The 144,179-nt window shown below is 36.3% G+C and overlaps 1 protein-coding gene across 1 annotated transcript; it reads right to left on the bottom strand.

Moving 5' to 3' along the window:
• Positions 1-73,308: 73,308 nt before the first annotated feature.
• Positions 73,309-77,666, bottom strand: LOC149158642 (U-box domain-containing protein 34-like). Its single transcript, XM_089434060.1, has 7 exons — positions 77,594-77,666; positions 75,585-75,703; positions 75,352-75,467; positions 74,929-75,065; positions 74,469-74,668; positions 74,144-74,377; positions 73,309-74,007 (listed from the first exon to the last, which is right to left on the bottom strand). Exons 1-7 carry the CDS (start codon positions 77,664-77,666, stop codon positions 73,309-73,311), a joined length of 1,578 nt encoding a protein of 525 aa, XP_089290186.1.
• Positions 77,667-144,179: the final 66,513 nt, after the last annotated feature.

Genomic DNA, 144,179 nt, shown 5'->3' with positions numbered 1-144,179 from the left:
CTTCCATATGCTTCTGTTAGATGTCCACAATCACAATCAAGAAAAGAAATGCTCACCATGTGATCACAAAGGCGTCAAAAATATTTTACGCCATATCCATCAAATTACAACAAACGCCTCATTTTTTTATTGGGATGTTCTCTAAATCGCCAACCCTTATCCATACCCAACTTTATATCACTAGTCTTTTATATTTTCCCACTAATACTGCATAGTGCATCTAGTTGTTGCAATGCTAGCGTATGGAATCGACCCCATTTCATGTGAGTATGGACCACCTCGGTTTTTTATTTCACCAGTAACAAAAGAAAAAAATTATCATAATCACTTCGAGTAAAGTTTTAACTAACCATGAAAGACTCAAACATATTTTTCCATTACTTATGAGGCTATTTGAGGCCAAACAATGATTTTGCAAACTAATCATTTTAGAGATCCTAAAGAAACCTTTTTGTATGTTCTATAAATATTTCTTCACCCAAGTCTCCTTGTAAAAATGTTATTTAAAGTTGAGAAAGCAACTATTGCTAACACTAAATGAGTATAAACAAGTTTAACAACTAGTGAAAATCTTTCATGAAAATTAATATACCTTCCATTTGAGAATATCTCTTTGCTACAAATATCACTTTGCACTCTTCTATTTTTTCATCAACACAACTTTCTAGTTCATAGATCCATTTACAACCAACAATTTTCCTTCACTTTGGGAGTTCAACTAGGTATCATGCTTTATTCTTCTTCTTTTATTACTATTATTCCTTTCCCACTTCATTAACATCAATCACTTACTAATACTAACAATGTTTCCCATGATTAGAAATCAAAGAAATAGATGAAATATAACCTTCATACATCTCACAAGGATTTATGGCCATGTAGATCTTCTTAAGGTTAGTAGTGGCATTTACACATTTTCCCATATGTTTTTTGCATCCTCGTTTTCTTCTTCAAAGGTATTTCTAACTTCTTATTTTTGCATATGACTATGTTTGCTACAAAAAATATTAATTTTGTGGTACCTTTTGTGTATTTCAATTAAACTTCTACTTTGTCCATATAATTACATGGTATTCATCAAATACTACATATATTCTAATGGTGATATTGTACGAAGCAAGTTCTCATATATGTACTCGATCTTAGGTCCAAGTAGAAAGATTGAAAAAGATCATAAGAATTACAAGCAAACAATTTCATATTTGAGTAATCACAAGAATGACCTAGCCATACATCTTCAAGAATATTATAGTCTATTGCAATGATGATTGATTTACTAAATAGGAAGTTGTATTGACTGCTTCTACCGGCAATTGTTGCTGCAATTTGTCATTATTAATGTAACACCTCCTCCCATATTTACCCAAAATTTACAAGCTCTCTAGGGTAAACATGAGCTGAGTGTCATGATATGACCCAGCCTATAAATTCCAGTTATTGAAGTGGGGTTGACTATCTGAACAAAAATTGACATCCCTTAGAGACTACATACCACTCAAGAGCCTGACTGAAAGCACACGTGTTTAATCCTTGAGATGGTACTCTTTTTCATTGACGTAACATCCCAAATGGACCCTTGACACAATGTGCATGCAATTAGGAGGCTCCAACCGCATGCATAAGCTTTCTTGTTAGCGGTCGTGACTGAAAACCTCCTGTTCTGTGGATGTGATCATGAGATCTATGCCACTTTCTTAGGCTAGCCTCCAGACAATTTCTCAGAATTATCTGTAACTTTCCATAATCATGACAATGATGATATTAATGCTAACCATTTGAAACTTGAACAAGATATGAACCAATACATGATAGACATTTCGTCAAAGATATGGTAAAAATATAAGTTACAAGTCATGAATACATGTTTGATCATAATCTTCTGAACATCATTTGATAATCACCAAGAGTGTTTAATGTACTCTTGAGTAGGTGTAACAACACTTGTTAGCCCATGCATTCATCAACCATTCAAATACTTATCAAATCGTGAACAAGAGCCATATCTAGAGAAAATCATAGAACCATGCATATGACCAGCATGTAAACAAAATAAAAACCATGGAAAATCAACCATAAGATCACCTAATAACTAGTACATGTGCTCATAAATAATAATGAGGAAAATAGCTTGTATTATGATATGAAAACTCCAACCAAGATAGGGACTTCCATGTACCAACCAACCATAGATTAGGTTGAACGAAATCTTTCTTTTAGTCAATCACCCCCATGCCATATTCCAAGAATGAATGTGGATGTCATGGGATAAACAAAAACATAACTTAACAGGGAATCCATAGTTTAAATCACCTCCACCCTTAAGCTACCGTGAACTCACGTAAACTGGTCCAAGGATCACAAAACTAAAACAAGCTTGGATGCCTCAAAATTCCTTCACCATACTAGAGAATGTTTCTTGTATCTGCTCATTTGTTGAGGGCTTCCTAGGGAAAAACCATATCCACCCTCAACCCTTGGGATTTTCCTGAGACCACCTCACTCGGATCCAAAATATTCTAGAAATATAAATATTAAGTAAGAATGAATCCCATCACACCATGGATATCTAAGAAATGGTAAGGAAAGGTTGACACAACTATGAAACTTGGAAAAACTCATGCCAATGACAATAAATGAACCAAATAAACAAATTCTTGTACCATGCCTTCACAACCCAGCAAAGAAATCACACATGAAAGTTCTTACCTAGAAAATATTCATGGTGAAGCTACTGATCCAACCTTGTTCTTGCTTTTCTTCATTTTCCTTTGCTTGTCCTTTTCCTTCCCTTGCTTTCTTGATTCCCTTTCTCCAAATCCAAGTGAATGTTAAAGTGCTCCAAGACTGCTCTAAGTGTGCAAGAGTGTAAGAGAGCCAATAACTAAACTAACCAAAAGTTGAACCAAAAGCTATATATTGTTTCTCTGATGCCTTTTTATTATTGATGTCACATTTTTTCTTCATTTTCCCTCTAATTTCCCTTGCATTCATATTCGAATTTTTCCATCTTCCTTTTCTCCTATTTTCTTTTTTCTCATAATTAAATGTCAATTATTTCCTCTTTACATTTTCCAACCCGTTTTCCAATTTCCATAGCCATTATTAAACCGCAAATGATGCCCACTACATTGTTTTCCCAACATTCAGCTAGGAATATGTGTCTGATGACAATGGTCTTAGCTTTCCTTTAATATCCTTTATTACATGAAACTTTAACTCAAGGCTATTACAAACTCCTCCCCCTTAGGGGAAAAATGTCCTCAGTGTTCTATGACACCTATGGCCACCAAACCGCTAAAAACAAAAACTACTTCTTGTGGAGCTTTATAACATAGCTCGATGTAGTATTTACAATGGGATCCAGTTGAAGGTAAAAACAAGCATACCACTTATTGGAGTTGTATAACAGAACTCGATGCATTATTTACATCTAGAACACACACACACACACACCAAAAAATCATTTTCTTCAACCAACAAATAATAAAGGATACAAATCCCACATTTCATCAACCATCTCCCATGTAGCTTCATGAGGCCCAAAGTGCTTCCACTGCAATTTAACTTGCTCTATTTCTTGGTTTTAGAGCATGAGTTGTTTCCACTATAGGATGCATTGAGGCTCTGGATGGAACTCTCCCTCTCGTTACACTTGCCATACAAACCAATCAATCACATGATCAACATCATGTACATATCTCTTAAGAAATGAAACATGGAAAAAATCATGGAATTTCACTATTGGTGGAAGTGCAAGGTTGTAGGGCGCTATTCGAATCCTCTCAAGGATCTCGAAAGGCCCACAATATCGAGGAGCCAACTTGGAACATTACCTAATCATCAAGGAGCTCCTCTTCGGCTTGATGCACAAGTACACATTCTCCCTAACCTAAAAATCCTTGAATAGTCTATGTTGATTAACATAAATCTTCTGCCTATCTTTTGCTTCCTCTAAATACCTCTTAATAACCTACATCTCATATTCCATCTGAGCCAACATGTTTGTTTCAATCAACACCCTATTCCCCAGATCACTCTAGGTGATAAGAGTATTACAACTTCACCCATAAAGAGCCTCAAATGGACTTATCCTTAAGGATTCCTGATACTCATTATTATAAGAAAACAGTAAAAGTGGAAGATTCTCCTCTCACTTCCTTTTCTGATGAATAACATTCATCGTCAACATATCCTCAAGAATCATGTTAACCCTCTTTGTCTTTCCATCTATCTATGGATGATAAGTTATGCAAAAGGCTAACCCTATTTTTAGGCATGCAAACAAATCCTTACAAAAATCAGAATAGAACTTGGCATCTTTGTTTGATATGATATTTTTGGGAACACCATGAAATCTCACTATCTCCTTGATGAATACTTGAGCTACCTCACTGGCTGAATTTGTAGACTTCACTGCAACTAAGTGAGCTACCTCACTCAACCTATCAACCACAACCATGATGGATTCAGGATGTCTGGATGTCCTAGGAAAACCTATAATGAATTTCATGGATATGACCCCCCATTTCCATTATGGAATTGGAATGGGTTGTGATAGACCAACAGGGTGCTTACACTCATCTTTCACCTACTCACAGTCCAAACATTTAGCATCAAACTCAGCCACTTTCTTCTTCAACTTCAGCTAATAGTATAACTTCTTGACTGTTTTCAAATTCTTCTAATATCCCGGGTGACCTGAATATGGCTTCAATTGAAACTATTTTAAGATGATCTTCTTCAACTCACTACTATCTCATAAATAAATCTTATTCTTGAATTTGACCAAGCCATCTACTGTGAATTGGTAGTTCTCATCTCTATCACCTTCACCCAGTTTCTGCAACCTCTACTTCAGCGATTTGTACATGTCATCATGTTTTCCCACCTGTAATATTTTCTCCTCTAATTTGTACCATGAGATATTTGTAGAAATGTTGACTGTAGATTAACCTGATAATGCAATATACTAAAGAAAAATACTTTAATCTACTTCTACAATCAATTTTGCGGAAGCTTAAATGTTTGAGCAAGATTGAGCTGAATACATATAACCAGAAGAAGAATCAATGCACATGAAACAAAAAAAATACTTAGGGGAAAGCCTTAGCTAAAAACCCCACTATCTGTATTATCATACAAGGTGGAAATATCTCAGAATTACATAAAGCCTTAGCTCTCACAGCTAACCAACTCTTAGTACAATCCTCCTGGATGCTCACAGGCAAACAAGGCTTCTCACAAACCTTCTCCTTTGCCCTCCAAGCCCCCTATTTCCTTGCTCAATTTCTCCTGGGTGATCCTCCTATTACCAAGTGGAACATTGATCACTCACACTGATCTCACACCCTGTAAAACTGTGCAATCCTCAAGGAACCTTACCTTGACTACATGGATGAGTTTCCTTTATAGGAAAACACATGCAACTGATAATAACCTGTCGTTTAAATTTAGCTCAACTGGGTCTTTCTTTGAATAGACATGCATGGGTTACTGATGAGAGAATCTTTAGTTATCTGGAGTACACTAGTTGGATGCATGCATCCATCAACTGACTGAACTCACAATTAGTTCCTCAAACAATTTGGAACTAATTTAACTGGAATTAACTCTAAAATTGAGCTAACTAATTGTTTAAAATAGCAACAAGAAATGATAAATATAGAAGTGCTAAAAATAGCACTGCCATAAATAGCATTTCAGGATACCTTCCTATTTTAGTTAGTCCATGAAACAAAATTGAGAAGTAAAATTCAAATTTGTTCTTAGCATCTATTTGATTAATAATTAATTAATTCATCTTGATTTAATTAGTTGGAGAAAATCAAACATGAAGTCTATGTGAGGACATGCAACAGTTATCCCATTGATTGAGGAATTTATCCCTTAGTTAAAGAGATAAGGATGAGTTGTAATTAGTTAGCTCAGTTAACTGAGCTAAGTCCAGTTAGATTAGTTCAAATAGTTTGTTGAACTAATTGCAAGTTCAATTAGTTAATGCATGCATGCATGTAACTACTGCACTTCAGATGACTGAATGTTCTCTCATAAATAACTCATGCATGTCAATTCAGACAGAGACCCAGTTGATATCAGATGATGGGACAATGTACTATCAGTTGCATGAATATTCCATGGAGGATATCTCTTGCATGTAGAAGGAATTCATTCCTTGGAGATTGCGAACTTACTTTCGGGTTTGGTCAGTGTGTGATAAGGCAAATTCACACAGGTGGCAGCATTAGACCCCAAGGAAAACTACGCAAGGAAATAGGAGCCTTGGAGGACTGAGGGAAGGCATATGTTGTGCCTATTTAGTCTATGAGCAACATTTGTTCAATTGTACTGAGAGAAAGATAGCTTGTGAGTTGATTATTTACATAATATGAACATATTTCCACTTGTACGATAATACCGAGATCGGGGTTTTTGGCTGAGGCTTTTCCCAGAGTATTCTTCTATGTTCATGTGTGATTAATTTCTCATTCTCAATTATATGCGTCCTATTTGATCTTACTCATATTCGATTAAGCTTCCGCAAGTTTTTTGTAGAAGTAGATCTTGTATTTTGCTTTAGTATATTGTATAATCTATTGATCTATAGTGGGAATTGCTACATGGTATCAAAGCAAAGGTGATCAAAGTGAAGAATAGTATACAAAGAAGGGAGAAGTTTGAAGTTTGAAGTTCTTGATTATAGAAATAGAGTTCTTATCACTTCTCAATTTCACCAATGGCGTTTAGCAATTTAAGACTCTAGTATGCCCTTGATGGCAGCTCGAATTATATAGCTTGGAAGGATCGCATGGAAGAAGCATTAGAGGACAATGGTCTAAAGGACTTCATTGATCAAGAAGTCCCCAAGTCGGCAATAGCTAATGCTATAGAATTGGCGGAATGGAAGAAATGTGTGGCTAGAGCAAGGGGAATTCTCTTGGGGGGAGTTTGAGACCACATTGTCTCAAGCCTCCATGGGAAGGAGACACAATTTTCAATGTGGAAAAAATAAAAAGATCTATATCAAAACAAAAGCGATTAAAGGAAGCTGGCGCTGAAAGACAAGCATCGGAAAATCAAGTGTGAAAAGGGTGACACAATTTCTACATAACCGAACAATCTCACCACCTGTAGGGATGAGCTTGGAAGTGTAGGGATCAGGACAACCGATGATGACACGGTGAGTCTTGCACTCCTCAGTATTCCTAAGAGCTGGCATAGCTACCAAGACTTGGTTAATGGAAGAGAGAAACTGCTAGATTGGGAATGAATTTGGTTGGATTTGATACATGAGGAGATAAGAAGAAGCACCAGAGATGGATCCTCATCAAAACAACATGATGAAGAAAATCTCGCCTTAGCGAGTAAGGCAAGGAAAGGGAAATGGAAGGCGTCCCATTCTAAATCCAGTTCTTCCCATGGTGGGAAGAAGTTTGACAAATCGAAAGTGTAATGCTTTAATTGTCATGAAGTGGGCCATTATGCTACAAATTTTCCACAGAAGAAATCCAAGAGGGGATCCCTGAAGGGATCTCATGGTGAGGCACTGGCCTCACAATTTGAGTTGGATTTATCTCTTATCACATGCATGGTTTCATCCATGGTGGGATGTGCTTTGTACCTGGACAGTGGAGCTTCATTCCACATGTCAGGTGACAAGAATATTTTCAGTACCTTGGAGGAGAAGGATCTCCAGATGTGGACCAAGATGGGCGATGATGGAAAGTACCGTGTTTCAGGTGAAGGTACGACTGTGTTTCAGAGGGAGCGTGGATCTCTTGTCACCCTAACTGATGTAAACTATGTACCAGGTCACAAGAAGAATCTTATGTCCATTGCTATGCTAGAAGATAAAGGCTATGATGTAGTCCTTAGTAAAGGAAAGGTACTCCTGAGGCATATCGACACTGGATAGACCAAGACGATCGAGATCTAAGTAAAGAATCTCTACAAGCTAGAGGTAGACGACTTTGCTACATTGAGTTCTAAAGCTAAGATGGTGAAAAGCCAAGATGTTGGCAAGCTATGGCATAGAAGATTGGGCCACTTGCACCATGGAGCCATGAAGATCATGCAACAGATTTCTACCAGACTTCCCAAGGGAAAACTAGAGGAGAAGGATAAATGCAAAGGTTGTAGCTTGGGTAAGTATGCGAAATCTTCCTTTCAGGATCTAGACAACAGAGCTGGAGTAATCCTGGAGTGAGTTCACTCAGATGTTTGTGGACCATTCTCTACAGTCTCCACCGCTAAACAAAGGTACTATGTTATTTTTATTGATGATTTTTCTCGTAGATGCTGGATATACTTTATGCAAAAGAAGGACAAGACCTTCTTGAGGTTTTGTGAGTTTAAAGCCTTGGTAGAGAAAGAATCTAGAAATAAAATATAAGCCTTGCATAGCAACGATGGTGGAGAGTATGTCTCCCAGCAATTTAATGACTTCTGTGTTGCAAAAGGAATTAAATGGGAGTTGACGGCACCCCATAACCCACAGTAGAATGGGGTGGCCGAAAGGAAGAACATATCAATTGTGGGAGTAGCTCGAGCGATGTTGCATGACCAAAGCCTACCACTTCATTTGTGTGCTGAGGCATGCAATACAACAGCATACTTGTAGAACTGAAGCCCGCACCGTATACTAGGGATGAAGACACCTATGGAGGCATTTTTTGGGAAGCGACCAGATGTGAGTCACTTCAGGATCTTTGGATCATCAGTTTATCGCCATGTGACCAAAGATTCCCAGTGGAAGCTAGATCCAATAGATGATTTGGGAATACTTGTGGGGTACACTGATACACCCCACAATTATCGGGTGTACCTACCTACCAGTCAGAGGACAGTGGTACGCAGAGATCTGAAGTTTGACGAGCAGAAAACCATGCAAGTATCACTTGGGAGGGAGCTCAAGTTGCATGCAGAGGAGGAAATTTCAGTTCCTAAGGAGGAGGAGCCTCAGATTGATGTGGAGCAACCGCATGTAGAGGATCCAGGAGTGGAGACATCCACTCATGCTGAGTCTTCTAGAGATGGGTAAAAATGCTCAAGGGAAGTTGACAAGTTGATGCTGGATGCGTGGGAGAATGTGGGACAACCATCTTCTTAGCACAGACAGAGGGGGTCACCCAAGCAGTACAATGGTTACATGGCCCTGGTTGGGGAGTGTGTAGAGTCCGAGCCTTCTTCATTCAAGGAGGTAGTGCAACAACTAGTCTGGGTTGATGCAATGGTGGAGCAGTATGACTCCATCATTCGAAACTGTGTTTGGGATGTTGTCCCAAGACCTCAGGACAAGTTAGTGGTGAGTTATAGATGGCTTCACAAGGTAAAGAAGGCAACTGATGGCAATGTTGAGAAACATAAGGCAAGGTTTGTTGCCCGTGGTTTCTCATAGGTTGAGGGGATCGACTACGATGAGACCTTTGCTCTTGTATCAAGGTACTCATCTATTAGATCGATGTTGTCACTATCAGCTCAGATGGGTTGGAAGATCCATCAGATGGATGTGAAGACAACATTCATCAATGGAAAGATTGAGGAGGAGGTGTACATTGAGTAGCCAGAAGGTTTCGATACCTTTGATCGTGAATCACATGTGTTCAAACTCAACAGGGCTCTGTATGGGTTGAAGCAAGCACCCCGTGTTTGGTACACTAGGATCAACAGCTATTTCACCGGGTTAGGCTTTACCAAGAGTGAAGCAGATGCGAACCTTTACCACATCATGGTAGAAGGTAAGCCATTAATCATTGTTCTTTATTTCAATGATCTGATTTTGACTGGTGATGATCAGTTGATCAAGTCTTGCAAGGAGGACCTTGCAAGAGAGTTCGAAATGAAAGACATGGGTCTTATGCACTACTCTCTAGGCATGGAAGTGTAGCAGAAGGATGGAGAATTTTTTGTTTCTCAAGGGAAGTATGCCAATGAGATACTTAGGTGGTTCCACATTGAGAAATGCAAGCCCATGCAGACTCCTCTAGTTGGGAACTAGAGGAAGGAGGATGCTACTTCAGGTGAGGTAGTAGCTGCCACTGTTTATCAACAGCTTGTGGGTTCACTTATGTATCTAGTGAACACATCACCAGAAATATGCTTTGCGGTAAACCAACTAAGTCAAGCTATGGTTCAGCCTACCAAGATGTTTTGGAAGGTAGCGAAGCATGTGCTAACATACCTCAGAGGCACATCTTAGTTTGGATTATGGTATAGACGGACATAGGGAGTGAAGCTTCAGGGCTTCACAGATGCAGATTAGGTAGGGAGTCCATCAGAACGAAAGAGCACTTCTAGAGGAATCTTCAGCCTTGGTTCAGCTATAGTTTCCTGGTACAGTAGGAAAAAGAGGTCAGTTGCACTTAGATCCGTAGAGGCTGAATACATGACTGCCAGTTAGGTAGCATGCGAGGCCATTTGGATGCGGAAGATTCTAGTGGGATTGTTTGATCAGAGGACAGATCCAACTGTGATCTACTACGATAATGAGGGTTGTATCAAACTCTCTGAGAATCCAGTTTTTCATGATAGGTCCAAGCACATTGATATCCGTTATCACCATCTTCGAGACTATGTGGTGAAGAGGATCATGTTGTTGCTATATGTTTCAACTAAGGAACAAGATGCATATATTTTGACTAAGGCATTGTCAAAATGCAAGTTTGAGTTCCACAAAGTCAGGATTGGGGTTACTGATAATCTCTTTCTTGTTGAGAGGGAGCGTTGAAAATAACAACAAGAAATGCTAAATATAGAAGTGCTAAAAATAGCACTACCATAAATAGAATTTTTGGATACCTTCCTATTTTAGTTAGTCCCTGAACTAAAATTGAGAAGTAAAATTTGAATTTGTTCTTAGCAGTTGTTTGATTAATAATTAATTATTTCATCTTGAGTTAATTAGTTGGAGAAAATCAAACATGAAGTCTATGTGAGGACATTCAACAGTTATCCCATTGATTGAGGAATCTATCCCTTAGTTAAAGAGATAAGGATGAGTTGTAATTAGTTAGCTCAGTTAAATGAGTTAAGTCCAGTTACATTAGTTCAAATAGTTTTTTGAACTAATTGTGAGTTCAGTTAGTTAATGCATGCATGCATGTAAATGTTGCACTTCAGATAACTGAATATTCTCTCATAAATGACGCATGCATGTCAGTTCAAACAGAGACTCAGTTGAGATCATATGATAAGACAGTGTACTATTAGTTGCAGGAATATTCCATGGAGGATATCTCTTGCATGCAGAAGGAAATCATTCCTTGGAGATTACACAATTACTTTTGGGTTTGGTGACTATGTGATGAGGCCAATTCACATAGGTGGCAGCATTGGACACCAAGGAAAGCTGCCCAAGAAAATAGGAGACTTGGAGGACTAAGGGAAGGCATATGTTGTGTCTATTTAGTCTATGATCGGCATTTGTTCGATTGTACTAAGAGCAGGACAGCTTGTGAGCTGATTCTTTGTGTAATCTAAACATATTTCCACTTGTATGATAAAACAAAGATCGGGGTTTTTAGCTGAGGCTTTTCCCAGAGTATTCTTCTGTGTTCATGTGTGATTGATTTCTCATTCTCAGTTATATGTGTTCTATTTTATCTTGCTCATATTCAATTAAGCTTCTGCAAGTTTGTTGTAGAAGCAGATCTTGTATTTTTCTTTAGTATATTGCATAATCTGTTGATCTACAGTGGGGATTTCTACACTAATTAGAACTCAAATATAACTCAATCTTATCTCCTTAATAAAGGGATAATCTCCTTAATTTAAGGGATAACTATTGAATGACTTCAGAAAGACTTCTATCCTGAATTTCTCCAACTAATTAACTCAAGATGAATTAATTAATTATTTTTTCAAGCAGCTGGTGAGACTAAATTCAAATTTTAATTCTCAATTTTAATTCAAGGACAAATTAAAAATGGAATATTTTGGCTTTTATTTTTATCATTTCTTGTTGCTATTTTCAACAATATCATAGTTGAAATATGATTTACCTACAGGCTCCAACTAAGAGAATCTGCAACCCTATTCTCCTTTCCCTTGATGTACATAGCCTCAAAGTCAAACTCACTGAGGACAACCAACCAGCTATCTTTCCTAGCATTCAAATTAGGTTGGTAAAACAAGTACCTGAACTTGCTATGATCTCTCGTCAAAACAAACCTCCTGCCAATGAGATAATATCTCCAGATATTCAATGCATGAATGATAGCTTCGAACTCAAGATTACGAGTCAGATATTTTTTCTTGTGCTTATTCAGTTTCCTTGACTCATGGAATACCACCTTCCCTTCTTGCACGAGGACTCCACCAAGTCCTTCCTTGCAAGCATCGATACATACGACAAACTCCTTATCAGGATATGCAAACTTAAAAACTAAAGCATTTGTAATCAAATGATTCAACTGCTCAAAAATAGTTGCACACTCCTCAATCCATTCAAACTTATTTCCCTTTCTTTGCAAGGATGTGATAGGATAGAAAATCCTTGAGAAGTTCTTGATGAACTACTTGTAATAACCTGCTAGTCCTATGAATGATATGACCTCATCCACATTCCTAGGAGTTTGCCACTCCATGATAGCTCTAATATTTTCCAAGTCCAGTGCTATACATTTCTTTGAAACAACATACCCCAAGCAATGCAACTGAGACTTAAAGAAACTACACTTTCTAAGCCTGATATACAACTGACGCTCTCTCAAAAATCTCAAGAATATTTCCAAGTGCTCTGCATAGTCCTCCTCATTCTTGGAGTATATCAACATATCATCAATAAAAACTATCACAAACTTGTCTAGGTAAGGACAAAACATAATGTTCATAAAGAACATAAAGGTGGTTGGTGCATTAGTAAGACCAAAAATAACCATCATAAACTCATAGTTCCCATACCTGGTATGAAATGTGGTCTTGTAGATTTTTCTTCTTCGTTGCTCACCTAATGATGTCCTCATATCAAATCAATCTTTAATAAAATTGGTTATCCCTTCAGCTACTCAAACAAGTCATCAATCTGTTGCAATGAATACATGTTCTTGATAGTCACCTTGCTCAACTTCTTGTAATCAATGAACAACCTAAGAGTACCACCCTTGTTCTTTACAAATGATACGGGGGCACCCCAAGGATACACACTTGGCCTTATGTATCCATTATCAAGTATTTCCTTAAGTTGAAACTTTGATTCCACAAGCTTTGGAGTGCTCATGCTATAAGATGCCTTTGATGTTGGTGTTTCCTACGACATCAACTCAATAGAGAAATCCAGTTCTCTATGAGGTGGTAACTTCGAAATATCTTCAAGAAACACATCTTGAAACTGCTGCAAAACATGATACTTTTTTAAGACTTCCTCATCCTCAACATCCTTTCCTTTTTCACTAGAGACATGCACTACAAACATTACACACCCTTTCTTGCAACTACACTTAGCTCACATGGTCGTAACCATTCTCACTAATGTAGGCTTCCTCTTTCCCTATAAGATTCTCTTTTCTCCATCATCATCCAAGCAATCAATAGCCTTCTTATAGCAAGCTACCTTGGTCCTGTTAGTAAAAAAATCATCCATTCCTAAAATCATACTATATTATCCCAAAAGAAGCACATTTAGATGTTTTGATGTAGGCATACCATTCAACTCAAATGCATAAGATCTCAGCCAATGATGAAATCTTTTCTTGGTCCCTATAACCAACTACACCAACCAATATTTTGCATGCAATTCTTCATTCAAGCCACACTTATCCACCAAGTTAGGACTAACATAGCTATAATTAGATCTAGGATCAATCAAAATGGAAATAAATCGATCAAAAATCTTACCTTCAATATCAATAATGGATGCCTGATGATCTTCCTACCTGTTATCAAGTGCTATATAAATCCAAGGAATGATATGACAAACATCCCCAATTGTATGTGACTCCTAAGCACTGTAGATTTGTGGTCTACCATCCTAGTAGAATAGATAATCCTTATTATGATCGTCTTTGCCAAAAATATGACACTAAAATGGTTCTTTCTACTACTTTTATTCTACTTCTCTGAATGTTGTTGTCTATGTCCCTTCTTAGCTACATTAAACTTCCAGTAAGGAGCCAAATTTTATTTCTCACCTACATCTTGAGGTCTTCCTCACTTCTAAGGCCATTTTCTTTTAGCCTTCTCATTCCATTTCCAATCATGGCTAGTCTTAGACCTACGCTTCAATTTCTTAATGACTTCCTCCAATGACCAATATTCAATTTGATCTTTAAATGCTAAAGGAAATCCACTGATGAACCTTTGGAATTTTGTTTCATCATCCTTGAGGTAGGGAACGTACCTCAACAACTCTGGAAACTTGGTCATGTACTCCTCATATGTTATATAACCCATCTTCAAATCATATAATTCCTTGACTTCTCTACCATAATACCTCTCTGACAATTACTTCTTTCTAAAGAGTCTTTCAAACTCACTCCAAGACAAATTTTATTCTCTAATGCCTCTGACATTTTTTACATATTCCACTAGATAATTGCTCTTCCTTTGAGACTGAAGGTGGTCATCTTAGCTTTCATGTTCTCTGAATAATCATGCAATATGAAGAACTTCCTCGTCCCAAGCAACCATGCTTTTGCATCTTCTTATTTGTTCATTTCTCCATGAAATGTAGGAGGTTTGGATTTCTTAAACTCCTCTGGAAAATATTTCTTTTGAATCCTCAATAAGCATGATGGCAATGATGACGATGATGTATCTCTCAGCCAAAACTAGAATAGAACCTATAAGCACTACCTCTCCTGTTACGTATATCCAACCGTTTTCCTCCTCTAACTATATCATATATGTCTAACCTATATCCTTATCGAGACCTACTACCATCTGCCACATTTGTCCTTTCCTCGTATCCGTGAATTCCCCTTAATTTTCCATGTCTCTACAAATTTGATAGGCTCTAAAGGATTACTACATTAACATAGGCTTTCTTTTCCTGAGCTCTCGCAAGCCATTCATGTGTCTCAATGAACTTGTTATTATCTACCTTACAAATTCTAATTTATGCCTTCAAACATCGTAATGTATATGTTATATCACAAGAATACTCATCTCCTTGCTACTCAACTGATCAATAAGGAGAGTCACATGAACTGTAATCCACCATTATGTTCATCATCTCTGATGTTCTTCTTCCTACAAACATACCATGTTAGATAAAATGAATAGAAAACATAGTCAAACCATACCTCAATATATTTCAAGGGAGGCTATCTCATCTACACAAGTCGACCCATATTAACATAATATATATATATATATATATATAATGACATCAACGTATCTACATCTCAACATCATACATGATGATACAAAACAACAATTATAACCACATGCGTGATAATTGTAACCATCCCAATGTATGCATATTATGCACATATACAATCAACATGCATGCATAACTATATACATTAAAGCCGAGGTCCAATGTTGCAACCTCACTTTCATACCACCTTGTCGTATCACATATTACCCAAAGAGAATGGAGTTCACTTGGATACCACCCTATAAGGCCTCCTCCCTTATTTACCCAACTTTTACAAGCTTTCCAGGCTAAACATGAGTGTGACTATGATATGACCGAACCTCCAAATTCCATTTATGGAAGTAGGGTGAGCTATTCAAATAGAAATTGACATCACTTAGACACTACAGACCACTCATGAGCCTAAACATCCCCACAGGTGGTCAATCCCTGAGCTGGGACTCTTTTTCACTTACCTAACCCCTCAATCGTACCTGTGACACACTGTACATGAAGTTATGAGGCTCCAACTGCATGGAAAAGCTCTCCTTCTAGTGGTTGTGAACAAAAATCTTTTGCTCTATGCATGTGGTCACAAGATCTATGCCAGTTCATGCTAGCCTCTAGACCATTGCCGAGAACTTCCTATAATTTTTTAGAATCGTAACAATGCTGATACCAATGTTAACCATTCAAAACTTCAACAAGATCTAGACCAATACATGCTTATTACTTGATAGCCATTTCGTCAGACATATGGTAAACATGTAGGTTACAGGTCATGAATGCATATCTTATTATAAAATTTAGAACATCATCGGAGAATCACCAAGAAGGTCTGATTCCCTCTCAATTAGTTGCAACAACATTTGTTAGCCCATGCATTCATCAACCATTCAAATACTTATCAAATCATGAACAAAATCCATAGCTAGAGCACATCATAGAACCATGCATATAATGAGCACACAACAAAAATAAAACCCATGATAAATCACCCAAAATATCCCTTAATATCTAGTACATGCACTCATAAATCATAATGAGGAAAATGGTTTGTATAAACATATGAAAAATCCAACCAAGTTAGAAACTTCCACATACCACTTGACCATAGATTAGGCTAAATCAAATATTTTTTCCATTCAATCACCTTCGCGCCATATTCCAAGCATAAATGTAGGATATCATGGGATAAACCAAAACATAACCAAACAAGGAATTAGAGGTTAAAACATATCCACCCTCAAGGTACCATGACCTCACCTAAATCGGTCCTGAGATCAAAAAACCAAAATAAGCTTGGATGTCTTAGAATTCCTTTACTATACCTAGAGGAATTTTTTTGTCTTTACCCACCTAGTAAGGGATTCCTGGAGAAAACTCATCTCGACCCCCAACCATTGGGATTTTCTTGAGACCACCTCACTTGTATCCAAAATATTCTGGAAATAAAAAGCTCAATCAAGAATGAATCCCATCACACCATGGCTATCTAGGAAGTGGAAAGGCAAGGCTGAAACCACTGTCAAATGAGACAAAACCCATTCTAATGAAAACAAATGAACCAAATAAACAAATGCATTTACCATGCTTTTGTAGCCCAACAAGGAAATCACACATGTAACCTATTACCTGCAAGATTGTCTTTTTGAATATATCGATCCAACCTTCTCCTTCTGTTCCTTCACTTTTCTTTTCTTGTTCATTTTCTTCCCTTGCTTTCTTTCTTGCCTTTCTCCAAATCCAAGTGAATGCTAAATGGCTCTAAGTGTGAAAGAGTGAAAGAGAGTGAAAAACTAAACTGACCAAAAGCTTAATAATGTTTCTCTTATTCCTTTTTATCAATGATGTCTCCTTTCTCCATTTTTCTTCAGTTTTCCTCTGATTTCCCTTACATGCATATTTGTGCGTCTTCATCTTCCTTTTCTCCTATTATCCTTTATATTTCATAATTAAATGCCAATTATTTCCTCTTTTCCTTTTCCAATTTCCATAGACATTATTAAACCACAAGTGATTCACACTATAATGTTTTCCCAACATTCAACCTTGAATACATGTCCCGTGACCTTGGTCATATTTTTCCTTTAATATCATTTATTACATGAAAATTTAATCCATGGTTGCTACAATTAAGCATGCTCCTTGCTCTCTCTAGAAGTTTCTTTTTCATGTGCTAAGTCACACCATTTTGTTTTGTGTAAAATGTGGTTTTATCCTTTTCGATTTGAGCCTCTTTGAAATAATTTTTAAATTACAAGGATGTGAACTCACATCCATTATCTATTCTTAAACAATTGATGATATGAAAGGATCATATGTTAAAACTGATGTAGAATTGATTATGCCATTAATGAATAGAATGTTAACTGAAAGTGATGAAATCGTGAGAACTGCTGGAGAATAAGACTTTACGACAGATGAGAAAACATAAATAAGATGAAAAACAATAATGAAATCAACAAATACACAGTGATACCAGATAACAAGATTGATTATGGAGTTCATCCCTAATGGACTACGTCTCTGGGTCTGCTTTTAAGATGGGCGACCATTTTATTAGGATTGAAATCCAGGAGGTCGACTACACAGAGAATTGACCAAACTGAATGTGCATGCAGACACTTCTAGTCACTGTCATAAAGAAGCTCTCTGAACCAGCTTTCCAATTCCTGTCACGTTCCCAATTCTGACTCCTGATTCTCCTGTTACATTGAAAACAAAAACAACCTCTAACCTCCAGAATCTGCATAGAAAACTTCAAAATCACTCTAATGCACTTCAATGAGCAAACTACCTTTTTAAAAAACTGCAAGTATACTCAAACCTCCTCAGGCTAAATTCGGAATGAACAAGTTGCAATCTGGGGTTGTTTGGGTCTCGGTCTTGTCACTGTTTGCCACCTAGGATAACCTTCATGATCCTTTAATTAATGTTAAAAACAAAATTGTAACAAAAAACCCATTTTCTAACTTTGGGTTATCGCAAACTGTTGGCAGTCAGTAATATGCGCAGAGTTAGTAACAGTTGGCATGTGACTAGTGTGGTCTAACTGTTCTCAGAAACTTGGTGGCTATCCCCTAATGACGTGGTAATAACCTAATCACATCTGCATTCTCCGATGACACTTTCATTCCAATGCGGTTTTAGTTGCTATAGTTAATTGTGCGATTACCGCCTTTTGGTTCACATGTCACCCACCCGGTTAGCAATTGTTGCGGTCTACATGACTCCGGTGGTTACCACAACGTTTTTCACATGCTACTACCCCCACTGTCTTCTCCCACATGGCTTCGCTATTGTTAGACTGTGGGTGGTTTATTATATGGTTTGTAATGTTTTTAACACATATATGTATGTCGAGGGTTGAAAACTTTGGATTAGGGTTTTTGTAATGTATTGAAATGTAGGTTTAATAGGTTTAGGAATGAAGTTATGGTTTATTTTTGAGACTTAGGTATTTTGGTTTAAAAAAAATGTTTGAATACAAGTTTCCCTAACTTGAAACATCATATTCCCCAAACGCTTTACACAAATTGTCACTATGTGACATCAAACCCAATGACCACATCGCTCACCCACACATCACTGATGACAATAGAACGATGCTGATGATGAACTAAACTTGATGATGAACTGAACCTATGCAATTGATCTGATAAGATCCTCCTGAATCAATCCTCTCCACTTGAAAGATTTTGGAACACAAAAGTTTGATTTAAGCAGATATCGGGTGAGAGTATAGTTCCCTCACTTTTCAGACTTCTATACAACTTTCCTTGATCAAATTCACGCCCTTCAGTCCTATTCAAAGATATTTTACATCTCCATGGCTCGAAGATTGAATCTTCTTGTCCAATATGATATCCTCCTGCAACTCATTCATCTAATTAGGTGCCAAATCATCAATAGTCAAAATCTGTGTATCTTATTCAGGATCCATGATCATCGGAGGTTCATACAATTTCAGATTCTCCACATTTACAACTGACTAAATTCACATGTAAGGAGGTAAATTTGATCGAAAAGCATTATTTCCAATATTTTCCATAATATTGAAAGGACCATACCTGATAGGTTTCAATTTCTTACCTTCTCCTTTCAACCTGTCTTTACTGATATACAGCCATACCAGATCACCGACAAAAAAATGATGATCGAATCGACGCTTGTCATGACTCATTTTATACTTGCCTTGACTCTTCTCTAACTGATCCTACACTGCTGCATGTATCTGTTTTATCCGTCGAATGAACTTAACTGCTTTGTTCACATCATCATGTTCACCCACTTTATCCTCTTCACCAAACATGAAATCCATTGGTGACATCGGTAGATACCCAAAACATGTTTCAAAAGGCGATCGATTAGTTGATGAATGTAAGTCTTGGTTGTAAGAATGTTTCACATAAGATAAATATTCATCCCAAAATTTATGATGCTTACTACAATACCCTTGGCGAATATGTATGACTCTCCTGTTCACCACTTCAGTGTGTCTGTCAGTTTGTGGATGAAAAGTTGTGCTCTTCTTCAGTTTTGTGTCCATGAGTTCCCATAAAGTGGACCAAAATTCTCCTACAAAATAATTGTCTCAATCATAAATAATAGAAGTAGGTAACCAAAAATAAACCCATACCTGATCGAAGAACATATTTACAGTCTGTTTAGTTGTCACTTGCTTTTTGCATGGAACAAGAATACACATCTTGCTGAATCTGTCAACCACAACATACAGGTAATCATGCCCTCTTCTGGACATAGGAAGTCCTCCAACAAAATCCATGTAAATATTGTCCCATGGTCGCAAAGGAACCGAGAGTGGCATGTATAAACCAATGTTTCGATTGCCTGGTTTGTTGGTTGAACATGTCACACATCCTTTAATATATTTAGCAACAGTTTCATACATATAGGGCCAATAACTATACCTTTGAACTTGTGCCATTGCTTTTCTTATTCCAAAATGTCCTGAAATGCAAGAAGAATGTGCTTCCCGGAAAACATGCGCTCTCTCTGTCTGTGGTATGCATAACTTTCCCAGATGATATAACAACCTGCCATGAACATGATAATTGATTTCTTCTACCTTACACCATGAGTTAGTGATTCATAAATATCTTTGAAATCAACATCCATACTATATTGTTCTATATAACTTTCATGCTTTAAAGAACTACTTGTGTAGTACTATGGAAGCATTCAAAGATGGTCTAGATAACATGTTAGCCACTTTTTTTGTGACACCTTTCTTGTACTTAATTAATAAGTGAAATTGCCGAAGAAATCCCATCCATCTATAATGACGAGATTGTTGCAACTTAGTTTGAGACTGTAAGTACTGTAGCGGCTGATGATCTATGTGAATCATTGTTTCCTTACCCATTAAATAACGTTTCCACTTCTTAACACTTTCAACCAAAGCAAATAGTTCTTTATCATATGTCGGATAATTCATTACTGCCTTAGAAAAAGTTTCTGAATGAAAAAAAGTTGGTTTCCCTTTTTGAAGCAAGACTACACCCATTGCATAACCACTAGCATATGTTTCGATTTTAAATGGTTTTTGAATATCTGGTAAAGCTAAGATTGGTGTTGTGACTATTTTCTGCTTAAGTGTATCAAAAGTTTTTTGTTGTTTACCTCCCCACTAAAAGGGAACTTTAGAACCTGTTAAAGCATGTAACAATGAAGAAATCAAAGAAAACTGAGCAATCAATTTTCTCCAATACTGAATTGCTCCTATAAAACTTCTAACTTCAGTCAAATTCTGTGGTCTTGGCCACTTATCAATCACATCAATTTTAGCTGGATCTATTTTTAAACTTCCACCTTGAACTATGTAACCAAGATAATTTAGTGAATTTTTCCCAAACTCACATTTGGAAAGTTTAAGGTACAACTTTTCTCTATGCAATACTTCGAAACCTACTTAACATGGTTAACGTGTTCTTCTATACTAGAACTAAAAATCATAATGTCATCTAATTATATTATGACAAATTTATCAATGTATGGGTGGAAAACATCATTCATAACCCGCATGAAAGTTTCTAGTGCATTACACAAACCAATTTAAGGCATTACCAACCATTAAAATAGTCCCTATCTAGTTTTGAATGCAATATTCCAGATGTCATTTTTTGCTATGCGGATTTGACGATACCCACTTCTTAAATCTAACTTAGTGAAATAGACAACATTTTTCAGTTGATCAAGTAAATCATCTATCATGGGAAGAGGATACTTGTTTTTTATTGTTATCTTGTTTAAGGCCATCAAGTTGACACACATTCTTCATGTCTCGTCTTTCTTAGAAACCAAAATTATGGTTGAGCCACGTGGAGATGAACTAGGTCAAATAAAACCTTTTCCAACCAATTCTTGTATTTGTTTCTTTATTTCTTCATTCTCTATAATTGATAGGTGATACATTCCAATATTAGGAAGAGGGGCATCTAATATTAATTGTATTTCATGTTGTATTTCTCTTTTAGGAGGAAGATTTTTTGGTTCCTTAAATAGATTTTGAAAAGAATCTACCACTTTAACCAATCTATCTTTGAACTAAGATTCATAACTTGAAAAAACATCATGTTGATCCTTATGTTGTTCTTTCACAACCATAAGTACATATTTCTTACTTGAACTTATTAATCTTCTCATCTTATTAACTGAAACTAAATCGAAGTGTGTTTTGAGTTTATGTGCCCTGACAATAAATTCAATCCCATCTTTCTTAAGATGATATTTATGCTCTTTCCTATAAAACAATGCATCACGATCATAGAGATAAGAACTTCCTAGCACTACTCCACATATATTTGCTGGAATCACATCTAAATTTACTTCATCAATGTATTTATTTGTTATGGCAAATTTTAATTGACACTGCTTTGTGACATTAATCTGAGTCTCTTTATTCAGCCAACCTAGAGGGTATGGCCTTAGATGATTATGTGTCTCCAAACCCAATTTATTAAGTAAATCTTCAGATATTAAATTTGCCTGTGATCCACTGTCAAATAATGTATCTATCTTTGTGTGCTTAGAAGTTATCCTTATGTGAGATAATTCTACCCTTTTATCCTCATTTAGATGATTTCGATTTGAAGAAGCTATAGAAGTGTTAGAACTTGAACCAGTATCAGGATTTTTACCTGTTGAAACCATTGTGGTTATTTTACCTTCATCACTTGAGTCAGAGCCAAAATCTTGTTGGATTGTTGTATTAGCCTTCTTTTCACCTTTCTTCTTCTGAAAATTCTTTGGTTTGAGTTTTGGGTGAAGTTTCCAACATTTGGACTCATCATGTCCGATCCTATGGCAATGAGTGCCAGTAGGTCTTTCACCTTCCTTCTGATTTGTCTCTGATCTCTTTCCCTTCAGATTGCCCTTCTTCTTAATGTCTTTGGAATCCTTCATTTCCAATTGCCTAGATGGTTTTTGTGAAAATTTGAATGTTCTGCCACTTGATTCAACATGTATGGCTTGAACACACACTTCATAAAAATCATAAGGATTAAACATCGATAATGTATGTTGTAAATATGAATGTAAACTACCAATGTATTTTAATAAAGTTTCACATGTGTCTAATGAAATACCAAGTGCCAATGCTTTCTTTCTGAATTCCTGAGTGAACTCCTGAACACTCTACCCTTTACCTTGCCTCAAATGCTACCAATCAATAACAACTTGTTTCATGTATCCCAAAGGATAGAATTGTTTCCTAAGAGATTTTAAAAACTTAGACCATGAAGAGATGATTTTTCCTTTTCACTTTAAATCTATTTGAGTTTTACTTTCCCACAAGATTAAATTTGTTCCCCCCATTCTAAGTGTAGTTAATTGAATTTTCATTTTATAGTCAGAGATGTTCTGAATATGACAATACACTTCTAACTGTTTAATCCAGTTATCTAACTTTTCAGGATTCATTTCACCATCATAAAAAGGTAATTCAAATTTTACATCAAGTTTCAAAAGAGTGGTTTTCTTCGGTTTCTTTTCTATTTCAGATCTGCACTGGAATAAGAAGAAGAAGAAGAAGAAGAAGAAGAAGAGGATGATGGAGATGATGGAGGTGAAGGTGGTTTATCAACCTTGCCTTTACCTTTGTCCTTCTTCGATGTCTTTGAAGAAGAAGCTACATCTCTTGCCTTCTTGTCTTCGTAAATTTATCCCAACATCTGCTACATAGTCAAGAATTCTTACTGAAAATGTTCATCACTGATCTTAGTTTCAGCATTTTCACCTACATCAGATCCTGTCATGGTCGACTTATGAATGACTCGTCGCTTTCCAATCTCCATGATCAATCTACTCAAGGATTCCTTCTCCACATTTCGACTTCAACGTAGTTAACATTCAATGACAAATTCTACAAACACAACATGCTCTGATACCAAATTATATGATCTTAAAGGATCATATGTTAAAACGGATGTAGAATTGATTATGCCATTAATGAAGAGAATGTTAACTGAAAGTGCTAAAATTGTGAGAACTACTTGAGAAGAAGATTTTACAACAGATGAGAAAACATAAATAAGATGCAAAATAGTAATGAGAACAACAAATAAACAACGATACCAGACAATAAGATTGATTATGGAGTTCATCCCTGATGGACTACGTCTTCGAGTCTACTTTCAAGATGCACGACCACTTTATTAGGATTGAAACTGAGGAGTTTGATTACACAAAGAATTGACCAAACTGAATGTGCATGTAGGCACTTCTGGTCACTGTCATAAGGAAGCTCTCTAAACCAGCTTTCCAACACTTATCATGGTTCCCAATTCTGACTCCTAATGCTCCTATTACACTGAAAACAAAAACAGCATCTAACCTCCAAAATCTGCATACAAAACTTCAAAACCACTCTAATGCACTTCAATGAGCAAACTACCTTTTTTAAAACCTGCAAGTACACTCAAACCTCCTCAGGCTAAATTCGGGATGAACGAGCTGCAATCTGGGGTTGTTTGGGTCTCGGTCTTATCACTGTTTGCCACCTAGGATAACCTTCATCATCCTTTAATTAATGTTAAAAACAAGATTGTAACAAAAAACCTTTTTCAGACTTTGGGTTATCGTAAACTGCTGGCGGTCAGTAATAGGCGCAAAGTTAGTAACAGTTGGCATGTGACTAGTGTGGTCTAACCGTTGTCAGACACCTGGTGGCTATCCCCTAATGGTGCGGTAACAATCAGATCACATCTGCATTCTCCGTTGACAGTTTCATTCCGATGAGGTTGTAGTTGTTGCAGTTAACTGTGCAGTAACTGCCTTTTGGTTCACATGTCACCCGCCGGGTTAATAATTGCTGTGGTCCATGTGACTTCGATGGTTACCTCTAAATGCTTTTCACATGCCACTACCCCCGCAGTCTTCTCCTGCACAGTTTCGATGTTGTTAGACTATGGGTGGTTTATTACAATGGTTTGTAATGTTTTTAACACATATATGCATGCCGAGGGCTGAAAACTTAGGAGTACGACTTTTGTAACGTATTGAAATGTAGGTTTAATAGGTTTAAGAATGAGGTCAGGGTTTATGTTTGTGACTTAGGTCTTTTGTTTTAAATACAATGTTTGAATACAAGTTTCCCTAACTTGAAACATCATATTACCCAAACCCTTTACACAAATTGTCACTATGTGACATCAAACCCAATGACCACATCGCTGACCCACACATCACTCATGATGACAGAATGATGTTGATGATGAACTGAACCTAACAATGAACTGAACTTGTGCAACTGATCTGACGAGATCCTCCTGGATCACTTGATTCACTTGTTCATTTTCTTTTCAAATAAAACTCTAAATTATCTCTTGAGAATATTGTTCCATTCCTTTTTAGAGTAATCATCTATAAATGTTTCAATCTATGATCCTCCTCTGAAAGAAGCTATATGGGATGGCCTAAAACATCTAAATGAATATAATTTTTTTTAACTTTTGTCTACACACCTACTGAAAAACATAATGCTTGCAAAAATTAAAATTCAAAGGTTCTAAATTTTACAACAAATTATTATCATTACCTTTATCCCTTTCTCACTCATATGCAACCATCATTGATGTCATAATGATTAGATTCTTTTGCCTCCCAAAATACCACCATTATTTCATTTATTTCAAACTCCTTTCTAGCTTCTCAATATTTCCTAATACTTGTGTCCCTCATTACTAGCAAAAACACCCTTGGAGACCTTACTTACTCCTCTTTGACTTGTAAATTTGTAACATTTAGATTCCGAAAAAACCAAGTAAAATAAGTTATTTTTGAGTTATAGTACATGTCTTACCTATGTCAATATCTCTACAATACCATCAAAAATTTCAATCTTAATCCTCCCAATTCCATCTTACAAGAAACACCATTTCCCATAATAACAATTTACTGTCATCAATAGTTTTGTAATAAGTATACCAACTTCGATGTGTACTTAAAACACCAAAATCTAATAATCGTTTGTGGCGATATTGTGAGATATTACCAATAGATAATACTTCATCAATTATTAACCTCTCTCAACTATATTTTCTTTCTTTGCGTAGTTATCCTTGGATTTTCGCTTCTTATACCCATGTTTTTAAATTATTTAATATATTAGGATAACAACATTTATGCTTATCCTTTTTCTTCATTTGACTTCAATCCTGAGTTAGCTCTCAAATTCTTGTCCTTTTATGTGGATTGTCTTCTCGCCACCATTTCTTCTAATCCAAAGTTTTTATACTCAATTTTCTATACACCTCCCTAGACAACAAGGCTCTCATAATACACCACATTCAAGACCCTTATTACCTTGAAGCTCATACATGTGATTAAAAAGTCCCATAATTAATGCAATAAACACAGTAACATGATTAAATTGTCTCTTTTATTTTTTTCACCCATACTAGTTAAATTTGATACTTCTTTCATTCACAAATGGTACAACCTCTCTAAATAAGTTTTCTTTGTTACTTACATTGACTTCATTTTCATTTTTTACACACATACTAGTTAATTGACACATAAAAAGATTGAAAGATTTGAATGATCAATGAGTTTAGTTCGTTCTTTTATTCATAAACTATATAATTGCCTCTTCAAATATATATGTTTTGTTAGGTATTTTGACATTTACATCTTTACATGGATTCAGTTTATCAAATATTTTAAAAATATAAAAGATATATGTTGGATAAGCATGCTATTTTCCAAACAAAACCTAAACATGTCGAGAGGTCTTCCATCTCTATTCCCTCGGTCCTCATTAATCACATACTTTTCATTCCCTTGTCAAAGCCTTTTTAGTTATTCTTAATTCAACATATTGTATTCCTTCCATTGATATTCTCCACATAAACATTTTCCACAAACACTAAACTATGAATCATTACCAAGGCAATGATTTGATATTCTTTATTGAGAACTCAAATTAGTTCAAAAAAATAATAGTAATAAAAAATAAAATAACAAAACAACAATTGACACGATAAACAATCGAAAAATATTGTTTTTGATTGCTTACAAGTGAAGATTACAATCTTATAATGTTTTCAATATTAACTCCTACAATTACAATTACAGGTGAAATTTTTTTATACCATAAAATTGTTATCGCAGCCAGTTATCACAGCTTCAACACTACAACAGAGAATAACAAAATTATCAATTGTATTATTCTATGTGAAACGAAGGTTGAGACTGCATAAGGAACGGCCCGGTTCGATAGGAGAATTCCAGGGGACCCAAAAACCGTTGTTTGTTATTAGAAGGGTACCTGCTGATTTCCACAAATAATTTAAGAAGAGGTGTACGTAGATGATTCCGAGAAATGGCAAACTGATATCGAAGGATGTTGTGCCAAGCACTCCTCCACGTTTCGCAGCAGCTCCGCCAATCTCGTTTGAACACTCACACACATATTTTACAAAAATTTTGACATTCATTCATTTTTTAAATATCAAATTATAATCCCGAATTCGGAGCAAGGAGTATGCAATGCTGTCAATTATGCTTTCTGTATATGCGAGATGAGCTTTTCCTCCAATTATGATCCTGATTTATTGCTGTTAGCCAAATTAAAAGCATGTATATACAATACTGTACACTAAAAATTTTCAACTTCTGCATTTATAATCAGAGGAAGGAGTATGCAATGCTGTCAATTATGCTTTCTTTCTCTATATGCAAAATGAGTCTTTCTTCAAATTATGATCCTAATTTTTTTTAGCCAAATTAAAAGCATGTATACACAATACTGTACGCTAAAAATTTTGAACATCTTTATTTACAATCATGTGTGGTTAAAAGATTAGAATGATTAACTTAAAACTAAATTAATTATATATAATTAAATTTTTATTTATCATTAAATAATATATTTATTACTTCCAAATTTAAAATTAAACCATAATGTACAAACTGATAACTATAATGATTACTAATATTTATTAAATTATTATTGATTTATTTAACCTTGAAAAGGATAAAAAAAAAAAAAAATAATTAGATTCCTTCCAATTTTTATTTCTATTTTCTAAAAGAAGTAAGAGAAGCACTCCAAAAACAATACAGTTTTCAGGACTTAGAAGTTAAGAAGGTGAATATTGTAAGAGATATTTGAAATTGACTTCTAATTTGGGTAGGTATAGGTAACTTGAGAATAAAGCATTCATCATGTTCAATCATCTTTGTGTCATAAAGATGACTAATTCTTAAATCCCATGGTATTTTGGAAACTCTCCAATGTTGAGTTTCACTGTGCAACTCATGGTAGTTGGTTTGTATTGGTTTGTATTTTAGCAATGTTGATTTTATTTGTACTAATTAGAATTAATGATATTTTAGATATTTTAGATTAGGTATGGTCAATTCCTTTTGTATCTTACTTTCCTTTTGTTTATTTAAGTGTAATTGAGAAATTTATATTAAGAAAAATATTCGTCTAAATACATAATAGAATTACATAAAAGCTTCTTATGGAAATAACATCGAAGACTACTTCACATGTATAGGACTAGACTTTTGAAACCTATCTAAAGAAACTTACTTCAAACCATGGGAATCTAGTCGTGAATACCTTATAAAATACCCCCAATTTGAAACAAAATTTCACTTCCATGTAGAAGTAAACGTTAGAGGATTCGTTAGATAGAGTGGTTGCAATGATTGAATCTGAAGGAGGACCATCAAAATTTGAGTATGCCAGGAGAGAAATAGATGGAATAACCTAATTTACTGAGGGTGAGTTATAATCAATTCCCCTAGATCAATCAAGTTGAAGTCCCTCCAATTTTCATTTCAGACAACCCAATTCATCCTCTAATTTTTGAATTCATTGTCAATTCTAAATCATGATGTCCATAGTAGCTAATAGTTGTACAAGAAATTTCTCTAAGCATATGTGCATATGCTTGATGCTCTATAGCACCTCAATGGCCTTAATGGATGAATCCATAGGCTTATTCCACCATCCAAGAACAAGATGTGAAATCATTATGAAAACATGATCAAAGGTATGTGTTCTTCCACACCACACTCCGTTGATGGTACACAAAGACTGTATTTCTTGAGAACCACAAGCGGAGGAGGCCTCGTGCTTAGATGCTCTAGATTTAGAACCATAAGCCTTCCCCATAATTTCTCATTAATGGTAACATATTTTCCATATCCTCCAGATTAGTGAGATGGGACAATCCAACAATTACTATGATTGTGTGAATTAATACATCTTCTACACCTTGTGGCAACCTATGTAATGAAGTGACACTTGAAGGCACAATGTGACACATGGACAAGAAACCAAATATCATAAAAAAAACTATGCAATATTTTGGAAATATGAACTATCATTTACCTTCATGGTGCCAATGGGCCTCCCAACCACCTCGAATTCTAGAGAGTCATCAGGGGAGTTACTAGTTCTTAGAACGTGATATGCCTACACCTCAAAGAGAGAATCTACATAAATATGAATTATTGGGAAGATAGATTGGAGCATTGAATCAAAAGGAACAAAGCCAAATTACAAGTGAATTATTGTTTTTTTTTTTAATCTCCAATTATGATTATTTTGTGTGGTTGTAACGAAGGAATAAGTTTAACACCTTGAAATAGGGCATACACATTTTTTTACTGTTGGTGGCTCTATGAAAACTCCAAGAGAATGTTATTCCTATTTTTCTTCTGGGGAAAAAGAGCACCCTCGCCACACCTTTCACCTGTAAATGAAACAACATCATGGCGGTGGAATTTCGTCTACTTATGTGTGTATAGTTCATGACACCATTTTAAATATAATCTCTTTGTGTGAAACCAGACATTTTACCACTACATTAAGGTTCCCAAATGGTCTCAAGGCTAGTACCTTGTGGAAATTAAACCTTTCCCAATAGTGAAGAACTCCTCACTTCCACTGACCCCTCTAGATAACTTCCTTTTATTTTATGACTCCGTTTTCCACCACAATATTTTTTACAATATCTATTTCACTCATCCTGTAAACATATATATGGCAATTATCTACTAATAAATCATTGTTCAAGTGATTTATTAAAGTGGGTTGCAGGTTTTCTTTTTCATTTGGTTTGGGCTTAGCCCTAGTCTTAACTGAACCAGTGTCCTACTTGAGGCATGTTCCTCATTCCTCTACATATTTATTGCTATAAATCAAATCTATTTTTTGTATTCTCATTCTTCTTCCATCTTTATAGAAGCTATTGTTTATGTGAATATGTTTAGAGATTGAAAAACCTCATTCATGTTGATTTTTAGCCATTAGTTCAACAATATATATAGGTATTTCGTCTTCCATTACAGGAAAATATTATCTTATTCTCCCATATTCAGGGTTAAGCTAATTGTTTTGAAGTTCTTTATCCCTTTATATTGATGCCAAATGTGAAGTGCCTTCATGGAATTGAAGAGCATCATGAACAGATTCAGCTAAACTCAAAGTTGAAGGATTCTAAAGAAAGGATATTCTTGATTGTTATTAAATAGTCTTACATTTGTCTTACTCTGCCTCGTACGAGTGTAACAGTAACGATTTTCTCCTCCAAAGTATAGAAATAGAAATTGGAGTGCTAGTTACAACACAACATATAGAAATGGGTAACTTCATCAATATACTATTCATGACTAGATTTTTTGAACTACAGGAAGTGCCATGAAACTAATATTTCTATCCACTCTTGAAGTTGTGATAATATTCATTGGGAAATTCAAGAAGAATACTCAGTTAGTAATGAATTCTACCTTAATGAGCTATATTAATCTATCACTTATACCATAGGAAGAATGGCATAACTTATTGAGGCTGAATTTTTCACATTTTCCTAGGAAATAAAGGAAGATTGTAGACCTTGTTAGGCCTACACCAACAATATTGATTTGTACTGCATTCTCTAACCCCGAGTTGCAATAGCATTTTGGATTGTGTTACAATGAAATAAACATAAATGAGGATGTAACTTAATCCTTAGAATTCTAAGAAAGGATTCTAGAACTCAACAAATTAAGTTACTCAGACGCCTTTGCATGCTTTGGAAGGTGGAATTAATTCTATTAAAAAGCACATGCTTTGGTGATGTTGATGTATTAAATTGTTTCTTAAATATGACTTGAAGGTTATGGGAAAGTACAGGTTTGCTCGCATCCTTAGCTTGATCCTTAGCATTCTGAAAGAGGGCTCTAGAACTTAGTTAGCACATCAAGTTTCTATCATGCATTTTTGTGCTTTGGAATATGAAATTAATTATATTATAAAGCACATGCATTGATGTTGTTGGTGTTCAAATTGTTTCTTGAATATGAATTAAATATTATGGTAATGAGTATGGTTTCATATTACATGCTCCCTATGTTAAAGACCTATTATCCCCATTATGTGCTTATATTATATTTCAACAACAATCATTTGAATGACATGGTTTGGCATGGTTTACTCATGAGAAGCAACTAAGGAAAGATTTCAGATCCAGAAGACATTTTGAGGCCCAACAGAGTTTACAATATTCCTTTTTAGAAATACAGAGAGAAGGTGTGAAACATCCTAAGTCCACATTTTGATATGCTTGGAGACACTATTGATCTACAAGTAACCTCGCTTATCTTATTCCAATTTTTTTACAATTTCCTGTTTACCAACACCATAATTGCAATATCTCTATTTTTTGTATGATGACCAAGAACAAAGGAAAGTGGTGCTGCACTTTTGAGATGTCAAGATGGTTGCACCAGATCAATGACTTCAGCTAGCAACTGCACTTCACATCATACAGTAGGGGAGGAAAAAGAATAAGCTCTTTTGAGCAATAATTTACCAATAACAATCTATTGATTTAGTTTCTTGATGGATTATGGTTAATGGTTGGTTTATGGATATTTTAGATTAAATATTGTTGAAGGGAAGATAAGAGTTATCTAATGTAAACATGTAAAACGTTAATTGCTAAAATTGTGGATGAAGATTGAGAACTAATGGATTATACTTCTTATTTGTTAGACTTAAATTGATTTCAAATCTAAGAATTCTCACTCTTTATACAATTTCAAGAGAATATAGAGTTGATACAAGCTAATTTAATGCTTGGCACGAGTTACCTGGTTTGTTGTAAAACAAGAGAATTTATGTTTGGTTTATAAGTTCAAGGGAATTTTACCTATTCTTTGTAGATGGGTCAGATTTGTCTACGTTTCATTCAAAAATACTATGGCATAATATATACTATGTTCAAAAAATAATTTGCAGGTTTGTTTGTTGTAGTTATGAAATATGAAGTTGATTGTAAATGTTAAAACATTGCATGCTTGTGGGAGAATGTAGAAATACAATTAAAATTAATTAGAAAAACAAGGAAAAAAATGGACTGAAAACCCTATTCATAAACTAATAATATTTTTTAATAGCTACAAGTTTGTTGGATATCCGACGAAATCATATACTATTTTGACGTAATTTCGTCACATATCTGGCAAGCATTTCACAAAACTTATTTAGGATATCCAATGACACTTTGACAAAATTCTGTCAAATATCTGATGACACTATATTATTTAGATGAACTTTTGTCTGATATTCAATGGGAATTTCAACGAACTTCCTTTGAATATCCAATGACATTCAAAATAACTTCCATTAGATATCTAATAACTTTCCAAACACATTCCAATGAATATCTAGATGATTATTTCAATGAACATTTAACTGATATTGGATGAAAGAGTATGCATTTTTTGTTCTTATGGAAAAGTGGAAACAGAAAAACATTTCATTTTAAAATCTGAGGCCTTTAAAGACAACAGGGAAAATTATGTATGTTGGTAGCTAGCTCTTGGGATAATCTATTTAACCAGGGGTTTGTCGAGAAGCTCGGAACATTTATTGTGAGGCTTCACAAAAAAAAGCCTCATACATCAAGCATATGAAGAAGCAATATGTCCCGTAAACTATCTTTAGCCCAATAAACATTGAAATAATTTTATTTCTTTCTTTCAAATCGCAAAAAAGATTCCAACAAAATTCCATCCAATATCCAACAAAAACTAGGATGGATATTCGACTATTAATTTGATGAACTACCCATAGATATCCCATGAAAATTTTAGTGAATATTCTTAATATATCCGACGACATTCCAACAGAAAGTCCAACAAACATTCATTGGATATTCAACCACCATTTTTATGAATTTTGGTTGACCATTCAACGGAGATTTGCACCGACGAAAACTAGCGGTGAGCTTAAGTCGATTGCAGATTCGCGGAATATTCCGAGATCTGACGGACATCAGTGCGGTCAAAAAATTGACCATTCCCATGTCCGTTGGATCCTGGAATATTCTGGGAATCTGCAATCGACTTAAGGATAGCCCAAAAACTAGGAACCATGTTTTGTCAAATATCATATCACTATTATCCCATAAGGGAATGTAAGATATCTGAAGAAAATGACAATGTATTTGTCAAATTATTTGACGAAATTTGACCAATAAAACGGGAGCTACAGATTCGTTGGAGTACCTACATATTTTTTTTTTTTTGGGAAAAACATACCTTCATCCAATTTTAATGCATATGTATGGTGTGGTAAACCTATTATATAAAATAAAAGAGGTGAAGGGCCATTATAGCATTGATAGTCATCTAATCCAGATAGAGAAGAAAGACTTATTAAATTTCCAACTCAAAAACATAAATTCTATAGTACAAGCACATTTCAAAATAAATTTTGATTGAAACATATGACAGTATCAAATTCATTCCAAATGTTTCATCTTTGACACCATGAAACTTACTGTCCTCATATAATTACATTGTGAAATCAGAGATAATTGAGATGCTATCTTATTTAGTAGATGTCATGGCCATAATCATTCTCCTCGTAGATTACAAAGACATCGCAACATAAATTCTCACGTGATAGTAAGATATATGTATTGAAATGAATATAATCTTGTTATTATTTTTGTTTCATGCTTTACATTCGCATTTTTTAAAAATTATTTTTAAAACTCATCTTACATTAACATGCATATATTTTTATATGAAAAATTAATCCCACTATTACATTAATATATATTATTATATATTTTTATAAGTTATAATTGTGTTAATACTAGTATTCTATCATTAATAATGATAGTGATTATTGATTTATCTATATTCAACATAGAATTGACATGTGTTTTTTTCCAATTACAAAGTAAATATAGTGTAAATAAATAAATAAATAATGTCATTTATATATATAATAGAAAAATATTAATTTCATTCTCATTATACCTATTAGGTTGTTTTTTTTTTCACAGTATTACAACAGAGAGAGGGACATTCATTTTTTTCAATATTACAACCCAGAGAAGGACAATCATTTTTTTCTAATATTAGAACCTAGAGAGGGACATGTTAATTGAACTAAGAGGCTCATTCTACAACCGAGGGGATGTGTAAGTTTGACCATCAGTTGAGTTGACATGTGCTCTGAATAGGAAAATAATGTCCTCTATAATAAACAAAAATGAATATGGTGCAATTAGAAGTAAAAAAAAAATGTGTGAGTATGATGCTTAGACCTTATACGTGTCAAAAATATTTAAATAAGAAATTTAAATAAAATATTTTAATGTCAAGTATGTATATATTATATAACATTTTAAAAAAATTAGGTATATATAATGAAAAAATAAGTTTTTGTGGTTAAAATATTTATTTGGTCATGTACTTTATATAGCATTGAAAAATATAATTTAAATAATGAAAAACTACACATTGTAATTTGAACTCTAAAGAAGTTTGTATGTGAAACAATTTGATCTCTCTCCAGGATCATGTAAGATCCATACTTAAGATGGATCTATGCAATATTTATATATTAAGTTCATAGAAATATAAAGTAATTTAGAAGAAAATAAAAATTATTATATTTCTTTCTATATATATACACCATAGGAAAATATTTCATTGTTAGAAATAATAAAAAGTAAAATAATTTAGTTATTTCCTAATAAAATGAAGATGTGTCATTCAATTATTATTATAAAACTGATATGTGACATTTAGAAAATATTATTATATTATTAATAATAAAAATATAGAATATAGAATATAAATAAAATATTTCACTATGCAAGGTCAAGTAATAGTGACATGTACTTAAACCTATATTAATAAGGAAGAAACATTTTAATATGCACAATATGCTTTATAGATAAAATATTTTAATGTCCATATTAAATAAACAATTCAATGTGCATACATGTATATCTTATATATATATATATATAAAATACCAAATTTCTTATATAAAAACACAATAAAACATTTCAACTTGTGCAAATGTCTACGGAAACTTTCAAAATATTGAATCCATTTATGTTATCAAAAAGGTAATTTAAATAATAATAAAAATTACAAATAATGTGTATATAATTAGAGAGATTAATCTCTTGAAGTGCAATTTTTTTTTTCAAATTTTGACAAAGTAATATTTCCATAGTTAAAATAAATCTATATTAATTATATTAAAAATAAATTAATTAAATAACTTAAATCAAAATATTACCACATATAAAAAATCATATAGTAATTTTAAATTCATCGGAAAATCTTTTATCTTTCCTATTAAAAAAGAACCTGCAATTCGGCCTGGAGTATGCCGTAAAACTGCTTCTGCTTGGCTAAGAGCTCGTCTTCCTCGGACGTAAGGAAACAGGTTAACGGCCCAAGACCCAGAGGCATCTGGCAGGAGTGAAAGCCTGCTCCCTTACGGACCACCAGCGGGTTATTACAGGTGGCGTGGTTTTCCTTGATAACGGTGATGAGTCAAATCGACATTCGCCGATAGCAGCCAGAGATGGTTGTCCTCACTGTTGGTTTGACACCTGAGTTTGATAGGTTTTGCCACCTTCGGAAAAAAAAAAAAAAACCTGCAATCAATTATTACTCTTTTATATATTTATCATTACCACTCCGAAATGCTTTTTGATATTTAAACACACAGCTAGATATATACAATGAATTGTAATATAAGAGACATTAATCAAGTATTACTCTTTCATACATTTATCATTGCCACTCTGCAATGCGTCTTTATATTTAAATACATAGCTAGACATATTCACTGAATTTTAATATAAAAAGAAATAATAAAATTCGAAGAAATATTTAAATTAAGTAAACAATAATTCGCATAGCTAGAGTACAGTTTAACGCATAGTAAAGTCCATGTTCAAATTAACACATAATGACCCTCTCTGTATATTTTCAAGTTAACTCTTCAAGGGACTTGCCAAGATAAGTAGTCACATGCTTGGTATTCTAAAAGCCTCGAAAAACGCAGCAATGGCTAAAGAATAAAGAAACCACCTTTGAAGTCTTTTTCACTTTTTAGTGTTTTGATTTTTAAGTTTGTATAATCCAAAGTTTTATATATATATATATAGATATATAATACTTCAAAGTAAGAAAAAAAAGTGAGCTGTCAACATAATTAGTTGGCTGCTTGGTATCCTAAAAGCGTCGAAAAATCCAGCCATGACTACCCGTATTTGCGGAGGTATATATATATAGTCACATGGTTGGTATTCTAAAAGCATCGCAAAACCCAGCAACGGCTATCCATATTTGCAGAGGTATATGCTTAAGAATAAGAATAAGGACACCACCGTTGATGGTTTTTTTAAACATTAGTATACTTTAAAAAAAAAAATCGTATAATACAATTCCAAAAAGTTGGCAAGTGAACGGTTTGAAGTTTGTACAAAGGAGAATTTTTGAAAGGAGGAGCTCGTATGTAGGAAGAGTTTTTGCTGGCAGTTAAATTTCTATTTAAAAAACTAATTGTGTACCAAAAAAAATTTTGGGTTATATGGAACAACATGCATAATTAAATTATTAATTTAAGAAAGAAAAACTATTTTAATTAGAAAATCAATTAGTTGAGAATATATCTTAATCAAACACAAAATTAGGAGCTATTTTAGTTCGATTAAATCTCTCAAATGCAACTAATTAACACCCAAACAAGTCACACAATAATTACATTCAATGATGAGGAATATCGTTCAATATGCACATGATAAGTAAAAGTTAAACCTCCAACACCCTCCCCTAACGAATACTTGTCTTTATTCTTCTTGTTTGGCAAAGTCTTGCATCTCTAATGATTTTCGAAATCTTGAACTCCATCAAGCTGTTTCATAAACTTTGTAAAGGTGCAGTTCGTAAGTTGGATTTCTTAGTTCCACTCCCAAACTCCAGAATCACAGATCTCCTTAATACAATTATTGAACATCATCCACAACTTGTATCCCTCCCTAGGTCCACAACTTCAGAACTAGTTGGACAACCATCCTAAGCTTTCCTTTCACTTGACGCCTAAATTTCTTCATACCATTAGATCAATTTCCTGAACTCTTTGTTTTGATTTGGGCCAATTTTCTAAACTCTTTCTTTTGATTTTGCAAATTTTACCGTCATTTATTACAAAAATATACAACTACTACAAAATCTCCAAAGAGACTTCATATAATAAAAGTAGAGACAACGTGAAACCACCAACTTGAATCTATTCCACTGACATTACCACATTAAAAAGTGTATACAACTAAACTATGAGATCATGACACTATGGAAAGTGATCCGATTTACAATACCTATCCTTCTTAGAGTCAACACGTCCAACACTCCACAAGTTAAGACATTATAGTTATATAGTGGCACTCTATTCCTGGATACAAGACGAAATTTTCCCATGAAGCTCTTAAAGTAAGCACCCAAAATAAATGTGGAAGTAATATGATAACCTAGATTAGTATAAGAGAACGTAATATGTTATAGATGGAACAATGTGGAGCAGAGGTCTTAGTATTAACATTACTCAATAGTTGTTAAATAGGATTACACACGATACAATAGTAATTAATGACTAGAGTGAAATTGTGACGATCCTTCCGATATCTACCCAGTTTCAACGGCTTGCCAGGGTAAACCTGAGAGGAGGAGCTATTATGACATGAATTGACCTCCTAGGTTCCATTAAGGAAGTGGGGCCGACAGTGGTAGACAAACTAACAACTCAAAACATCTTACAGTGGTTATAGGTCACTCAAAGGCTGAGTAACCACCCTAGGTGTCCAAATCCTAAGATGGACCACTTTTTCCTCGCTCTAAGCCCTCAATCTCTCTCAAAAAAAAGCATCAATGTGGTTGGTAGCCTCCAATATCTCACACAAGCCTACATGCATGCAGTTGTAGCCTAAATTGTCTAGTTCACAGCATGCAGTCTCGAATTATGAGCCTAAATTCTAGGTCAGCCTTCAAACCACTGCCAAAAACTCAGTGAAACTTTCTAGAATTATTACTAACATCAAGACAAAGATATTCATACAAAATTTGATAAATGACTTGACCTAACTAGGCCTAACCATGACAATCATTTTGTCAAACATTTGGCGAAAATGTAATCTACATGTCATGAATGCATATTTAAACATAGGGCTCCGATACTTATTTTAGAATCATGAAGAAGATCTAATGCCCCCTCATAATAGCTACAATAACATCTATTATTTCATGCATTCATTAACTTTTCATCAACAAATCAAATATATCAAGAGCCATAACCAATATACATCATATAAATATATGTCATATAACCAAAAATTGAACAACATATACCACATGATAGAACAAGCATCAAAGGCAAATAATAATAAGTACAATTGCTTATGAAAATACAAGAGGGAAAGATCCCTTATTAACATATTCAAAATCGAACCAAGTCAAGGACTTCCACATACCACTCGACCATAGATTGGGGTGAATTGAATCTCTCTTTTAGCCAATCACGCTTGTGCCATATTCTAATCTTGAATTTGGGATCTCATAGAATAAACAAAACATAACCAAACCAGGGCTTCCAAAGGCCAAGCCACCTCAACCCAAAACCAGTGATTCCACTTCATGGTTAAACATCACTAACATAAGCCAGGTTGGTCTCTAACAAGTTGTCTAGGGCTCCAGAGTGTTTGTCCCAACCGCGGCTCTAGGAACTAATAAATTCACCCACAATCATCCAGGGCTCGAGAGTGTTTGTCCAACTAGGGATTCCAAAGGCCAAACCACCGCAACCCCAAACCAGTGATTCCACCCCATGGTTAGACATCGCTAACACCAGCCAGATTGATCTCTACATAATTTTTTCAGGGCTCCAAAGTGTTTGTCCCAACCACGTCTCCAAGAACTAATAACTTCACCCACAATATTCCAAGGCTCCAGAGCGTTTATCCAACCAAGATTCCAGGACCGGTCAATCAACCCATGATGGGATATAGACTGTTTATCCAACCAAGGCTCTAGGACTAGTAACTCAACCCAAGTTGTTCCACTGCTCTAGAGTGTTTGTTCCAACCAACGACTCCAGGAACTAGTAACTCAACCCACAACCATAAGGAACCTAAGCACCAATCATAAACAACAAGTGGAAAAATCCACAACACCATGGCTATCCAAGAAATGGCAAGGCTAGGAAAAACCACCATCAATCCAGGAAATCCTCCATGCCAATGATTGGATCATAACCAAATAACCACATGCATACACCATGCATGCAAAAACTAGCAAGGAAATCACACATGCAACTTGATACTTGTAAAACAATCTAAATGTAGTTGTTGATCCCTCTATCCTCTTGTGCTTTCCTGCTTTCTTTTCCTTCTTTCTCCAGATCCATTGAAAACTAGAGTACTCCAAGCATGCTCCAAAAATGCTCCAAGATATCTTAAAGTGTGCAAGAGTATGAGAGAAAGAGAAAAGAGAGAGAGAGCTCTAAAACTAAACTAACAAAATCTAGACTAACAAAAAGCTGTGAAGTGATCATTAGAAGCATTTTTATTATTAAGGCCTCCATTTTCTTCAATTTCTTCTATTTTCCTTCAATTTCCTCATCATGCAATTATGTGACCTTTCACCTTCCTTTTCTCCTATTTTCCATTATTTTCATAAATAAAATGTCAATTAATGTCTCTTTTCCTTTGCCAATTTCCATAGCCATTAGTTAATCATAAGTGATCCTCATCAATACGTTTTTTCCCAACATTCATCTTAGAATACGTCTCCCATGACCTTAAATATTAATTTTATTTATATACATATAAAATCAACTAGGGGATGTCACAACCCCCCTGGGGGAACACTGTCATCGGTGTTCAGTGACACTTATAAACCAACAAACACATTCTACCAATGGAGCTTTAGTACATAACTTGATACAACATTTACATCATATCCGTGTTTTAAAACATAGCCAGCATATCATGAAAACCATAACGCTTATTAGAGCTTTATAAAACAACTCGATGTGGTATTTAGATACAGATGCATATACATAAACATAACAAAAATAGAACATCAAGACATATATCAAAGCACATCCACTCAACCAATGAATAGAGAAGGATACATAGCCTGCATCTGATCTGTCATCTCCCATGTAGCTTCATCGGGCCAAAATTACTTCCACTTCATTTTAACTTGCTCGATTGCTCGATTCTAGAGCATGAGCATCTTTCACTGCAAAATGCATTGAGTTTCTAGCTAGAATTATCCTTCTATCTCCACCTACAATACAAACTATTCAGTCACGTGATCAACATATTTCACATACCTCTTAGGTAGTGACACATGGAAAATGTCGAGGACTTTGAAATTTCAAGGTAGTGCAATTTGGTAGGGTATTGGTCCAATCCTCTCAAGAGTCATGAAAGGCCCGCAATACCAAGGTTTCAACTGACACATGATCCAATCATCAAGGAGATCCTCTTGGGCTTAATGCACAATTACACATGTTCCTTAACCTAAAACCACTTAAATTACCTGTGTTGATTTGCATAACTCTACAACCTGTCCTATGCTTCATTTAAATTATTCTTGACTAAATGCATTTCTTATTCCATCTCTTCTAACATATCGAGTCCAATTAATGACCTACTCACTAGATCACTCCAACAAATAGAAGTATTACAACTTCACCGATATAGTGCCTCAAACAAACTCATCTTTAAATATTCCTGATACCCATTGTTATCTGCAAACTCCACCATTGGAAGATACTCTTCCCACTTTCGTTGTTGATGCATGACATACATCCTCAACAGGGAAAATTTAAGAATCACTCTAAATTTATATGTATAGTAAATGGGCGAATCCCCATGAAACATAGGAAAAATGGGAGGCAATTTTATCAATAATATAATATGTATATATAATTTTTTGGCGAACCTCTCAGCAAATTATATTATCTTGTAAAGTCATGGCGAATCTTTCACTGAATTATAAAATCTTGTAAGATCTTGAAAAATCTTTCAATGAATAATAAAGCATTGTGATGTCTTGGCGAATGTTTTGTTAAAGTATGAAACCATATATGATAATAGGAAAACATATTCATTAAACTGTAATATACTAACATACATGTTTGGAAAAAAGAAACATAATTTTCTCTTCCTACAAACAATGATGCAAGTTTTAGTGCTCATGTTTGTCAAGGTTCTTACTATACACTCTTTCATATCCTTCTATTAATTTTGATAATATTCCACAAAAAAAGTTCTTGTACTTGTTGATCTTGACCACTAGTTCTGTCAAGGTAGGAGAGATTAATCGTTTCTCTACCACTTTTGTCAAGCTATCAAATTTCTTTCTCATTCCATAGACTCCAACTGTGATATAAAAAAAACACATCAAATTTGTTTACCCCAACCCACCAACAAGTAGCAAGCACTGACTATATAATATAAGAAAGTAGTGGGTATCACAAAGGCTTGAAGGGGATCTAATGGAATGAAGTGACCATTGTAAGCCTTCCAATCAATATATAAATATATAAATGTGGATTTATTATTATTTTAATTGGAAATCTTCAATTAAATAATAAAATTTAATTACATCTCTCCCAATCTAAATTGCTTATTAGCATAATTCACTACCTTCATAGGTCTTTCATTTTTTAATAACGTTGTAACATGTGGATTAATTTCCTTTTTGGTGCACCATCTCCACCTCTTAGGAAAATATGGTGCAGTGGCCCAACCCATACAGATCATTACGACAAACTAAGAATAACAACTTATTAGCATAATTCACTACCTTCATAGATCTTTCATTTTTTAACAGTGTTGTCACATGTGGGTTAATTTCCTTTTGGGTGCACAATCTCCACCTTTTAGGAAAATATGGTATAGTGGCCCAACCCCTACAGATCATTACGACAAACTAAGAATAACAGAGAAGATCAAAGGTTACGACAAACTAATAATAACAGAGAAGATGAAATGTTGTACAAACCAACATAGTTTTCAAACAACTAATACAAAATCAGTACCTTAACTTTTTCATGAAGATATCATATTGAAAACATTAGAAAAATGGTGGGAAATCTGGGTAGCGACTATCTTTCTTCTGCCAGGGTGATGCAGAAAGAGTGATAAGATTTCACTGTTTTGATTTTTTTTTTGTTAAATCAGAAAAACCATTATTAATGGAGATATTGGTATTTTTTACTAAATTTTGTGAAGCAACTAAATGTAGCTTAAGATGTTTTTTACATTATAATTTCCTAAGTCTATTTAATATCTTCATTATCATAAAAACCAACCTATATCCATCTTAACTCCACATCTACCACTCTTAGAGGTATAAAATCTATTTATCCCTCGGAATTAAGATGGATCTAAGCTGATAGAATTTCCACTTCAAACAGTCTATGCTCACATGAATATTGTGGTATTACCATGGGTCAATACCATGGGTTATCATAAACCTAGAGCTTAAAAACTACTATTAGTAATTTCTAAAAAAAATTAAAATTAATAATCGATTTTTATTTTATTTTTTTATTTTAACCAAGTTAAAATGTTTAAGTGACATTAAATTACAAGATCCATTTTTAATCTTGATCTACCAAGCCCATAGAGGGATCAAATATTTTTTCACTCTATGCTAGTTTGCATATCACGATATTTGATCCCTCTTGTTGTGCTTAGTAGATCCACAGTAAAGATGGATCTATTATGGTTTAATTCCCCCCTTTAAATAGGCTACATTCCACGTGAATACCATGGGTCAATACCATGTGCTATATTTATTTTTATTAATACTAATATTATGGTTAATAATGTTTTTTCGCATGATATTAATAATAATTTGGCCCATGGTATTTGACCATAGTATTTGGCCCATAGGCTTCACCTAAATATAACACATTTTTTGAGTGTTCTTAAATATAAGGTGACTTATGGAGTAAATAAAAAAGAATGTTTTATCTATTTACCGTACCTCTTGTTTATTTATATTTTTATTAATTTACCATACCTCTTTTATAAATATGGTATTTGGCCGATAAGACTAACTTAAATAAAACCTCTTTTTTGAGCCTTCTTAAATAGAGAGAGGACTAAATATAAAAAGAGGTTTTATTTATTTACCATACCTCCAGTTTATTTATATTTTTATCTATTTACCATACCTTTGGAGTAAGTATAAAAAGAGATTTTATTTATTTAGCATACCTCCACTTTATTTATATTTTTATTTATTTACACCCTCGCGTGTTCTTAAATATAAGGTGACTTATGGGAATAAATATAAAAAGAGGTTTCATTTATTTACCGTACCTCTAGTTTATTTATATTTTTACTTATTTGCCATATCTTTGGGGTAAATATAAAAAGAGGTTTTATTTATTTACCATACCTCCACTTTATTTATATTTTTATTTATTGGGACCAAATACAACCTCCCAGACCACCTCACCTCCCAAACTAGAAAATGGGTGATTGCGAACGAATTTAACATTGCAAAGCAGAAAATGGGTGATTGTAATGGAATATAACCTCCCAAACCAGGCGAATCAGGTCAAATTAGTCTTTTCATATTTTATCTGCCCCATTTTTTTCGGCTAAAATGAAAAAAAAAATTATTTAAAAAAAAAAAGTTGGGCTAAATATATGAAATGGGTGTTTTATAAAAATTTTGCCCCTCTAAAATGAAAACCCCCTTAAATTTCGCCTTTGTTCTAAAATGTGCCCCTAAAATTTACCATGATCCTTAGCATTTCCTCCAAAATCCTGTGGACCCGCTATGTCTATCCATCTGTCTGCAAATGATAAGTTGTATTGAAGGCCAAGTCTGTACCCAAACCTGCAAATAACTCTTTCCAAAACCTGGAAGTGAACTTGGCATCTTTGTTTGACAAAATCTTCCTAGGAATACCATGTAGCCTCACTATTTCCTTGATGAAGACTCATGCTACCTCACTAGCTAAATTCTTAGACTTCAGTCGAATGAAGTGTGCTACCTTTGTCAACTTGTAAATCACAACCATGATGGAATCATGATACCCAGGTGTCTTAGGAAAACAAGTAATGAAGTCCATGGATATGACCTCCCATTTCCACTTTAGAATCAGAATAGGTTGTAATAACACACCTACATGCTTACACTCTAATTTTACCTATTGAAAATCCAAGCATCTCGCAACAAACTTTGCCACCTATTTCTTCAAATCCAGCCAATGGTAGAACTTCTTAACCAATATCAATACCTTCTAACATCCCAGGTGACCTGAATATGGGTTAACATGAAATCCCCTCAAGATAAGCTTCTTGATCTCGTCATTTTCGGGCACATAGATCTTGTCCCTAAATCTGAACAAATCATATGTCATAAGATGATAGTCCACATCCTATTCACCTATACACTTCTGTTGTAACCTGTGCTTAAGTTGTTGGTACCTATCATCCTGTTTTCCTACCTACAAGATATGATCCTATAAATATGTCCCGTATGAACTCATAACTGCTATTTGATTTACATGTACTCTTCTATTAATACCATCTCCAACCTTATTCTCTTTACCCTTAATGTAGCTCATCTTGATGTCAAACTCACTGATAATCGCCAACCACCTAGCACATATGCAATTCATATTAAGTTGGTCAAATAAGTATCTCAATTCACTATGATCACTCACCAACACAAACCTCCTTCCAAGAAGATAGTGTCTCCAAAACTTCAATGCATAAGTGATCGTTGACAACTCAAGATCGTGTGACACATAGTTCTACTTGTGCTCATTCAATTCCTTGATTCATAGCATACTAGTTGTCCTTATTGCATCAAAAACCCACCAATTCCTCTCTTGCAAGCATCAGTACATACCACAAGCTCTTTTTCTAGACTTGCAATATTTAGAATTAGATAGCCTGTAAGAAATTGCTTCAACTACTCAAAACGCGTTGCACATTACTCTGTCCATTTAAATGTATTTCCTTTCCATTGCAATGATGTAATGGGATAGGAAATTTGTGAGAAATTATTGATGAATCACCTATAGTAACCTGCTAATCCCATAAAATATCGGACCTCATCCACATTCCTAGGAGTTGTCCATTCCATGATAGCTCTAATATTTTTCGGATCCACTACTATACCTTCCCTAGAAACCACATGCCCCAAAAATATGCATCTATGTTTGAATGAAGCTAAATTTAGTAAGTTTGTCATACAACTGATGTTCTCTTAAAAAATTTTAACAGTGTTGCTAAATGTTTTGCATGCTCTTTCTCATTCTTAGAATATATCAATATGTCATCAATGAATACAATCACAACCTTTTCGAGATAAGGATTCAACACATTATTCATCAAACACATGAAAGTAGCTGAATCATTAGTCAAAATAAAACAAACCACAAAAAACTCATAATGCCCATACCTGGTCTAGAAAGAAGTCTTGTAAACGTCTTCTTCTTTGATGCGTACCTGATGGTATCCTAATCTCAAATTGGTATTCGATAACACTGCTTCTCCCTTGAATTGATCAAACAAATCACCAATACTCAACAAAGGGAACCTGTTTTTATTTGTCACCTTGTTCAACTGCCTCTAATCAATACATAACTTGAGAGTACCATCCTTATTCCTCACAAACAACATTGGTGCACCCCAAGGTGACACACTTGGCCCAATGTATCCATTTTCAAGCATTTCCTTCAACTACAACTTTAATTCCACTTAATCTCAAGTACTCATCCTGTAAGGTGCTTTTGATGCTGATGCTTCTCTTGATATCAAATCAATAGAAAATTCCACTTTCGTGTGAGACAATAACTTTAAGATATTTGCTGGGAATATATCCTGAAACTGCTGAATAAATGGATACCTCTTCAAGACTTTAGTATCCTTGACATCCTTACCTTTATCATTGGAAATATGAAATGAAAAACATACACATCCTTTCTAGTGACTACACTTTTCTTGCATAGTTGTAACACTTCTAACTGATGTCTCCTTCTTCTTACCCTGCAATATTCTTTGTTCTCCATTGTCATCCAAGCACTCAATATCCTTTTCATAATAATCCACCTTATTCCTGTGAATGTGTAGTCAAACCATACCCAACAACATATTGTATGATTACAATGGAAACACATTTAGATGTGCCTGTGTAGACATACCATTAAGTTAAAATGTACAAGCTCTTACCTAATGATGAACTATTTTACTACTACCTATAGCTAACTGCACTAACCAAGACTATGCATGCACGTATTTATTCAAACCACACTTATCCACCAAGCCGAGACTTATATGAATATGATTAGATCCAAGGTAAATCAAAATATAAAAAACTTGATCACAAATATTACCTTCTATATCGATAATAGATGACTGATGATCAACCTGCCTATTATCCAATGCCGCATAAATATGAGGAATACTATGTCCAACATCCTCCACTATCTGCATCTCTTGAGCACTATAAATTTTCAGTCTACCACCCTGATTTTGTGGACAATATCTCCTGCGACGATCCTTGTCACAAGTCCAACACTCTAAAGGGTTACTGCCATCACCCTTGTTCTACTACCTAGGATGAAATCCTTGTCCTCTGTCAAATGCATTGAACATATTGTGTGGTGATATATTCTCTTTTTCATCTGTATCATGCGGTTTTCCTCTCCTCCTAACCTAATTTCCCTTACTCTTATCATTATCTTTCCAATTCTACTTAGTCTTAGATCTACACTTCGATTGCACATTACAGTGTTTCAACTTTTTTATGGCTTCCTCCAATAATCCAGGCTCATTAAAATTAATCTTGGCTTTGAATGATATCGGTAACCCACTGATGAATCTCCGAATATTCACTTTCTCTTCCTTAAGATAATGAACATATCTCAAAAAATCCAAAAACATGCTAGTATATTCCTCATCGGTTATAGATCCCATCTTCAACTGATAGAAGTAATTTTCCCTGTCATCATAGTATCTCTTAAATAGATATTTCTTCCCAAAAAGTCCCTTGAACTCGCTCCAAGTCAACTCCTCTTCGTGAATGCTTCTAACATTCTTCACATCTTCCCACCAAATGTCTTCTTTCCCTTTAATATTGAAAGTAGTTGTCATGGCTTTCATGTTCTCTCGGTAATCATGCAACTGGAAGAACTTATTCATCCCAAGAAACCACATTTCTGAATCTTGTGACTTCTTCAATTATCCATCAAATGTAGGAGGTTTTTCTTTCTTGAATTCCTCTGGAAAGTACAACTTCTCACTCCTCCTATATGGATGGTGATGGTGGTGGTGATGTTGTCTCTCTAAACCAAAGTTATAATAGAACCTATGGTCATTACCCCTCCTATCAGGTGGGTCCAACATCCTACCATCTCTAACTATATCATCCTTGTCAAACCTGTATCCCAACCCAGAGCTGCTGCCATATGCCCATTGGTCATTTCCTCCTGTCCATGATTGATCCTAGGTAGTCTCTATCTCTGCAAAACTGACAAAATCGAAAGGATGACTGCATTAACCTCTTCTTGCTTCTCCTACTACCTAGCAAGTCTTTCCTGTGATTAAATGATTATATCATTATCTTCCTTACATCTCCTAATCTCTTCTTTCAAGCTTCTGAATGTATATTTTATATCAGGGGAGTACTCATCAACATGTTGTTAATCTAATCTATAGGGAGAATCACATGAATTGTTGTCCACCATTTTTCTTGTCATATTTGATCTTCTACTTCCTACAAACATACCATGTTAGATAAAGAAAACACAAACATAATCGACATACCCTTGTGAAGTTTAGGGGAGGTTATCTTGTTTGTAAAATCAATCTAGATTAACATGATACATCTACATATACATAATCATATTAATATTCATACATCATGCATGATAACTCCAACTGCATACCATAAACTCATGCATGACAATCATAACCATAACAACAAGTGCATAAAAAACATATAGACACTGACATGCATTCATGAACAACATATTCCACTCTTCAAGTCCAAGTGTTGAACCTGACAGCCTTGATACCACCTTGTGACCACCCCTCCCATATCTACCCACTTTCACCGACTTTCCAAGGTAGATATTATAGGAGGATCTTCTATGACATGACCCAACATCCTAGGTTCCATTAAGGAAGTGGGGTCGAATTCACAAGACAAACTGGCAACTCAACACACCCTACAAGGACTAGAGGTCACTCAGAGGCTATGTAACCACTCCAGGTGGCCAAATCTTGAGTTGGAACAAATTTTCCTCTCCTTGAGCCCTAAAGAGCTCCCACAACAAGGCACCCATCTGGTTGTAACCCTTCAACCACTCCCTCAATCCTGCAACCATCCGGTTATAGACTAAAATGTCCAGTGCAGAGCATGCGTCCTAGATTTTGAGCCTAAATTCCAAGTTAGCCTCCAGACTACTGCCCAAAACATAGTGAGACTTTCCAAAATCATTAAGGACATCAGGAAAAATATATTCATACAAATTTTATTAAGGACTTAACCTACCCAGGCCTAATCGTTTTTGAATAATGTAACTAGGTTTGGTCTTCATAATTGTATTTTGAGTCACATTGAAATGTATTTATGAAAAGAAAGAATTTATTATTATTATTATTATTATTATTATTATTATGACTTATTAAATCATGGGTTTCATGCTTGGTTCATCATGTTTTAGGTCAAACTCCATATTGAGGACTTATAGGATCTATATTGAGGCATTAGATTTGTTGTCCATTTACAAAGACCCTCCTTGGGATTTTGAATCATGTAAAAAGAATTAATATTTAGTTAAATAAGTCATTTGTCATCTCTATGCCAGGTCGACCTCTAGAAGATCAAGTCAGGCTCAAACAATTTAAGTTGACCTCACCAAAAGAATATATATACAAGTAGTTTGAATTCATTTGGAGAAATTTCTCACACAAGTTCGATATCCAATAGAAGGAGACAGAAAAAGTGTGAAATTCCAAGGGAAGAAGGAGAATTGTTGGGAAGGACAAGGTCAAATATTTTGGCTCATCTCTCTCTCTCTCACTCATGTGGATTTTCTAGTCTACTACCGAAGGGTTGAAATGATTCTCTTGAATCAAAGTCTTTATGCTGGGTCAAAGTATTTTCTCGGCTACTACTGGGTCAAATTCTGCTCTGTCAAAGTTGATGCTGCTAAGTCGAAGTTGCTACTGCTAGGTTGAAGTTGTTGCTACTAGGCTTTACTGCTAGGTTGAGTTTGTTGTTGAAAGGATTATCATCTGTAGAGGGAACCAAGGGCTGACATGGTGTGGAGGAAGTTTTTGTTTAGGTCAAGATACTTGGATTATCTCATGAAATGTTAAGGAAGAGTTGTTGACTAGGTTTTCCCATAAATAGGGGTTTTTCCCTGGTTGTCTGCCTACATCTAGTTTTTGTGATATTTGTGTATTGTTTTGGTAATTTATTGATTAACTAAAGATAAAAGAGGAACATAAGAATATCACAAGTAATTATCAACATAAATAAATTCTTTCTGCCTTTTGATTTTCTGACATGGTATCAGAGAAAAGGTGAAGAAGAAGGAAAAAGTAAGCTCAAAGATCTATTAAAAGGTAGAATAAGGAGTTTTAGGAAGTTTGAATAAGGGTCATCAAAAGGGTCATATAAGAAGTCAATCCTATCATCTTCAAGGACAATGTCTAACTCGATGGAGGGAGAAAACAAACTAGAAGGAGAATCTAACTATATGCCATAGAAAAAGAGGATAGACCTCATCCTCAATAAGAATAAATTTTGGATCTAGTCAAAGGAAAGATAAAGAAGCCCACAAATGACTCAAGTGATGTAGAAAATTCAAAGTTTAGAGAATCAAAAATATTGCCCATGACACTAATGGTGGATGGAATAAAGGACAACCTCATCTCATATATATCCAACATAGAGTATGCTCAAGAAATGTATGAGGCATTATCCAAATTATTCACAATCAAGAATATTGGTCAAATAACAAGTATTAAGAATGAACTAAGATCTATAAAGATGAAAAAGGAAGACATTGTGGCATCCTTCTTTGTGAGAATATCTAGAATAAGAGATGAAATCTAGGAAATTGATGAGATAGTACCTGAAAAGGAACTTGTAATCACTACACTTCTAGGATTACCAACATATTGGAGTGCCTTCTCCTCAAGGCTCAACAATTGGAAGGAAACTCCTACATTCGAAAAACTATGGAATGCATGAAGCCAATAAGAAGTCATAATTTATATAATAATAAACAAAGAGAATGAAGAGGAGGAAGTTTCAAATGACTATTCCGCTCATCAAAAAAACAAAGGATCCTTCAAGAAGTCTAAAGGATTTAGAAGGAAGACAGACCTATCCAAAATTGAAGGCTACAATTGTCACAATATGGGTCACTATAAAAATTATTGTCCCAAGAATATGAGAAATAGAAAGAGGGATCATTAAATTGTTGCCGAAGAAGAATCTCCAAAGAAGCACAAGACTGGAGAATCTGAAATAAAGGACGTATACTACTAAGTCCTACTCTAAGTTTTTGAATTTCTTTGTATTTTTATGGTAAGTACTTGTAGGTTTATCATACTTTGGAAAAACATTTTTGAATTATTTTGTTGAAGTTATAGGTATCTGTCAAGATTGCATTAAGAGGGAGCCCTCACCATTTTCCAAAGATACGTATCTTACTCCTTGTTTTATCTTTTATATTTGGTTTTCCTTTTTCTTATCTAGACGAGTTTACACTAGATGCTAATAACATTTTCTTTTATATTTGCCTTCTTTAGGAAAAGCTTGTTGATATGGTCAAGGGTTATGGAAGGGGTCTCACAATAAAAAGCATTGGAATTTATGTCCTACAAGGTTTTTCTAGAAAACAAATCAAAGGTATGTTTTAGATCATAAGTTTTGTTCTCTTCCTCATAAAGGTACATCCATTTAAATCTTCTTGATATTACTAATAAGAGTCATGTCCAGGACCTTTTGAATCATAGCGATTCATGTTTGGGAGATTAATCATTATATTGAATCTATCCTCATTAAAAGCATTATGTTTGTGGAACCCTAAAAGGTTCTATGTAAAACCCTAACCTAAGGGTATGCTAATGTGAAAAGCCCTAGTCTACTTAGGGTTACTAATGAAGTCTAGAAAATACTATTATTTTGATGTTTGGGGTTTTTATGATAATGGCATGTTTGGTATTGGTAGTCCTTTAGGGTTGGATGGTAATGTATTCCTAAACCTTTATAGTTTTTTGAAATTTAGGGTTTATTGTGTTATGTATTAAAACCATAGATCTTTAAGATTTGGTAGGATTTATAAGCAAGACCCTTATGTTAGATAAGATGATGTCCTAGGAATGAAACCCTTAGTAAGTGTTTATCTGTCTGATAAAAACCCTAGCCTAATTGAGATTGTTATATGTCTAAATTTAAATGTATAATGATATTTGTGCTTGGACTTACATAATCGATATTGTTGTGATATGGTTATGCATGATTATGAAATCCTATATATGGATATCTGCTAACCTAATTGTTGATAGCGTGTAAATTCTAGGGTTTGTGACTAAGCCCTCATTGACGTTTGATATTCCAGGATATGGTGAGTGTTTCCTTTATGATGATAAAATATAGGTTTCAATACAAACCTTAGTAGAAGTTGGTCATATCGTTGAAACCTTAGATTGTGTTATAGTTGTTTTATTTGTTCACATCTAAGGCTTAATGTCTCATTCATGGAATCTAGGGTTTGCATTAAATCCTAATAGAAATGTAACATATGAATTCTAAATTTGTCAGAACTATACTTGTTTGAATTGCTTCTAGGGTTTGCAATATCTTATAGTAGAGTATGCCATATCTCTAGAAGAAATATTGAAACCTTAGATATAATGAATATTGTTATCCTTATTGACTTTCTTGAAGTCTTGATGATAAAGTATAGGGATTATGAAAAAACCATAGCAAGAAGTTGAAGTATAAAAGTATGTTCCCTTATTGATTATGAACCTAACTAATTTTAGGTATATGATGTCTAAAGTATAATTCTTCCATTAATGTATTCTAATATAGTTAAATTCATGATTCTGTGTATGTATTTGGTTGTATTTGTTATCTAAATATTGTAGGAACACCATCTTCAAGATGTTGAAGATATTTGATTTGGTGAATAAGGGAAGAAGGAAGTTACATGAATGATTATGATTAAGATGAATTTGATAAGAAATATGGAAGCCATGAAAGATCCTTTGATGCTATGGAAAATAAGTTGAGATCACTAAGTTAAGAGGGAGCTGGGATAAAAGAAAGAAGGATGTAGCCATGATGGATACCTTGAAGAAATTTGAGAATGCATGTTGAGGTGTTGCTAAAATAAGGAAAGAAGGATTTGGTTGCTACATGTTGAGAAGGAAAGGAAGCTATATGATTGAGGAATCTTCTATAGATATTTGTTTGTGAAGCCTCTAATTCATAATGTGATAAACTGTGAAACAACATCAAGATGCTGGAATACCTCGAAGGTTTGTGTTTACTCATAAGTATTTGAAAAGTTGTTACTAATTGCGGTTGTGATTGTTTAGGTAAATATATCAAAGTTTTTGAAAAGCACGTTGGAGTTATCGATTTGTTTGATTGAGAGAGATTTCATGTGTTGAGGCATTATGTGTGTAAAATTCTTGGGAGGACATTTGGTCGGCATATGTGTTGATATCTAGTTCTCGAAGTAGTAGGGAGAGTGGCATTGGTCATAGAGCTCTGACCTTGCATTACACACCTAGTTCCCTGGGTTGATGGTTAGCAAGTAAGCCTAATGCTCCCTAGAGAGGTTGAAAGCTTTAGTCCATCTTAGTCGCACTCGGATATATTTCCATACTCAGGAATCTATTCTATGGCACCATAAGTGCCTAAAATCTTCATGGTTCATGTGTTTTGAGATTTTTCATGTACTTATGAATACATCCCTAGTTAAGAGGGAGTGTTGAAGAATGTAACTATGTTCGGCCTTCATAATTGTATTTGTGTCATAATGAAATGTATTTATTAAAATAAAGAAGAATATTTTTTATTATTAATACAACTTATTAAAGCATGGGTTTCGTGCTTGGGTCATCATTTTTTAGGTCAAATTCTCCATTAACGTCTTCTAGGATTTATATTGTGTCATTAGAGTCATTTTCCATTTAAGGAGACCCTTCTTGGGATTTTTAATCATGTAAAAATAATTAATATTGAGTAAAATAAGCCATTTGTCATCTCCACAGCAAACTGGAATCAAGGAGATTAAGTTAGCCTCAAACAGGGTAATTTGACCTCAGCCTATATATAGAAGTAGTTTGAATTCATTTGGAGACATCTCTCACACAAGTCTGATATCCAAGAGAAGGAGGCAGTGTTAGGTCCCTATAATACTAGTGATTACCCCATTACTATTGTAGTTGTATCCCTTATTAATATTGTTGTGCCCCTATTGTCCCCATATTGTTATTACTGTGCCCCATAGAATCCCCCTATTGTTATTTTTGTGCCTTTATATTATTATTGTTAGCTCAGTTGAGTTATATTGTGACTCCTTAGACTCATATATATAGAGAGGAGGTTTTTTCATTTGAATAATTCAAGAATTGTTCATTTATGTAATGTAAAAGAGGTTTCCCCCTTGAAGAGGCTGAATTCTAAGGCGTTGATATATCTTTTCTATCTTTTTGTGAGCTGGTTTCATAACATTTGGTATCAGAGCTTTGGATTCTAAGGTTTCGCTGCTCCAAATAGGTCATTGTCGCATCGCTATAACTTTTTTCTGCGACATTTCAGAAGCTAAAAAAAACCTGTTTGAGAAGAAATTGCGTTGAACCTTAGGTCTGAATTTCAGAGCTTTTCGCACTATATTTGCGGAGATATGATCTGAGGAAGTTGGTCTTTTTTCATACTCTTGAATTACATTCCAAACAGGTGACTTGGGGAAAATCATCATAACTTTCTCTCTGAGCATCAGATTAAAACTTCATAAGAAGGTACAGAAAGGGGACGGACTGTAGTTTCTTGTATATATTTTTCAGAGCTAAAGGTCGAAACAGTTACTCGTGGCACGTCATACAAGTTCACTCTATTGAACTAGTCTATAATCAGGTCACTGTGGGAGATTTGGCATAACTCTTCCCTGGAGAATCCAATTTGGATTAGACTGGTGGCATTGGAAACAGGACAGAGAGGGCTACTGTAGGTCACAATTTTAGAACTGGATGATCCAAAATTACAGAGATACATCAGATTCAATACCAAGCTCCTACAAATTGAAAAAAGGTGTGTAGTTTTTTTAAATTTTTGCATAAGCTTGGTTTGGAAAATTAATTTGAAGGAATTCAAAGGGCATAGTAAAGCATTATTATCGGTAATTGATGCTCCAGGGAAAGAAAATGCAAACACCTAGTAAGCAACCTGAAAGCTCTAGCATCACTCATGAAGAAGAGGAAGAAATGCAACATGGTATATCAAAATTATGAGACCAAGTGCAACAAGTGTCACTTGCACAAAAAGTAACAGAATCTAAGATGAATGGTCTAAAGAATTATGTAGAAGCTAATATGGATGTTTAAGGAAAGGCGTAGAAGCTAAGATGGATTTTTTAGAGAAAGGCATATAAGCTAAGATGAATGACGTGGAAACTAAGATGGATAATTTGAAGATAAGCATGGAAGATTTGAAGACAGGCATGGAAGATTTGAAGACAGATTTCAAGATAGATTTGACAAAGTTTCTATTCGAAATGTTTACTAATGGTGAAAGGGTAGTAAAGGAAACTCATGATGAGAAAAAAAGAAATGTTAATCATGATTTCATATAATCTAATGTTGGACCAAAGACCCACCATATTCCAAAAATCGATATAACGAAGTTTGATGGCAAGGATCTCGCAACATGGATATTACAGATGGAGCAATTTTTCGATCTCAATAATTTGCAAAACACATAAAAGGTACATATTGCAACTTTATATTTGGAACCGAATTAGTTTGTATGATATCAATTGCTTTGCTCTCGTAAAAAAATTATCACTTGGGAAATTTTTACAGAAGAATTTACAGCACATTATGAGGATACAAAAAGAAAAACTTTTTTTAGCCAATTGATAAGTCTCAAACGAAAGGGTTCAATAATGGAACACATTGAGGAGTTCAAAAAATTGAACATAAGGGTAAAAAATATTCCAGAGGAGCATAGGATTGATGTGTTCATAGGGACTTTAAATGATAATATCCAACATGATGTTCGCCTTTGGGAACCTGATTCATTAGAGAAGGCATTCAGGTTAGCAAAAAAAATGGAAAGCAAAATTATGGCAACCAAGAAGCATACCACTCACAGCTATAAAGATGGAAGTGTTGTTTCCCCAAGTCTTTCACAACCTATAACGTTGACACCACAACAATTGGAAGAAAAAAGAGCAAAAGGAATTTGTTACAGTTGTGACAGCAAATACACTAAAGGTCATAAGTGTGCTGAGAAGAAAATATTCTACATAGATTGTGAAGAGGAAGAAGAAAAGGAGTAAGAAAGGTCAAAAGAAGAGGATATACTCCAGGAACAAAGCCTAGATAAAGAAGAAATGAATCCGACTATATCTTGTAATGCATTGGCTAGAATTACCACTCCTCAAACCATCAAGATAGAAGGACAAATCAAGAAGAAAAAGGTAATAGTGTTGATTGATTCAAGAAGTACCCATAATTTTATTCATTGTAAGATAGCAAAAGAATTGAATTGCTTCCTATATCTAGCACCAGAGTTTCAAGTGATGGTTGCAAATGGAGGAACGATAAATTGCTCTAGAAAGTGCCATAATATCAAGCTATCCATGGGAGAATATGTATTGACTAACCTAATGCTTTCCATTCCAATGGGAGGTGCTGATGTTGTACTAGGAGTCTAATGGCTACAATCCTTGGGTGCAATAGCTTTTAATTTTCAAGAACTTTTCATGAAATTTTCTGTAGAAGGAAAGGAAATTGAATTAAGGGGTATTGTAGGGAAACTGGGAAAGATAATAAGCTCTAACGGTATGACAACGCTTCTAAAAAGGGAACAAAGAGGTGTAATTTCACAACTATGTTCGCTAGATGTTTCCACATCAGAATCATCTATTTCTCAAGATTTGCAAAAAGTCTTGGACAATCATTCCAAGGTATTTGAGACTCCCAAAGGTCTCCCACCTATTCGTGATCATGATCATGCTATTCATGTGATTCCAGGAAGTGTTCCTCCAAACATCAGGTCATACAGATATCCCTATGCCCAAAAGAGTGAAATTGAATGTATGGTTTCAGAAATGCTAGAGGCTGGTATAATTCAACCTAGTCAAAGTTTTTTCTCTACTCCAGTAGTATTGGTGCACAAGAAGGATGGATCATGGCACATGTGTCCAGATTATAGGGAGCTCAACAAGCTCACTATTAAAGATAAGTTTCCCATTCCGGTCATTGATGAATTACTGGATGAATTGCATGGATCAATTTACTTCACCAAGTTGGATCTTCATTCAGGATATCATCAAATCAGAATGAAGACTGAAGACATTCCAAAAATAGCATTTAGAACTCATGAGGGTCATTATGAATTTTTGGTAATGCATTTTGGTCTTACTAATGCACCTTCTACATTTCAAGGTTTGATGAATTCCATTTTCAAACACTTCCTTAGAAAATTTGTGTTAGTATTTTTTGATGATATACTAATCTACAACAAGTCTTGGAAGGATCGTGTTGAACATGTTGACAGGGTGCTACAACTATTGGAGGAGAAACAATTATATGCAAAGAGATCCAAATGTTTCTTTGGAGTGCAAGAGGTGGAATATCTGGGTCATATTGTATCTCATGGAGTTATGGTAGACCCTAGAAAAATTAAAGCCATTAAGGAATGGAAAATCCCCACATCCATAAAGCATCTGCGAGGATTTCTTGGGTTGAGAGGGTATTATCGCAATTTTGTTAAGAATTACGGGAAAATAGCTGCACCTATAACATCATTATTGAAGAAGCATGCATTTTCATGGAATCTAGAAGCAACAAAGGCCTTCGAACATCTTAAAGAGGCAATGTGCCAAGCATCGGTCTTAGCCACGCCGGACTTCACAAAAACCTTTATTGTGGAATGTGATGCTTTAGAAAATGGAATTGTTGTTGTTTTAATGCAAGATGAAAGACTCGTTGCTTTTGAAAGTCGCCCAATCAAGGGAAGGTTTTTACATAAAGCTATTTATGAGAAGGAAATGTTGGCACTTCTACATGCACTTAAGAAATGGCGACCCTACCTAATGGGAAGACACTTCAAGGTAAAAGCGGATCATGAAAGCCTTAAATACTTTTTAGAACAAAGATTCTCCCCTGAAGAGCAACAAAAGTGGGTCACAAAGATGTTGGGTTATGACTTTGAAATCATCTACAAAAAGGGGAAGCAAAATGTGGTGGTAGATGCACTCTCAAGAAAGGATGAGGATGTGGAAGCATTGTTGTGCACCATTTCTATTATCCAACCAGATTGGATAAGCAAAGCAAGGGAAGAATGATAGAATGATGAAGAAGTGTGGGCACTTATTCGAAAGTTACAACAATATTCTAGTACATCTGATACATTTAGCTGGCAAAGTGATTGTTATGGTACAAAGATCACTTCTACCTCTATAAGAATTCCCAACTCAAACAAAAGATTCTTACGGAATTGCACACTTCTCCCTTGGGAGGGCACTCAGGAATTTTAAAAACTTACCACAGGGTTAAGAAGGAATTTTTTGGGAGGACCTTAAATCGGATATTTAAAAGTTTGTAGCGGAATGTTTGGTTTGCCAACAAAATAAAGTTGAAACAATTAAGACCCCGGGTCTATTACAACCTTTATTCATTCCAAGTCAACATTGGGAGGAGGTTTCAATGGATTTTATCACATGTTTACCCAAGTCTGAGGGAAAGAGTGTCATCATGGTGGTAGTTGTCAAACTTACCAAGTATGCACACTTTTGTGCATTATCACATCCATTTAAATCCAGTACAGTTTCTACGGCATTTATGGAAACAATTCAAAAGATACATGGAAACCCAAAGATTATTGTAAGTGACAAAGATCCCATTTTCACTGAAAATTTTTGGACAAAATTATTTTCTTGTCTTGGTACTTAGTTAGCTCATAGCTCATCTTATCATCCTCAATCTGATGGGAAAACTGAGATAGTAAACAAATGTTTGGAAGGATATCTTCGTTGATTTGTATCTAATAAACAAACGCAATGGGTCAAATGGTTGCCTCTGGTTGAATGGTGGTATAACACTTCCTTCCATACAGCAACAAAATGACCCCATTTATGGCACTTTATGGATATCAGCCACCATCCATCACATCATATTTAAGAGAAAATTCTAAGGTTTAAGTAGTGGAACATCATATCGAACATGAACAACGAGTCCTCCAACTCATAAAGGATAACCTCATGTTGGCACATAATAGAATGAAACAACAGGTGGATCAACATCGCAGTGAAAGAAGTTTTGATGTAGGTGATCGGGTATTCCTACGGCTACAACCATATAAAAAAATGTCCCTCAAGCAAGCTAAGAAGGATAATAAACTATCACCAAAGTATTATGGTTCGTACAAGGTGTTGCAAAAGATTGGTACTATGGCATACAAATTGGAGCTTCCTACAGCTTCTCGAGAGCACCCAGTTTTCCATGTTTCATGTTTAAAGAAAGTTATAGGTGACAAGCTCCCAGTTCAAACAATATTTCCAGAACTTGACGGGGAAGGAAAAATTATATTGGAACCAGAAGCAGTCACATAAACAAGAACTCAACAGCTATGAAATCGATCAATTTCAGAGTATCTCATGAAGTGGAAGAACTTATCTGCTGAAGATCCCACATGGGAGGATGAGAATTTTATACATAAGCATCCAGAACTACTAAAGCATTGAGGACAACACTTTATGAAGGAGAGGGGCATGTTAGGTCCCTATAATACTAGTGATTACCCCATTACTATTGTAGTTGTATCCCTTATTAATATTCTTGTGCCCCTATTGTCCCCATATTGTTATTAGTGTGCCCCATAGAATCTCTCTCTTGTTATTTTTGTGGCTTTATATTATTAATGTTAGGTTGGCTGGGTTATATTGTGACTCCTTAGACTCCTATATATAGAAAAGAGGTTTTGTCATTTGAATCATCCAAGAATCATTCATTTATGTAATGTAAAGGAGGTTGCCCCCTCGAAGAGGCTGAATTCTAAGGTGTTGATCTATCTTTTCTATCTTTTTGTGAGCTGGTTTCATAACAGGCAGAAAAAGTATGAAATTCCAAGGGAAGAAGGAGGATTGTTGGGAAGGACAAGATCAAAGTTTTTGGGTCATCTCTCCCTCATTCATGTGGATTTTCTGGTCTACTACTGGAGGGTTGAAGTGTTGTTGTTGGATCAAAGTCTTTCTGCTGGTTGAAGTATTTTTTGGCTACTACTAGATTGAAATTTTGTTGGGTTGAAGTCATTGCTACTAAGTCGAAGATGTTGCTGCTAGGTCAAAATTGTTTCTCATAGTTTTTGTTGCTAGCTCGAAGTTGTTGTTGAAAGGATTATCATCTACAGAAGGAACAAAGGGATGATTTGGTGCGGAGGAAGTATGTGTTTAGGTTAATATTCTTGTATTATCTCCTGAAACTATTAAGGAAGAGTTGTTGACTAGGCTTTCCCTAGATAGGGTTTTTCCCTGGCTTTCTGCTTACATCTGGTGTCCATGATCTTTGTGTTATTTTTTTGGTAATTTCTTGATGAACTAAAGAAAAAGTAGGAACATAAGAAGACATAATACTATCACAAGTAATTATCAACATAAAGAAAATATTTCTTCCTTTCTCATTTTCTAACAACCATGACAGTCATCTCTTCAAACATACGGTGAACATGTAATCTACAGGTCATGAATGCATATTTAAACATAAGGGTATGATGCTTATATGATATAATTCCCTCTCATAATAGATGCAATAACATCTATTGGCTTATTCATTCATTAACCATTCATAAAAAAATCAAAACATATTAAGAACCATCACCAATATACATCATATAACCAGAATATAACAAACAAATGAACAAAATATACACCATGATAGAACAATAATAAAAGACACATAATAAAAAGTACAATTACTCATGAAAATACAAGAGGGAAATAACCCTTATTAACATATTCAAAATCCAACCAAGTTATGGACTTCCATGTACCACTCGACCATATATTAGGCTAAAGAAAAGATCTCTTTAAGCCAATCACCTGTGTTCCATATTCCAACCATGAATGTGGGATCTCATAGAATAAACCAAACAAAACCAAACCAGGGCTTGTGGAGACTAAAACAGCTCAACCCCAAAGTAGTGCTTCCACCTCACAGTCGGACATCACTAACACCATTTAGGTCGGTCTTTACCTAAGTTGTTTAGGGCTCTAGAGCGTTTTTCCCAACCATTGCTCTAGGAACTAATAGCTCAACCCACAATTGAGGGATCTAGAGAGTTTATCCAACCAACGGTCCAAGACTAGTAACTCAACCCACCATGGGCTCCATCGTGTTTGTCCAACTAAGGCTCCAAGACTAGCAACTCAACCCAAGCTATTTGACGTCTCAATAACATTTGTTCCATATAGAAACTCTAGGAACTAATAACTCAACCCACATCCAAAAGGAACTTGAGCATTAATCAGAAAAAAAAAAGTGGTAAAACCCATAACACCATGGCTATCCATGAAATGGCAAGGCTAGGAAAAGCCACTATCAATCCAGGAAATCCTCCATGTCAATGACAGATCATAACCAAATAACCACATGCATATACCATGCATGCCAAAACTAGTAAGGAAATCATACATGCAAGTCAATACCTGCAAGGCAATCCCACTATAGCTTTTGATATCATCATCCCCTTGCAATTTCTTGCGTCCTTTCCCTTCTTTCTCTAAATCCAATGAAAAATAGAGTGATCCAAGCATGCTCCAATAATTCTCCAAGATTTCTCTAAGTGTGGAAGAGTAAGAGAGAGAGAGAGAGAATACAGAGAGAGCTCCAAAACTAAATTGACAAACATTAGACTAACAAAAAGCTGTAAACTCATGCTTAGAAGCCTTTTTATTATTGAGATCTATATTTCTTCAATTTCCTCTATTTTCCTTATATTTCCTCCTCATGCTATTTGGTGACCTTTCACCTTCCTTTTCTCTTATTCTCCATTATTTTCTTAAATAAAATGTCAATTAATGCCTCTTTTCCCTTTCCAATTTCCATAGCCATTAAATAATCATAAGCAATCCCCAGCACTATGTTTTTTCCCAACATTCAGCTTGGAATACGTGTCCCATGACCATGGTTATTATTTTTATTGATTTACATAGAAAATAAAATAGGTGTTGTTACAGAAACTCTCAACTAAACTTAATTAAACTGGACTAAACCCAAAGTGATTATAACAATTGGATGGATAGTTATGACACCTAGTAGGTGATTGTAATTAGATTCTCCAACACTCCCCCTTAATTACAGGCACAAAATTTAAAATAAAATATGCATGTTGGTCTAAGTCTTAGCTAGGCTTACAATTTAAAATTTTTGATATTAGTTAGGTTTTTTTTACTTCTTTTTTCTTGCTTCCAAATCTTATTGCCTCTAAATTTCTTCAACTTTTTCTTTTTGTTGTAGGCTTCAAATTTCAAATTCTTGATTTGTTGGTGCAACTCTTCCATTGTTTTGCATTTTCTAAGCATGCCCTTCACTTATTCAAAAATTTCCTTGTATTTCGACTGCTACCACATGTCATATTCTATTGTGTTCTTTTCATTATCAATATTCTGTTGAAACATACATCTATAATAAAAAAATTATCTCTTCACGACTCTAATACATGAAAATTTCATTAATGTTTTCATCATCCATGTTGTCTTCAACATTCACTTCTAAAACTTCTATGCAGACTCTATCATGACATGGTGTTGCAAGCCATGCTTCAAGGAACTTTAATTCATCTTCAACTGTTGTTGTTTCTTCTTGGTTGTTGCTAACAACTGCACATTCAAAATCAAGGTTAAGTTTAAAAATACTTACAGAACTACATCAATTTTGTTCTTTCTATTCTGCAATAAGATCTTTCTCCTTTTGCGCTTCCTTCTCTACCTCTGTCATTTCCGCTTCTTCACTAACATGTTTCTTGCAAATAGGTTGTCTTCCACTTGGTTTTAAATGTCAAGGCGGCTTCTCTCACCAAATATGATCATATCGATGTGATGTTTTTGTTGCATCATTTGCTTGTATTTATTTTGTTTCACTCTTGTTGATCAAACTTAACATCAACAAATTTCATTGTTGGGTTCACCACAACACTAGTTGCTTCAATGGCAACTTCATTGTCATCAATAAGCATTGTTGTTGGATTCACCAAATCATCATCCACTTGTTGCTATTCACATTGGGATTCACGAGCATCTACATGCTCCTTCTCTACCACTTATGCAAATTTTTCACAATCACCATCCACTTTCAAGTCGGATTCACATAATTTTTCATCTCACTACAGATTTGGTGATACAGATCCACCTTTATCTTCAACTTAAATACTCCCACTTACACCAAAATTCCTCTCAATGGTATCCCAAGCTTCCTTGGCTATATTTGCATCTGCAATGAGGGGAATAATGGTGTCATCTACACATTCTTTTATGCATTTCAATGCAAATATTTTTTTTTTCCTTTTGGCTTCCAAATATTTCAAATAAACTTCCAACAACTCTTATCATTTCTTTGACTTTCTCAACCTCTTGACTTTTCCCATTTGTTGAATGTTAACTAATTGCAAGCTCAACAAACAAATTGACTTGGAGACAACAATTTTTAAAAGAAAAACTTTTATGGTGGCTTCTATGTTGCTTAGTTCCCACACCCCTGACGGGTCTATAAAGTCCCAACAAAAACGACGCTTTTACAAATGGTTTCACACACCCTTTCTCTAAAAAAAACTATTCGCAACCCCTTTTTATTTGAACAATACCCCTTCATTTTTAATAGACCCTTTTTAAAAAAATTTCTCGTGTGTTTTTTAAAATAACAATCAATGAAATCCCTTTTTTTCAATAGAACATAATAGTGACTCTTTTTTAAAAATAAAAAACCGCTTGCCTTCTAAAATCCCTTTTGTTAATAAAGCCACTTAAAAAAACTTAAAATAAAGCCTTTCATGAAATCTTTAATACGAAGTCACTTAAAAGTTTTTGAAATAACGGTTATGAATCTCTTTAATTAAAAAATGAACCTTTTATAGAAACGTGGACTTTTTAAAAACTCATGGAGCCTAAATGGACCATTCGATTTTGACAACAATGGACCATTCAATTAACGGAGCCTTTGAGCAACAGTCAACCATTCGATCAGTGGAGCCTTCATTTGAGCAATCGACCATTCGATTTTTGACGTGGATCTTCTTGATTTTTATGAGCCGTGAAAATATTTGAAGGTTGACTTAGCTTTGGGAACCCCTTTTTAACACCATGTTGCCATCACATTGTCTACAGAGAACGTTTCTTTGAAGCAGGACATGTAACCTGACTTGCAACCTGGTATCTTTTCAACTTCGAGCTTTAGTCCCTAGCTCCTCTTTCTGCATAAACACAAACAAATTTCAAATGTTGCTTTCCTTGGAGTTTTAAGCAACCTCGCCTCTCTTGTTTGTTGTTTTCTGATACCATGTTAGAGATTAAACAACGGGAGCAGAGATCTCAGTTTTCACATTACTCAGTGGTTATTAAATAAGATCAGTAGTTATTAAGTTAAGATTACATATGAGACAACATTGATTAATAACTGAAATGAAACTCTCAACTAAACTAAATTAACTTTTATTAAATAAGATCAGTAGTTATTAAATAAGTTAAGATTACATAGGAGACAACAGTGATTATGAAACTCTCAACTAAACTAAATTAACTTAAACTCAAAGTGATGAATAATTACTACATGAAGCTGGTGATTGAAATTAAATTCTCCAACATAATATAGGTAGAGAAATCACCACATAAACTAACCAATAATACATAGATCACCACTCGGCAATTCACAAAGGCAAACCCTGTTTGCTTGGTTCGATCAGCTCGATACTGAGCTATACTAGTTTTTTCAGTGACCGTAACACATTGCTATTTTCGGCCCTATCGAACAGAAAATGTGCACCATGCATGTGTCTCTTTTATTTTGATATTTTGAAGTAAATATCCAGATCTAAATGCAGTAAAGTAAATATTGTGATTTATCGGCTAATCTTTGTCCAGGTATCTTCTTTTAATCTTCTGCGACTAAGTATCTTTTGCGGCCAGGTATCTTCTGAAGGGATCTAGTCTCTTGCAGCTAGGTATTTTCTGTTTCATATGGCTTCCAGCTTCGCGAAAATAGCCGTTGGCTCAGTTTCGTCTACTTCTGGGGCACGCTCCTGTCCATATCGTCAGTGAAGCCTCAGCTTTTACTATCCAGGTAGTCCTCACTCGATAAGGCTCTAAAGTTCTATGAAAGTGCCCTAATCTGTCGGTCCAATGGTTTTTGGCCACGATTGACAGCTCTCCATAGTTGGATCTCGGAGGTATGGGAGTCTGTCATTTCTGATGAAATTAATTTCTACCCTTGTGCTAGGGTTTTCTTTATAGTAGATTTTGAAAACCCTGAAAGCAGACACTGCATTCTAAATTCTGGCCCTTGGTTTTGGGAAAACTCAGGCCTATTCATGAAGCCATGGAACCCATCATTCGATCTCTCAACAGCAGTCATAACCTCAGCGCCAGTTTGGGCGAGATTACCAAACCTACCCTTGAATCTCTGGAATTTCTCCTCGCTAAAAGCCATTGGAAATGCAATTGGAAAATTTTATTGCAAGTGTCCAGAAACAAAGGAATATGCCAAAACCACCTATGCACACCTCTGTGTGGAAATGGACTTCGGCGCTGGATTCCCAGCTGAAATAAACCTAACAAGTAAAGACTATGTGTGGAACCAGAAACTCTATTATGAAAGTTTCCTCTTCAGATGTCGATCCTGCTTTGAGACAAGTCATCTAGCCAAAAATTGCCCAAAAGCCTCCCATAAAAATGCTAGAAAAAATTACCACAGATCTATATGGTGGGAAGGAGCACAAAAAGAACACTACACTGTCATCAAAGAAAAATACTCTCGAGAAAACTCTGAATCACAATAAATCGGGCAAGAAAGAAACAACTCTCAAAACAAGCAAGTGGGAAGCCCCGCCCAACTCGACAACTCCTCAAGCATCAACAGTTATGAGGATTCGAATACCTCACAAAATAAATCTTCATTTAATAGCAAAGCAAATCTCTAGACCAAACTTCTTCTCCTACTTTATTCAAAAAGACGAACACAACAGATCGCGAAGCTAAGACACCAATGTCCCAAGAACTAGAAGAGATGAAGGAGATGCAAGATAAAGGAAGTTGGAAGACCGTAGAGAAAAAAAAAAAGCGACAACACCAATCTCGCCAAGAAAGACAAGAAGCGAGACAATTAAAAACTAAGAAAATTATAGGTCCGATAGACCAATTTGGTCTCAGTGGACATCAACCACCACCACCATCATCCTCATATAAATCTGCCATTTCATATTGGGGCATAGAGCTTTGCACAGTTACCCTAATAGAATTCTGTCAAGGACACTACTTAAAATATATATATATATATATCAAACTTTTTTATTAAAATATATAATTAAATTAAAAAATTAAAAGTTAAAAAAATTAAAATAAAATAAAGAAATTAAAATAAATAAAAATTAATAATAATTTAATAAAAAAAGATAATTAAATATAACAATTAATTAATTAATCAAGTTAAATAATAATAATAATATATAGATACATATTTCATCAAAAATTTTATTAAAATATATAATTAAATTAAAAGTTAAAGAAAATTATAATAGAATAAATAAATTATAATAAATAAATAAAAAAATAAAAAATAAAAAATAAAAATAAAATAACATAAAATAAAATAAAATAAATTAATTAATAATAATTTAATAATCAGAATAAACAAATAATTAAATATAACTAATAAATAAATAAATAATTAATTAATTAATTTAAACTTATTAATAAAGTAAGTAAATCATTATTCAAAACAATTAATTTTTGAATTAATTAAATTAAAAATAATAATAATAATAATAATAATAAAATATTTAAATAAATTAATAAATACATTGGCCGACCTAATTTCTCACATCATTTTTTAATAACATAAGATATATATACCCTAAACCCAGCTCATGGATACATCATTAAGATTGAAGATTATCTATTGTCGCGTCCCCTGATGATGGACTCACTTGGTAGTCCGAAACGTTGGGTTCTCAAAACTCTTCAACAGGTTATTCCTCCTCTATCTAAAACACTACACCACGTCACACTTGCTAGCAACAATATTTAAATAACCAATGGCATGATCTCCACCTTTAGACATTAACATTATAGATGAAAATTGTGGACAAAAAAACACTGGTTGAATTAATCTTTCTTCGTTATGCTAACGTTTTCACGCTCTTATGCCAACTCTGCAAACAAGTCGAACAGTACAACATCAATTTGAAACAACAAAATGAAGTGAATTGTGTAGAAAATATTTATCCTTTTAAAAAAATGGCTCTGGGGATATTTAGCCGCTTCCTCGGTACACAATTCCCTCCTCTACTCCATTTAGAGGACAAACAAAACATGCAAAACAATGGTATAAACAAACTGTACCGACAAACAATTTTGACTCTACACTCCCTGACCTCATACCAATTTAAAAAGCCAATTGCACACCATAAACTTATTTTTATTATATTGAATATATATATAAATACATCATTTAGAGTTAAAAATAATGGAGAAATGGTTATATGGTTGTAACGCATCTCCTTAGTTTAGGATTAGTTCCTAGAGTTTAGGAGGTTGTTCACAACTACCTAATTTTCAGTGATGTATTTAATATTGTAATATTCATTTGATGTAATGTAGAGTGAATGAGAGAGAGAGTCTCCTCTTTGTTTGAGTGCAGTCTCCCAGGTGCTGTACACACCTGTGAGCTGCAACTCCTTCATTTAATTCAAAGTTTGATTTTTATCTTGGTATCAGAGCTTAGGGTAGAGATAGCCTCAAATTTTTTTTAGGGATGTATCATTAGTTACATATCTGTAGTGGTAGGAGAGCATGTAAATGTATTTGTGTGATCAGGTGGAACTACAGTAACACCTGGAGTGAAGGGTCTCAGATGACTGATCATCTCTGAGCCGAAGAAAGGGTTGGAGCAGTTGGCGCGGATTTTTTGCAGATAGTCGCGCCAATCCAGAACATAATAGAAAGGCGCGAGTTTTTAAAGAACAGATGCGCCCATTGGCGTGGGTTTGAGGCTGATAAGCGCGCCAACGAAATCGTGACTGAATTGGCGGGGATCCGTGGCTGTTAAGCACGCCAATTTCTTTTCTGCAATTGGCACGGATTTGTGGTTGTTCAGAGCGCCACAGAGCCAATCTCTTTCTCTCTGGAAATCTGCAATTTGTCGTTGCAGATGAGAGTTGCCCGGTGGTGACACTTTGGATATTTCTGCTCGGTGGCAGCAGATTTGATTTGCTCGGTGGTGGCGAATTGAGGTTCCTTGATCTGCTCGAAGGTAGCAGATCGAACCTGCCTAGTGGTGGCGAATTGGGGTTCCATGATCCGCTCGGTGGTAGCAGATCGGACCTGCCCGGTAGTGGCAAATCAGAGCTCTGTGATCTGCTCAGTGGAAGCAGATCGGTTTTTTACCCGGTGGTGGCACAGTGCAGCTCCTTGATCTGTTTGGTGGAAGCAGATCGCCTTTGCCCGGTGGTGGCGTGTCAAAGCTTGTTTGGTGATCTGTTCGGTGGTAGCAAATCGGTTTTGCCCGGTGGTGGCACAGTGAAGTCCCTGATCTGTTCGATGGTAGCAGATCGGACTTTCCCAGTGGTGGCACAGTGAAGTTCCTAATTTGTTCGGTGGTAGCAGATCGGACTTGTCCGGTGGTGGCCGATTGAAGTGTTCAGTTGGGCGAAAATGAACAACAGTATAGAATCATACCTCCACGAGTCTGGCAAACTCGATGGAACGAATTTCTCCAGCTGGAAATTCAAAATGCAAACTTTGCTAGAGAGCGTAAATGCATGGTCGATCGTTGAGGGAAATGAGCAGAGATCTGGAACAACGACCCAAGAACAAGATTGGGATAAAAGAGAAACGAAAGCAAAAGTTATACTGAAGATGTCCGTTGAGGACAATATTATCCCACATATCAGAGATTCCAAGTCGGCCGCTGATATATGGACAACGATCAAGAACCTATACGAGAGTCAGAATACAAATCGTGTTCTGGCACTCAAGGGAAAGCCGTTTGCATTGAAGATGGATGAGAATGAGTCCGTTGTTGGATTCTTGGCCAGAGTCAAGGATCTGACTGAAAAACTGGGAGCTATTGGAGAAAAGGTGTCCAACTCAGATCTAGTCACACTCACATTGAATAGAATGACTGATGAATATCAAACGTTTATCTCAGGGCTGTCAGCGAGGGAGAAAGCCCCTTCATTTGATGAGCTGACAGCGATTCTGCTCCAGGAGGAGGAGCGACGACAGAATCTAAAAACTCAGAGCAATGACCTAGCTCTGATGGCGAAGAGGCGACAGTACAGAGGAAAGCAGCACCAGCACCAACATCAGCACCAGCAACCGCAGCAGCAGCAGCAGAAGGGAGCCAACTCTTTTCAAAAGAGATCATTCAGAGGTATGACTGATAATTATGTTAAGAGATGTTTTTATTGTGGAAAACCTGGTCATCATATTAGAGAATGCTATAAGAGGCAGGCGGATGAAAGAAGAGGCAAACAGAGGAAACATCAGGGTTGTTTTGCTGGAGAAGAGGAGGACCACAGCCATGATCTTCGACTATTCACAGTCGATTGTGCTCTTTCAGCATCAAAGGGAGATGAGGACGACATATGGTATGTCGACTCTGGCGCATCCTCACATATGACCAGTAAGAAGGACTGTTTTGAATTTCTTGAAGAATTTGCATGTGGATCAAAAATTTATCTAGGAGATGAAAGTGGGTATGAGATCAAAGGATATGGATATATTCCTGTGAAGCTACCTAGTGGCGACATTAAACATCTTAAAAATGTATTATATGTTCTAGGAATTAAGAAAAACTTGATTTTTGTCTCAATGATTACAGAACAGGACATGCAGGTGCAATTCTTTAAGAATGGTTGTGTCATTAAGGATAGCCAGATGGAAATAGTTGCAACAGGAGTGCACGTGGGGAATTTGTACAGATTGGATGCAAAGAGTATGCCACGACAAGCAATGGTTGCAGCTGGATCAACAGTCAAAAATCTCTGGCATCAGAGATTTGGACATCTCAATCTACAAGACCTCATCTTACTTCAAAAGAAAGGTATGGTCGATGGACTCCCTGTTTTTCATAATGTCAAGCTAGAATGTGATGAATGTGCATTAGGGACAATGCATAGAGAAGAGTTCCATTTGCATGTCAACAGAAAGGAAAGAGACATCCTAGAACTAGTGCATACAGATATTTGTGGACTTATGCAAACTAGGTCCTTAGGAGGTGTATATTTTTTCTACTGTTTACAGATGATTGCACTAGGTTTTCATGGGTGTATTTTTTAAGTAAAAAGAGTCAAGCCTTTCGGTACTTTAAAGAGTTCAAATCTATGATAGAGAACCAAACAGGAAAGAGGATAAAGATTCTCCGCTCGGACCAAGGGGGAGAATATAGATTAGGAGAGTTCATGAACTTCTGCAAGCAGCATGGGATTATGCAACAATTCACAGTGCCACACACTCCATAGCAGAATGGAGTAGAAGAACGCAAGAACAGAACTCTTGTGGAGTGCGCGAGAAGTATGCTTCAAGGTAAGGGACTATCGAATGGTGTTTGGGCAGAAGCCATTAATACTGCTGTTTATTTAAAGAATAGGAGTCCTACTAAATGTCTAGGCTTCAAAACCCCTTTTGAAGCATTGTTTGGACTCAAACCAGCAGTTAGTCATCTAAGAATATATGGATCTAAAGCTTATGCTCATATACCAAAAGCAGATAGAAAGAAGTTAGACCCCAAAGCCTTGAAATGTATATTTGTAGGATATGGCACAGAGTATAAGGCATACAAGTTATATAATCTTGTGACTCATAAAGTTTTTGCAAGCAGAGATGTTATTTTTCATGAACAGACTGAAGATGGAAAGGAAGACTCTAACAGTGATAGCCACATTCCATTGCTGATAGAGATAAATAGTGACGAAGATGAAGAGCAGGAGCAGGAGCAGAAACAGGAAGAAGTAGCAGCAGATAGTGTATTAAGTGATGATGCAGGCCCAGAAAGTGCTGAAACAGACAGAGTTGAGGTAAGTCCTCTACCTAGAAGATCAGGTAGGAAGACTAGACTACCTGAAAGATTGAAAGGCTATGCTTTAATGTCCAAAATTTTAAACATTGTAGAACCTTCAAACTATGAAGAAGCAAGTAAATCAGATGAATGGAGGGCTGCAATGCATGAGGAAATTGAATCAATATATAGAAATCATACATGGGATTTAGTTGAGTTGCCTGAAGGAAAAACCCCTATAGGATGCAAGTGGCTGTATAAACCTAAGATAAATGCAGATGGGAGTGTAGAAAAATTCAAAGCTAGACTGGTAGCAAAGGGTTACTCACAGCAAGAAGGAATAGATTTCGATGACACCTTTGCCCCTGTAGCTAAACTAAATACAATTAGAATGCTAATTTCTTTAGCAACAAAACATAAATGGAAGCTACACCAGCTAGATGTTAAGTCTACATTTGTGAATGGAGAATTAAAGGAAGAAATTTATTTAGTACACCCTCCTGGTTTTGTGAAAAAGGGGCAGGAGAATTTAGTGTGTAAATTGCATAAGGTACTTTATGGTCTGAAACAAGCACCCAGGTCATGGTATGAGAAAATTGATTCATTTTTTGTACAGCATGGTTTTCATAGGAGCTTCAACGATCCAAACCTGTATACCAAGATAAATAAACAGAGGCAAATCATTTTGATTTCTTTGTATGTGGATGACATGATTATAACAGGAAATGCAAATAATTTGATCAAAGAAATCAAGCAGCAAATGTCACAGGTATTTGAAATGAAAGACCTTGGAGATCTTCATTATTGCCTAGGTTTGGAGGTGTGGAAAGATTCTGGTCAAACTTTTCTAACTCAAGGAAAGTATGCCAGAACCCTGTTAGAAAGATTCAGAATGGAACAGTGCAAAACAACAGCAACACCATTGCCTCAGAATCTCAAGTTAAGCAGTGATGATGGCACAAAACAGGTGGATGCCACTTTCTATAGACAGCTAGTGGGAAGTTTGATATATCTCACGACAACTAGACCTGATCTGGCATATTTTGTTAGTGTGCTGAGCCAGTTTATGTCCAAACCACTTGAAAGTCACTGGATTGCAGCAAAATGTGTGTTGAGATACCTTAGTGGTACCTGTAATTATGGTATTTTATACACTGACATTTCTGATGTTACTTTAGCAGGTTATTCAGATTCTGATTGGGCAGGTGACCTGGATGATCGTAGATCCATCACAGGTTACGCATTTAGTATTGGATCCGGGGTTATTTCGTGGAGTATCAAAAAGCAAAGTACTGTAGCATTATCATCATGTGAAGCTGAGTACCAGGCGTTGTGTGCAGCTACATGCGAAGCCATCTGGTTGAGGAGATTGCTTAGCGATGCAGGCGAAGGATAGAAAGAAGCAACCAACATCAAAACTGATAGCCAGAGCACAATAAAGCTTGCATACAATCCAGTTTTCCATAAAAATACTAAACATATTGACACTCAGTTTCATTTTGTTCGAGAAAAGATACAGTCAAAAGAAATATGTGTGCAGTATTGTAACACTTGTGATAATTTAGCTGATATTTTTACTAAGCCTCTAGGGCGAGTAAAGTTTGAGTTATTTAGAGGGATGTTAGGAGTGCAGAATAACCCTTTCTCCATTGAGGGGGGGAGTTAAAAATAATGGAGAAATGGTTATATGGTTGTAACACATCTCCTTAGTTTAGGATTAGTTCCTAGAGTTTAGGAGGTTGTTCACAACAACCTAATTTTTAGTGATGTATTTAATATTGTAATATTCATTTGATGTAATGTAGAGTGAACGAGAGAGAGAGTCTCCTCTTTGTTTGAGTGCAGCGTCCCATGTGCTATACACACCTGTGAGCTGCAACTCCTTCATTTAATTCAAAGTTTGATTTTTATTTTTTAGTTTAAGAGAGAAATATTCAAATTAAAAGTTACGTTAGTTGGATTAAATCTCTCTTATTTAATTAATTAACAACCAAACAACCCAAACAATAATTAATTAACAATTAAAAACTTAAACAACAATTATATTTAATGATAAGGAACATCATTCAATATACCTCTAGACAAATAAGAATTAAATTTCTAACATTTTTCAACAAATTTGACTTCTCAATAGACAATGTCCTCCTCTACTTTGTTCAGAGGACAAACAAAACACACATAAAACCATGCTATAAACACACTGTATCGACACACAATTATTACTCTACTTTCCCTGAGGTGATACCAATTTAAACCAGTATAAATCTATTTTAAATACAGATCTAACATGAGTCCAAAGAGATCCAATTTCTTCAAATACAAATTATATAATTTTTTTTAATTGTTTTTAGCGAACATGTATGTAAATACATCACTTACTAGTTTAAGATAAATCTAATTAATTAACGGCTAAATAACTCACATAATAATTACATTAATGATGAAAAACATCATTCCCTGTACCCGAATTAATTTACAACCAAATAACTCATACTATAATTACATATAATTACATTTAATGATGAGAAAAGTATACCCGAAAGTAACCCACTGACTGAATACCCTAAAGAACCCCACTGAATCAGTGGAGAATGAATTTTGCAAAAGATGGAACCGCACTGAAGCAATGGGTCCATTGGTTGTCGCTAGAAGGTGCACTCCTCATCACTCCTCATCATATGCATCTTTGAGATCTTTAAACCGCTCTAATTTTGGCAAAATAACTGTGTTCATATCCGGTCTGTCTCTGCGCCGCAATTCTGTGCATTTGAGGGCAAGCTTAGCAAACTCTTCAGTTTCCTCAAGAGGCCACTCCCCAGCAGTTTTGTCCAGAATTTCTTTGAATGAGCCCTCCTCGATGGCTTCTTGAACGTCGTCTATAATACCCATTGGCGATTTGGCTGTGAGCAATTGCAGGAAAATGATTCCTAGAGCATATACATCAGACGCAGGAAACAATGTTCTGGTCCGTACGTACTCTGGATCCAAGTAATCGTTTCCAGCAAGAACTTTAATCCTGAATTCAGTAACAGTGCAAGAGCCCGGAGGAGGAATGAGCTTAGATAGTCCTACATCGCCGATTTTACTCACAAAATTGTGATCTATCAATATGTTGGCAGGCTTTAGATCACGATGAATGATTGGCTCTGGCTTGGTGGTGTGAAGAAAATGAAGTGCGGTAGCTATTTCTGAAGCAATTCGAAAGCGGATAAACCATGGAAGAGAATCTCTTTCACCCCTGTGGAACAACTGATCCTCTAAACTGCCATTTTCCATATATTCATAAACTAGACATCCGCGCTCAGGGCAAGCGCCAAGCAGCATAACCATGTTGGGGTGATGTATGCGGCTTAGAATCTCAATCTGCAAAAAAAATGTTCAGGAGGGATAATCTGAAAGTTTCTTCAAAGTCTGTCCATTTAACCTTCCATTGTCTTCTTTTATTGATATTAGATATGGAAATAATACAGCTAGTAAATCACCTAAATTTTTTTCATACCTCGCGTTGGAATTTATCTCTGCCTTGAGCTGTATCAGTTTGGAGAACCTTGATAGCCACAGTGGTATGATCCAAACTTCCCTTGTAGACTGGGCCATATCCTCCCTCGCCTATTTTAAGTGATTCAGCAAAGAAATCCGTAGCACATTTAATTTGTTCTATTGAATATCTTCTAAATCTCTGATCAAAAGCATCATTTGTGTCCTCCAGTTTCCCCAACTTTAGACTCACTTCCTGTCACAAGTACTCCAACTTCTTTTAAGCAAGCTTCAAATTTTTATTTTATTATATATATTTTTTCTATCTGATAGCAAAAGATGCTGACCTTGTACTTTGCAGCAGTTTCCATTTCAGGTGCAGTTGCCTTCATTATGTAACTGGCAGATTTATTTCTCACCAGGCTTCCTGAAGAGAAGTTACTTTTGCTCACCTTCGACCCTTCAAAATTACTTGTGTTTTTCTCAAAACGCTTGCTTCCATTCCTATCACAGATATTGCTTTGACTACGGACTAAAACGCTCTGCCCTGTCATTTCTTAACAAAATAAAGGAAATATAGCTCAGAACAATGGCAAGGCACAGGTTTAGATGTATTTTACTTTAGTTCTATTACAAAATGCAGAGTGAACTAAAAAAGAATCTAAAGCACCACGGGCATAACATATAGGTTTCAAACAATTTTCACAACGTAAATTTAAGGCAAGAGGGATTGCCAAAAATGAATATATTCACAAAACAATCCACCTCACAGTAGAGAAACTGTCCTGCCAAAGAATAGTGTAATACCTCCTGGTGGTAAAGCGTATTCTGAAGTATTGCTGGGATGGACTGAAACAAGTTTGCCTTTTGCTATAACATAAACATCACAAAACTTTGAGGCTTGCTTTGCAATAAGTGTTGAAGTATCCCGGCCTTTAAGTTTCCTACAAAAGAATTCAGAGCATGGACATCGATAATTCTATGACATGAAAATAGCATTTAAGATGGAAAAAATATAGAAAAATTTTTAATTCAATGCAAGAAATGGCCTTAATTGGGTACTGTGTGTTCCCCAAGTGCTCTGTCCAGTCAATTTTTTTTTGATATAAAATGGACAATAAATCGAAGCATATAACCATTGTAACGAGCAGCAGAAGTGCTACCAAAATTTTGTTCACCAAAGGAAGGATGTGAAGTTGTTTAATTGATACATCCATAAAATTAGTTTACCTTATTAGATTATTAGAAGACCCCACAACGAGCTTTCTGATTTTGGAATTTGAGATATATTCCAAAATTGCCTTTGATACATCATGATCTTCTAGCACAATGGTTTTTGCTTGTACCTGATTTCCATAGACAATGAGTAAATACTAGTAGTTGATTCTAACATGGGAAACCTGGTGCCTCATAATCAGAAACTATTATGAAACTTGTTAGAGGACATAAAGTATTCGGATGACCTTTTTACTGTTACACATCTGCTGAAAAGGCCATAGCATATTACGAGTTTCTGATGCAACGGTTTCCATATAAGCAGTCACAACATCATTGCTCGTGTGCGCAATTGGAATGTTTCCCACTGCAAACCAGAAACACGCTATAGCTATCAAGTCTATTGGAATAAAAAAACTCAAAATCCTGAATCTTTCTTTTTATTTTGAAAGGAAAATATTTTAAATGGTTAAGAGAACATATACAGAATCACACAAAACTCAAGATCCCGGATCCTGCTTTTTATTTTCGAAGGAAAATATTTTAAATGCTTCAGAGAAGATATATAGAACCACTGGTCAAAGTTCAATTTAATTTTGTTTTCGTTTTTTCTTTTAATAACAATGAGATTTTTTGAAAAATCTGTAATTTCAAAAGATTATCTATCAATATTATACTCGATATAATTGTTTATTAGTCTCACTAACTCATTACATGTCTTCGAAAACTTGAAAGTAAGTTGTATTAAACTAAGATCATTTGATTTTAATTTTAAATATTGTTAAAATAATATAATTTCATTTTAATTGGGTTTCATCCCATAAATCTAAATAATATTAAAAAAAATTATTATTATTATCGATTAAACACTTAAAAAAATTACAAGGTAAAAGGTAAACGAGATCTTCCTCAAAATTTGATGCGGTTTAAGTAGCCAGGAGGCTTTTTCTAAGCTTATATTTTCAATGAATGAACCATTAAACTAGTCCAAACTAGCAACTGCAAAAGGGAGTTCCCACCTGTTGGATACAGACGATCATTAAATGCCTTATTGTTATCATGATTCCTATTATATTTACATAACCACCAAAGGCATACTAGCATAGATAATGGTTTAGAAGAGTTTGGTCGATTTTGCAGAGATGGGTCAGGGTTAGTTAATAGTTTTTAGAGATTAATATCTCATTATATGACTAGTATAGTCATATAAATTAAATCGTTAATGAATGTTGATATTTAACAAAAAAAAATTATGTGTTATTAATAATGTTGAAATTTGTAAGGTCAGTAGAGGAGTAGAGATAAAAAAATAAAGGATTTTTTTTTGGAAATCAAGAACTTTCTATTATGCTAAAGTAATATATTTTTGATTACATTTTCTCAAAATCCTCCTAACCTTATTCTAACAAGATTTACTGATCAGTAGTTAAATACCAATATAAACTGTAGAAACAACCTTATTAGCCAAAACCGGAAAGGCAAGTCAGACTAGAAGACCCTCAAAATCATAATGCAACCAATGACCATTAGGAATCATAGGAATTGACCATAGCAAGATGGTCCAAACCAGAACTAGGTGATGGTGGAGGTGTGAAGTCATAGTCGACATGCTTCTCCTTATGGGCCAACCTTATATTTGTCATTGCTTCCTTTGCATGTTGGCCAAATGGTCTTGCATATGCCACTGATCATTCATGAAGCTAATGATCACATTCATGTCATCAATATGGTCCCTAGTGAGTTGATCTAGGAGAAGAGTTATGTGTTGGAGATGGTTGCCAAAATTATTTGGAGGAGGAGGCTATTCCTTAGATTGTGGTGGCTAGGTTGGGTTGGGGTCAAGAACCTCACCATGGCCTTCGTCATCCAATAAGTTTCCACTATGCTACTCTCTCCCACAAATTCCCCTTCTTACCCACCCACGATGACAAGGAATTGCTAACTAGGTTGCACCTGAATAGATCGTGCACAAAGAACTACTACCAGTGCACCACCAAATATCAACAGAGTGTATATAGGTTGTCCCTCTTTCAGACAAAAGTACCAAGCAAATAATAGTGAGCCGACACCAAGGGTGTTCTCAAAATAACTGAAAAAATGTCCAGGGCCCACCTAACTATAGCCTTCCGTTTGGAAAAGCACCAACAAGAAGACAACATAATACTTGAAGTAGTAGGATTTGATCCCAAAACTCCAATTCAACCACAGACTATACAAACAACCACTAAGCCTCCGAAAAGCTCAGAAAATGGATTACATTTCCCAGGTTCAAAATTGATTAATCCCACATATAAGATAGAAAGGAGGCGGTAGTCCTCAAAGCCCACCATGATACCCGTAGAAAATGTGGAGCTAGAAACCACACAGCGAGCTCAATTGACCAAGGGAAAGAACAAACACAAATCCCTCCGCTTTGAGCCCCTCTAAACACCAATAAAACAACTAAACCATAATAAATCAACCCCATCATTGATATAAAATACTCCCATAATTAACAATGAGAATCTAGAGCTCCCAAATCCATAAGTTGCAGTTGAAATCTCTAACAACTATAGAATAAAAGGAAACAGTGAAATGATAAGTCCATACCTTCTTCCAGGCCTCAAAATCCTAAGTTGAATATGGTTGGAATTCTAACATGCAAAAGACCACTAGAAACTTTGTAACCTCGCATTCCCTTGATGCATAGCCAAGCAGAAAATCCTTATGCCAAGGTCTTTGTTACTCTTCCACTACATTGAATTACCTTCTTCCCTTGCTCCTGACGCTCTAGAGCTAAACCTCCAGGATAGCACGCTTAATCCACACCCACATAATTCCCTTAGTAACCTGGCCTCCTTCTTAGTCAAGGTAGGTCAGACTCACACCTCCTCCTATGCCATAATAATTTTAGGACCGTAATTCACACAATCTAATTACCCTCCATGCTCAGGAAACACTATATCCTCACCCATTGTCTCGTCACATAAATGCACCATTACTTACATTGAAGGAAAATTTAATTCACAGAAGGATGCATGGTATGAGGTTGCCACAACCCCCCTCTTATTTGTCAAGGAGTCCGGTGGGGTGGTAGGAACCCACACCAATCCCTATGTCACCTTGATCCATCACCCCCATCAAGGAAATGTTTTCATTTTCAAAGGCATTATTCATATTATTAGACCAACTATAACCAGTCCTCAAAGGCCATGGGAATTAAATTTCAGTATCTTGTTCTTAGCTATCCCAATTTGATAAAAAATTTCTACTTTGTTACCAGTCCTTCGTGGGTGAGAAGTAATAACATAAGGGAAGGATTAATTTCTGAATCCAAGTCACAAAAAGATATAGATGCCAACTATTAACTACTTTCATCACTGGGGATTAATATATTATTTTTTGTGTTGCATCGATTATATTATGAGATTCCCCATCTTGTTAAATCATTCAAATACCTTCTTCTCTTGCAATATTTAAGTCTATTTCCCATACTTTGAACTCTTTTACATTATTACGAGTGTACCCACAATTTCTGACATAGATCTGCAAGGATTTCCTTACCTCATCTCGAAAGATTGCCCTGTATCCCAGTAGTATAGTGTTGCGCTTTGAGTCCCCATCGAAATTTAACTTGAAAAATCCTATGGGAGGAATGAAAAAGCATGAAGAGGGTGTCCTTGCCTTCGTGGGGAAGTATAACTTACTTGTATCTATCATGTCTTACAAGACTTCTAGGTCTTTCAATATTCTCACCTCAAGTCGGTCATCCTTCTAGTATGTTGTATCCCAAGGTTCTGATAAGATAATTTCTTTTAGCTTCTCTTTCGTGATTTTCCACAAATGTCCCTTAATGACCTTTGGTCATTGAAGATAGTTCTATTATATTCCTTCCATACATTCTAGAGTAAGAAAACCAATACTAACATTCATTATCTATTTAACGTCAAGTTCTTAAAGAGGGTTAGTCACCATGACTCTAGAGTTTCCCCTAGGCTACTTGGAGAATGATCCAAAGGCCCAAATAGAGAAAGAACCTAGTTCCATAACTCTTTACAGAGGCACATGTGTTCAAAAGGTGTTCCATGGTTCCTCTTTTTCCCTATAGAGAGTAAAATTGGATGGGAAAAGGAAGCATTTGTTCTACATGTGGTCCCACAACAAAAGCTTTGTTCTTCCAATAAGCTATAAAAGTTTGATTACCTTTCACCATAATTGACCATTCCATATTCTCCAAAGACGGTCCTGATGAATATCTAAGTAACTAGCCATAATCCCATAGGCTTCCTTTAAAGTGAACATCCCCTTTGGTTTAAACCACCACCTTAGCTTCTTAGGATCATGGACAACTTGAATTTTTCATTGTCTTAAACAAATATTTAGCAGTGGCCATACTTGCATTGCATGATCATTAGGCTAATTTTATAGTTCTTTTCATTCGCACCCAAGGGATTCCAAATTGGATTCCTTCTAAAAGTCTACCACTTTGGTGGCTCCCTGCGTGATAGTGAAATATTTGATATTCTTGACCTCTTCTTTGTTCTATAGGCATGGAAGTTGTTTCTAGGATTCCCCCCCAAAAAAGTAGTTTTTCCATTCCTAATTTACCAGAACATGTGATTCTAGATGAAAAAATTATTTTCCTGAGCCAAATTCTAGATAGATGAACCTAAAGGAAAAGTTTGAGCTCATAATTTCTCAGTTTGTGATTTGGTTGGGTTGTATTTCCTATCCCATATTTTTTTCCATAGATCTGATTCCCCTTGTAACCTCCTACACCATAACTTCTCTCCCAAATTTTCTTTCTAAGGAGCTCAGGGTGTTTCAAACCCATCCCACCTCCCAACTTCGGAAGAGATACCTTTTCCCAAGCCATCAAATCCCACATCTTATATTTCTTCACACCTTGCCATAAATGAACCTTGGATCTCGAAATTATGTCCCTACACACCGTATTCAAATCCAATAATTATGAGAGTTGATAAACTAGGAGGGGCTGGAGTACTGCTTTCAGCATAATGACTCAGCTTGCCATACTTAATGAGAAACAATACCAGTTATCCAATCGTTTGGAAATCTTATTTGTTACATCCTACTAGAAATAGGTTTCGAGAGAGTTTGTGACAAGAAAAATACCCAAATATTTCGCCAAAAGACTACCCAAGTGGAATCCCATATTTCAAGCCAGATGCATCTACACCATTCATCTATTATTAAAGAAAAATATATTTTATTTACCCCCACTTATCAAAGTTATTGATGCTTCCCGAAAATTAGAAAGAGTTGTATTGAAAATTCTCGCCTCCTGCAACAATGGTTCCTCAAAAGGCATAATGTCATCAAGAAATTGTTGATGCATTATAGGAAAATCCTATCCCTATATAGGGATGCCTTTATTGACTCCTTGTTTGACTGCCACCCTGATATATCTTTCCAATCCATCGACAGAAAGGATAAACAAGAAGGGAGATAAGGGTTCTCCTTATCGAAGAACCCTGGAGACTAAAAAAGTGCATGTTGGGTATCCATTAAGCAAATTAGATAAAAAGGGAGTGTTTATAAGAGATTTAATCCATAGGATCTATTGAAGGAAGAACCCAAAGGATGTGAAGACTTCGAGAAGATATTTCCATTTTAATCTTTCATATGATTTTGATAAATCATGTTTAATAAACATGCTAGGAATTTTATATATTTTGAGAGTGTGGATAAATTCATGGACTGTGACTATCCGATCTAGTATACGGAAGCCTTCCACAAACCCTTTTTATTCCAGGGTAATGATTTGGTTCAGTACGGGTTTAATCCTTTCACTATGACTACATAGATAATATTATACACCCCATTAGAAAGGTAAATAGGTCTAAATCCACTGGGATCACTAGAGTTGTTGCTCTTGGGAATAAGAGTATGAAAAGTTGCATCCAGTCTAGAACATGTTGAAGACTCTATGATTCCTCCACTAGATCATGAAAATCCTCTCCTATAAATGGCCAAAGAACTTTAAAGGAGTTGGTCATGAAACCATCAAGCCCCCAGGCTTTGTTACTTGGGGTCTCCTTCACTACGTCCACTTTTTCATATGAGACTTTCCACATTAGAGCTGAATTTTGATGTACATTAATAAGTTTGGGGATATGGGAAATAATCCTAGTGATAACTGCTTCTCTATCTAAATCTAATCCTATGAGAAACTCTTGGTAAAAGGATACTAGTTCATCTTCTATATCCTAATGTTGTAACAACTGGTTACCCTCTCTCGATGTCAGGGAAAAAATCCAATTATCGTGCTGATGATTAATCATATATTTATTGAAAACTTTGTGTTCCATTCCCACTCTCTCAACGATTGAATTATATATTTATGTCTCCATAATGTATCCTCTTGTTTTTTATGTTGCTTTAGATCATAATTACCTGGCCCTACTCTTGAACCAAGGCCTTAGTTCAATTTCCTTTGATAATAACTTGTTAGATCTCCTACATGGAAGATTTAAGTTTACGCTTCTCTAAGTGGATATTGCCAAATTATGTTTGATTCCACTAGTTTATCTTGGATTTGAGTTATTTTAATTTTAGTTGTAAAATCTACATTTGGTTTCTACCTTGCACTATGATTTATCACCACCATCTCTACCTCTTGGACATAAAAGCAAGAATCTATAGCCAAAAGATTTCTAATCTAAAATTCCCATTTTAATGTAACGACCCTGGTGAAAATTCTATATAATAAAAGTTAATAAAGGAAAAATGATGACCACCATTGATGGGACACTTATTCCAAGCTAAATGTTGGGCAAGGCATCCCTGTGTCGGTGTTCATTTGGTTTATTATGGCTAAGGAAATTGGCAAAGGCAATGGCTAAGGCTTTGGAAAGGTAAAATGACATTTTTGGCACATTTATTTATGAAAATAATGGAAATTAGTAGAAAAGGAAGGGGAAAGGTCACATGTTTCATGTGAGGAGGAAAATGAAGGAAAATAATAGAAACTGAAGAAATTAGAGGCCTATTTGATAAAAATGGTTATAAATATCAATTTGTAACCTTTTGTCAGTTCAGTTTTGGATCTCTCTCATTATTCTCTCTCTCTCTCACTCTTGGACACTTAGAGCTTTCTTGGAGAATTAGATAAAGAAAGGAAAAGAAGGCTAGAGGAAAGGAGGAGAAAGCAAGGAAGAGCAGGATCAAGTAGCTACAACATGATTTTTTGTAGGTATCGATTTGCATGTGTGTTTTCCTTGCTAGATTTGGCATGCATGGTAATCCATGTGGTTCTTTTGCTGGTATGGCATGGGTTTTCCCAGCTGTGACAATGTTTTCAGCCTAGTCTTCCATTTTCGGATAACCATGGTGTGATGGGGTTGTCATGTTTTGGTTGAGATGGATTGCCGGATGGATTAGAATTTGAGTGAGGTGAATTTGCAAATGATATAACACATGGCATAGTAACCCCTGAACTAGATTGTGGGTTGTGGTAAAGCTAAATTTTGTGTTTCCTCGGTGGGCCTAGGAATTCTTGTTGATGACAGGGAAGACATATAGTAAAATCCACGAGGTGGTTTTCTATCGATTGGTCCTAGTAATCATGGGTTGGGATATGTGGTAAAGCCTAGAGAGTGGGTCTCAGTTTAGGTCCTAGTGATCCGGTGTGGATTGCAATAAAGCCCAAGAGACTAGGAGAGAGGAAAATTCCTCACGATGTAGGTGGATAAATATGGTGGCATCCAGAATGTTTGGCCTAGTGATCATGTGGAGATCATTGTAAAGACTATTATTACATGTTTATTGTGTTGGCCTAGTGATTCGGGATGTATTATGGTAAAGCCCGGTTTCTATTAATGAGGGTGAGGTGGCTTAGCCTCGGGATGCCCTCGTTTATTCTTTTGGTTTGACTCCCACATTCATGCTTGGAATATGGCAGGGGGGTGAATGGATGAAGAGATATTTTTCTAAGGCATTCTATGGTTGGGTGCAATGTGGTAGTTCCATTCCGAGTTTTGATTTTGCGTCATCAATATGAGGTTATCTCTCCTTGTAATTCTATGAGTATTATATTGGTTTATATGTGGATCATATGGATGTGATTTCCATGGTATTTTTGTTGCTATTATGCTTGTTATGTACATGTTTTATGACAATGGCTATGTATGGCTCTCATCATCTTTGTACTTATAAATGAATGAACAATGTATCTATGACCTAATAGATGATAATGCAGAAAATTATATAAGGGAACAATGCTTCATAGTGATTCTCCGATAAGTATGAGCCAGATATTCTTAAATATTTTGTTTACACCTGTAGATTACATATTCACGATAGGTTTGGAGAAATGCTTGTCATGGCTAGTAGGGGTCTGGTTAAGGGCTTGTTAAAGTATTTGTATTTGCATCATTGTTTCCTTGTTATCTTTTTGTTCAGAAGGCGTCATTCAATTTTGGGCAGTGAGCTAGGCTCTAGGCCCGAAAAAGTGGCTCAAATCCTGGGGACGTTGGCACAACACTGAGCAAAATAGTCCTTGGACACTAGTATGCCTTGTCATGATAGCATCCATAGCTTCCTGGACACTGTTAGGCCCATAGCATGGGAGCGTCTAGAGGTCAAGTGGTCTAAAACCTTAGTGGGACCGAAGGGCTAGCTACGTTGGTGGTTCAGATGGTTCCTAGGAGCCTTGTAGCTGATGTGGAAGGTTTTTATGTTGTGTTTCTATCGATTCCACTTCCTTAAGGTCACATAGGAGGTTGAATCCAATCATAGTAGCCTCACATCACATATTTACCTTGGTTGGTTGGTTACTTGGGTAGATGTGGGAAGAGGATGTTACAGATTGGTATCGGAGCATGTTTCACCCCTCAGAGTGGATGGGCGGTGTGTTGGTCATGCATTCATGTCGTTTTCATGTGTGTTAATCATCCTTGTGGTCTATGTGCTTGTTTCATATGCATGGTGTCAGTCATGTTTATAGTGATGTCACCATGTGAAAGAGGACGTTTTTGTTATGAAGTATGTTGTCATGAGCGTATGATTTGTTACATGTTGTTTATGCTTGCATATTCTTAGTGTACATTGGTATGGTTGTGTTGTCATGCATGAGGTCATGGTATGTGTAGTTGATATGGTCATGCATGGATGAATGGGCTCTAGCTAGACTGATGGTTAGATGGTTATGCACTTATGTATTATATGTATATATGTTGTTGTGATTATGTTATACATGTAGTACGTTGATTGGTTGTTTCTGAAAACGAGATATCCTCCCCGAATTATGCTAACGTACATTGGTTTATTGCGATTTGGTTTAGCTGACATAGTATGCCTTATAGGAAAGAGATCAAAATCACTAGCAAGATGGTAGACTACAAAGACTCTCCCTATGAATCATATGAGCAGCGTGGTGTTGGGAACTCTTCTAATTTGGTAGACACATTAAGAAGCTTGAAGGAAGAAATAATGAGTTGTAAGGCGGAAAATGATAAAATCATACACGCACAAAAGAAACAAGCAGAGGTTAATGCTATACTCCTTCAAATTTTGTTAGAATTGTAGTGGCAAGGGCCACTTCAGATCGACCATGGATATGAGGACATAACTAATGGAGCATATGCCAATAGGTCTCATGGTGGTCACAAGTCTGACATAGCTGACACAATTAGAGATGGCAGGTTATTAGATACTCTAGATAAGAGAGGTGATGGATATAGGTATTATTCCAGTTCTTCTTCTGATAGGCATCATGATCGTCATTTTTATCGTCCTTACAGGAGGAGTGATGGGGGAAACTTGACAGATGAGTTTAAGAAATAAAAGCCATGTAATTTTGATGGAGATGTGAAGAAGCTGGAAGATGCACAGGCTTGGATACTTGGAATGAAGAAGTTCTTTGAGTTCAAAAATTACACAAATAATATGAAGGCTATAGTGGTTATCTTCAGCCTGGAAGTAAAACATACATATGGTGGGAAGATGTGAAGCGGGTCAGAGACATCGGGATAGATGACTTGACTTGGCACGAGTTTGAGGGGCTTTTCAGGAAGAAATACTTGTCAGAAAGGCACTATGAAAGTAAGGCCAAATAATTCTATGAGTTAAGGATGGGATCAATGACAAATGAAAATTACATGACTAAGTTCATGGAGATATTAATGTATGTATCGTATCTTAAAGATGAGAAGGCTAAAGTTAAGCAATTTTCTAGTGGATCACCATTAGAATTTAGAGATCAAATTGAGTATGATGAGCCTCGGTCACTTGAGGAATTTTTTGGAAATTGAACCATTTCTATGAATAGTTAAATCGTAAGAATGAATCTCAACAAGGATAGAAAGGGAAAGACATAGGTAAGGGTAAATGAATGTTATGAAACCAGCTCACAAAAAGATAGAAAAGATAGATCAATGCCTTAGAATTCAGCCTCTTTGAGGGGGCAACCTCCTTTACATTACATAAATGAACAATTCTTGGATGATTCAAATGAAAAAACCTCCTTTCTCTATATAAGAGTCTAAGGAGTCACAATATAACCCACCCGACCTAACAATAATAATATAAAGCCACAAAAATAACAATAGAGGGATTCTATGGGGCACAGTAATAAAAATAAGGGATACAACTACAATAGTAATGGGGTAATCACTAGTACTATAGGGACCTATCATGCCCCTCTCCTTCAAAAAAAGTGTTGTCCTCAACGCTTGAGTAGTTCTAGATGCTTCTATATAAAATTCTCATCCTCCCATGTGGAATCTTCAGTGGATAAGTTCTTCCACTTGATGAATTACTCCGAGATTGATCAATTTCATAGCTGTCGAGTTCTTGTTTGTGTGACTGCTTCTGGTTCCAATATAATTTTTCCTTCCTCGTCAAGTTCTAGAAATATTGTTTGAATTTGGAGCTTGTCACCTATAACCTTCTTTAAACATGAAATATGGAAAACTGGGTGCACTCAAGACGCTACAAGAAGCTCCAATTTGTATGCCATAGTACCAATCTTTTGCAACACCTTGTACGGACCATAATAATTTGGTGATAATTTATTATGCTTCTTAGCTTGCTTGAGGGACATTTTTCTATATGGTTGTAGCCATAGGAATACCCAATCGCCTACATCAAAACTTCTTTCGCTGCAATGTTGATCAACGTGTTGTTTCATTCTATTCTGTGCCAACATGAGGTTATCCTTTAAGAGTTGGAGGACTTGTTGTTGATGTTCAATGTGAAGTTCCACTGCTTGAACCTTAGAATTTTCTCTTAAATATGATGTGATGGATGGTGGCTGATATCCATAAAGTGCCATAAATGGGGTCATTTTTGTTCCTGTATGGAAGGAAGTGTTATACCACCATTCAGCCAGAGGCAACCATTTGATCCATTGTGTCTGTTTATAAGATACAAAGCAACAAAGATATCCTTCCAAAAATTTGTTTACTATCTCATTTTTCCCATCAGATTGAGGATGATAAGATGAGCTATGATCTAACTGAGCACCGAGACAAGAAAAAAATTTTGTCCAAAAATTTCCAGTGAAAATGGGATCATTGTCACTTACAATAATCTTCGGGTTTCCATGTAGCTTTTGAATTGTTTCCATAAATGCAGTAGAAATTGTACTGGCTTTCAATGGATGTGATAATGCACAAAAGTGTGCATACTTGGTAAGTTTGTCAACTACCACCATGATGACACTCTTTCCCTCAGACTTGGGTAAACCTGTGATAAAATCCATTGAAACCTTCTCCCAACGTTGGCTTGGAATGGATAAAGGTTGTAATAGACCCGGGGTCTTAATTGTTTCAACTTTATTTTGTTGGCAAACCAAACATTCTGCCACAAACTTTTGAATATCTGATTTAAGGCCATCCCAAAAAAATTCCTTCATAACCCTGTGGTAAGTTTTTAAAAATCCTGAGTGCCTTCCTAAGGGAGAAGTGTGCAATTCCATAAGAATCTTTTGTTTGAGTTGCGAATTCTTACAGAGTTATAAGCGATCTTTGTACCATAACAAATCATTTTGCCAGCTAAATGTATCAGATGTACTGGAATCTTGTTGTAACTTTCGAATAAGTGCCCACACCTCTTCATCATTCTTCCACTCCTTCCTTGCTTCATTTATCCAATCTGGTTGGATAATAGAAATGGCACACAACAACACTTCCACATCCTCATCCTTTCTTGAGAGTGCATCTGCCACCGCATTTTTCTTCCCTTTTTTGTAGATGATTTCAAAGTCATAACCCAACATCTTTGTCACCCACTTTTGTTGCTCTTCAGAGGATAATATTTGTTCTAAAAAGTATTAAGGCTATCATAATCCGTTTTTACCTTGAAGTGTCTTCCTATTAGGTAGGGTCGCCATTTCTTAAGTGCATGTAGTATTGCCAACATTTCCTTCACATAAATAGCTTTGTGTAAAAACTTTCCCTTGATTGGATGGATTTCAAAAGCAATGGGTCTTTCATCTTGCATTAAAACAACACCAATTCCGTTTCCTGAAGCATCACATTCCACAATTGATGCAGGAGCATCGGAGCTGACCAGCAATCTGGAAAATTGTCCACATGTTGTGGTCTGACAGGGCGAATTTTATTACTGTTTGTTCAATCTCAGTTTTACTGTAGAGGTCGATTCTTCATATAGTTTGTTATTTTAGTGATAAATGCAACTTTTTTTTATTGAGATTTTCTCTAATAGTAGGAGATTATGTTAGCTGTTTGTTAGAGCAATTAGTGGAGGAGATATATAAAAAAGGGTAGCGTAGGTGTGGGGTGGCCGTTTGTGTGGGCGAAAAACTCCAATTAAATAGGTAGACTGTGTTGTTGAATAAAACTGGAGATCGTCCTTTGTGAAAGGACGCCAAAACTAAACTCTGTTGCATCATTGGTTTGAAAAAACAAATAGTATTTGCGCCAACGTGTTATGATGGCTCGGTGTTCTGAATGGAATGTATATGACTCGTGTTAATGACATGCAGACTTATCCGTTGCCAATTCTCTAAATCAGCTCGAACTGTGGTTTCATGACCCCTAAAATCTCGCAACAAATCCTGGAAGTTGTTGAATGTCAGTTGTGATTTTAATTAATTGATTGGAACTGCTGTGCAGCGAGGAGTGATCGGTGGCGATAGAATAGACGGAGTACTCAATAGTGGCGGCCAACAAATTCCAGCAATTAGATTGAGGAAGCGCGGAGGATTCCAAGTTAATGGACGCCGAAGTTTGGTACCACGTGTTCCAGGCCAGCAAAGATACAAAAACGTAAAACTACAGATGTTTGAGAAGTGGTGTTAAATTACATGTGTGGAAAGCGTTGTCTAGACGTGTAATATTAGAGCGGTTTAACGCTGATGTAAACGGATTGATATTTTTTATGTTGTGACAGATGTAAACAAATTGTATCGGTTGATTCAATGAGAAATGGTTGTGTTTATGGGTTAATTGCAACAACACTAACGCAGTTGAGAAAATTGTTTTCTGCTTTGTTGAAACCGATGGGTGTTACCTCTTATGCGTTGGCAATGGAATGCGGTGGGTTGCACCAAGATGGAACAAGGAAAAACCCAGTTTAATGTTAAGAGAAACAACGGTTTTATTTCTGGTAGTTCGGCATTTTAACAGTAAAGAATATTGATTTATATGTATATTGAAGACTGTTGTTTGAAATTCGGTGGATTGAGCTTAGTTGCAGGTGCATTATTTTTGGTATCAGAGCCAAACTAGCAGGTGTTTGCAGCAAAAGATGCCGCCAAGGTGAGGAATTGGTCGAGGAAGACCAGAACCAAATGCAGTCCTGATAGACGAAGTGCGAAGACTGCGTGAACGAATGGAGACAATGGAAACAGCCCAGAGAAGAGCACCTGATGAGGGAGCTGAGAGTTCTTCCGAAGAATCTGAGGAAGAAGCGGAAGCAGGAGAAGAAAATGAAACTGCCAAAGTCCTCAAGATGCTGGCAAAAGTTGGAAGCAAACCCAAGATAGAAATTCCTATGTATGAAGGAAGTTTAAATGCCGAGGAGCTCATGGATTGGATCAGATCCATAGATCAGTATTTCGATTATGAAGAGATTGAGGAGAATAAGAGGGTGAAGTTTGCAGTCACTAGACTGAAGGGCCATGCAGCCATCTGGTGGGACGAGTTACAGACATCAAGAACGCGAAAGGGGAAATCTAAGATCAAGCAGTGGGATAAGATGGTAAGCAAACTGAAAGCCAAGTTTTTGCCTAAAGACTATCATTTGAATCTTTTTAAGCAGATGCAAAATTTGAAACAGAAAGGAATGTCTGTTAAAGAATATACTGAAGAATTTTATAGGTTAAGCATCAGAACAGGGCATGTAGAAGATGATCTGGAGAAAGTAGCCAGATATGTTAATGGGCTAAGGTATGAGATCCAAGACGAGATTAGCCTGTTAAGTTTGAAAACTGTTGAAGATGCCTATCAAGCAAGTTTGAAAGCAGAGGAGAAAATATTGCGGAAACAGAGTCAAAGAAATAGAGGAAAGAGCTCAGCAAGAGGTAGAGGATCAGTCAGATCCAGAGGAACACAGCATCAGTTTGAAGCAGGAAGTTCAAGCAGCAGATCACCACAGATGGGTGACTCTAGTAGAGGGAGATTCGCGCCTAGAGGAAGAGGGCAGGGAAGAGATGTTAGGTGTTATACCTGTGGAGAATGGGGACATATGTCGCGGGACTGTCCTCATAACAAATCAGCAAGCCAGAGAGGTGCAAATGTGGCTGAGGCCAAGCCGGAACAACCTCAACTTGTAGAGAAGGAAGAACCGCCGAAGGAAGGTGAAACATTGCTGCTCAGAAGAACTTTGCTAAGATCGAAAAAAGAGATTGGAGAACCTGCGCAAAGGAAGAACTTGTTCAGGACTACATGCAAATCAAAGGGTAAGTGCTGTAAGGTTATAATTGATAGCGGGAGTACTGACAATCTTGTGTCTACAGAGATGATGGAAAAGCTTGGGTTAATAAAGAAAGCGCATCCTGCACCTTACAAAGTATCTTGGCTTCAGAAGGGCCATCAAGTCACCGTGACAGAACAATGTAATGTGGAAATGCAGATTGGCACATACAGAGATGTGATTTTATGTGACATAATGCCCATGGACGTATGTCACCTGTTATTGGGGAGACCATGGCAATTTGACCGAAAGGTGATTCATGATGGAAGAAGAAATACATACACCATAGAAAAGGATGGAGTTAAGCATACGTTGCTGCCAGTGAAGAATGACGCTGATAAAGAGCTGCCTGAAAATAGTATCATGTTGGTGAGTGGTAAGGAACTGCTACAGGAGGTTGATAAAAGCGAAGAGGTGCATTTCGCTATCGTGGGAAGGCCAAAGGTAATTTTAACCTCCACAAATTTAAATGATTTGCCTGAAGAAATTCAATCTGTGTTAAATAGTTACATGGATATCATTGTGGATGAATTACCAAATGAATTACCACCGGTTAGAAGTATAAGTCACCATATCGACTTAATACCAGGAGCAAGTCTACCTAACAAAGCTGCATATAGATTAACTCCTCAGGAAAATGCAGAAGTTGCAAGACAGGTTCAAGAACTGATGGACAAGGGGCTGATTCGAGAAAGTTTGAGTCCATGTGCTGTGCCAACGGTGCTTAGTCCAAAAAAGGGAGGAGAATGGCGTATGTGCACCGATTCCAGAGCTATCAACAAGATAAGAGTCAGGTATAGATTTCCTTTGCCCAGGATGGATGATTTAATGGATTGTTTAAGTGGATCTAGGTACTTTACTAAGATAGATCTAAAAAGCGGGTATCATCAGATCAGAATTCGGGAAGGCGATGAGTGGAAAACAACTTTCAAAACCAACAGTGGATTGTATGAGTGGTTAGTGATGCCTTTTGGGCTCACTAATGCACCCAGCACATTCATGAGACTAATGAATGAGGTTCTGAAAGAATATACAGTTAAATTTGTTGTTGTTTACCTTGATGATATTCTAGTTTTCAGCAAAAGTAAAGAGGAACATTTGGAACACTTGAAGTTAGTTTTGAAAACTCTGCAGAAAGAGAAACTACTAATCAATCTGAAGAAATGTAGTTTCATGAAAGAGGAGCTGGTATATTTGGGATTTGTGATTTCCAGAGACGGTTTGAAAATGGATCCGAAAAAGGTACAAGCAATCAAAAACTGGCCTACTCCCAGGAGTGTCTTTGAGGTAAGAAGTTTCCATGGACTTGCTAGTTTCTACCGAAAATTTATAAAGGGATTTAGTCAAGTTTGTGCACCAATCCTTGAGACAATCAAGGAGGTCAATCAGCCATTTCGATGGACAGAAGCAGCTGATAGGAATTTTAATTTGTTGAAAAGAAAGATAACAGAAAAGCCTATTCTAGCCTTACCAAATTTCGAGAAAGTCTTTCAAGTGGAAACCGATGCAAGTGGAGAAGCAGTTGGTGCGGTGCTAAGCCAAGAGCAAAGGCCGATAGCATATTTCAGCGAGAAGTTAAATGATGCAAAGAAAAAATATTCTTCTTATGATAAAGAATTTTACGCTATTGTGCAGGCATTAAAAAAGTGGAGGCATTACTTGCTACCGAAGGAGTTCATCTTATATTCAGACAATCATGCTTTGCAGTTTATTAATAACCAGCCAAAGCTAAATCAGAAGCACGCCAAGTGGGTGGAATTTCTGCAAAATTTCACTTTTGTAATAAAGCATAAAAGTGGTAAGTCTAACAAAGTGGCAGATGCATTGAGCAGAGTAAGTTTTCTTTTGCAAGAACTTAAAGTGGGTGTTGTAGGATTTGATGAAATGATATAAATGTACAAGGATGATGAGGATTTTAAAGACATCTACACAACAGTGCAGAATCCGGTGAGCAATAACAGAAGTCAATGGATGGATTACCTTGTTCAAGGAGGCCTGTTATTTAAAAGCAAAAAATTATGCATTCCTAAATGTTCTATGAGAGAGAACATCATTAAAGAGAAGCATAGTGGAGGATTGTCTGGTCATTTTGGACAAGACAAAACTTTCGCCCAGGTGGATGCTTTTTATTATTGGCCTAAAATGCAAACTGATGTTAAAAAGTTTGTTGAGAAATGCAGGGTATGTCAGTATGCCAAAGGAAGGAGTCAAAATATCGGACTATATCAGCCATTGCCCATACCAGATCGACCATGGGATGCAGTGAGTATGGACTTTGTTTTGGGTTTACCAAAAACTCAGAGAGGAAACGATTCTATTTATGTTGTTGTAGACAAATTTTCTAAAATGGCTCATTTTATTGCTTGTAAAAAGACTAATGATGCCACACACATAGCAAATTTGTTCTTTTCGAAGATTGTAAGATTGCATGGTTTGCCTGTAAGTATTGTATCAGATCGAGACACTAAATTTGTAGGGAATTTCTGGAGGACACTTTGGAAGAAACTGGGAACTAAACTCAGTTTTAGTTTAGCTTATGAAGTTGTAAACAGAAGCTTGGGGAATATATTAAGAAGTTTAGTACATCAGAATCCCAAATAGTGGGATTTGGCATTAGCTCAAGCTGAATTTGCTTACAATGACACACCAAACCGAAGCACTGGAATGAGTCCATTTCAGATTGTCTTTGGAATGCATCCGAGAGGAGTATATGAGCTAAGAGACTTGGGGAAACAGGAAGCCAGAAGTGCAAGTGCTGAAGATTTTGCTGAACAAATGCAGAAGCTACAGGAAGAGGTTAAAGGTAAACTACAGGAAAGCAGCCAGAGATACAAGCAGAGAGCAGATTTGAGAAGGAAAGAAAAAGAGTTTCAGGTAGGAGATTTGGTTATGGCATATTTGAGAAAAGAGAGATTTCCTACAAAAACTTACAATAAGCTGAAACTGAAGAAGATAGGACCCTGTAAAATCAAAAGGAAATTTTCAGCCAATGCATATGAGATTGAGTTGCCGGAAGGGATCGGAATATCTCCCATTTTTAATATTGCAGACTTGTATCCATTTAAAGAGGCAGAAATAGAGTTGCCGACTGAAACTATAGGTGATGAAGTTCAAACTGTGGATTGGGAAGAACAGGTACCAAAAACATCCAAGAAAGAAGTTGAAGCTATTTTAGATCAAAGGATATCCAAGAAAACGCGAGGACAGACATATTTTCAGTATCTTGTCAAGTGGAAAGAGCAGCCAATGGAAGATTCCAGTTGGTTGACAGCAACTGAATTGCAGAAATACGGCATAAATCCTGAAAGTTTTAAGAATAAATCTTTTCTTCTCCAGGAGTCTGATGCAGGAGCATCGGAGCTGACCAGCAATGTGGAAAATTGTCCACATGTTGTGGTCTGACAGGGCGAATTTTATTACTGTTTGTTCAATCTCAGTTTTACTGTAGGGGTCGATTCTTCATATAGTTTGTTATTTTAGTGATAAATGCAACTTTTTTTTATTGAGATTTTCTCTAATAGTAGGAGATTATGTTAGCTGTTTGTTAGAGCAATTAGTGGAGGAGATATATAAAAAAAGGGTAGCGTAGGTGTGGGGTGGCCGTTTGTGTGGGCGAAAAACTCCAATTAAATAGGTAGACTGTGTTGTTGAATAAAACTGGAGATCGTCCTTTGTGAAAGGACGCCAAAGCTAAACTCTGTTGCATCACTGGTTATGAATAAAACAAATAGTATTTGCGCCAACGTGTTATGATGGCTCGGCGTTCTGAATGGAATGTATATGACTCGTGTTAATGACATGCAGACTTATCCGTTGCCAATTCTCTAAATCAGCTCGAACTGTGGTTTCATGACCCCTAAAATCTCGCAACAAATCCTGGAAGCTGTTGAATGTCAGTTGTGATTTTAATTAATTAATTGGAACTGCTGTGCAGCAAGGAGTGATCGGTGGCGATAGAATAGACGGAGTACTCAATAGTGGCGGCCAACAAATTCTAGCAATTAGATTGAGGAAGCACGGAGGATTCCAAGTTAATGGATGCCGAAGTTTGGTACCACGTGTTCCAGGCCAGCAAAGATACAAAACCGTAAAACTACAGATGTTTGAGATGTGGTGTTAAAAAAATTACATGTGTGGAAAGCGTTGTCTAGACGTGTAATATTAGAGCGGGTTAACGCTGATGTAAACGAATCGATATTTTTTTTTATGTTGTGACAGATGTAAACAAATTGTATCGGTTGATTCAATGAGAAATGGTTGTGTTTATGGGTTAATTGCAACAACACTAACGCAGTTGAGAAAATTGTTTTCTGCTTTGTTGAAACCGATGGGTGTTACCTTTTATGTGTTGGAAATGGAATGCAGTGGGCTGCGCCAAGATGGAACAAGGAAAAACCCAGTTTGATGTTAAGAGAAACAGAGGTTTTATTTCTGGTAGTTCGGCATTTTAACAGTAAAGAATATTGATTTATATGTATATTGAAGACTGTTGTTTGAAATTCGGTGGACTGAGCTTAGTTGTAGGTGCATTAACAATAAAGATTTTTGTGAAGTCTGGTGTAGCTAGGACCGGTGCTTGGCACATTGCCTCTTTAAGATGTTCAAAGGCCTTTGTTGCTTCTAGAGTCCATGAAAATGCATCTTTCTTCAATAATGTTGTTAGAGGTGCTGCTATTCTCCCACAATTCTTAACAAGCTTGTGATAATACTCTGTCAACCCGAGAAATCCTCGCAAATTCTTTATGGATGTGGGGATTTTCCATTCCTTAGTGGCTTTAATTTTGCTAGGGTCTACCTTAACTCCTTCATTAGATACAATATGACCCAGATATTCCACCTCTTGTACTCCAAAGAAACATTTGGATCTTTTTGCATATAATTTTTTCTCCTCCAATAGTTGTAGCACCCTGTCAACATGTTCAACATGATCCTTCCAGGACTTGATGTAGATTAGTATATCATCAAAACATACTAACACAAATTTTCTAAGGAAGGGTTTGAAAATGGAATTCATCAAACCTTGAAATTTATAAGGTGCATTGGTAAGGCCAAAAGGCATGACCAAAAATTCATAATGACCCTCATGAGTTCTAAATGATGTTTTTGGAATGTCTTCAGTCTTCATTCTGATTTGATGATATCCTGATCGAAGATCCAACTCGGTGAAGTAAATTGATCCATTAAATTCATCCAATAATTCATCAATGACAGGAATGGGAAACTTATCTTTAATAGTGAGCATGTCGAGCTCCCTATAATCCGAACACATGCACCATGATCCATCCTTCTTGTGCACCAATACTATTGGAGCAGAGAAAGAACTTTGAATAGGTTGAATTATACCAGCCTCTAGCATTTCTGCAACCATATGTTCAATTTCACTCTTTTGGGAATAGGGATATCTGTACGGCTTGATGTTTGGAGGAACACTTCCTGGAATCAGATGAATAGCATGATCATGATCACAAATAGGTGGTAGACCTTTGGGAGTCTCAAATACCTTTGAATGATCGTCCAAGAGTTTTTGGAGATCTGGAGAAATAGATGATTCCGATGTGGAAACATCTAGTGAACATAATTATGCAATTACACCTCTTTGTTCCTTTTTTAGAAGCTTTGTCATACTGTTAGAGCTGATTATCTTTCCCGGTTTCCCTGCAATACCCCTTAATTCAACTTCCTTTCCTTCCGCAGAAAATTTCATGAAGAGTTCTTGAAAATTAAAAGCTATTGTACCCAAGGATTGTAGCCATTGGACTCCTAGTACAACATCAACACCTCCCATTGGAATGGAAAGCATTGGGCTAGTCAATACATATTCTCCCATGGATAGCTTGATATTATGGCACTTTCTAGAGCAATTTATCATTCCTCCATTTGCAATCATCACTTGATACTCTGGTGCTGGATATAGAAGAAATTCAATTCCTTTGCTACCTTACAATGAGTAAAATTGTGGGTACTTCCTGAATCAATCAACATTATTACCTTTTTCTTCTTGATTTGTCCTTCTATCTTGATGGTTTGAGGAGTGGTAATTCTAGCCAATGCATTACAAGATATGGTCGGATTCATTTCTTCTTTATCTAGGCTTTGTTCCTGGAACATATCTTCTTCCTTTGACCTTTCTTGCTCCTTTTCTTCTTCCTCTCCACAATCTATGTAGAATAATTTCTTCTCAGCACACTTATGACCTTTAGTGTATTTTCTATCACAACTGTAACAAAGCCCTTTTGCTCTTTTTTCTTCCAATTGTTGTGGTGTCAACCTTATAGGATGTGGAAGGCTAGAGGTAACAACACTTCCATCTTAATATTTGTGACTGGTATGCTTCCTGGTTGCCATAATTTTGCTTTCCATTTTTCCTTCTAGCCTGAATGCCTTTTCTAATGAATCAGGTTCCCAATGGAGAACATCATGTTGGATATTATCCTTTAAAGTCCCTATGAACACATCAATCCTATGCTCCTTTGGAATATTTTTTACCCTTATGTTCAATTTTTGGAACTCCTCAATGTGCTCCATTATTGAACCCTTTTGTTTGAGACTTATCAATTGGCTAAGAAAAGTGTTTCTTTTTGTATCCTCATAATGTGCTGTTAATTCTTCCGTAAAAATTGCCCAAGTGATAATTGTTTACGAGAGCAAAGCCATTGATACCATACAAACTGATTTGGTTCCAAATATAAAGTTGCAATATGTACCTTTTGTGTGTTTTGCACATTATTGAGATCGAAAAATTGCTCCATCTGTAATATCGATGTTGCGGGATCCTTGCCATCAAACTTCCTCATATCGGTTTTTCGAATATGGTGGGTCTTCGATCCAACATTAGAGTTTATGGAATCATGATTAAAATTTCTTTTGTTCTCATCATGCGCTTCCTTTACTACCCTTTCACCATTAGTGGCCATTTCTTGTAGCAACTTATCCATATATATCTTCAATTCTTCCATGTTTGTCTTCAAATCTATGTTCAAATCGTCCATCTTAGCTTCCATGTCATTCATCTTAGCTTCTACGCCTTTCTTTAAACAATCCATCTTAGCTTCTACATCTTTCTTTAAACCATTCATCTTATATTATGTTCCTTTTTGTGCAAGTGACACTTGTTGCACTTGATCTCGTAATTTTGATAGATCATGTTGCATTTCTTCCTCTTCTTCATGAGTCATTCTAGAGCTTTCAAGTTTCCTACTAGGTGTTTGCATTTTCATTCCCCTGGGCATCAATTACCGATAATAATGCTTTAATATGCCCTTTGAATTCCTTCAACTAATTTTTCAAACCAAGCTTATGAAAAAATTAAAAAAAACTACACACCTTTTTTCACTTTGTAGGAGCCTAATATTGAATCTGATGTATTTCTGTAATTTCAGATCATCCAGTTCTAAAATTGTGACCTGTAGTAGCCCTCTGTGTCCTCTTTCCAATGCCACTAGTTTGATCCAAATTGAATTCTCCAAGAAAGAGTTATGCACAATATCCCACAATGACCTGATTATAGACTATTTCAGCAGAGCGAACTTGTACGACATGCCACGAGTCACTGTTTCTACTTTTGGATCTAAAAAATATATACAACAAACTACAGTTCGTCCTATTTCTATACCTTCTTATGAAATTTCAATCCAATGCTTGGAAAGAAAGTTATGATGATTTTCCCCAAGTAACCTATTTGGAATGTAATTCAAGAGTCTGTAAAAAGACCGACTTCCTCAGATTATATCTATGCAAATATAGTGCGAAAAGCTCTAAAATTCGGACCTGAGCTTCAGCGCGATTTCTTCTAAAATGGGTTTTTTTTTTAGCTTTTGAAATGTCGCAGAAAAAATGTTATGGCGAAAATTCCATGATGACCTATTTGGAGTAGCGAAACCCTAGAATCCAAAGCTCTGATACCAAATGTTATGAAATGAGCTAACAAAAAGATAGAAAAGATAGATCAATGCCTTAGAATTCAGCCTCTTTGAGGGGGCAACCTCCTTTACATTACATAAATGAACAATTCTTGGATGATTCAAATGAAAAAACCTCCTTTCTCTATATAGGAGTCTAAGGAGTCACAATATAACCCACCCGACCTAACAATAATAATATAAAGCCACAAAAATAACAATAGAGGGATTCTATGGGGCACAGTAATAAAAATAAGGGATACAACTACAATAGTAATGGGGTAATCACTAGTATTATAGGGACCTATCAGTAGCGGAAGAGAACAAGGCCTCATAATGAACATGAGAAAGAAAATGTGGCACCACAAAAGAGGTTCAATGCAATTAGACAGGGACATGACTCACAGCAACAACATAGAGGTGAGGGTGTTGATCAGTTGGAGTGTTGGACATGCGGTAAGGAACAACCTAAGAGAGATTTTCCATAGATTTACGATGGTAGGCATACGATATAAAGTGCACAGGAGACACAAACAGTTGGGGATGTTGGTCAGAGCGTTTCATGTTTTTATGTAGCGTTGGATAACAAAGAGGCAGATGATTTGGCATCTATCATTTAGATGGAAAATAATCTTTCTGAGGAATTTATTTCTACTTTGATTGACCCTAGATCTAATTATAGTTATGTTATTCCTGACTTGTTAGATAAGTGTAGTTTGATTAAGGAATTTCAAGTAGAATCTTGGTTAGTGCAATTGGCTACAAGTACAAAGAAGCGACTTCATCATTGCATAAGAGCTTGTGCATTTTATCTGAATGGTATGCCTACTACAGCACATTTGAATGTATTTCCCTTGGGATCATAAAATATGTTGTTGGGCATGAATTGGTTGTACCTTATTAGAACCAAGGTGGATTGTTATGAAAAATCCATTGAATGTGTGGATGACAATGGGGAACCAAGAGTCTTACAGGGAAAGAGGAAAGTCACATCAGTTAGGATGGTGATAACTATGCAGGAAAAGCACAATCACATGAAAGGGTGTGTGTTATTTTCCATACATATTTCTAGTGACAAAGGTAAGGAAGTTGAAGATGTAAATGTTTTGAGCAGGTTCCTAGTTCTACAACAATTTCAAGATGTATTTCTTGAGGACATTTCAAAGTTACCACCTCACTCGGAGGTAGACATTTATATTGAGTTAGTGCCAAGGGAAAATCCAACATCAAAAGCACCTTACAATAAGAGCACACCTGAATCGGTAGAGTTGAATTTCTAGTTGAAGGAAATGTTGGAAAAGGGATAAATTATGTGGGCGCACCAGTATTTTTTATGAAGAACAAGGATGATACTCTCAGATTATGCATTGACTATAGGAATTTGAACAAAGTGACTATCAAGAATAGGTATCCATTGCCAAGGATTGATGACTTGTTCGATTAGTTGAAGGGAGCAACAATGTTCTCGAAGATTGATTTGAGATCAGGATACCACCAAGTACGCATCAAAGAGGAGGACATTTACAAGACAAATTTCTGGACTAGGTATGGGAATTATGAGTTTTTTGTAGTTCCATTTGATTTGACTAATGCTCCAGCTACTTTTATGTTCTTGATGAATAATGTGTTGCACCAATATTTGTATAAGTATGTTATTGTGTTCATTATTGACGTATTGGTATATTCTAAAAATAAGGAAGAGCACATTGAGCATTTAGCAACAATGTTGAGGTTATTGAGAGAGCATCAATTGTATGTTAAGCTCAACAAGTGTAGTTTCTTTTAGATTGAGGTACACTACCTGATACATGTTGTCTCCAAGGAGGGAATTGTAGTAGATCTAGAAAAGATAAGGGCCACCATGTTGTGGGCAGCTCCCAAGAATGTGGATGACATGAGATCTTTCATGGCATTGGGAGGTTATTATAGGAGGCTCATCATGAAGTTATCATAGTTTTCTTATCATATTACATCATTGCATAGGAAAGGTAAGAAGTTTGAATGGATAGAGGAGTGTGAGGTCAGATTTGAGCATCTTAAGTAGTTGTTGACACGTGCAGTAGTGTTACATATTGTAGATCCAGACAAGGAGTTTGTAGTATGTACAAATTCTTTCAAGAGATGACTTGGTGGAGTCCTTATGTAGAATGGATAGGTGGTGTGCTATGAGTCATGAAAAGTAAATGAGCATGAGAAGAACTACCTGCCACATGATCTTATGTTAGCAGCGAACATACATGCACTGAAGATGTGGAGCCACTATCTTATTGGCAGGAGGTTTGTACTGATGATTGGTCACATTGGGTTGAGGTATTTGTTTGACCAAACGAATCTGAATTACCGATAGGATAGATGGTTTACCACGATCAGTGATTTTGACTTCGAGATCATATATATCAAAGGAAAGGAGAACATGATCGCAGATTCTCTTCGCATGAAGGTACATGTAAATCACTTAGCAGTTATGAGCTCCTATGACACATACTTATAGGATAGGATCTTAAAGGAATGTTAGAAGGATGTTAAGTATATGGAGATTGTGCACAGGTTGTAGCAAAGTATAGGTACAGATACAAGAAGTAGTATAGGTATAGGTACAAGTAGTGGTACATGCATAGGTACAGGTGTGGGTGCACAGGATGTGGACTATTGTCTTATAATAAATGGATTCATCAGATTTAGAGACACGATATATGTGCTAGATAGTATTGAGCTCAAGAATGTGATCTTGAGGGAGTTGCACATGAAACCATATTCAGGTAACCCAGGATGTCAAAAGACATTGACCACAGTGAAGAAATTTTAATATTGGCTGAATCTAAAGAAGGATGTAGAAGAGTTGATGGCTAGGTGTTTCAATTTTCAGCGTGTGAAGGCAAAGTGTAAGAATTTAGGTGGATTGCTACAACTGATTGTCATTCTATAATGGAAATGGGAGGTCATTTCCATGGACTTTATCATATGTTTTCCAAGGACAGTTAGACAACATGATTCCATCATGGTTGTTGTGGACAAGTTACAAAGGTTGCACACTTCATTCCGGTTAAGTATAAATTATCAAATAGCGATGTAGCATAGGTATTCATTAGAGATGTGGTCATATTGCATGGTGTTCCAAAGAATATTGTGTCAGATATGGATGCAAATTTCACTTCCAATTATTGGAAGAACTTGTTTATAGGTTTAGGCATAGAGTTTTCCTTCAGTACAACTTATCATCCATAGACAGATGGAAAGATTGAGAGGGTCAATAGGATATTGGAGGACATGTTGAGGATGTACGTGATGCATCAACAATGAAAGTGGGAAGAGTATCTCCTACTAGAATAGTTCGCTTACAACAATGGTATCACGAATCCTTGAAGATGAGTCTGTTTGAGGCATTGTATGGGCAGAGGTCCAATACTACCATCAGTTGGAGTGATTGAGTTAACAGTGTGTCTATTGGACTAGACATGTTAGCGGACATGGAACAGGAAATGTGGGTTATAAAGAAGAATCTAAAGACAACACATGATAGGCAGAAAACCAACGCAGATCGGAACAGGCTGTTCAAGGATTTCCAAGTTGGGGAGCATGTGTACTTTCATATGAAACCGAAGAGGAGCTCCTTACATATTAGATCATGTGCCAAGACTACACCCTAGTTTTTTGGACCCTTCATATTAAAGAGGATTGGGCCAGTAGCCTATCAACTTTCACTTCCACTCACAATGAATGTCCATGATTTTTTCCATGTGTGATTTCTTAAGAAGTATGTTAAATATGTTGATCATGCGATTGATTAGCTTGTTTTACTAGTGGAACCAGATGGAGAATTACAGCCGAAGCCTCAGTGTATATTGCAGAAAAAGGTGCTCATGCTCCGGAACTGAGCAATCGAGCAAGTTAAAGTGCAATGAAAGCACTTTGGGCCCAATCAAGCTACATGGGAGATGGTGGATCAGATTCAGGCTATGCATCCTTCATTGTTTTCTAGTTGAGGCAAAGGAATTTTGGTATGTTGTTTTGGTATATGTACATATGTATATGGATGTAAATACGACCATGAGCTATGTTATAAAGCTCCAATAAGAAGTATGGGTGTCATTTCATTATGATGTTATCATTGTTATGTAGTCATATTGGTTTTCTTCTCAGCAGGGTGATCATTGTAAATACTGCATCAAACTATGTTATAAAGCTCCATAGGCACTATGTTTTCTTTTTAGCAGTTTTGCTAAGGTATAGGTGTGGTTTTACACCGACAAAGATGCCCCCCAAGGGGGAGGGTTATGTAAAATCCCTAGTGAAAATTCCATATAATAAAAGTTAATAAAGGAAAAATAATAACCGCGGCTGATGGGACACTTATTCCAAGATGAATGTTGGGGAAGACATCCTAGTGTAGGTGTTAATTTGGATTATTATGGCTAAGGAAATTGGAAAAGGAAATGGCTAAGGATTTAAAAAGGCAAAATGGAATTTTTGGCACATTTATTTATGAAAATATTGGAAATTAGGAGAAAAGGAAGTTGAAAGGTCGCAAGTTTCATGTCAGGAGGAAAATGAAGAAAATAGAGGCCTAATTGATAAAAAGGCTTATGAGGGTCAGTTTCTAACCTTTAGTTAGTTCAATTTTGGAGCTCTCTCATTATTCTCTCTCTCTCTCAATCTTAGATGCTTATATTTTTCTTGGAGAATTTTGGCATTGGATCAAGAAAGGAAAATAAGGTCAGAGGAAGGAATTAGCAAGAAAGAAAGAGTAGGATCAGGTAACTACTATAGGATTCTTTGCATGTATTGATTTGCATGTGTGATTTCCTTGCTAGATTTGGCATTCATGGTAATGCATGTGGTTATTTTGTTGTTATGGCATGGGTTTTTCTAGGTGTGATAGTGTTTTCATCCTAGCCTTGTCATTTACGGATAGCCATGGTGTGATGGGGTTCTCATGTTTTGGTTGAGATGGATTGTCGGATGGATTAGAATTTGAGTGAGGTGGATCTCCAAATGATAGAACACATGGCCTAGTAACCCCTGAACTAGACTGTGGGTTTTGGCAATGCCGAATTTTGTGTTTCCTCAGTGGGCCTAAGAATCCTTACTGATAATTGGCAAGACATATGGTAAAGCCAAGAGCTAGATTTCTCTCTGTTGGGCATAGTAATCCCGGGTTGGGATATGTAGTAAAGACTAGAGAGTGGGTCTTAGTTTAGGGCCTAGTGATATGATGTGGATTGCAATAAAGCCTGAGAAACTAGGAGACAGGAAAATTCCTCACATTGTAGGTGGTGAAATCTGGTGGCATCCATGCTCGTTTGGCCTAGTGATCGAGTGGAGATCATAGTAAAGCTTATTATTAAATGTTTATTGTGTTGGCCTAGTGATCTGGGATGGGTTACGATAAAGACTCATTTTAGTTGATGAAGGTGAGGTGGTTTTACCTCACGATACCGTGATTGATTCTTTTGCTTTCACTTCCACATTCATGCTTGGAATATGGCAGGGGGTGAATGACTGATGAGAGATTTGGCTCAGCCATTCTATGATTGGGTGGAATGTGGTAGTCCCATCCCAATTTTGAATTTTGCATCATCAATATGAGGTTATCTCTCCTTGTAATTCTACGAGTATTATACTGGTTTATATGTGGATCATATGGATGTGATTTCCTTGGTTTTTATGTTGCTATTGCGCTTGTTATGTATATGTTTTATGATAGTAGCTATGTATGGCTCTCATCATGTTTTTAATTGTAAATGAATGAAAAATGTATCTATGACCTAGAGATGATAGTGAAGCAAATTATATAAGGGAACAATGATTCATATTGATTCTCGGAAGAGTATGAGACCCCTATTCTTATATTTGTTGTTTACACATATAGATTACATATTCATGATATGTTTCACAAAATTCTTTTCATGGATAGTAGGGGTTCAGTTAATGGCTTATTCAAGTATTTTCATTTGCATCATTATTTCCTTGTTATATTTCTTTCCTTAAGGTGTCATTCAATTCTAGGTAGTGACCTAGGCTCTAGCCCTAAAAAAGTGGCTCAAATCCTATGCTAGCACAACACTGAGCAAAATAGTCCCTAGAAGTTAGCATGCCCTATCATGAGAGCGTTGAGAGCCTCCCTGATGTTGTCAGGCCCATAGGATGGGAGCGTCCATTGGTCAAGTGCTCTAAAACCTTAGTGGGACCCAGGGGCTAGCTACCGGAGTCGTTAGTATGGCTCCTGGGAGTCTTGTATATGATGTGTAAGGTCTGGATGTTGTGTTTCCATCGATTCCACTTCCTTAAGGTCCCATAAGAATTTGAATCCAGTCATAGTATCCTCTCATCACATATTTACCCTGGTTGGTCGGTTACTAGGGTAGATGTGGGAGGAGGCTGTTACATTTGAGGGGCCATTATCTATTTCTAATCATATTGGCAACTGATCCAAGCCCAAACAGGGGATAATGGACGCTTCCATGAACACATATCTCCCAACAATTCTTCTAAGAATAGAAAGTGTTCTATGCCACTAACAACTTGGTGGTGACCTCCAAGGCGATTGATCCAAGAGTAAGTGTTGTTAATGGTGTTTATATCCACAATCCTCAAGTCTTTGACCACTTCATGAAAAATAAGGGTCATCGGATCTATATGTGTGATATCCCATTTATTTTTCTCCAAATTCCTAATTATGTTATAGATTCCCCCTAATATCCAATGCTCGTCCCTATGGATCCTTTATAGAATGAGAAGGTCATTCAAGAAACCCACTTTTTCTCTTGGTACTGAGGGTTCATAAACTACAAATAAACAAATCTCCTCTCTTTCTCCAATACAATGGAAACACCATGATAAAATGTTTAGGGTATGTGACCCAGTAATAGAAGAATATCAACTTTTGGTTCCAAATGACCACCAAACTTCCAACGCTGGTTTTCATTTCAATTTCCATTGATTCACATGCCTTCCAAAATCTTTCCATTATTTCTACTAACTTTTCACTTGAAACTTTGGTTTCTTGTTAATATGAATCTCACCCATTATTACCCTTCTAGTAATTTCCCTGAGTTTATGACTATTTTCTCTAGTTTCTTGACCTTTTTTTCTACTCAAACTTGGACTCCTATCCCTCGTTGTGTTGGGGCACTTTGGATCTCCTTCCAAATGTATATTTTGTTACCGCAATTACGCATACAGATGGTAAAAATTTTTCTTTTGTTCCATAGGAATATCTTTAGCCTAAACTTTGGGCCATGTTTTTAGGAATTCAACATCGTGCACTCTTGTGCACTAATACTTTATTATCCATCCTCCACTTCCAAAATCATGTTAGTATTTCCTAGAAAATCTTTACGACCTAGGAAATTGGTGGAATTGATTTGAGTGTTTTCCTATTAGGGTTTGGATTTTCTCTTAGGTTACCATTGTAATCTTCCACTTACATTGGTTTCTCTATGGTTTGGACTTCCTCTTCCACCCTTTCTTATGTTTCCTTAAGTTGTGCTAGTGCTGAAAATTAATTGTCATCTAGGTTGCCCAAATTTTTCTTTCACTTTTCCTGAGTTCACTTTGCTGATTCGCTATGGGAATTTCAGTCTTTTTTTATGTAAAAAATCTTGAAATTCATCTAAATTATTTTGGGTGTCATTCACCCATTTTTTGAAAATAGCCAACGAACAATACTTGACTAGGTTCCCATTCTCATCGCATCGTCTACATTTAAAAGGAACATGTTCATGAATCTAAAATGTAAGTAGAAATCTCATCATGGTACTCGCTATCAATTGTTTCAGAGAGATGTTTAGAAATATTCATATAAAATTATATTCTTGCATATGCCTATCTCCTCCTCTTCATGGTCATAGAAATTTCCACAAAGTCTCAAATGTCATTACTAATACCATCGATGTAACATACCCCATTTTAACATACACTTTTCTTTTTCTTATTATTGTAAATCAAAAATAATATTTTTCTATTTCTCAATGAATTTCATCTTGGATTCAAAGTTGATTGCATATATTTTCTTGGAACATGGTAAAAATGCCTCCACTTACTAGGACAAGACATTAGTATACTCATGATAATTATCTTTTGAATAGTAGTATACTCATGATAATTATATTTTTACTTATTCAAAATTCATATATAGTTCACACTATCGTGTTGACATTTACATGTTATCAAGTTCACTATCTTTTTGTAACTAAAGGTGTTCACATTATACATATTTACATGTTATCAAGTCCGCTATCTTTTTATAACTAAAGGTGTTCACATTATACATATTTACATGTTATCAATTCCACTATCTTTTTGTAACTAAAGGTTTTCACATTATACATATATTTACATGTTATCAAGTCCACTATCTTTTTGTAACTAAAGATGTTCACATTATACATACAAAATTTACATGTTATCAATTGCACTATTTTTTTGTAACTAAAAGTGTTCACATTATACATAGAAAACATATATTTACATGTTATCAAGTCCACTCTCTTTTTGTAACTGTCCACTCTCTTTTTGTAACTAAGGGTGTTCACATTATGATGTCCACTCTCTTTTTGTAACTGTCGACTCTCTTTTTGTAACTAAGGGTGTTTATATTATGATACAAAATTTACATGTTATCAAGTCCACTCTCTTTTTGTAACCATTATGATACAAAATTTGTCACTAAAGTTGTTCACAAAATTTGTAACTAAGGGTGTCCACTCAATTATACAAAATTTGTAACTAAGGGTGTCCACTCTCTTTTTCTCTTTTTGTAACTAAGAGAAAGTGTTCACATTATAAGGGTGTTCACATTATACATACAAAATATGCACAGGCCAACAAATTGAATCTCTCTTATATTATCGATCGTACACACATTGTTAATTGCTCTCTTATACTCACTGCATATGTTATTTTTCACTTGTTATTTTTTATACCGTATTATGGTTATTCTTGGCTTTCGTGCGGGATATATGACAAAGATTTTTGCATTGTTTCACACTTGGCCCAATATCTGGATGCCATGCAAATTAAATCCATGTGACCATTTGTACTTGGTTTCTTCAATGGTGGATATCTTTTTGGTATAGTATGAGAGTGGAGATCAATTACTGTTAAGCCTAATTGTCTTACCCTACTCTTCCCAATGCCATTCTCGGATTTTGTTTGTTTTCATTGCTAGAGCTCTGCGCTTCGGTCTTGACAGAGTAAAAGAGGATTTTCTTGAGAGTTCTATGGCCATTTGGCCTTCAATACACTTGTGACTTGCTACCAGTGAACACTTGTAACCTCAGGATTTAGCTTGGATCCTCATTACTTGCGGAGATATTTCATAGTTGGTATTGTGATATTTTTAATTCATCATGTACCTTTGTTTCCTTATGAACTGACTCTTTTCGTTGATTTTCTATTTTTCTAATTTCAGGGATGGTGTTAAATGCGATAATTGTTTGGAAGGAGTTCTGGGAGAGGCACTTGGTTTCTCTTTTTTTAAAAGCTCTTCTTTTTGGGTAACCATGATTTTGTTTTCTTCTAAATTTTTGTACGAGTTCTGAATTTTGCTCAGGGTTTTGACCTGATACTATCATATCTTGAACAAAGTTTATTGGGAGTATTCATTCGAATTTATTTCACTGTGTATTGTAGCTAGTGTAAAGGTAATTATGACTTGTCTCTTCCCCTCCATGTCGTTCACAGTTATTCTGCCTTGGGAGCTTAGTCGGGGAAATGAGTTTCCACCCCTCCTCCCTCTGCCTAACCAATTGGGTTGTAATGAAAGGTTGGGTTTCCTTCGAGGGATTTTCTACTACTATGTTGAGGAAACTTTCTTTATATATTTTGAGAGAAAATTTTACATTTCAGATAAACGCATAACTCCCTTTTTTCTAATTTATGAGGTAAGAAAATTCTCTACATCCATTTACACGCTCAGGCTCTGGGCTTTAGTTTCGTTCTCAATTTTCATTGCTTGTCAAATGATACTGATCAATTATTCTAATCTTAATAACCTCCTTGCTTACTTCTGCATAGAAGATTGGAGTAAAGGAATGGCCTTACTCATTACAAGTATATCAACTATTGAAACTTCCCCTTATTCTTATCTTAATTTATTTTTTGAGGGTTCTAAACCTGATCGATAGTCGTCTACGTATGGTTTTTGATTTTATGAGATGAAAACAACTATTAATTGGCTTAAGAGTTCTTTTTCCAGCAATTTCACTTCTAACTTATCGTCTACAGGTCGACCTCCTCTCAATTTCCCAATTTTCCATGTGCATGAGCTCGAGGCGTAATATTTCTTCACTAAGTTTTCAAAACCCTATACAGGGTTTCATTAATTTATTTTCTTGCTAGGTTGTACTCAACCCTACGAGAGTCTTGACAAAAACTCCATTGTTAATAAATTTACAATGAAATTATTTTTCATTTATTTCCTACCCCATCTATTCATAACATGTTTGTATAAATTAGTCTCTTATTTTCTATTTTTTATTATACGCTTACTTTGGTATAATACATATAGGATACCAGGTGTTCATTATTATATTTTTAGTGACATATTTATTTATTTATTTATAAAGGATTACTTATTACACATTCAAGATCTCCCTTCTGTCACTTATTTGTTGTCATAGACCTATTTCTTATTAAACTCTTTCATATCTTTTTTGAGATAGGTATAATTTTGATACAAACAAATTTTCCTATTAGTTTGTAATGGTTCTCTGGTGATTTATATCCTTACATGATTAGATGCATAATATGAGTTATGAGCGTGGTCAAAGAGTCACAAAAGGGAATGTCAAGGGCCACCTCACCCTTTTGTTATAAATAGAACCTCATAAGTCATAGAACAAACTTTTGGGAGCCAAAATTTTGGCTAGACCTAGAGTTAGAAAAGGCTTGGGAGTATTGTGACGAGCCTTGGCTTCTTGACAGCGTAGAGCGAGTATACTGGTTTGGAAGAGTAGATGTTCTTGATTGTAATGTTCCACTATTGAGGATAGTGTTTGTCAATGTTGTATGTATGGATGGAACTTTCACTTATAATAATAATAACAGAGCCAAAATGCTTTCATGCATATGTTGTTATTGCATTTGTACTATTATAGTTGCTTTAGGAATGTATATTGTTTAACTTACACATTTTCTTATGAGCTACATTGCATGAAATTATAAGAATCCTATTGAATGTGTGTTGTTGGATTAACCTGCCACTTTAATTTGTGGACTATTTCGCATTTTAACCTGTGATGTCATTCCACTCATGTGTTCCTTTTGAGCTGCGTACTATTACAGACTCCTAAGGGGCACACTTCCTTTTCCCCTCCATGTGTTAGAACCCCTATGCATCTCACTTGACTTGCTGTAAGGTGACACACTTGCCTCAGTCCAAAGTTGTCATACTTATCTCTACATGCTACCGTGGTTAAGGGATTACATTACCACCCATAGTGGAGACTCCTACTGTAAATGACCTGTGGTCTAGTTGGGACTTCTTACCATAGAGATCCCCTGAATGTTGGTGGGTCCAAAACAATCAACAATGGGATAAGTTTTTGAGGAGGATTTGTTTTTCAAAGTTCAATTTAGAAATTTCTTTAATTGATGTTTTTTTTAATCAACATATTGACATTTCAAAAAGTGTGTTTTGTAATGAATAAAAAATTGGATAGGTTTTGGTTTAAGTATTTTGAAAATCAATATATTTACATTTCACAATGTTTATAATAGCATGTTCATACACATGCATACCATTTCATGAAAACTAAAAGTGAGCAAAGTTTATATTTAATTTTTTAATTAAACAAATTTATATTCACTCATTTAAATAAAGAAAATTTATCTACTATTTTAAAATAAATGATATTTATTTCTTAAAACTATTTTGTTTTTTTTCTTGTGTCATGACAAACAAAATTATTGATGAATTTAATTAGGTATTTTTCTCAAAATTTTAGATAGAGGTCACAGAGTCAAAGGCCCACTCTAATACAAAATGCAACAACTCACAATTTAAATATACAACTACTTAGATCAATTATATGATTTATAATCAACACACAACTATTCAACAGATGAGCATAGAATTTTGAAAAACATGAGTAGAGACAACTTACCTATATCAATGATATTCCTTAGTTTTGATTTTAGAGTTGAATGCTATTTGAATCTCATTAACTGCAACAAAGTTTTGGGGACGAATCTCCACCTAACCCTAGGCTCAACTGCACATAATCATTGAACAGTTGGCCACCCTAGAGCCCATAACCAACGTAACACTGTGAGTGAATCATTTGTCTCATAAGTGTTTTTTTCCAAGAGAATTGATGAAGGAATGGATGAATCTCATCCTCCTCATTGTCCATTAAATATACCAAATAATGGAATGGGGTCCGCATGCACACTTCCATATGTCAACATGCAATTATATTTATTTATTTTAATTTTTACTTAATTTAATATTTCTCTTAATTTAACTCTTTCTTATTTTATTCATTTTTATTGTTTGTTAACTCTACTTATTCTTACTATTTTTATAGTTTACTTTTATATATAGTTATTTAAAACTCCAGTTTATTATTTACTACGTTATTTGTTTAATTTTATTATATTTTCTTTGTTATTTACTATTTATTTATTATTATTATATTTTCTTTGTTATTTATTATTGATTTATTATTACTATATTTCCTTTATTATTTATTATTTATTTACTATTATTATATTTTTTTATTTATTATTTATTATTTATTATATATTCACTTTTATATTAATATTATTTATTTATTTTATTTATTATTATTATTGTTATTACGAGACATTACAAGGATGAGGCCCTCTAAAATTTTGAGAAAGTCGAAATTTTGGGGTTGTTGTAGCAGCTACAACATTGGGATATAACACTCCTTCGAGAATCTCATGAATAGACCAACATTATAAATGAAATACGAATCATTTTCAAAGATTCTCTTTCGATCTTATAGATCCATAATGATGACTATGAATAGCATTTGGCCCTCAAATAGAGTTCCTCTTTCCGCTTTGGTATCCACTTCATTTGAATCCATTTCACTATAGCGGGCTCTGTGGGCCAAATGTCTGTGAACTTACATATCAAAGCATGGTATTTCATGTACTTCTATGATTCCTCCACTTGGTTATTTGGAATAAAAAAATTTGGGTTCGGTGATGCCTTCAATACTCATTGCCCATTTATGCAAGATTTCCACTAGGTTTTCACTCTTTCCCCTACTTCTTTTAGAAGAACTTGCTAGCCCTGCTATTGGCTAATGAGATCCTATAACCAGATTCTGGTAAGAGGGGGTTTCACCCCTCCCTAAGGGTCAACTCATTTGGTCACTCACGATAACCTTTTTTTGTTTGTTTAAAAATGCTTTCATTAGATTTTCAATAAAATACAGCTTACAGAGATCATCATGGCAACCTCCACTCTCTCATTCCAACCAAACTTTTTGAGAGTCGAGGTTGGGACATACCAAAAAGGAAAACTAACATACATTATTTCGAGAGGGCATTCAAGCCTAGACATAATTGACATAAACAAAAAGAAAACCATAACTGGCAGTTGCATATCAGGGTGACGAGTGAGAAGGAAGTACAGGAGGATCAACGAAGAAACCGACACGATCATGGATATGGAAGTTAATATGCTCTGCCCTCGCTCCCAGACAGTGAACGTGGTTGTTCATACAACGATGATGATGTAGGAGGCTGTCCAACTGGTCAAATATTTCATTATAGTTATACTAAATGTCCTGGAAATAGGGGATGGTCTCATTCTTGTCTTCATACCTGTGATCTCGAAGGATCTCCATATTGATTTGGATTTGACGAAGCTACGCTGCAAGACATTCTAGAGTGACTGAAGCTACCACTTGGCCATGCAAACGAACTTGAGATACAGCCTATGTTTCCTTAGTATCTCGACTACCAGAATTGGCTAAGGATGCACTATGTCCAGGCACGAGATGCCTCTCCAACTGTTGTTGCCCACCCCCACAGCTAGGCGAACCCCATTGACAAGGCATTGGGAGAAGAGGTAAATTAACCAGAGAGAAGGGGAAGGCACCCTGAAAAGAAGGACACCTGCAATAACAATAACTAATAACTGGGATGTTGAACCACCCCCGAGGAGACTGCGGCACTGGACCGGTCACCACCCTCCTACAAGGCTGATATAAACAAGCTAGCAACCACACTTGGTGGCCTGCACCCCCTCTACCGCAACCAATCGAAGTGCACTTCAACCCATAAAGGCACATAATATGTGCCCCAGTCACACCAAGGCCAAATTTACACCACACAATTCTAGAGTACAGCCACATGGATGCCATAAATTCACACCCGAGCACCACCAGATGGGCGAGATTCTGAGCAAAGCACTGTAAAGGACTGGGAGGCTCAAAGTACTTAATCCACGCACCACTTAACACGCTTTGACAAGAAGAAGACAAACAAACCGCAGTCCACACTAGATGGCCTTCACCTCTTTCGTCATAGACACCCCAGGCACAATTAAATCCATAGTTACACATAGTAGATGCACCAATCACCCCTGGGGCAGCCTTACACCAAGAAAATCCAGAGAGTGGCCACTAAGAACCCACTAAGTGTCACCCGAGCACAACCAGATGGGCAAAGTTCTAGACTAACCACCATACAGAGAGACGAAGAGACTCACACTCCTTATCCCACATGTAGGAAAGAAGGCCCAGCGAGACAAATTCCTTATGCTTGAACCAACGACAGGCCAGAACTTTGTGGCGGCTTAGCTCTGTGCATGTTAGCATCCCCGGGTCATAAGGGCAAAGCAAGCAATGAACCCCAGAGCACACCACAGGGCCTTGATCCCCCACAACGCCTCTCAACCAAGGTCGAAACCACGGGGAGCCACCATAGATACAAACCCACACTCCTTGCATACCAAAACCCCTCTCCCAAGCTTCCACACTAAACTTCCTCTCTGACCAGCCTACAATTATAAACACAATAGGGGCATCCCACATACCGATATATTTAATGCACTAAGTTTGCATGAGTGTGAAGTTATGAAGGGTGTGGAGCTAGAGAAAGTCGCGAGGGCCGCTTTGGTGCCACTTGTACTACCGTCTAATCACCCCATCGCGGGGTTGCGCAACATAACCTTATTGTAGAAAGAAAAAACATATTTGAATTACATAGCTCGATGATTGAGCTTCTAACTCTAGATATTTAGAAAATTTTCTTAAAAGTCCTTAGATTCGTAGAGCTTAGCAGCAAGAAAATGTGGTAAAAACAAAAACTATTTGAAAATCGTTAATTTTATCCTTTAAATCATGTATATTAGATCATTAGTCTTAATATCTTATTTAAAAATATATGTATAAATTGTAAGAAGCCTATTTCTATTTCCAAATAGAGAATTCCAATCTGCCTAATAAAAACGTCTTGATCTACCTGTACCTGTTTTCAGCATGAAAAATAAAGGATGGAAATTCATGATAGACGAAAACACAAGGGAGTTAGAATTATCATTATCTTACGTGGAGTTGGAATGGCAACAATGGGATGCGTCACGTGGATCAGCGTCAATTCCTCTCCAACCAAGTCATTCAATGCCCATTTAACTGTATCCTTGCTATTCTTCTCCACACATACCGCAACTACAGAAGGAGAAGTTGCAGAAAGAGCAGAAATCTCTAAATCCTGTGAAAATACCTCGGACATCTTTTTCTCTTTTCAGTAGCCCGTTTCCCCTAACAACATTCATGAACACGAATTTTCTGTAAGATAGGCAGGCAATTTCTTCTATGACTCATTTTTCTCCATCAAAGCAGAATATTTTCAACATACCTTGTCCTAATGAATTCCAATTTTTCCACCAAAAACTAGATCAGGGAGCGAGCTGCCAATATCTCGTACTCGTTCAACGATCGCCTATCCTTCTATTACCAACAGACAAAGTGAATTCCCTTTGCAGTTCTCATTCCTTGGGATTTTCCTTGCCTCCCTTAACGACAAAGCAACCCGAGATTTTCTTACTGCAGATTTTGGTTCTGCCCGACAGATATACGTAAGGTTAGAGATTCCATGGTCGCCCTACCTGATTAACAGTTGTAGGTTACTCACGCATCTGACAATCCCGTGGTATCACGCATCTGACCATCCCGTGGTATGCGCACTTGTTAGCATTTCCATCACCTCAATTTTGCTTCTTGTTTATTGCAGATTTCCAGAATATCCAGGCATCTAATGGCATCGGGAAGATAAGTCAAACATCCTTGCCGTCAGCTTCTCGCCTATTCCCTGAAGATGCCTCTTCGATCTGTACATGTAACCGATGTGAAACACGCTTGTCTGTACCTGAAGGTCAACTAGCCAGAATTAGTATGAGTATGTGGAAAAATCAATTTTTATTTGTTGATGGTAAATTCTGATTATCTAATTCTAAATTCTCATCAATCAAATAAATTTAGTGAAACTTGCATTTAAAAGATTTAAAAAAATATATTTTTTTCGCTGTTTTTTCCACTTACAATCTTGTCCCGTGTATATAAGCTATAATGCTGACGTAGTGCCGCAATGTTGCAACGGAAAGACTCAGAATTGGATCGCATAACTGTTTTAGATTATATATATATATATATATATATATATATATATATATATATATTTTTGTTAGAACTATAAGTTTAATCTATGAATTTTATTTATTAAAAAAGTGTTAGAATTTATTTAGGTATTTAATAAGAGTAGATCCATCCTATCATCAGTATGAAGATAGATCAAATAGTTTCATGTGCAAATTTATTTTTGATTACAAAATTAAAGAAAAATGAGCACTTCAAAAAATTTCATCTCTACTCTTTATAAATTCAAAATTAAAATTAATATGCGTTAATCTTTACACCAATAAGTACAATCACAAGATAGTAAAATAGTGCTACTCCGTTTGAAAAAAAAAATTGTTTGACTCTTATTAATATAAGAGTTTATAATATATATATTACTAGAATAATTACAATCAATAAAATTAGTAGCAGCTAATCATTTCACTAACTAGTGTGTACTAATGAACTTTTATGCATTGGTTTAAAAGTACTGTTTCTAATTTAGTAGGGGATTATATATTTTGGTTTAATTTAACTAGGAGATTATTGTAAATATGAATCAATATAGATTTATTTTAAGTACCGATCTAATATGAGTCGAGAGGGATCAAATTTCTATCTTTGAATAGAGAGATTAAATTTCTTCATGTACAAATGTCTTTAGAGTGCAAAATACAATATTATTTTTCATTGTTTAAATTGTATTTTTAAATGCTAAATAAAATATATAGGACCAAATAAATGTTTAAATCATAAAAACTTAAAATTTTCATGATATATACATAATTTTTTTAAATGGTATATAATATATACATAATTGACATTAAAATATTTTACATAACATGTACATCCAAATTAAATTGGTTTTTTATTATTAATGCATTTTTAAGTATATGTCAATATTACTTGGTATTAAAATATTTTATTGATAACCCAATATCACAATAGGAAAAAGACTGTCTCAATATGAAAATCAACCATGGTCAACCATGCTCCAATGTCGCATTGTGACAAAGATTGCCTCGACATTAAAATCAATCATGTTCAACCATGGTTCAATGTCGCATTGTGAGAAGGATTGTCTCAATATGAAAATCAATCATGGTCAACCTTGTTTGAATGTCAGATTCTCACAAAGATTGTCTCAATATGAAAATCAACCATGGTCAACCATGTTTATTTTAGGGTTTATAATATAAAAATCAACCATGGTCAACCATGTTTATTTTAGGGTTTATAATAATTTTTGTAGGATTTTCATACCTTGGATTTATAATATTTATCCTTTAGGTTTAATATTATTCCCTTGGGTTTATAATTCCTTGGGTTTTTAGTATTAATCACTTGGATTAATTATTCCCTTGGGTTTATAATATTTATCTTAGGGTTTATATACCTTGGGTTTATAATATTAATCCCTTGGGTTTATAATACCTTGGGGTTTTAGAATTAATCCATTGAGTTTATAATACCAATTTCTTGGGTTTATCAATCTAAGGGTTCATATTCCTAGGGTATAATATTATTTAGAAGGCTTATAATATTAATTCTAGGGTTTAATATAAATCCCTTGGGTTTATAATGATGGTGAACCATGCACAACCATGGTCCAATGCCACATTGTGACAAATATTATTTCAATATGAAAATCAACCATGGTCAAATGTCGCATTGTGACAAAGATTGTCTCAATATTATTTTAATATGAAAATCAACCATGGTAAAACATGGTCAACCATGTTTATTTTAGAGTTTATAGTATTTATCTTAGTGATTATTTTAGGGTTTATAGTATCTATCTAAGGGTTTATATACCTAAGGTTTATAATATTAATCCCTTGGGTTTAATATTGCTCCCTTGGGTTTTTAGTATTAATCTTTTGGGTTTATTAATCGCTTATGTTTATAATATTAATCCGTTAGGTATATTAACCCGTTAGGTGGAATTAATTAATAATGAATGGAAAAAAATAATGAATTGTTAATTAATAAATAAATAATTAATGTTAATTGTTAATTAATTAATAATAAATTTATTAATAATGAATGATTAATTATTAATTAATTAATAACCATATAAACACTATTAATTAATAATAATGAATAAAATGCTTTATTAAATAACACTATTTATGAAAGAAATGATTTATTAATTAATAATATATCAATAACAATATTAATAAAAATATTATTAACAATATTAACAATAATATTTAATTAACTATATTTATATTAAGCAAAGTCTTTTGGTAGAAATCACATAAGAGAAATTTTTGACCAATGTGTTTCGAACCAACAAGTGTGGTTCATCATTAAGACCAGATGAAGAGGCAGACCATGGCAAAGGCTTAAATAGAGAGCAATGTAGAGACCAAAATTTCAAGTAACGACTAGATTTGAACAATAATATTTAAATTATGATATTAATTTTTTAATATATTATTGTAACATATTCAAGTAACAGCTAGATTTGAACAATTATTATTGTTCAAATCTAGTTGTTACTTGAATATGTTACAATAATATAGTTAAAAAATTAATATCATAATTTAAATATTATTGTTCAAATCTAGTCGGTACTTGAAATTTTGGTCTCTACATTGCTTTCTATTTAAGCCTTTGCCATGGTCTGTCTCTTCATCTGGTCCTGATGATGAACCACACTTGTTGGTTCGAAATGCGTTGACCAAAAATTTCTCTTATGTGATTTCTACCGAAAGGCTTTTTTTAATTTATTATGGATCACAGAACCCTGAATATAGAAATATTTATATTTATAAATATTTATTTAAATAACAAAATTTTTACTAATGTGGTTTTGCATGTGATTGATATAAGTCTTCGGCTTATATCAACCGCATTATCTCCGTTGCTGTGCTAGTTTTATATACAACATTAAAATATTTTATTTTAACAATTTTTTCTTATATATAGAGATAAATGAAGTTGATATCCACATTTATTAGTCAACATAGATTTTCAAATAGTTTATTTAAATCTCTTGTTAAAATACTTTCGAAAAATATAAAATTTAAACATTCTTGATACAATTTTTTTATTTTTAGTTAATTTATATCATATTCATTTTTTTATTATAGCAAACATTAATTTTCTATTTAGAATATAATTTTTTATTTTCATTTTTATTTTTATTTTAAAAGAAATAGACAAATGAAAAAATTACACATCCCCTCATATTAAGTTATAAAATAAACTTCTAGGCTCAATGAAAAATGTGTTTTTTAATTTTATTTTTATACATATTATTTGTATACAAACTGATTTTAACTAAAAAGTATTTTTAAATTTGAATAGGTATGTTTTAATTCTTTAATAAGTGTATATATTTCAAACTCAAGTCAAAAAAGATCGACATGAATTTTATTTTATCTATTTATCAAGGCCAAGATCGATGGTTGGCCGAATATTCTTTGTCTAATAGCTTGATCCACGACCCTGATCAGATCAGACGGGGTGCAAGGTCAGAGGGGGTGCCAACAACCATAGTAATGTGGTTGTAAAGGCTCTAGAACTAAAGGGTCCACATCGTCTTCCTCACGTAGGGAGAGACACACAGCAAGGCCTCTCGTTTCCCTAGGGTGGCCACGTTACACATTCAATTCACTTGTCGATGAATGCTATAATCAACATTAACCCTTTTTGTTTCCTCTCTAACAGTGTGTATTTGAATTGAAACCATGCACGGATCCAGTTGCAATCAACAACCCTAGCAAGAGGCATGTTCGCACTCCGAATTCAACATTCAATTTGGATTATCTTTTTTGCGACCTGGTCATATTAATACATCTTACAATGACTAATGCTTGCAATATCTTTCTTTAAATACCTCGATGGTTGGAGAATTAATTGAATGTTGTCAGAAATGATTGTTTGATAATGCTTCATAATTTCGTGAGTTGCAGAAACGATGAAGATGCACAACACAATTAGTTCGAGACATGGATATTTCCTGTTATGCGCCTTTCTGGATGAGGAATAAACTCAATATAAGCCTTGGTTGGAATCAGTGTTAAAATAAGTTAATTATTCCCACATGAAGAGTTGGCTAAAACTAGAGAGATAATTAACTTTAACTGAGTGTTCATTTTTGAAGCATTGAGTCAAGTTGAGTTAAGTCATAGTCAAATTAAGTGTGCGGTTGCTTGTCAAGATATTTTAGGTGAGTCGCTAGTCAAAATGATTTAAATACCCTTTACAGGGTTCATTGTAAGAATCAAGTTTTGTGTGATCAATAAAAGAGCCACAACTCATAAATTTTGTGTGTGAATTTGTATTTTTGCCCCTCTGCCTCTCCAATAAATTGTTTTGTGTGTAAATTTGTATTTTTGCCCCTCTGCCTCTCCAATAAATTGTTTTGTGTGTAAATTTGTATTTTTGCCCCTCTGCCTCTCCAATAAATTGGTATCAGAGAGAGATTACAAAGAGTCCAGCGGAGTGGATCAATAGTAATCCGTGAGAAATAAGAGAATCTTTTCTCTTGTTTGAGCTATAATGCACCTTACGGTGCTATGTAGGGAGTTATAACGTTGGTGGGATTAACACAAAGCTGCGCTAGAGATAGCATGGAGCCGCTGGTGGGATTAGCATATTTGAGTCGCGTGGATTAACTTTGGATTTCGTGGCGTTAGAGGACTAAGGCAGGAGTTCATCACCGTGGAAGGCATTAGCACGCATGCCATCACCACAACGGGAGCGTTAATAAACCAAATAACATACATTTTTTAAATTGTAAAGTCAAGTTCACGTGGTGTTAATCATGTTTATGGGAGTTCCTTTTTAAAAATCCTTTTAATATACAAAAATAAATAGTTACTAAATTTTCATATAATAACCGTGGAAGGCATTAGCACGCATGCCATCACCACAACGGGAGCGCTAATAAACCAAATAACATACATTTTTTAAATTGTAAAGTCAAGTTCACGTGGTGTTAGTCATGTTTATGGGAGTTCCTTTTTAAAAATCCTTTTAATATACAAAAATAAATAGTTACTAAATTTTCATATAATAAGTCTTTAAAAGGCGTTATTATAAAGGTTTTTGTTTTTTATATATAAATATTTTTTTTATATATAAAAAATAATCAAGGGATTTTGTAAAATGGGTTTATAAAGGTTTTGTTTTTAGCAAAAGTGGATTTTTTTTTAGAAATTTTAGAGTTTTTGTTTTAGAGTATTTTTTGAGGAAATATTGTTTTCTCAAATTTCCAGCCCTAGTTCTCATTATTTACACGGAAGGATTATGATGTGTGGGCTATTAAAATGGTGACCACGTTGCAGGTTGATGATGTTTGTGATTATGTCTAGTTTGGGTTTTCAGAACCTCAAACTGAAGAAGACGAATGAGCTCTCACTAATGCAAAGAGGGATCTATGGCAAAATGACAAAAAGAAGGATGCACAAGCATTGTAACTTATCCACCAGGTTGTGGACTGAGAAGTGTTCCGAAAGATTATGATCACGTCTTCAACAAAGGAAACATGGGATACTTTGGTGACAAGCTATAAAGGTATGGCCAAAGTCAATATTGTTAAGTTGTAGAATACTAGGAGTAATTTTGAAAGTATGCAGATGAAGGAGGTAGAGGACCTTAGATATTTGTCTACCAAATTTGATGTTGTTGTACTAGCCATAGAAGAGGCCAAGCATTTGGCATCATTGATAGTTGATGAGTTGATGGGATCACCTATATTACATGAGGCAATGGTAGATAGAAATAAGGAGTCCACTTTAGAAACCGCTTTCAAAAGTTAGGTTTTTATTTCATGAGATAGAGGTCGATGCAAAAGTAGATCAAGAGGAAAAGGACAAGTCGGAAGACATGGTGGTCAGAGAGATGGTCGAGAAGAGCATGAACATGAAAGTGGAAGAAAATGTAGAAGCTTCAACAATAATCAAAGGTTTGACAAATCAAAGGTGAATTGTTATTATTGCAATAAATTTGGTCACTATGCTCGTGATTGCAGGAAGAGGATAGTTAATCAAGGGAACTAGAGAGCTAATGTCACTACAAAAAGTACTAATTACATGTTCCTAGTTTTTCATACCATGCATGAACCTTCTGATAATATGTGGCTATTAGATAGTGGTTGTAGTAACCACATGACATGAAACAAGAATTTGGTTCCAAATTTCGATGAATATGTGAAGACAAAGGTAAAGTTGGGGACTGATAAGACTGTGGATGTAGATGGAAAAGGAGTGGTCAAAATTATGACCAAGCAGGGGGAGATGAAGACGATCTTAGAGGTATATTATGTTCTTGGTCTCAAACATAATTTAATAAGTGTTGGTCAATTGACAAAGAAATGATACAAAGTTATCTTTCAAGGAAAAGAATGTGTTATATAGTACAAGCCCCCAAGAAAGCAGTTGATAGTAAAGCTACAGATGAAGAGGAACAAACTCTTTCCTCTAATTATGAATCACAATGATCAGGTCAATTCTTTTACAGTTGCATGTTCTAATTATTATTGGTTATGGCACTTGTGGTTTGGACACTTGCATTTTTATGGTTTAAGATTGTTGCAACAAAAACAGATGGTCAAAGGATTATCTCCCATTAAAGACCCTGCTAGTACTTATCAATTTTTCATCTTGGGAAAGAAACACCATGAAAGTTTTCCAAAGGGAGTTGCATACAGAGCAAAGAAGCCTCTTAAGCTAGTTCATACAGACTTGTATGGACCTATGAGGCCACATTTGATTGGTGGAAGTTGTTACTTCCTCATTTTCATGGATGGTTATACTAGAAATACTTGGGTTTACTTCTTGAAGCAGAAGTATGAAACTTTTACAAATTTCAAAGCCATATTAGAGAACCAAAGTAATCGACAAATCAAGGTATTGAGGCAAGATCATGGTGGAGAATATCACTCAAAGGCATTCCATGATTACCGCAAGAAACATGGAATAAGAAGACAATTTACAACCAGGTACACACCGTAGAAGAATGGTGTAGCAGAGAGAAAGAACATGACAATTATGAACATAGCAAGAAGCATGTTGAAAGGAATAAACTTGTTTAATGAGTATTGGGAAGAAGCAACTGCATGTGCTATTTATGTGATCAACAGATCTCCTACAAAGAGTGTGATGAACAGTGTACCAAAACAAGCATGGTTAAGTATGTCTTGCAGCATATCTCATCTTAGAGTATTTGGATGTGTAGCTTATGCACATGTTCCTAAGGAGTGAAGAGGAAAATCCGATGATAAAAGTGAAAAATGCATATTTGATAGTTACAATGACCAACGAAAAGCATCAAATTTTATAACCCTATCTGCAAGAAGATCATAATTAGTACAGATGTTGTGCTCAAACAACAAGAGTGATGGAATGGAACTGTAGACAAAATAATCAATGCACATGCATCACTGATAGAAGATGATAATGTAGCAGAAAAGGAGCAGCAAGAATCACAGGTGAAGACACCAAACAAAGACACAACAACAATGATTCCAAGATTTTTAGAGCAGCATGGATCTTTAAGCAGATCAATAGATCAGGATTCTCACAACAGTCAATTAGGTAATGATAAGAGAAAGGTGAGAAGTATGAAAGATATTTATGATGATTTGGATATTAGTTCAAATTTTTCATTGTTTTCATTCGAACCTTCTTTGTTTGAAGAAGTAATCAGAGATGAAAATTGGGTGTAAGCCATGGATGAAGAAATTGAAGCTATTGAAAAGAATAATACAAGGGATTTGGTCGATTTTACAAAGGATGAAAATATCATTGGTGTAAAGTGGGTGTACAAGACAAATTTGAAAGAGAAAGGTAAAATTGACATATTTAAAGCTAGAATTGTAGCAAAAGGATTCTCGTAGCAATTGAGAATAGATTTTGGAGAAACGTTTGCTCTGGTAGCCAGATTGGATATTGTAAGAGCAGTTCTAGCCATAACAACTCAGGACAAATGGAAATTTTATCATATGGATTTGAAATCAACCTTCTTGAATGGAATTATAGAAGAATAAATTTCTGTGCAGCAGCCTCGAGGATATGAAGTTGAAGGTAACAAAGAGAACATTTACAAGTTGAAGAAAGCGCTCTATGGACTGAAGCAAGCGCCTAGAGCTTGGTATAACAGAATTGACAACTACATGATCAAGAATGGATTTTGCAGAAGTAAAATTCAACCTACCTCATACACAAAGGTATATGAGAATGGACAAATTTTGATTGTTTTCTTATATGTTGATGACATGATTTTTACAAGTGATTTTGAGTTAGATGAATTTAAAGGAGCCATGATCAAATAATTTGAAATGACAGATCTTGGTCTCATGAAATATTTTCTTGGCATAGAATTTGAGCAATCTGAAAAAGGAATTTTTATTTTTTAAAATAAATATGCCAAATATTTGTTGAAATAATTCTAGATGGAGAATTGCAAACCTGTCCCTACACTAGTTGCAATAGTGCAAAGTGAAGTAAAGATGGTGAAGGATGAGATGTCAATCCAACTCTATTCAAAAGATTGGTTGGTAGACTCACGTATCTCACAACTACAAGAATGGATATTATGCAAGGTGTAAGTCTGATTTCCAGATTTATGGAGACTCCAAAAGGCACACATTGGAGGGCAGGAAAAAGAATTCTGAGATACATAGCAGGAACTAGAGATTGTGGTATAATGTATGCAAGCACAAAATAGAAGGATTTGATTGGGTACACAGATAGTGATTTTGTAGGTATTTTGGATGATAGGAAGAGTACTTCCGGTTATCTGTTCCATCTTGGTTTAGGTGTGATAGCATGGGCATCTAAGAAGCAACCTATTGTGACACTTTTGTTAGCAGAAGTAGATTATGTAGCAGCAACATCAATAACATGTCAAGCAATATGGTTAAAAAGAGTATTTGATGGACTCAAATGGAAACAACAAGGATCAACAACAATATATTGTGACAACACCTCAACGATTGCACTATCCAAGAATAGTGTGTTTCATGAGAAGAGCAAGAATATTGATACTATATATCACTTTATTAGAGAACTTATGAGCAATGGAGAAGTTCACTTGAAGCCTTGTCAATCGAGTGATCAATTGGCTAATATATTTACCAAGCCATTAGAAAAATATGTATTTGAGTTTCACAAAGGAAACTTGGGTGTTGTAAGCCTAGCTTAGACATAGACCAACAGGCATGTTTGAGTTTTCATGTCTTAGTTTAGCAGTCATAATTAAGGGGGACTGTTAAAAAAAACTAATTACTCCCGCATGAGGAATTGGCTAAAATTAGAGAGTTAGTTAACTGAGTGTTCAGTGTTGAATCATTGAGTCAATTTGAGCTAAGTCATAGTCGAATTAAGTGTATGGCTTCATGTCAAGATATTTCAGGTGAGTCACTAGTCATAAATGTTTAAATACCTTTCCTCAGGTTCATTGTAAGAATCAAGTCTTGTGTATTTTGTGTGTGAATTTTTGTTTTGGCACCTCTTCCTTTCCAAAAATTGGTACCATATCCACGTAACCCTAGACACCATAATGGGCAGCCTTCTTTCACACAATGCGAGTGTTTTTCTATGAAATGATGATCCGCCATTTATATTTAGTGTACAATCACTTTAATGGTACATTTAAAACCTCGATTCTCTGATTTTGGTTATGGAAAATGAAATCCATATAGACTTAGAAGCTTGAAAAAGTTAATGTGTTAATGCCTCAAAATATGAATATGTCCAACATCAATACACTAAAATTCTCCAGCCCCTGAATCCCTTAGAAAATGTCCAACATTCCCTTCTTCGGCTAATCTATGCTCTCAATCTAGGCAAAGTTTATCTTTGAAGTATGTCATTGGCTTTAAGATTTTATATATATTCATGGATGTATAGACGCATGGAATCAACATGAATGCATAAAAGCGTTATGGAAATTCATGGTGGTATAGATTTTTTTAAGAAGACTACAAGTAGTGGATATGCATCTGGTGCTTGCATGTCTAGTTTGTGCATGTCCTGGTTGGTATGGGTGCAATCAATGAATTTTTTCCTTATTTGGAAGTTATTTATTAGTGAAAGATTATGATTATTGGTGATCATAGTTTTAACAGTTTGTATGTTTTTCTCAAAAAAAAAGAAAATTATATATATATATATATATATATATATATATATATATATATATATATATATATATATATATATATATATATATATATATATATATAGATATATATTGTATGTTATTCTTGCAATTTTTTTTTCTTTTTCTTTTGGTAACTTATATGTAACTTGTCACCTCAATCTCCATCCCAGTGGTATATGGCCTTAAAGAAGTCTACACTTTCCCATCGCAACAAATCTCTATAAGATTTTAGCATTAAATATATTTAAGTTCGGTCACTGTTGATAGAGCTTATTAAATTTGTGCCTTTGTGTTTTTTTCTTCGGGAATTATAGGAAATGGAGAAGTGTTTTAATATGTTCAAAGGGAAGGAGCGACCCATGGTATGCAATGGACTGTGTAAAGATAGGATGGAAGGCAGATTCATTCACAAGCTTGAGACAGGATATAGGTTGGTGACATCGAATCCAAAGCATGCCTATGTTTACATTTTTCTATTTAGCATAACTATGATGGCTAATTACATTTAAAATCAAAAGAAATATCACACGACACCCTTAAAATGGCTTGTGAGAGATTATGAAGTAGGAGGTCAATTGTTCTTCAATTTATCAATAATCGACCCTGTGTTACCTTTCCCCTTTATGTTCGGGTGCTTCCGCTGCGCCACTCTGATCTCCTTTAATAAGTTGAACAACTGATATTTCCACTTTCAATATAGTCTCTTGGTGGTACACTGTAGATCACAACCCATTTGATCCAACGGTCCACAACAATATCGCAATCGCAAATTGCAAGGGCTTAGGGCCTGGTACATCCACCTTTGAATCGCTGTGATGCAAATTAATTAGCGATCGCATCGTGATGCATCACATATTGCACTTACCTAATGCCCGAGGTCCATTCAATTATGAATGAAATATTTGTGATGCGATGGATCGATGATCGCACATCGTATGGTCTTAACGCCTGAGGTCCATTCTCTTGTAAATGAATTATTGCGATGCAATAAATCAATGATTACACATCGCATTTCCTTAAGGCCTAAGGTCCGTTCACTTGCAAATGAATATTGCGATGTGATGCGATGTGGGGATAATCCAACAGTTGGTGTGATATCACACCATTGTTTGGAACTTGGATCGATGACTAGGATTAGTGCAGGCTTCAGCCACAATTATTAACACTAGGGACCCCAGTTAACCTTTGAACATTGAGTTTTATTATTTAGAACACAAAACAGAGAAAAATGATTGATTTCATTTAGAATAAAAATAAACGGAGGCAAAAATAGAGTTCTCAATGGAATCAACACATAACTGCACATGACATCAATTATCTAATACGATAATAGTTACAGAGTCTTGACCTTTGGCTCGATTACAATGCTTAACAAACCCCTATTTCAATCTTGAAAAACCCTCTCTATCACTCGACTCTCGCCTCACTCAATCCTCAATCCACTCTGTTCTCCTCTTTCCATTACAATTTTTTTCATTTTATTAGTCGGATCCTATTCTAACTCTGTTAACAACTCAATCTCTATTTTGATCATTCTAACCATCAAATCTCTATTTTCAAGCTCCAGTGCACACCTATGCTAACAACTTATCCCTTAATCTAAAATAAGACAATTTCCTAACTATTACAATAATGAAATACAGATCATTTTCTTGAGAGATCCAACCCTCTCAGTTAAAACTGACTTTTACCACTCGAGTCAGTGAAATTCAACTCATTTAGCCACAATATGTGAACAAACCTTCACATTGATGTCTAAGTCCAGATGCTCTTGCATCAGACTCCTGGTGAAGAAAAGAATCATCCCTCAGACTTTCAGGGTTTACTCCATACTTCTGCAACTTTGCTGTTGTCAAACAGCTAGCGTCCTCCACCAGCTGTCCTTTCCATTTGACTAGATATTGAAAATAAACTTGTCCTCTGCTTCTTTTGAATACTCTTTTCTCCGAAACAACTTCCACCTCTTTCATAACTCTCTTTGGAATTTGTTCTTCCCAGTTCAAAGTTTGAACTTCATCTTCTGTAGTTTCTTCTTGTAGCTTTGTCTCTGTCTCTTTGTATGGATACAAATCTGCAACATTGAAGATAGGTGATATTCCAGTCCCTTCTGGCAATTCAATTTCATAAGAATTAGTTGAAAACTTTCTTACAATTCTACATGGTCCTATCCTTTTCATCTTTAGTTTATTATAAGTCTTAGCAGGAAATCTTTCTTTTCTCAAATACACCATCACTAAATCTCCCACTTGGAATTCTTTCTCTCTTCGTTTCATATCTACTTTTTGTTTGTGTTTGCCACTGCTTTCCTATAATTTGCCTTTGACATCTTCTTGTAGTATGTGCATCTGCTCTGCAAACTCATCAACTTTTCCACTTCTTGTCTCCTGTTTACCCAAATTTTTGAGCTCATACATACCTCTTGGATTCATCCCAAAAACAATATGAAATGGACTCATTCCAGTACTTTGGTTTGGAGTGTCATTATAAGCAAACTCAGCCCAAGCTAGTTCTAAATCCCACTGCTTAGGATTTTGATACACTAAACTTCTCAGTATGTTTCCCAAGCTCGTGTTTACTACTTCGGTCTGTCCATATGTTTGAGGATTGTATGTTGAACTGAAACTAAGGTTAGCTCCTAGTTTCTTCCAAAACGTTCTCCATAAATGCCCTACAAACTTTGTATCTCTAGTAGACACAATAACTATAGGCAAATCATGTAATCTTATAATTTCTGAAAAAAATATATTAGCTATATGTATTGCATCACTAGTCTTCTTACAAGCAATGAAATGTTCCATATTGGAAAATCTATCTACCACAACATAAATGGAATCATTCCCTCTTTGAGTTTTAGGTAATCCTAAAACAAAATCCATGCTAACTACATCCCATGGTCGGTCTAGTATTGGCAATGGCTGATACAATCCTATATTATGGCTTCTCCCTTTAGCATGCTGACATATCCTGCACTTCTTAACAAATCTCTTAGCATCAGTTTTCATTTATGGCCAATAATAAAAAGCATTTACCTAAGCAAAGGTTTTGTTTTGTCCAAAGTGACTAGATAATCCTCCATTATCTTTCTCATTTATTATGTTTTCCCTCATAGAACATTTGGGAATGCACAACTTGTTGCCTTTAAACAATAAACCTCCCGGGATAAGATAATCTAACTAATGACTTCTGTTATGAAATATTGGATTTTGTACTATTGTATATATATCTTTGAAATCTGCATCATCTTTGTACATTTTAACCATTTCTTCAAATCCTACAACACCAACTTTTAATTCTTGCACAATGAAATTTACCCTGCTTAACGCATCAACAACTTTGTTCAACTTACCACTTGTGTGATTTATCACAAAAGTAAAGCTCTGTAAAAAATCTACCCACTTGGCATGTTTCTAATTCAATTTCGGCTGGTTGTTTATGAATTGTAATGCATGATGGTCAAAATAAAATATAAACTCCTTTGGCAGCAAATAATGTCTCAATTTTTTAAGGCTTGTACAATAGCATAAAACTCTTTATCGTAAGAAGAATATTCTTCTTTGCTTCATTTAATTTCTCATTGAAGTATGATATTGGTCTCTATTCCTGATTCAAAACTGCTCCAATCGCAACTCCACTAGCATCAGTTTCAACTTGAAATACTTTTCCAAAATCGGGTAAGGCTAAAACTGGTTTCTTTGTGATTTTCCTCTTCAGCAACTTAAAATTCCTATGTGCTGCTTCTGTCCACTTGAATGGCTAATTAGTCTCCTTGATTGTTTCAAGTATTGGTGCAAAAATCTGACTAAAACCTCTGATAAATTTCCTGTAAAAATTTGCAAGTCCATGAAAACTTCTTACGTCAAATATATTCATCAGAATAGGCCAATTCCAAATTGCTTGGACTTTCTCTAGATCCATTTTCAACCCTTCTTTAGAAACTATAAATCCCAAGTAAATTAATTGTTCTATCATGAAACTACATCTTTTTAGATTTATCTGATCCAGGTGGATATTGGTGGCCACCTGCCAAGTCCACCTGGACCCCCACCATTGTCTTTCTCAGCATTTTCAGTTTCCTTGATTGTAGCACAACTTACTATTTTTAGTAGTTTTTCGGGTCCTGAACTTCCGGAGCCATTTTGAGGCCCTAAACGACGTTTTTTGGGGAATCCGGGGGCAACATGGGTCCATGGAATGGACCGATGTTGCTTGTTCCAACAATGATAGTGCTCGGATAGATCTTTCTAATGAGCTATTGTATGCGTCAAACGGAGATCATATGCCAAAGTTACGACCCCGGGAAGTTGATGTACCAATTTACCCCAAACGGGGCCCACAGTTTGGCGTTTCATCTCCTAGGGTTAGGTTTTGGAATGTTAAGGGTTTTTCCATTGTTTCTCAACAATAAATAGGCCTTCGAGCCTCATTGTAACACAGTTCAGAGGCATGTAGCCATCACATCTCTTCTCAGAGATAAGCTACCATCGCCCTAGCTGGTTTATTTCCATTTCTGGTTGTAAGCATATTTCAGTATTTTCCATTAATGAAATGAAGCATTATTTCCGCTGCATCTTTGTGTATATGGTTATCTCTGTAATTTGTTGCGTTCCTGTTTAAATCTGGATCAGTGGTATCAGAGCGGTCTGCTTTTTTCTCTGTTTTTCTTTGCATGTCCCCAACAAGGTCGGGATATAAGGAGTTAGGGCTTGAACTGGTTGAACCTTTGCAAGACCAGCCTCGCAAATCCCGACGGCCTCCCATGGCGGACGAGAAGAAAGACGAGGGGGCAGGAGATCCCATCAAAATCTTGCTCGAAGAAGCCCTTGAGCGACAACGGAACGCGATGATGGACAACTTTGCCCAGATCCTTCAGCGGCTACCCAGAAGCGGCGCATCGGCTTCCAGCAGCTCCTCTGGAAATGCCACACCCTTTAAGGTACAGGTTAATTTTGAAATCCCCATATTCGAGGGTCAGATAGACGCCGATGCCGTAGATAAATGGTTAAATCTGCTAGAGGGTTATTTTTTTGTTCATGAATTTTCGAGTCGGGAAAAGATTGTTTTTGCTCTTCTCAAAGCAGCCCCCCACGTCAAGGACTGGCGGGAAACCTACAGCGAGCAAAAGGATGAAAGTACTGGCTCACTATTTTCAGCCGCACCCACGTGGGATTCGTTCTGGGATGCCATCAAGGAGCAATACTACCCTGTCGGAAGCTATGAGGATGAATACATAAAGTGGACCACGCTGCGACAGGGAAGGGACCAAGACGTGCCGGAGTTCACCAATCTTTTCCATACCCTTCGCACAAAGTTGGGTATCAAGGATTCGGAGCAACATTTGATACTCAAATACCGTGGCTGCCTGCACAAGTACATCCAGGAAGAAATACAATTCCTAAACATCCCCTTGCTCGGCGCAGCATACCGATATGCTGTCAAGGTCGAGCAGAAGTTTAAACAAAAGAAACGAGACTTTAAATCTGTGAATCCAAAGCAGGGGAAAGGTGCCCCTAAACCACAGAACAAAGGACAGAGCCAAGGCGGGACAGCCCAAGACAACCAGCCGAAGCTACAAGCAAAGAACAATGCCGCGAAGCTGAGAAAGGACACTGGAAAATGGTGCGAGTTCCATAAGAGCTCCACTCACAACACAAGTGAGTGTCGGGCCAAGCAGTCACTGGTGGCTGAGCTAAAGGTTTCAGAATCAGATGCATGTTCCGACTCTGAGTCAGAACCCGATAAGGGGTATGAAAAAGGGAAGCAGATCATTGATGCGGATCCTAGCGCCACTGTTGCTACCGCAAAGATCCAGAAAAATGAACCCGAAGATCCATAGGAGGAGGAGTGTCTCTTCCACTCCCAGATGTGGGTAAAGGGCTCCCCGATACAGTTCATTGTTGATAGCGGGAGTCAAAAGAACCTCATTTCGGCAGAGGTCGTGAAGCGGTTGGGCTTATCGACCACAGCACATCCACAACCATACACCATTGGGTGGCTTCACCAAGGGCGAGATCTTCGCGTGAGCCAGCAGTGTCACCTTCCATACAACATCAAGCCCTTCACGGATGAGGTATTGTGTGACATTGCTCCCCTTGAAGTTTGGGATGTATTACTAGGACAACCATACTTGTGGAAGCGACATGTTGTGTATGAATCAAGGCCCCGTGCTGTTATTATTACATTGGGAAATAAGTTGTTCAGGATACCAGAAGTAGCACCACCTGCCACCATCTCTTTGATTACTGCAAAACAATGCAGTAAGATCATTTCCAAAACCAGGAAATTTGTTTTCCTGATGATACGCCCTCAAGGGAAGAAGAAGACAATGGCCGCGGCCTCCAGCCGGGGTCCCTCTGCACGACAGCTACAGATGGACAAGATTGTGGAGGAGTACGAAGACATCTTCACCTCCCCAGCAGGGGTTCCTCTGCACTGTCAAGTCAAGCACTCCATCGATCTGACCCCAGGTGCGCCGCTACCCAATGGACCGATTTATCGGCGCTCCGTTCTGGAGAACAATGAAATCAAGAGGCAAATTCAGGAGATCCTACAGAAAGGTCACATCCGTCCGAGTTCATCACCCTGTGGGAGCCTGATCGTGTTGGTACAAAAGAAGGATGGGACGTGGAGACTCTGTATTGACTATCGGGCGCTGAACAAGATCACTGTCCGTAATAGGTACCCAATCCCGCGGATTGATGACCTCCTAGACCAACTAAAGGGGGCGAAATATTTCAGCAAGATCGATTTGAAGTCAGGATAGCACCAGGTACCAATCGAACCCTCAGATGTGTGGAAGACTGCCTTCAAATCCAAGGAGGGCCTCTTAGAATGGTTGGTCATGCCTTTCGGATTGACAAATGCTCCTGCAACCTTTATGAGGCTAATGGATGACATCTTGTGGCCATTCACCAACTCCTTTGTAGTAGTATACTTAGATGACATTCTGATCTTCAGCCAGAGTTGGGAAGAGCACCTCCACCACATCCGACAGGTTCTCCAAACACTGCGGCAACACAAGCTATGTGCCAATTTGGAGAAATGCACTTTTGGCATGACCGAGGTTCAGTATCTGGGATACATCATTGATGAACAGGGGGTGCATGTCGATCCAGCCAAGGTCCAAGTCATTCGGGATTGGCCCTCTCCAACCACTCTAACAGAGCTCCGCAGCTTTCTAGGTCTTGCCAACTTCTACCGCCGGTTTGTGCTGGGGTTTTCTCATATTTCTTGGCCCTTGAGTCAAGTCACCAAGGGAGGGGCGAAAGCAAAATTCTTTTGGTCTGAATCTGAACAGAAGGCATTCAGAGAATTGAAGGATCGCCCCTACACGGCAGCAGTGCTCGCGTTACTAGATTTACAACAACCATTTGAGGTCGAGACAGATGCCTCTGACTATGCTATTGGGGCAGTCCTTACTCAACATGGACATCCAGTGGCATATCACACTGAAACGCTTTCAGACACAATCTGGAAGTACCCAACTTATGATAAAGAGATGTATTCCATTGTACAAGCCTGCCGACAATGGAAGCATTACATTTTGGGGAAGGAAACAGTCATCCACACAGACCACCGACCCCTGCAGTTCATACAGACCCAAGGGAAATTGCAGAATGATCGCCATCAGAAGTGGTCTACATACCTGCAACAGTTTCACTTGAATATCAAGTATAAAAAGGGCAGCACCAATAATGTTGCAGATTGCCTCAGTCGACCACCGATCATGGCGCTGACCACCGTGCTCAACTCTTGTGGGCACGAGACTTTTGATTGGCCACTTCTCTACAAAAGCGACCCAGAATTCGGCCACACATACTAGACACTCTTGGAGGGTTGGCATGTTGCAGATTTTCACCTCCAGGATGCCCTATTATGCCACCTTGGTCACCTTTGTGTTCCTTCAAGCGAGCGTGCCAAGATGATTTGGGAAGCACACTACAGTCGGGCTGCTGGGCATTTCAGGGTCGAGAAAACAGTGGCAGTACTGCAAAATTATTTCTATTGGCAGAGTCTTCGACAGGATGTTGGGAAGTACATCCGATCATGTACTGCCTGTGCCATTGCCAAACCGACCATTAAGAAGCAAGGCCTCTATACCCCGTTGCCTACCCCTAGTCGACCTTGGGAATCCATCTCCATGGATTACATGTCAGGCCTTCCTTCCACTAAGCATGGAAATGACTGTGTTTTTGTGGTCGTCGACAGGTTCTCGAAGATGGCCATTATGGTGGCCTGCAAGAAGAATATCACAGCAGAAGCCACTGCTAAACTCTTCTTTGAACGAGTGTGGGTGCACTTTGGGATCCCACAGTCTATCATCTCAGATCGGGACAGTCGGTTTCTCAGCACATTTTGGTCTAGTCTCTAGTCAATGCTGGACACCAAACTCACGAAGTCCACAGCCTTCCATCCTCAAACTGATGGCCAGACAGAGGTTGTCAATAGGATGATTATGCACATTCTGCGCATGTATAACTCAAAGCATCCACGCACATGGGACGAGAGCCTCCCCTATGTTCAGCACAGCTACAACCGAGCTCTTCACAGCTCCACTGGCCATAGCCCTTTTCAGGTGGGTTTGGGATTCCAGCCACTATGCCCCATTGATGTGGCCATGCCACTTGCAGCTACTCACATGAATTCAGCTCATGTCCAGTCTGAAACAGATAAGGCCACCAGCTTCATTGAGCGCATCCAACATATTCGCCAGCAGGTCCATGACATTCTTGAGAAATCAAATGCCAAGTACAAGCAGCGACATGATCAACATCGGGTGCCACACAAGTTTCAGGTGGGTTTCTGTGCAGCAGCCTCGAGGATATGAAGTTGAAGGTAACAAAGAGAACATTTACAAGTTGAAGAAAGCGCTCTATGGACTGAAGCAAGCGCCTAGAGCTTGGTATAACAGAATTGACAACTACATGATCAAGAATGGATTTTGCAGAAGTAAAATTCAACCTACCTCATACACAAAGGTATATGAGAATGGACAAATTTTGATTGTTTTCTTATATGTTGATGACATGATTTTTACAAGTGATTTTGAGTTAGATGAATTTAAAGGAGCCATGATCAAATAATTTGAAATGACAGATCTTGGTCTCATGAAATATTTTCTTGGCATAGAATTTGAGCAATCTGAAAAAGGAATTTTTATTTTTCAAAATAAATATGCCAAATATTTGTTGAAATAATTCTAGATGGAGAATTGCAAACCTGTCCCTACACTAGTTGCAATAGTGCAAAGTGAAGTAAAGATGGTGAAGGATGAGATGTCAATCCAACTCTATTCAAAAGATTGGTTGGTAGACTCACGTATCTCACAACTACAAGAATGGATATTATGCAAGGTGTAAGTCTGATTTCCAGATTTATGGAGACTCCAAAAGGCACACATTGGAGGGCAGGAAAAAGAATTCTGAGATACATAGCAGGAACTAGAGATTGTGGTATAATGTATGCAAGCACAAAATAGAAGGATTTGATTGGGTACACAGATAGTGATTTTGTAGGTATTTTGGATGATAGGAAGAGTACTTCCGGTTATCTGTTCCATCTTGGTTTAGGTGTGATAGCATGGGCATCTAAGAAGCAACCTATTGTGACACTTTTGTTAGCAGAAGTAGATTATGTAGTAGCAACATCAATAACATGTCAAGCAATATGGTTAAAAAGAGTATTTGATGGACTCAAATGGAAACAACAAGGATCAACAACAATATATTGTGACAACACCTCCGCGATTGCACTATCCAAGAATAGTGTGTTTCATGAGAAGAGCAAGAATATTGATACTATATATCACTTTATTAGAGAACTTGTGAGCAATGGAGAAGTTCACTTGAAGCCTTGTCAATCGAGTGATCAATTGGCTAATATATTTACCAAGCCATTAGAAAAATATGTATTTGAGTTTCACAAAAGAAACTTGGGTGTTGTAAGCCTAGCTTAGACATTGACCAACAGGCATGTTTGAGTTGTCATGTCTTAGTTTAACAGTCATAATTAATGGGGACTATTAAAATAAGCTAATTACTCCCGCGTGAGGAAACTAATAAAATTGGAGAGTTAGTTAACTGAGTGTTCAGTGTTGAATCATTGAGTCAATTTGAGCTAAGTCATAGTCGAATTAAGTGTATGGTTGCATGTCAAGATATTTTAGGTGAGTCACTAGTCGTAAATGTTTAAATACCTTTCGTCGGGTTCATTGTAAGAATCAAGTCTCGTGTATTTTGTGTGTGAATTTTTGTTTTGGCACCTCTTCCTTTCCAACAATTGGTACCATATCCATGTAACCCTAGACACCATAATGGGCAGCCTTCTTTCACACAATGCGAGTGTTTTTCTATGAAATGATGATCCACCATTTATATTTAGTGTACAATCACTTTAATGGTACATTTAAAACCTCGATTCTCTGATTTTGGTTATGGAAAATGAAATCCATATAAACTTAAAAAGCTTGAAAAAGTTAATGTGTTAATGCCTCAAAATATGAATATGTCCAACATCAATACACTAAAATTCTCCAGCCCCTGAATCCCTCAGAAAATGCCCAACATTCCCTTCTTCGGCTGATCTATGCTCTCAATCTAGGCAAAGTTTATCTTTGAAGTATGTCATTGGCTTTAAGATTTTATATATATTCATGGATGTATAGACGCATGGAATCAACATGAATGCATAAAAGCGTTATGGAAATTCATGGTGGTATAGATTTTTTTAAGAAGACTACAAGTAGTGGATATGCATCTGGTGCTTGCATGTCTAGTTTGTGCATGTCCTGGTTGGTATGGGTGCAATCAATGAATTTTTTCCTTATTTGGAAGTTATTTATTAGTGAAAGATTATGATTATTGGTGATCATAGTTTTAATAGTTTGTATGTTTTTCTCAAAAAAAAAGAAAATTATATATATATATATATATATATATATATATATATATATATATATATATATATATATATATATTGTATGTTATTCTTGCAATTTTTTTTTCTTTTTCTTTTGGTAACTTATATGTAACTTGTCACCTCAATCTCCATCCCAGTGGTATATGGCCTTAAAGAAGTCTACACTTTCCCATCGCAACAAATCTCTATAAGATTTTAGCATTAAATATATTTAAGTTCGGTCACTGTTGATAGAGCTTATTAAATTTGTGCCTTTGTGTTTTTGTCTTCGGGAATTATAGGAAATGGAGAAGTGTTTTAATATGTTCAAAGGGAAGGAGCGACCCATGGTATGCAATGGACTGTGTAAAGATAGGATGGAAGGCAGATTCATTCACAAGCTTGAGACAGGATATAGGTTGGTGACATCGAATCCAAAGCATGCCTATGTTTACATTTTTCTATTTAGCATAACTATGATGGCTAATTACATTTAAAATCAAAAGAAATATCACACGACACCCTTAAACTGGCTTGTGAGAGATTATGAAGTAGGAGGTCAATTGTTCTTCAATTTATCAATAATCGACCCTGTGTTACCTTTCCCCTTTATGTTCGGGTGCTTCTGCTGCGCCACTCTGATCTCCTTTAATAAGTTGAACAACTGATATTTCCACTTTCAATACAGTCTCTTGGTGGTACACCGTAGATCACAACACATTTGATCCAACGGTCCACAACATATCGCAATCGCAAATTGCAAGGGCTTAGGGCCTGGTACTTCCACCTTTGAATCGCTGTGATGCAAATTAATTAGCGATCGCATCGTGATGCATCACATATTGCACTTACCTAATGCCCGAGGTCCATTCAATTATGAATGAAATATTTGTGATGCGATGGATCGATGATCGCACATCGTATGGTCTTAACGCCTGAGGTCCATTCTCTTGTAAATGAATTATTGCGATGCAATAAATCAATGATTACACATCGCATTTCCTTAAGGCCTAAGGTCCGTCCACTTGCAAATGAATATTGCGATGTGATGCGATGTGGGGATAATCCAACAGTTGGTGTGATATCACACCATTGTTTGGAACTTGGATCGATGACTAGGATTAGTGCAGGCTTCAGCCACAATTATTAACACTAAGGACCCCAATTAACCTTTGAACGCTGAGATTTATTATTTAAAACACAAAACAGAGAAAAATGCTTGATTTCATTTAGAATACAAATAAACGGAGGCAAAAAGAGAGTTCTCAATGGAATCAACACATAACTGCACATGACATCAATTATTCAATACGATAATAGTTACAGAGTCTTGACCTTTGGCTCGATTACAATGCTTGACAGACCCCTGTTTCAATCTTGAAAAACCCTCTCTATCACTCGACTCTCGCCTCGCTCAATCCTCAATCCACTCTGTTCTCCTCTTTCCATTACAATTTTTTTCATTTTATGAGTCGGATCCTATTCTAACTCTGTTAACAACTCAATCTCTATTTTGATCATTCTAACCATCAAATCTCTATTTTCAAGCTCCAGTGCACACCTATGCTAACAACTTATCCCTTAATCTAAAATAAGACAATTTCCTAACTATTACAATAATGAAATACAGATCATTTTCTTGAGAGATCCAACCCTCTCAGTTAAAACTGACTTTTACCACTCGAGTCAGTGAAATTCAACTCATTTAGCCACAATATGTGAACAAACCTTCACATTGATGTCTAAGTCCAGATGCTCTTGCATCAGACTCCTGGTGAAGAAAAGAATCATCCCTCAGACTTTCAGGGTTTACTCCATACTTCTGCAACTTTGCTGTTATCAAACAGCTAGCGTCCTCCACCAGCTGTCCTTTCCATTTGACTAGATATTGAAAATAAACTTGTCCTCTGCTTCTTTTGAATACTCTTTTCTCCGAAACAACTTCCACCTCTTTCATAACTCTCTTTGGCATTTGTTCTTCCCAGTTCAAAGTTTGAACTTCATCTTCTGTAGTTTCTTCTTGTAGCTTTGTCTCTGTCTCTTTGTATGGATACAAATCTGCAACATTGAAGATAGGTGATATTCCAGTCCCTTCTGGCAATTCAATTTCATAAGAATTAGTTGAAAACTTTCTTACAATTCTACATGGTCCTATCCTTTTCATCTTTAGTTTATTATAAGTCTTAGCAGGAAATCTTTCTTTTCTCAAATACACCATCACTAAATCTCCCACTTGGAATTCTTTCTCTCTTCGTTTCATATCTACTTTTTGTTTGTGTTTGCCACTGCTTTCCTATAATTTGCCTTTGACATCTTCTTGTAGTATGTGCATCTGCTCTGCAAACTCATCAACTTTTCCACTTCTTGTCTCCTGTTTACCCAAATTTTTGAGCTCATACATACCTCTTGGATTCATCCCAAAAACAATATGAAATGGACTCATTCCAGTACTTTGGTTTGGAGTGTCATTATAAGCAAACTCAGCCCAAGCTAGTTCTAAATCCCACTGCTTAGGATTTTGATACACTAAACTTCTCAGTATGTTTCCCAAGCTCGTGTTTACTACTTCGGTCTGTCCATATGTTTCAGGATTGTATGTTGAACTGAAACTAAGGTTAGCTCCTAGTTTCTTCCAAAACGTTCTCCATAAATGCCCTACAAACTTTGTATCTCTAGTAGACACAATAACTATAGGCAAACCATGTAATCTTATAATTTCTGAAAAAAATATATTAGCTATATGTATTGCATCACTAGTCTTCTTACAAGCAATGAAATGTTCCATATTGGAAAATCTATCTACCACAACATAAATGGAATCATTCCCTCTTTGAGTTTTAGGTAATCCTAAAACAAAATCCATGCTAACTACATCCCATGGTCGGTCTAGTATTGGCAATGGCTGATACAATCCTATATTATGGCTTCTCCCTTTAGCATGCTGACATATCCTGCACTTCTCAACAAATATCTTAGCATCAGTTTTCATTTATGGCCAATAATAAAAGGCATTTACCTAAGCAAAGGTTTTGTCTTGTCCAAAGTGACTAGATAATCCTCCATTATGTTTCTCATTTATTATGTTTTCCCTCATAGAACATTTGGGAATGCACAACTTGTTGCCTTTAAACGATAAACCTCCTTGGATAAGATAATCTAACTAATGACTTCTGTTATGAAATATTGGATTTTGTACTATTGTATATATATCTTTGAAATCTGCATCATCTTTGTACATTTTAACCATTTCTTCAAATCCTACAACACCAACTTTTAATTCTTGCACAATGAAATTTACCCTGCTTAACGCATCAACAACTTTGTTCAACTTACCACTTGTGTGATTTATCACAAAAGTAAAGCTCTGTAAAAAATCTACCCACTTGGCATGTTTCTAATTCAATTTTGGCTGGTTATTTATGAGCTGTAATGCATGATGGTCAGAATAAAATATAAACTCCTTTGGCAGCAAATAATGTCTCAATTTTTTGAGGCTTGTACAATAGCATAAAACTCTTTATCGTAAGAAGAATACTTCTTCTTTGCTTCATTTAATTTCTCACAGTAGTATGCTGTTGGTCTCTATTCCTGATTCAAAACTGCTCCAATCGCAACTCCACTAGCATTAGTTTCAACTTGAAATACTTTTCCAAAATCAGGTAAGGCTAAAACTGGTTTCTCTGTGATTTTCCTCTTCAACAACTTAAAATTCCTATGTGCTGCTTCTGTCCACTTGAATGGCTAATTAGTCTCCTTGATTGTTTCAAGTATTGGTGCAAAAATCTGACTAAAACCTCTGATAAATTTCCTGTAAAAATTTGCAAGTCCATGAAAACTTCTTACGTCAAATATATTCATCAGAATAGGCCAATTCCAAATTGCTTGGGCTTTCTCTAGATCCATTTTCAACCCTTCTTTAGAAACTATAAATCCCAAGTAAATTAATTGTTCTATCATGAAACTACATCTTTTTAGATTTATCTGATCCAGGTGGATATTGGTGGCCACCTGCCAAGTCCACCTGGACCCCCACCATTGTCTTTCTCAGCATTTTCAGTTTCCTTGATTGTAGCACAACTTACTATTTTTAGTAGTTTTTCGGGTCCTGAACTTCCGGAGCCATTTTGAGGCCCTAAACGACGTTTTTTGGGGAATCCGGGGGCAACATGGGTCCATGGAATGGACCGATGTTGCTTGTTCCAACAATGATAGTGCTCGGATAGATCTTTCTAATGAGCTATTGTATGCGTCAAACGGAGATCATATGCCAAAGTTACGACCCCGGGAAGTTGATGTACCAATTTACCCCAAACGGGGCCCACAGTTTGGCGTTTCATCTCCTAGGGTTAGGTTTTGGAATGTTAAGGGTTTTTCCATTGTTTCTCAACAATAAATAGGCCTTCGAGCCTCATTGTAACACAGTTCAGAGGCATGTAGCCATCACATCTCTTCTCAGAGATAAGCTACCATCGCCCTAGCTGGTTTATTTCCATTTCTGGTTGTAAGCATATTTCAGTATTTTCCATTAATGAAATGAAGCATTATTTCCACTGCATCTTTGTGTATATGGTTATCTCTGTAATTTGTTGCGTTCCTGTTTAAATCTGGATCAGTGGTATCAGAGCGGTCTGCTTTTTTCTCTGTTTTTCTTTGCATGTCCCCAACAAGGTCGGGATATAAGGAGTTAGGGCTTGAACTGGTTGAACCTTTGCAAGACCAGCCTCGCAAATCCCGACGGCCTCCCATGGCGGACGAGAAGAAAGACGAGGGGGCAGGAGATCCCATCAAAATCTTGCTCGAAGAAGCCCTTGAGCGACAACGGAACGCGATGATGGACAGCTTTGCCCAGATCCTTCAGCGGCTACCCAGAAGCGGCGCATCGGCTTCCAGCAGCTCCTCTGGAAACGCCACACCCTTTAAGGTACAGGTTAATTTTGAAATCCCCATATTCGAGGGTCAGATAGACGCCGATGCCGTAGATAAATGGTTAAATCTGCTAGAGGGTTATTTTTTTGTTCATGAATTTTCGAGTCGGGAAAAGATTGTTTTTGCTCTTCTCAAAGCAGCCCCCCACGTCAAGGACTGGCGGGAAACCTACTGCGAGCAAAAGGATGAAAGTACTGGCTCACTATTTTCAGCCGCACCCACCTGGGATTCGTTCTGGGATGCCATCAAGGAGCAATACTACCCTGTCGGAAGCTATGAGGATGAATACATAAAGTGGACCACGCTGCGACAGGGAAGGGACCAAGACGTGCCGGAGTTCACCAATCTTTTCCATACCCTTCGCACAAAGTTGGGTATCAAGGATTCGGAGCAACATTTGATACTCAAATACCGTGGCTGCCTGCACAAGTACATCCAGGAAGAAATACAATTCCTAAACATCCCCTTGCTCGGCGCAGCATACCGATATGCTGTCAAGGTCGAGCAGAAGTTTAAACAAAAGAAACGAGACTTTAAATCTGTGAATCCAAAGCAGGGGAAAGGTGCCCCTAAACCACAGAACAAAGGACAGAGCCAAGGCGGGACAGCTCAAGACAACCAGCCGAAGCTACAAGCAAAGAACAACGCCGCGAAGCTGAGAAAGGACACTGGAAAATGGTGCGAGTTCCATAAGAGCTCCACTCACAAGACAAGTGAGTGTCGGGCCAAGCAGTCACTGGTGGCTGAGCTAAAGGTTTCAGAATCAGATGCATGTTCCGACTCTGAGTCAGAACCCGATAAGGGGTATGAAAAAGGGAAGCAGATCATTGATGCGGATCCTAGCGCCACTGTTGCTACCGCAAAGATCCAGAAAAATGAACCCGAAGATCCAGAGGAGGAGGAGTGTCTCTTCCACTCCCAGTTGTGGGTAAAGGGCTCCCCGATACAGTTCATTGTTGATAGCGGGAGTCAAAAGAACCTCATTTCGGCAGAGGTCGTGAAGCGGTTGGGCTTATCGACCACAGCACATCCACAACCATACACCATTGGGTGGCTTCACCAAGGGCGAGATCTTCGCGTGAGCCAGCAGTGTCGCCTTCCATACAACATCAAGCCCTTCACGGATGAGGTATTGTGTGACATTGCTCCCCTTGAAGTTTGTGATGTATTACTAGGACAACCATACTTGTGGAAGCGACATGTTGTGTATGAATCAAGGCCCCGTGCTGTTATTATTACATTGGGAAATAAGTTGTTCAGGATACCAGAAGTAGCACCACCTGCCACCATCTCTTTGATTACTGCAAAACAATGCAGTAAGATCATTTCCAAAACCAGGAAATTTGTTTTCCTGATGATACGCCCTCAAGGGAAGAAGAAGACAATGGCCGCGGCCTCCAGCCGGGGTCCCTCTGCACGACAGCTACAGATGGACAAGATTGTGGAGGAGTACGAAGACATCTTCACCTCCCCGGCAGGGGTTCCTCTGCACTGTCAAGTCAAGCACTCCATCGATCTGACCCCAGGTGCGCCGCTACCCAATGGACCAATTTATCGGCGCTCCGTTCTGGAGAACAATGAAATCAAGAGGCAAATTCAGGAGCTCCTACAGAAAGGTCACATCCGTCCGAGTTCATCACCCTGTGGGAGCCCGATCGTGTTGGTACAGAAGAAGGATGGGACGTGGAGACTCTGTATTGACTATCGGGCGCTGAACAAGATCACTGTCCGTAATAGGTACCCAATCCCGCGGATTGATGACCTCCTAGACCAACTAAAGGGGGCGAAATATTTCAGCAAGATCGATCTGAAGTCAGGATATCACCAGGTACCAATCGAACCCTCAGATGTGTGGAAGACTGCCTTCAAATCCAAGGAGGGCCTCTTCGAATGGTTGGTCATGCCTTTCGGATTGACGAATGCTCCTGCAACCTTTATGAGGCTAATGGATGACATCTTGTGGCCATTCACCAACTCCTTTGTAGTAGTATACTTGGATGACATTCTGATCTTCAGCCAGAGTTGGGAAGAGCACCTCCACCACATCCGACAGGTTCTCCAAACACTGCGGCAACACAAGCTATGTGCCAATTTGGAGAAATGCACTTTTGGCATGACCGAGGTTCAGTATCTGGGATACATCATTGATGAACAGGGGGTGCATGTCGATCCAGCCAAGGTCCAAGTCATTCGGGATTGGCCCTCTCCAACCACTCTAACAGAGCTCCGCAGCTTTCTAGGTCTTGCCAACTTCTACCGCAGGTTTGTGTTGGGGTTTTCTCATATTTCTTGGCCCTTGAGTCAAGTCACCAAGGGAGGGGCGAAAGCAAAATTCTTTTGGTCTGAATCTCAACAGAAGGCATTCAGAGAATTGAAGGATCGCCTCTGCACGGCACCAGTGCTCGCGTTACCAGATTTACAACAACCATTTGAGGTCGAGACAGATGCCTCTGACTATGCTATTGGGGCAGTCCTTACTCAACATGGACATCCAGTGGCATATCACAGTGAAACACTTTCAGACACAGTCCGGAAGTACCCCACTTATGATAAAGAGATGTATTCCATTGTACAAGCCTGCCGACAATGGAAGCATTACATTTTGGGGAAGGAAACGGTCATCCACACAGACCACCGACCCCTGCAGTTCATACAGACCCAAGGGAAATTGCAGAATGATCGCCATCAGAAGTGGTCTACATACCTGCAACAGTTTCACTTGAATATCAAGTATAAAAAGGGCAGCACCAATAATGTTGCAGATTGCCTCAGTCGACCACCGATCATGGCGCTAACCACCGTGCTCAACTCTTGTGGGCACGAGACTTCTGATTGGCCACTTCTCTACAAAAGCGACCCAGAATTCGGCCACACATACCAGACACTCTTGGAGGGTTGGCATGTTGCAGATTTTCACCTCCAGGATGCCCTATTATGCCACCTTGGTCACCTTTGTGTTCCTTCAAGCGAGCGTGCCAAGATGATTTGGGAAGCACACTACAGTCGGGCTGCTGGGCATTTCAGGGTCGAGAAAACAGTGGCAGTACTGCAAAATTATTTCTATTGGCCGAATCTTCGACAGGATGTTGGGAAGTACATCCGATCATGTACTGCCTGTGCCATTGCCAAACCGACCATTAAGAAGCAAGGCCTCTATACCCCGTTGCCTACCCCTAGTCGACCTTGGGAATCCATCTCCATGGATTACATGTCAGGCCTTCCTTCCACTAAGCATGGAAATGACTGTGTTTTTGTGGTCGTCGACAGGTTCTCGAAGATGGCCATTATGGTGGCCTGCAAGAAGAATATCACAGCAGAAGCCACTGCTAAACTCTTCTTTGAACGAGTGTGGGTGCACTTTGGGATCCCACAGTCTATCATCTCAGATCGGGACAGTCGGTTTCTCAGCACATTTTGGTCCAGTCTCTGGTCAATGCTGGACACCAAACTCACGAAGTCCACAGCCTTCCATCCTCAAACTGATGGCCAGACAGAGGTTGTCAATAGGATGATTGTGCACATTCTG

The sequence above is a fragment of the Pinus tabuliformis genome, chromosome 5_2, assembly GCF_031772625.1.
Source record: "Pinus tabuliformis cultivar Carrire ecotype Pingquan chromosome 5_2, CPIR1, whole genome shotgun sequence".
Taxonomy (NCBI): Eukaryota; Viridiplantae; Streptophyta; class Pinopsida; order Pinales; family Pinaceae; genus Pinus; species Pinus tabuliformis.
The sequence above is the reverse complement of the archived record's forward strand: the minus strand, read 5'-3'. Positions and strand labels throughout refer to the sequence as shown.

Coding starts and splice junctions, on each gene's coding strand:
- LOC149158642 (XM_089434060.1), bottom strand. CDS start 77,666: ATGGTGGGCTTTGAGGACTACCGCCTCCTTTCTATCTTATATGTGGGA. Junction 75,066..75,351: donor TCTTCTAATAATCTAATAAG/GTAAACTAATTT, acceptor ATTCTTTTGTAG/GAAACTTAAAGGCCGGGATA. Junction 74,008..74,143: donor GAGATAAATTCCAACGCGAG/GTATGAAAAAAA, acceptor TTTTTTTTGCAG/ATTGAGATTCTAAGCCGCAT.